The 120,098-nt window shown below is 44.6% G+C and overlaps 2 protein-coding genes across 8 annotated transcripts; one reads left to right on the plus strand and one right to left on the minus strand.

Annotated features, from left to right (window-relative positions):
* The first annotated feature begins 19,152 nt into the window (after window positions 1–19,152).
* Window positions 19,153–117,097, plus strand: LOC137435730 (uncharacterized). Of its 7 annotated transcripts, XM_078784573.1 has the most exons (4): window positions 19,153–19,205; window positions 19,608–19,757; window positions 31,800–31,862; window positions 91,205–95,939. In XM_078784573.1, exon 4 carries the CDS (start codon window positions 91,225–91,227, stop codon window positions 95,785–95,787), a length of 4,563 nt encoding a protein of 1,520 aa, XP_078640699.1. In that variant the 5' UTR covers window positions 19,153–19,205; window positions 19,608–19,757; window positions 31,800–31,862; window positions 91,205–91,224; the 3' UTR covers window positions 95,788–95,939. The 7 variants fall into 6 exon arrangements, 6 of the variants coding, with proteins under 6 accessions (XP_078640699.1, XP_078640701.1, XP_078640702.1 ...); XM_078784575.1 differs by lacking the exons at window positions 31,800–31,862; window positions 91,205–95,939 and adding an exon at window positions 111,079–117,097; XR_013624574.1 differs by lacking the exons at window positions 31,800–31,862; window positions 91,205–95,939 and adding an exon at window positions 98,409–100,033.
* LOC137414445 (protein FAM200C-like) lies at window positions 106,480–107,655 on the minus strand. The gene has a single exon (XM_068099982.2). The coding sequence runs from the start codon at window positions 107,653–107,655 to the stop codon at window positions 106,480–106,482; it is 1,176 nt and encodes a 391-aa protein (XP_067956083.2).
* Window positions 117,098–120,098: the final 3,001 nt, after the last annotated feature.

Consider the following 120,098-nt stretch of genomic DNA (forward strand, 5'->3'; position numbering starts at 1 on the left):
GGGTGCCCGTTCCTTGCCAAAAAAAAAAAAAATTGGTGTAGGGGTGTGTGTGTGTAAACATCCTAGGGCGTGCCCGTACGTGGGTGCAAAAAAACATGCGTGCAAACAACAACAACAAAAAAAAACTTTGAAACCACGTGGCAGAAACGACCACAGAACCCCCCCCCCCCCTCTATTTACATGAATGGTTTGGTCCATTCGCAACGACCACAGAACCCCCCCCCCCCCCCCTCTATTTACATGAAATGGTTTGGTCCAAAGCGAACGGCTTGCGGAGTTTGGTAAAGAAATCGCCATAGCTCGGTAACTACTTGTCCGATTAATATGAAACCTTGAAAAGGCACATCCTCGGGTCCCCAGCAATATACCTGGCAAGTTTAAAGTATATCGGACCCGTGGTTGTCGAGAAACAGCGGTCACAGACAAACACACAGACACACAGAGATTACTGGAATTATAGATAGAAGATTACACTCACACAGTGAGTTTGTGTTTTAAATATAATTTTCATGAAATTTCATCCCATCTCTTCGATTCACGTTTAAATGTCCATTTGTTTGTACACTCAGTATTATGTGCAGAGTGTAGGTCCCAGTGAGAGCAAAACCTCCGTCATGTTCCCGAACATCCCATATTCCTTATTACTCCCGCCAGGGAGTAATGCATTCACTCGTGTCCGTGTGTGTGTGTGTTCATGTGTTTGTGAACAAGATATCTGGAAAAGTTCTGAACGAATTTGGATGAAAGTTGGTGGGACGATTGCCCTTGGAATAAGGAAGAATTGATTAGTTTTTGGTGAAGCTTAGGATATTATTCCCGATCCAGGAATTTTTTGAAGGATTTTTTTACCATTGGAAGATAGGGCTCATTTTTTTTTTAACATTATCTTCTATATATTCTATATTTAACATTGTGATATGATAATAGTTTTCATATTTGTTGTAAATGTAGTTTAAACTCGTGGTTATGCGTTAGAGCGGTGTATTGATTTAGCAGTGTCGTCTTCAATGTTCATTTTTTTTTCTAATCAAGACATATTCTGTCATTTTAAAACCATCAGTGTGTATTAGGTTTCCCCGTTTCATAAAATGTATCGTTTGATACGTATAATGCTTTGAAACTTCTTTTTTCTTTTTTTCTTTTTATCTCAGAAGAGATATCAACATTTAGCTCAGCGAATGCCATTTGCGGTGTCAGTATTTAATGAACTTATAAAGACTTGGTTCCAGATTTGTCAATGGCTGAGGTATATTAACAAACGAATTAACCAGATTTGGCAAAATTCCAACTTTTTTTTTTAAAAGATCGCATTTTCACCCAGGGCTGTGAGAGGCTGAAGAAGAAGAAACGTCACATGGGCTTCCCAGGCCAAATAAATAATTCTGGCTCTGCGATTTTCAGGTTTATTTATCTATATATCTACATATCTGGGCAGTGTCTGTTGTCACTGAACTACCTGAAACTTTTATTTCTGTGGCTGTGAAGTGTTTTTAATTTCGTGTTTCGTGGCTGTGAGGTGTTTTTAATTTCGTGTTTTGTGGCTGTGAGGTGTTTTTAATTTCGTGTTTCGTGGCTGTGAAGTGTTTTTAATTTCGTGTTTTGTGGCTGTGAAATGTTTTTAATCTTCTATACATTATAATATATATATATATATATATATATATATATATATATATATATATATATATATATATATATATATATTATATATATATATATATATACATACAGTGAAACCTTGACTTACGAGTTTAATTCGTTCTGTGACCGAGCTCGTAACTCAATTTGCTCGTTTCTCAAATTAAATTTCCCCATTAAAATGCATTGAAATGCTATTAATCCGTTCCAGCCCGCCAAAAACCACACCAATTTTTTTTTAAATATACAGTATATATAAAAATATCTCGCGCTTTATATTTCACCTGTATGCAGCATACAAGTTGGCAGGATGGCCTGGACTGGAGGTACGCACACTTGACTCTAACCTGTCCAGCCTGGGTTTGAATCCCGACCCAGCTATAACCTGTCATGGGTGAATCACAGGCAGGGTGATTCATCAATGTGTGTACCGCTAAACTGGGCGCCCCGTTTGCGTCCCATTAGTTGTTGGATGTTAAGGATCTCACCGTGTTTTCCACAAAGAGAAGGCGAGCTATTGCCGGCACTCTGAACAAGTTGTGGCCTGGCATGCTCTTCTCCTCTGCCGTTATATACGTCCTCCTCGGCATCTTTTTCCAGAAGAGCCCTGTCTCGTCACAGTTGAAGATTTGCTGGGGGATGTATCGTTCGGCTTCTATCAGTTCGGCAAAAGTTATAATAAAATCTTCAGCTGCCTTCACATCCGAGCTTGCTGCCTCACCATGCCTGACGACGGAGTGAATGCCGGTCCTCTTCTTAAAATTATCAAACCATCCCCGACTGGCTTTGAATGACTTCCGATGCCTTGTCCGTTGATGTTCCCGCCGTCTGCTGCACCAAATCCCCGTAAATGTCTCGTGCCTTCTCACACATGATGCTCTCGGTCACGGTATCTCCTGCGAGCTGCTTCTCCGTCAACCACACAAACAACAACTTCTCCATCTCTTCATGGATAGAGGTCCGGAGCTTTGAAATAATCGTAACGCCCTTGGCTGGCGTTATAGCCTTTATCGACTCCTTCTGCTTCAAAATCGTACATATCGTAGAAGTACTACGATCGTACTGCCTCACCAAGTCGACAACACGCACACCTCGCTTATGTTTTTCGACGATTGCGTGTTTTATATCCAAGCACATCATCCTCTTCTTCTTCTCAGTACTGCCCTTGGCACTCAATTTCTTAGGACCCATGGTTAAAACGAAGAAATTTTCCAAAATAACCAAAATGCGAAAACAAAGCAGCAGCGATATACGGCAGAGATGCTTGCACGGCAAGATAACCACGTGACCGGAACCCACCTGGTGGCGGGTGGCGTAAGCTCGTAACTCAGATCTCGGCTCGCATCTCAAAGCAAAAAACCGCCTGAGCGACGGCTCGTATCTCGGAAAACTCGTAAGTTGGTGCACTCGTAAGGCAAGGTTTCACTGTATATATATTGCTACGGTTTTAAGAACCGGCACTTGTAAATAATAATCCATTATAAATAATTCCCTGTAAGTATTCCCATCTTCTGAAGGTTAAAGGTCGCACCCTAATTAGTCCATATACAACACGTAGGGCACCATAGGAACTTCTCTAGTTATTTGTGTTTTAGGTAAGGCTCTGTTTCCAATAGTTTGAATCTGCGTATAACCGATCTTATTAATTAAATAAGATCGGTCCTTCAATCTCGTCCATTTTGCTCTCTGTCTCTCTCTCCAAGCTACTCCATCATGCGCCCCTACAGGCGGGGTTTGTCTCTCTCTCTCTCCCAATGCTGTTACGCACCTTAGCGCTTTGCTTGCTAGCAGCGTTCGCTGCATCAAAACGCCATTACGCACGCGGTCGGGCTGGAGAAGAAGGGCGGAGCGCCGGGAGGAGGCGTGGCCCCCCGGTCAACTCGTCATCAAAGGTGGAACCAGCGAGCCCTCGCCAACCAACCAGGGATGAGGTAAGCTCGCTAGTGGGCGTAGGTAAGCTCGCTAGTGGGCGTAGCCCAATGAAGGCGGCTTAATCTCAATGCGCATGATATAAGCGCGAGCGCCAAGCCCTCTTTCAGACTGCGCAAGGGGCAATTGCATTGTTCCAAAGGACTGCGCAGGGAACCATCAATTCTATCGGACTGCTCAGGGAGCCATCAATTGTATCGAACTGCGCAAGGGATCATTGAGCGGCGCTTGTTGTGCTTTTTACGGACTGCGCAGGGGAGGGTTGATTGTCACGTTACGGAGAGAACTGCGCAGGGGACCGTCGATTGCATGATACCGGACTGCGCAGGGAGCCATCACTTGTATCGGACTGCGCCGAGGGACTACTTGTTGGACTGCTTCTCGCCACGGACTTCTGGCTGGAGCTGCACGTAAAACTTCCCCGGGGACTTCCGTTGAACTTCGGCACTTCGTGCATGTTGAGAAAGAGAAAGCCAAATACCCTCCCCGATATATGGACCCCATCAAATAAGGTCCGCTCGCGTTCCAATAATATACGAGCAGCGCTACCTGCCGGGTTTCGCTGCGGAGCTGGAGCGTGGATCGGAACCGGAGCGTGGACCGGGGTGGAGCGTGGATCGGAACCGGGGCCCACGCTGTCCATCTGCTTGGACCTTCCTTCCCTGCCATCATTACCCCGACGTGTAAGTCTGTTTGTGTCGTCCTGGGGCGTGATAATTAAGACTGTTTAAGACTGCACTGTGTTCTGCTTCTTCCTCTTCCCTTGTACATTCTTCCTTTCGTTTCCTCTTTAATTATTGTTGTAATAAATTCCTGTGTTCTTCCTTACCTTTTGGTTTCCTCTTTCATTCGATCGTCTTCGTCTTTTCTGTCCATTGGGTACCTGCGGCACGATTTGGCCAATCACTCAGGATCGGGTTAGTCCTTTTGTTAATAGCTCGGGCTTCGGGTTGCTAACCGCTCGGCAAATTCCATCTTGCCCGTGGTCCAAGCGGGAATTATCTCCCTGCTTTGCGGAGAGATTGGCACGCAGGTATTTGGGACCTCCATTGACCAATCACCCTGGCCAATCTCGACCGCAGAGGAGCGTTATAGTTTCCAGGATCAGGGGGGGGGGGGGCGGCCAGCTTAAAAGACAAGGGGATTAACCCCCCCTTGGTAACGGGAGTGCCGACCCCGAATCCGCAACAATATATATAGATACATATCTGTGCAGTGTCTGTCTTGTGTTGTCTTGTCTTGTGTTGTCACTGAACTACTCTCTCAAACTTTTGTGAAATCGTACTATTCCAACTTGACCCACGGCGGGAGTATGTGCTCTCCTGAGTGGCGTTCTAGTTTATTATTGTGAATCCCAAGTTTAAGTGCACGTCTTTCCTCTCAGTGTCCCATGTGTGCATCGTCAGGTCAGCAGTTTAGAGATTGCCTCTTTACATTTGGCTCATCCTCAATGTCTTTGTATCTTGGTGGAGTGGTTGGCATTGGCTGACCACTGACGCAACTATATATTTTTAGCGCCACATAATTATGTTACCTGGTTGGTATTGCGGTGTATAGGATTATCGGTGGTCTGCCACGTTCAGGGAGGTCACGTGGGTAATGTGAGGAATTACTATGTAATTCTAAAGGGGAAGGGGAAGATTAATTAAACTAAAGGGGAAGATTAAGAATGTTAATCGTTTCCCATTATCATTACCAACCCTGAGATCTCAAGGTCTCGGTTGTGTCGACCGACCAAGTTTCGACATTTTGTTGGATGAAATGTACAGTATTGATTTGACATTTCGGTGAGGATTATTTTTGTCCAAACTTGGTAAACTTTCATCGCGAAGCAACATTTACTCAGATCTTGACACTTTATTTCATGTCACTGTTTTTGACAATATATGCATTCAGCACGTGCCACATGAGTTGTTTTATCTTAACTGATTAGCATCAGCAGCGGCGAAGACCCATTAAAGCAGAGAAGCACAAGCTTAAATATGAATTGGATAAAAATAAGGCAAAACTACCTCATATAAGCATTTATCTCAGTAACAATACGTCGACTGTTCATGTTAACGTCGACTGTTAATGTTAACGTGTGCCTTGCCATCAACCTCTTTTGTTGACTCGACACTTTATCTGTTTGTGTTACTGTTTGTGCCACGAGCTTGGAAAATGGATGGCAATAACTTATTCACTGTATTTTCTGTAGAAAATTGTAACCATTAAAAACGAAAATTTTACCTTGTAAAAAACAGGAAAAAAACCGGGAAATCGTTCCTAAGAAATTGGTGGGGACAGAGGACACACGAATAAATAGACAGGAGATTGTACGCCATTACTTCGCTGCACTAGTTTAGCTGACATCCCACCTACACTTTTGCTCGGCCATACGTGATAAATAGACAAGGTGGGAAGTTGAGGCATGGTTCCCCAGCTGAAATAACGAAATCACCGGGAAGGTAACGCAAAAGTTTGGCATAAGGGTTCCTACCAGATTTAGTCACCTTAGCCGACGTCTGTGGTTGCTTCGCAACCCGTTGTCACAGAGTTATCTGTTGCTCGTTTGGCTTCTGGTGATAAATTAGTTAAATTTTCTGAATTTTTTTTTCACTTTGTCATTGCAGGGTTATTTTGTGAAGATCGGCAACAAAAAAATTAATTTAATCCATTTTAAATTCAGGCTGCAACAACAAAATGTGAAAAAGTCAAGAGGTGTGAATACTTTCTGAAGGAACTGTAACTGTATTCACAAAATCAGACACTAATATAGTGAATATTTTGTTTGCAATTTGACCTGATCTTGACTTTTTGCTATAATTTGCTGCGGTTCGTTTTCTTTTTTCCTCGTCAGATTCCATATTCTTTTTCATGACCCCGGTTCTGTAAAATCCCTCAGGTCTATTTCCCAGCTATCTTCTTCGTGGAAAACCATTACCTCTAATCACAGTTACACTTGTCGGTTGGTATGCTTTTACTGACATTTTATCTTGTGCTCACTTTGCTATTTCCCAAGCTTGGCTAGCCATTTGCAAATACAGAGCAATGTTTTTGCTTTAGGAGCAAATTTAAGATATTGTTCTGTATAGATGGGTGACTGTGAGGGTCATCTGGGTGTTTTGGGTCAAGTATTTTGGGTCCTCGGGGACTTTTGGGTCATGTGGGTCTTTTGGGTTATTGGGGACTTTTGGATCATCTGGGTGTTTTGTGTCCTCGAGGGTCTTTTGGGGCATCTGGGTATTTTGGGTGATTTGGGTCATCAGGAACTTTTGGATCATCAAGGACTTTTTGGGTCCTCAGGGACTTTTGGGTGATTTGGGTCCTGGGGACTTTTGGGTCAGCTGGGTCATCTGTGTTGAAGGGTCTTCCAAGGTCTAAGGGGTCTCAGCAGTCTAAAGGGTTAAAAGGTACATTTGAATATAGTACTTTGTTACGGCCTGAAGCACACCAGACCAAGCCTTCAATCACACGGTCTTTATTTCTTTATTATCACACGAAAATCTCTTCCTACACATAAAGAAGGGAGAAGAGACGGAAAAACCCGAATAGGCCAGTCAAGAGTAGGCCGGTCCAAGAGTAGGCCGGTCAAAGAGTAGGCCAGGTCCAAGAGTAGGCCAGGTCCAAGAGTAGGCAGGTCCAAGAGTAGGCAGGTCCAAGAGTAGGCAGGTCCAAGAGTAGGCAGGTCCAAGAGTAGGCAGGTCCAAGAGTAGGCTGGTCCAAGAAAAAGCCGGTCCAAGAGTAGGCCGTTCCAAGAGTAGTCCAGTCCAAGAGTAGGCCGGTCCAAAAGTAGGCCGGTCAAAGAGGAGGCCCCAAGGCAGGCCCAACAGTAGGCCCCAGGGCAGGCCCAGTAGTAGGCCCCAGTGCAGGCCCAACACGAGAGGGTAGGAGTAAGCAAGTCCACGAGTAGGCCCAAAGGCAGGCCCAACAGTAGGCCCCATGGCAGGCCCAGTAGTAGGCCCCAGGGCGGCCCAGTAGTAGGCCCCAGTGCAGGCCCAACACGAGAGGGTAGGAGTAGGCAAGTCCATGAGTAGGCCCAAAGGCAGGCCCAACAGTAGGCCCCATGGCAGGCCCAGTAGGAGTCCCCAGGGCAGGCCCAGCAGTAGGCCCAAAGACAGGCCCAACAGTAGGCTCCAGGGCAGGCCCAGTGGTATGCCCCAGTGCAGGCCCACCACGAGAGGGTAGGAGTAGGCAAGTCCATGAGTAGGCCCCAAGGCAGGCCCCACAGTAGTAGGCAGCAAGAGTTCGATAAACGTCATCCTTCAGGTAGAGAGATTGCAGCTGGACACTCCACATCCCCCAAAAAAGCACTCTGCCACAAGCCCTCCTCCAAAATGGCCACTCACTCCTCTGAATCACCTTCCTGGCCACTCCCCTGCCCCACAGCCAATCATAGGCTTTAGACCCATGGACCAAACCACTTGGTCTAACTCACAGGGGGGTGTGGGGGAAGGAAGAAGAAAAAGGTCACAAACCGTAACACCTCCCCCCCTTAAAGAAGAAACCTTTACCCCAAGTAAAGTTTTCTTTTACAAAGGCAGGATAAACAGTGCAAGCATAAACTTAACCCAGCATAAACAGTGCAAAAAACAAACAGCCATCTCTCCTTGTGACATTTACAGGCATCATAGCTCATATGCATGGACACGAAAGAAAAACTCTTAAGCTCGAGATAGAGCATCTGCCATGACATTATCTCGACCCAAAATATGTACAATTTTCAAGGGCTACGGCTGTCCTAAAAGCCCCCATCGGTTCCCTATCAGGTGCTTGTGGAGCCACGCTATCTAATTCACTAGTCAATATCTTGATGCTTTATATGACCTACCAACTGGCCGGCCGAGGTCGTCCTCACGCTCATAGTACCTTTTAAGCATATTAACGTGGCACACCCGGTGGGGTTTCCATCTGTCATGGGTCCGCACCACGTAGTTCACCTCACTCAGCTGTTTTTTTGACCCAGTAGGGACCGCTAAACTTCGCCAATAGTGGCTCCCCGGGCAGAGGTAGTGAAACGAGCACTTTGTCTCCAGGCCTAAAATTACGAGCTGTCATATTCAGGTCAAAACGGGCCTTCATTACTCGCTGAGATAATTTCAAATGTTCCTTGGCGACATTGCAGGCGGTGGTAAGTCTTTCCCGGAAAGTACGTACATAGTCCCGAAGGTTAGGGTTCACCGTCTCTTCGAGGAATCTCTCTTTCACTACTGGGGAAACACAAACCCTATTGCCAGCCAAATCATTTCCCAATACGAAACTAATACCCTCAATGGGGAGAGTGGGGACTATTCCTACCATCACGGGTCCTGTGACCAAATCAGACTTCAAGTTCACCCTATGTAAGGGGACTGGGACATAACAACCTGCAATGCCCTGGAGTAAGGCACTCGCTTTCCCCAAACTACTCAAAGTCAATGGTAAAACGGTAGACAACATCAACGACTGGGCGGGTCCAGTATCCCTCAGAATAACTACGGACTTGACTTTCCCGTCCCAAGACACTTGGCCCTTTGACACAAATGGTTTATAATGGTCCTGTACGGGGCTCGTAAGGTCTGCAGTATCCTCAGCCTTCACTGCAAGGGCACGATCCCTGTGGCTGTCCACTTTGGTTCGAACCAATGCAATAGGTCTAACAGAGTCTCCCTGCTTCTCCTCCCTTTGCAATTTTTTTTTGTTGTTGTTTTGTTTTGTTTTGTTTGTATACAAGATCGAGGCTCGTGAAAGAGCTAACATTAATCACACAAAAAGACAAACCGACACACAAAAAACAAGGGGAGCGGCAGACAAGATGGGGAGAGAGGGGGAAGGACACAAAAGAGAGGGGGAAGGACACAAACACAACATTTGAGAGCAGGGACATCGGGAGGACTTGGGGGGAGGTGGGAGAGGAATAAAACATATGAACACTGAAAGGACTCTGGGGTGAATTACCGGGGGTAGAAAAGATCGACGTTTTCGATGGGGGAAGATAAGAGATGGTGGTGAACAGCTATTTTAAAGACCTGGAGGGAGGAGTGGGATTGAAGGGAGTGGGGGGGTTGTTCCAGAGGCGGGAGAAAAGGGGAATGAAAGAGTGAAGGTGAGCAGAGAGCCCAGATTTTGGCAGTTTAACCATAAGAGGGTTGCAGGCAGATCTTGTGCGACCTGAAGGAATATTTGGGGGACAGAGCACAGAGAGAGCTGGGGGAACAAGGCCGGAGAGGAGTCAGTAGAAGACAAAGACCACCAACCTGCCTGCGGTGAGTGAGTGAAAGGCCCTCGGAGTTAACTTCATCGTAGGAGATTCCAATGATTCTGAAAGCTTTGGTTTCAACAGTGTGAAGCCGAGCTCGGTGTGAGGCAGGAGCACCAGCCCAGAGGGGGAAACAGTATTCCATTGAGCTGCGGATGAAAGCCTTGTATGTGGTGAGGAGCTCATGTGTGCCAAGGAAGGACTTCGCACGACGGAGGATGCCCAGTCGGCGACTGGCTTTGGAGGCCAGCTTGGAAATGTGGTTTTCCCAAGAAAGATCATTGCAAATAGTGAGACCCAAAAGCTTGAGCGACAGAACATCTTGGAGAGGATTGTTGAGAAAGTAGATGGGAGGGTTTTCCAGTCGGTCCTTTCGGAGAGACATTGCAAGAGTGTGAGATTTGTCAGGATTGAAAGACGTGTTCCACTTGTTTGACCAGTCTGTGATTTTGTCCAGGTCTGCAGAGAGTGAGGAGGCTGCAGACTGCCGATCTGAGGGTTGAGGAATGGAGCGGCAGATAGTGGAGTCATCAGCAAAGAGATAGAGAGGATTTTCCAGAGAGTCGGAGAGATCATTGATGAAGACCAGAAATAGCACAGGGCCCAGAACACTACCTTGGGGAACTCCAGCCAGAACAGGAAGGGGAGATGAGAGAAATCCATTCAGGGCCACACGTTGCCTATGACCAGAGAGGAAGTCCGCAAGCCATGATTGGAGATTTCCATGGATACCATAGGAGGAGAGTTTGGTGAGCAGAGCTGGGTGCCAGACTGTTTCGAAGGCATGTGATATGTCAAGTGAGACAGCTCTGATTTCCTGTTTGGCATTGAAGACCTCCATCCATTGTTGAGACAGCAGAAGCAACATGTCCAGAGTAGAATGACCTGGTCTGAATCCAAATTGATGATCAGAGATCAAGCCATTGGAGAAGAGGAAGGATTTGGTATCCGAAGCAATGATGGATTCCATGACTTTGCTGATAATTGGAAGCAGGCTGATTGGTCTGTAGTTGCAAGGATCTGTTTTTGCACCTTTTTGTGGAAAGCGGTAATGTTTGCTGATTTCCAAGATGCTGGCAGATGACCTTGAGCAAAAGATAGGGTGAAAAGAACAGAGAGAGGGTGAGATGGAGCAGCAGAGCAGGATTTTAGGACCCGTGGGCTGATGCCGTCTGGTCCAGTTGCAGAATCAGAGTCGAGGTTTGACAAAAACTTCTCCACCTTGTCAGGAGAGAAGGACATAGAGTCCAGGAGCAGTTGGGTTCGACTGGGAAAGGTGGGAACAGAGAGAGATGGGTTTGGGACACAAGATTTTGAGGCAAACACAGAGTTGTGGCATTCGGCTTTGTCACGTGCGGTGTCAACTGTGTAGCCGTTTGAGGTAAGGGAGGGGATGGAGGGGGAACAAACACCAGAAACGGATTTGACCAGATGCCACCAGGATTTGGTGGAAGGAGACAGGTTTGAGAGTTCAATCTTGAGTGTTGAGAGATAGTGCTTCCTGGCACTCCTGAGGGTAGACACACTTGTTCCAAGCTTGGTGGAAGGAACTGAGATTGCCTTCAGTTGGATTTGCCTTCCAAGAGGCAAAGGCAAGTTGTTTCAGGGCAACTGCCTCACCACAAGATTCAATGTACAATGGACGGGAGGAAGGGTAAGACAACTGAAGACGAGATGGGATAAATCTGTGCATGAGAGAGAGAGAGCCGTTTGCTTTGGAAGAATTCCCAGGAAGAATTTATGTCAGAGGCAGTAGAGATGGGAGACTAGTCCAGAAGATTGATGGCTGCTTGCAGACCGTGCCAGTCAGCCTGAGTGAAATGCCAGACTCGTCGGCGCTGAGGAGGCTCTCTGAGAATGGCCAGAGAGATGTCCACTTTGACAAGCACATGATCAGAAGAACCGATTGGAGCAGAAGAAGAGCAGCAGACATTTGCAGGGAAGTTAGTCATAACCAAGTCCAGAAGCGAAGATACTCCATTGCCTGAGATCCGGGTCGGGAAATTGACAGATTGTGTCAGTCCCAATGAGTCGCAGAAGTCCTTTGCTGATGTGCCATGGCTGGTGAGAGAGGAACCCACACTCAGCCAGCTGGCATGATGACAGTTGAAGTCGCCACATATGAGGAAGAGAGAGTTTGGATGAGTTCATAGAAGTTGGTCCATGTTGTCCGAGAGCGAAATGTAAATGGAGTCATCACTGTTTGGATTACGGTACAGAACACATCTGAACAAAAGGTGGGAGCGGAGAGGAAGCCATAGTCAGAGGCACTCCTGGGGGTGGGGTGGAGAGAGTGCAGTGCAAGGAGAGTGAGGAAGAGAGTTTTTGATAAAGATAGCCACCCCACCATCAGGACGAGGCTCAGGTCTGTCATACCAGAGGAGGGAGTAACCAGGAAGAGATATTGAGGAATCAGAGACATCTTGAAGGAGGAAAGTTTCTGTTAAGCAGATCAAGTCTGGATTGTCAGAAGCAACCTGAATGGAGAGATCAATCAGGTTTGAGCGAAGGTCCCGGATGTTTGAGGTCTATCTATCTATAATTCCAGTAATCTCTGTACGTTTGTACGTCTGTACGTCTGTTTGTCTGTGACCGCTGTTTCTCGACAACCACGGGTCCGATATACTTTTAACTTGCCAGGTATATTGCTGGGGACCCGAGGATGTGCCTTTTCAAGGTTTCATATTAATCGGACAATTACTTACCGAGCTATGTCCAAAAAACGATTCAACCAATCAGAGAGCAGCGAACGATCGCGTGTGCCGAACGTGGAGGACACACTCTGCCTCGGATGGCACATTTGAGAGCGTATTCATTTATTTCACGTTTGCAAACTATGTTGGCGTTAAACTATGTTTTAAAACTAATAAAACCGAATTTGCGATTCATTCGCTTTCCTGCGCGTTTGTGCACGCGATGGCGATTTCTTTACCAAACTCCGGAAGCCGTTCGCTTTGGACCAAACCATTGCATGTAAATAGAGGGGGGGGATTGTCACCGTACTCGCAAGCCGTTCGCTTTGGACCAAACCATTTCATGTAAATAGAGGGGGGGGATATAATTTTAGATATAGATATAGTACGGGCAATGCCCTAGTACCGTTAATGAGGAGAGAGGGGAAGCATCGGGTGCAGGACAGGGGAGGGGTAGGGTCAGATGAAGGATGAGAGGGGGAGGTAGGAAGAGCAGTTGATAGTGTGGCAGAGATTACAGAAGAGTTACAAGAATGGGAAGGATGAGGAGGATGAAAGGTTTGATGGTGATAGGATGAGGCACAGTGAGGGGTTGTTTGAGAGGGGGGGGGGGGGCAGAGGGAGGTCGAAGGTTGGGGGAGGTGGAGGTATGAGATAGAAGGGAGACGAAGTGGGGAGGAGGCAGCTTTGAGAAGGAGGTGGGAGGAGGGAGAATTTGGGAGGGATGGTTGGGGGGTAGATTTGAAGGGGAGGGGTTGGGGGGAGTTTTGAATGGGAGGGGCAAGGGGGGAGTTTAGGAGGGGAAGGGCAAGGGGGGAGTTTAGGAGGGGAGGGGCAAGGGGGAGTTTAGAAGGGGAGGGGCAAGGGGGAGATTTGTAGGGGAGGGGCAAGGGGGGAGATTTGGAGGGGAGGGGAAAGGGGGGAGTTTAGGAGGGGAGGGGAGGGGCAAGGGGGGAGTTTAGGTGGGGAGGGGAGGGGCAAGGGGGGAGTTTAGGTGGGGAGGGGAGGGGCAAGGGGGAGTTTAGGTGGGGAGGGGCAATGGGGGAAATTTGGAGGGGAGGGGCAAGGGGGAGTTTAGAAAGTGGATGATTAATGAAAGATGAACATTTATAACAAATTTGGTTTGTTGTGATTTTGAAGTTAGCGATCCATTTAAGAACCATGGAGGAGGGGTGGATTGAATGACAATTTAGAGCTTGTTGTGAGAAAGAATTATAAGAGATTGAATATTTTTTTGAAATGGAATGAGTTGGAGAGGAAATTGAAAGGAGCCTTTTAAATAGGAAGAAAAACAGCGTGTTGTAATAAACCACTGAATAAAACACTGAAGGGGGAAGTTTAAGCATATTTCAACAGAACCGTGAAGAACAATCTTATTTTCACAAAAATACCAACGGGGAGAGGGAGCCGAGAGGGACACCACAGTCACTTGAACAGGGCAAAAGGTGGAAGGCAAGGGGATAATGGGGCGGGGCGGGACAGCGCACGTGGACAGAGGTGCACGGTGGAACAAAAGCACACGAGGAGAAAGGAAAATAAAAGTTTTTTTTTTTTTTTTTTGGGGGGGAGGGGGGAGGGGGTTACAACGTTAGACAAAGAGTAGATGTTCGGTGAAGTTTGGGGGAGAAGGGAAAATCAAAAACCCTAGCAAAACAGCGATGGAAGGAACAAACCGACAGGGGAAGCCTGAGGCTGTAAGGCCTCACTCGCGACGCGGCAAACAAACGATTAATTTATGAAAGATAAACACCGGGAAACAACCAAGGGGCACACTATAGGTTCACACACCGAAAGATAAATGCAGTTTCGACAAAATACAATTGTGAACAGACTTAACTTTGAAAACGTGGAGACCGTGTGGAGGTTCGAAAATCTGTGACGTCGTCTCCAAGATCTCGCGAGATCGAGTCAACTTTGTGTTGTCTGATTTTTTTGTGTGATAAATGTTAGCTCTTTCACGAGCCTTGATTCTGTATACAAAAAAAAATAATTAGAAATTGGTGGTTGAATTCAGTGACCTGATATGCAAATACCTTCAAAGTTTAAGTTAATCGGATGAAAATTGACAATTTTAGAAATTCGGCCTATGTTGACTTTTTGGCCTATGTTGACCTCAAAAATAGTTGGTGGTTGGTTTCAGTAAGGTGATATGTAAATCCTATTCAGATTTCAAGTCAATCGGATTAAAATTGAGGATTTTAGAAATTTGAGAAAAAGTGGTTGACCTTTGGCCTATGTTGACCTTTTGACCTTTTGACCTAAAAAATATATAAGATTTTGTCGGACGACGAACTCTACCATTTGGTGAAGTTTCGTGAAGATTGGTTTGAAATTGTGACCCGTTGGCAAGTATAGGTGAGTGGACAACAAACACACACAAAAACCGGAGTGATCAACATACTTGTCCAAAAAAAGTTTTTTTTTTTGCCAAGTAACAAACAAATGCAATACCCTCTCCTCGGGCGAGGGTAATTAGCATCGCATCCAGCCTCTATATCCAAGTAAATCCAAGTCAATACCATCATTGACTTCCGGGTTCGGTTGCGAGAGGACGCTGGCGTTGCATATTCGCCGCTTCTCCGACTGGATGGATGTACAGGGTCTGCTTCTACCTTTCTGACCTGACATCTCACACCTGTCCTGCCTTTTCACACCCGCACGTGCCGCGTGTTCTCCGGCTGGATAACGGAATCTGCTTTTGATGGTACGGAATACGGAATTCGAAAGGCCCGCTCCCGTTGATTGTGGCCGTGGCCTTGTTTGCCGGTGGCCTTGTGGCCTTGTTTGCCGCTGTGGTCTTGATTAGCGGCTGCAGTCGTTTGCCGCTGCGTTTGCCGCTTTGCCTCCTCGACCTTGGCCTCGTACTCGTCCCTTCGCTCCTGCCTGGCATGGCTCTGAAGTACTCCGCCGCAAGGCTTCTTCTGCTCAATACCCGCTCCACCCCATCATGCATCTCTGCCATCAAATCAAATGGACTCCTCCGACGACCCAGGTACATTCACCGTGGCTCCGGTCGCAAGTTTGTTTATTTGCAATCAGGTCACTCCATCCCCGTCCTCTGGTCGGCTCAGCGCACTCTCACTCTTCGTCCCAGCGCACCTGGTCACAGCAACCCACACGATCGCACCTCTTGCCTACGAACCCTGGCTAAATCACCTGAATTCATCCCTGCTGTTCAAAACAACATCAAGCTCACCCTGTTCAACACCCGGTCCCTCAACAATAAATGCCTCATCCTGAACGAATACATCGTGGATAACAAACTGGACTTTCTCTGTCTCACCGAAACCTGGCAACAACCTCTGGACTACTACACACTCAACCTCACCACACCCAATGGATATTCCTACGTCAATAAACCACGCTCGGAGGGCCGAGGTGGTGGAATTGCCGTTATCCACCGTCAAGACATCAAGACCAACCTCATCTCCATCTCATCTGCTCCATCATTTGAACACCTGGCTTTAAAACTCTCTGGTCACACGCAGTCAGTCATGGCTGTCGTCTACCGCCCTCCCAAACCACACCCATCATTCCTGTCTGACTTCTCCTACTTTCTGACCCAGCTATGTTCCCTCTCCCCCTCAATCCTCCTCCTTGGTGATTTCAATATCCACATGGACTCCACTGACTCCACAATAACCACTGACTTCACTGATTTACTCACCTGCTTTAACCTCACTCAACATGTCGACTTTCCTACCCATATCCGTGGTCACATTTTGGACCTTGTCTGCTCCACTGGATTAAATTTGCACCATCTCTATGGCTCCGACCTCACCCTCTCTGACCACTTAGCCATCACTCTGACCATCAACATCCCCGCCCCAACACCAAGGCATTATCGCACAATCAACTTCCGTAAGCTAAACGCTCTTTCACCTACCTCATTCTCATCCACCCTCTCTGAAAAAATGTCCACTTCTCCCTTCATTGACCTCCACACCCCTTCCGACCTCACTGACTACTACAACCACACTCTCTCCTCCTGCCTTGACCAGCTTGCGCCTGTAAAAACCAAAACAGTTTCTTTCACCCATTCTGCTCCCTGGTTTACCCCTGAACTCCACCTGATGAAAACTCGTGCTCGCCAACTTGAAAGACTCCGCAATAAAACGGGTCTCACAGTTCACTCCCAAGCCTACAAGGACCACATACAACACTACAAAGATGCCCTCTCCCGCGCCCGCTCTGCCTACTACTCTCAAATTATCCACTCTGGCTCCGGAAACCCAAAAGCACTCTTCTCGACAATAAACAAACTCCTCCGCCCCCTGAACACCACCACCCAGTCATTCACAGTAGACAACTGCATCTCCTTCCTCTCTTTCTTCCAACGCAAAATTGACAACATCTACAACAGCTTGACCACCGCCGCACCCGCTCCCCCTCCAACCACCTGCCCCCCCTTGTCCTGCCATCCCCTGTCTCGGTTCTCCCCAATCTCTCCTACTGACCTCTCTGAACTCCTCATAGGAATGAAAACTGCCACCTGCACTCTTGACCCCATCCCCTCCAGCTTTGTCAAAGCCTCCCTCCCTGCTCTCTCTCCACTTATCATTGCAACAATAAACTCCTCCCTGTCTACAGGCATCGTCCCACCTTCCCTCAAAATTGCTGCTGTTACCCCCATTCTAAAAAAACCTGGTCTAAACCCTGACACCCTAAACAACTTCAGACCCATCTCCAACCTACCCTTTCTGTCAAAAGTTTTGGAACGCGCTGTAGCCACTCAACTCAAACATCATCTCTCTGCCAATAACTTGTATGAAACATTCCAATCCGGATTCCGCTCCAACCACAGTACTGAAACTGCTCTCCTCAAAATCACCAACGACCTTCTCCTCTCCTCTGACGCTGGCAACCTCAACATTCTCGTCCTCCTCGACCTCAGCGCTGCCTTTGACACCATCGATCACACTATCCTCCTCACCCGACTTGAATCCACCTTTAACGTCACCGGCACTGCCCTCTCTTGGATTAAATCATACCTCTCTGACAGATGCCAGTTCATCTCCATCAATAACTGCAAATCCCCCACTGCTCCCCTCCCCCAAGGTGTCCCCCAAGGTTCAGTTCTTGGCCCCCTCCTCTTCATCCTTTACCTGTCCCCGCTCGGTCACTTAATCCGCCGTCATGGTCTCCAATTCCACTGCTTCGCCGATGACATCCAGCTTTTCATCTCCACCAAGTCCGTCTCCACCGACACCCACTCTATCCTGACAAACTGCATCACTGAAATAAAATCCTGGCTTCAAATCAACTTCCTCAAGCTTAACTGTGATAAATCTGAAATAATCATCATTGGCCCAAAAACGCTCACAAAATCCACCCATAACTTTGCCCTCAACATCGACGGTATCCCAGTATCCACCTCCCCTCACATCCGGAATCTTGGCGTCATCTTTGACCAAACCCTTTCCTTCGACAAATACACTAAACAGATCACAAAGTCAGCCTTCTTTCACCTGAAAAACATTGCCCGTCTCCGCTCATCCCTCTCCTCCACGGCTGCAGAAACCCTCATCCACGCCTTCATCACCTCCCGTCTGGACTACTGCAATAGCCTCCTCTATGGTTCACCCTCAAAAATCACCAATAAACTCCAATACATTCAGAACTCCGCTGCCCGTCTACTCACTCATTCCCGGACCCGTGACCACATCACCCCCGTCCTTTACAAGCTTCACTGGCTCCCCATCCCCCAGAGAATCCAGTACAAAATCCTCCTCTTGACATACAAAGCCCTCCATAACCTGGCCCCATCCTACCTGGCTGACCTCCTCTCCAGACACACTCCCACCCGCAACCTCCGCTCTGCTGGTACCAACCTCCTGACCCCCTCCATCCGGACCAAATTCAGATCCTGGGGGGACAGGGCCTTCTCCATCGCTGCTCCCACCCTCTGGAACTCACTACCTCACACCATCAGAGACTCCTCCTCACTCACCACATTCAAAACATCACTAAAGACCCACCTGTTCAACGCTGCATTCAACATTCAACCCACAGCATTTAACCCCTGACTATCTCTTCTCCTTCTCCCTCCTTTTGCTTTAAATATTTCCCTATTGATTCTTGTCTTGTCTTTTTGATTCTTGTCTTATATATATGCCGTATATCGCTGCTGTTTGTTTTCTTGATTCTTGTCTTTTTGCAATTGTTGTTTTCATGTATTGTTATGCATTATGTTTTCCACTCTGTCAAAGCGCCTTTGGGCTTCTGGAAAAGCGCTATACAAAATAAATGAATTATTATTATTATTATCATTATTGAGCAATAATTAAACAATAAGCCCCACCAGCATAACAACAGACATTACTCAATCCACTCTTGTTCATTCCCATGGGGACACGGGACAGACACGACTCTTTCCCATCTTATTCTTTCCCATCTTATTCTTTCCCATGGGAACACGGGACAAACACGACTCTGTCTAATCTTATTCAATCACTTTGGAACACCATCAATACTTAAGAGCAATATGGCGTCTTTACTTTGGGTATTTCGAGTGTTTCAAACCGTTACTGTTTCATGTTGACGTATTGTTGTGGAGGAAGGGAAATCGGTGATTGGGAGGACAAAGTTTACGTCGACCCGCACAAATCATACGTCATTCCGCACTATGCGACGTCATTCCGCACAAGAAACACGTTGTCCCGCACAAATCACATCGCAGTTATGCGCATGCGCCAGCTGTTCGTGATCTGGTGATCGAGAGACGAGAGGTGTGTTTGGGTCCTTTCAAAGAAGTGGGGATTTAGAGGAAACACCGAAACTGATCGTTTTTGTTTTGCATATTGTTTGTTTGCTTTGTACGTGGACTGTTGCTGGTTATGTTTGGATTATATCGATGTGCGCGTTTTCCACATTGCTTCAGTTTACCGACGTGCGAGTTCAGTTTTCTGTACGAACATCCGCCTTTAATGTAAGATTATTTTAAAATGTTCTCGATTTTATCTTTCCGTTTCGTTCACGGACAAACGTGGTTTTGTTTCACCTTTCGGGAAACTTCTGTCAGGGTAGTGTACTGGCCTTTGGCCTATCTAGTCTAGGTTTGTTGTCAGGGTAGTGTACAGTCCTTTGGCCTATCTAGTCTCGGTTTGTTTTCCGCCCCCATGCATCTACAGGTTGTCATCCTTGTGCTGAAGTAGGTAGACCCATCGATGAGTATTCCGCCCGTCAAAGAGGACGTTGAGATGAGTGTCTCGTCCACTTGCATCAGACATCAATCACTTGGTGGACATTAAACGTCTCATGGTATCTTTCGCCAAGAGGAGGTAAAACTTTTACTTTTAGTTTTCCAACCTTGGTGGCGAAATCGGTCGAGCGAGAGCATCTGTTCTCAGTTTGCGAGGTCGGCGTTTCACATCCTTGTAACTGTCGCATGTAATCCGCTTAGTCATCTATTTATTACGTACGCACTAGTTGTGGGGATTGGTTTGAGCGGAGGTTGGGAGGGTTGTCAGATTTTTCAAGTTGCCAGTTTGTATTCGTCAGTTCAGGTATGGGAGCATGCGCCGGAGCAGATGAGGTGTAATTGTGTACGTAATAAATAGATGAGGCAGTGTGTGTGTGCGTTGGTGTGTTTGTGCGTGCATGTGTGAAAGAAGCTTGTAACCGTGCATTGATCACATGCAACACAAACACAATAGAAGACAGGGTATTTCAGTGATCCCTGAACACAACATACCAATGACTAAAATACGAATTTGTGAGCTGCTTCCTTACTTAACGCTCATTTTATATACCTATTACTACTTGGTCAGTTGGACCAAATTTTCATTGGTCTTCGCCGCCTTGTAACACATCGGCCTCCCGTATTGCTGGAGCATTAAATTACCTTTCACCAAGTCCAGATACACTTGTGCCAGGGTGTGGATAATACGTTCATTATTATTATTGCCGAATGATACTATTATTATTAGCTCGCCTGCAACGAAGTTCCGGGAAGCTTATGCGATGGCGTGTCCGTCCGTCCGTCCGTCCGTTAGTCTGTCAACACTTGCAACTTTTTCTCTGAAACCGCTGATGGGATTGTGACCAAACTTGGCACAAATTATATTTGTTTTGTTGACTAAAGTTTGTTCACGGCATGAAAAAAATTGGTGTCTAAGGGGGTCTACTGGTGGTCAAATTGGATCCACGTTTGACCCCCCCCCTCTCTCTCCCGTCCAAATAGGAATTTGCTATTTCCTCTGAAACTACTACACACACTGTTTCGATGAAACTTGACCACAACCTTCATCACCCTTGATGTACCAATGTCAAGAAAATCAATTTATTCCCTAAAATAGAACACAAGCGGATGTTCATTGGTTCTCTGTTTAAGTTTAATATAAAGATGTCAGTATGACACAGAGGTTAAAATATGGTGTCTCTCTCTCTCTCTCTCTCTCTCTCTCTCTCTCTCTCTCTCTCTCTCTCTCTCTCTCTCTCTCTCTCTCTCTCTCTCTCTCTCTCTCTCTCTCTCTCTTTCACTCACTCACTCACTCACTCACTCACTCGTAAATATGTCTGTATGATACAGAGGTTAGAATAAATAATGTGAAAGACCATCTTTGTCATCATATCAGTAATATAATAACCAACTATCGTCACCACCACACAGTTGTATGTAAAGGTTGGTTTTGAGATAAGAGCCTAACAGCGAATGAGCATGAGCAAGTGAGAACAAGCAATGGCAGGTGGTTAGAAAGGTGGTTAGTCTGAGAACCAACATTTACATACTACTCACCCATCACTTTGGGGAGGGGGGTGAGAAGGGTAAGAGAGAGGGAGATGGAGGGGGGGAGGGAGATGGAGGGGGGGAGGGAGATGGAGGGAGGGAGAGAGGGAGAGATAGATATAGAGATATAGAGAGAGAGAGAGAAAAGGAAAGAAAGAAAGAGAGAGAAACACACACACTCTCTGACTTTCTTCCTTTTAGGCTGGTTAAATTTTTTTCCCTGTTTATCATCACTTTTTTTTCAAAAAAGTGGGTAGGGAGGGAAGGGTTGTTTTTTTTTTGTTTGTTTGTTTTTTTTCTTTTTCTCTCTCTTCAGAGTGAAATTTTAATGGATTATTCAACGCACAATATGTTTTTTTCTTAAATATTGTTACAGACACGACTTTGATGTTAAGGTGGGCCGAGCGGAATGGCCGTCGTGTCCGCACAAATTACCCGATCGTACTCGAACGTCGACGAAGCCGCGCTACGCTGGCTCAATAGGAAAGAGAAGACACCCGGCTGGGTTATAATGACACAATACGACACCAGGGTTTCGATTCTCAAGTATATTCGTACGGAAAAAGGTTAGATTACAGGGGCTAGAGGTATATTACAGGAAGACAGGCACTTAGACACACTCTTATATTATCCCCGGACAGACGACAGACACACGGGACAAAATGCTGACTCACACGGGGGTTGATGAAAAGGAAAGGCAGGTCGCGATGGCTCAAGGTGCACTCTTGGCTCAAGGCAGAATCGACTCGGTCCGGTCCAGAGATGCGGGGAGGTATCGTCGCACTGGGGGTGGCGGTGGCTTCTCTCTCCAGTCTCCAAGCTGAGGCGCATCTGACGTCACGTCCGGCAAGCGGCTGCGTATATCCGGCGGGGAGTGACACGCCCTCGGCTCGTTAGCTCCGCCTCGTGGAATCGGCACGTTGCTTCTCATTGGGTGCGTGCGGGGGGGGGTTACTGGCTCCGCCCCTGACGAGGAGCTGACAGCCAGCCCCTTCGGGGTAACCCCGTGGAGCGCATGGTCTGGAGCTAATCGAGCCGGTGTGAGGACGCATCCTCCCCCGCTCCGCCGCCATCTCCTCTGTTGTTGTTGTAATTGTTGTTGTAGTTGTTGTTATTGTTGTTGTAGTTGTTGTTATTGTTGTTGTTTGGGGAAGAAGATGGGAGGAGGTATGGGAAAGGTCCTAAACTCACTACTGATGCCATATAATCACATTCTGGTGCAACGAAGAGTCATAATTAATGGAGACGAGGCCTTAACTGACATAGAATAAGAATAACTAGGAAGATGTCCGAAAGTTGTCTACGTGTGGTGCGGTGGACCTGGGCACGACATTTAATGGGGGAATAAGGGGAAGGTCGGCTCTACTGATTGTTATTTACATGCAATGGGACTAGGGAATGGGGGATTGGGGAAAGTTGGGGAGTATTGGAGAAAATAGGGGAATATTTACAAGCGGATATGGAGGCCAAATTCCATATTCGCAACATTGCACCCTTCTCTACCCTCGGGGCGTCCCGACCCGATAAATTTTTACCTACTTTAGTGTGGCACGCAATGTAGTTCCCTCTACTATTAACTCTACCCTGAGTGCGACAGTTTTACAGATATTCACAAATGAGTAAATATGTCCCCCTGCGACGTTGCACCCTTCTCCTCACAGAAACACACCCACAGGATAACCGAATCCGGAAAGAATCCTCAAACTAAACATACAGCCGGTAGGGAGCATTATTTACAAGATTACGCTGATATCTACACTACGATCCAGGACCTGTTTTTGGAGGAACACATGCAGATGTTATGCATAGAGAGAGCGCGCTTGCCAACATCGATACACCAACCCACGAGTGCTCTGTGGCCGACGGCCTTTAATAACGTGCAGAGCACCCTTCCCGAGCATCAAAAGCACCACCCCACCACCAATCGGTGCAGTCACCATTGTTCATTGGAATAAAAATAAATTCGACAACCCCTAACCCTGCAGGTGTCTCTTGCTCTTCTTGTGGTGCACTTGGTGTTAGTTAACAGTGGTTCACCTTTATGGCATAGGTGCCACGTTGACCCATAGGTCCATCCCCGGGTGGTGCTTGGCCGCAAACGAACTGCGGTCCATTGTGGGTGGCCACAAACATTGCGGTCCATATGGTGTATCGATCCCGGCAGCAAACAGCGAAAGTGCAGGCCCACAACTGCGCAGCCAGCACCTCTCTCTCTCCTCTCTCTCTACCCCAAAGCCAGATCCTCGGAGGTGGGAGACAAAAGAAGAAACAAGTGAGTAAGGTGGTAAGGGCGCAAAAGTGCACGCAATGTAAGGTGATGCACACTGGGGGCACATGGGAACCAGGTGAGACAGGTACGTTCCTATCGTACGCCCCCCCCCCCCCCCACCAGGTAACCTACATGGCCCCTCCCTTACCCCTTACTGTATCCACAAAACACAACACTACCCATAAACATCTACTTTACAAATCAACAAACATCCCTACTGTCTTCCCCGTTCCTCCCATATACCAAATTCGTCTTCTCTCCCTCCTAACCAATCAAATTTGCCATTTTCAACTCTCATCAAAATTTGCCATCTCCAACTCAACATCAAAATTTGCCATCACCAATTCATCATCAGTCCCTCCTAGGGAGGGAGAGATGGAATCACCCCAATGTCTCATCCACGTCGTGATGCGTCTCACAAATCCAACAGCAATTCTCATTTCTGCAACACAAACAAAGAAAACACAGGTGTGGAGTCATCATCATCACCACAGGTAAGTGGCTGCGTATGGTGCGACAGGTTCATCAATCCTAACTATTTCCTAAGTGACTTTAACAACTTTACACTACCCGGGGTCTTTCTCCGGCCAAACCATTGGCCCTCTTACACTATGGGTTCTAAAAACCAATTCCCATTGGCCAAACTGTGGTGCTCTTCAATTTGGGGTCTCACTCCCCCGATTCATCTCCCGGTGCCCTCGCACAATTTCTGGGCTGCGGCGTGTACCTCTCCCAGTGGGTCTACCCACCTGCACACCTCCACCACTGCAGTTGCCTCCGAGCTTACCTGCTCCTTACCCTAACCTAACTACCTGGGGAAGGCCCTCTGGCTCTCTCCCCACTCCGTGCCCTCTCTGGCACTGGGCTGCCCGATCCACACCCGGGATCCTCAGGCACCCACTCACAACTACCGGCTCCCAGAGCCCACCTGCGGCCTCACCTGGCCGACATCCTCACAGTGGTGGAGTGCCCAACCAACTACACACACTAACAGGCTACACGCCCAGCCATTTCCACAACACTAATGCACCCATTCACAACACCATTCTGCAACCGCACCACAAATGCCAATATCCAACCACAATTTACCTGCACCCTCTACCTAACACTTACACTACCCGCCCCGGGTACTCGTGAAAGGGGTCCACTCTTCCCCCATCCACACCTTCGCACCATGCACACCACTCCGTACCACTCACTCCAACTCTCTCCACACACCTGTACCTGCACACCTGCGCTCTCACACCTGGTGCCACCTGCACCCTTCTCTCCCCAAGCGCATTCGCGCTGATCCACAACACCCACTACTCACACACTGCTCCACACACCTGTCCAGTTGCACACCTGTGCAATCACACCTGTTCAATTCTCACACACACGGCATCATCTCAGCTAACTACTCCCTTCTGAAACTTGCGCTTCCCAGTCGTCCCTTTAACTATTGCGCTCCCTCGTCATTATAATCCACACTAATCTACCTGCGTCCCCACTACAGGTATCAGTCACTAACTAATCTTAACGTTACCTAATGTCAATCTTCGAGATCCCTACACACAATATCCTAACCCACCCGGGCTAGTTTTCACTGCCATACACCCCATAAGCTATTGCTCCTTTGCCCCCACATGGGAAGGGTGGCAGGGATGCCATCCCACCACATCGGGGGTCTCTCACTACCAATTTTGCACATCAAATTTCAACAAATCAAAAAGTTGCCAATCACTACCCATCATCTGCCAATCACTACTGCCAATCCCTTGCCAATCATCAAATTTTGTTTTTCTCTAATTTTGGGTCCAAAACACTAACCTCATCACCCAGTCTACTCACTACTGCCTCTCGGTGCGCCAATTCCTGTCCAAAGCCCGGCTTCGTAAAGCCAAGCAATGGATGCTGGTTGTTTTGTGCCAGCGGCTGAATGCGTCCGGCACTCGGTGCAGGGACGGGGGCTTACCCGGGCCGAGATCCCACGCATCACCTCGGCGTGGAGCCATCCAATGTCCCGATCTCGACCTGCCGGCACGTCTCAACAAAACGTGGTCGCCATGACGACCCTTCCTATCCAGCCGCCCGCTCCGCCTCGTGGAGCACGGACGCGGCCGTTCAAAGCGAGGCCCGGCACGCACCGAGGGCCCGATTCGGCTATAAGTCGTTCTAAACTCTACCCCGTCTAACGTCGATGCTTCACCTGCATGCTTACACCCCGAAGCCCGCTCCTTTCTCACACATCCAGCTGTGCCCATGCTCCTCGTACCCTTCCTTACACACCCAGGTACACCCATTCCACTCACAGCCTTGGTCACACACCTGACCACCGAACACTTTGGCACACACTCGTTGGTAGCACACCTCACCAATACACCTCTTCGCGCCCCCTCCTCTGTGACAATCACAGGTGTGCCCTCATTCGCACACCCATCCACGTGCCTCACCACCAACTCCAGCGTGCATTCCCACTCACGCTCTACCATTCCAGGTGTGCATCCTTCCATCCCAGGTGTACATCCTCGCTCACCTGTCACAACTAACTCACTCTCCTTGTCACTCTCAATACTCTCACCTCCACTCTTAACCACGCACTCACCCTTACTCTTGACAGCACACTCTTTCCCCATGCACCTGTCCGTCACACACCTTTCTCGCACACACTCTCCCGTCACACCCTCTGTAACACTCACCACACCACGCTTCCATGTGCCCCCTCGCACATGCGCTACGACCGACTCACTCTTGCCAGCACCCTCACTCCTTGGCACGCACTTTTTCCTCACACACCCCAGAGTCGGACTTTCTCGCACACCTCCTCTTTCGCACACCAGACCTGTCGCACACTTCACCAACGGCCTCTCACGAACACCCGGGTCCATCTCGACCCCCAAGCTCCTTAAATCCCCTGGCGCATCATACACACGACCATATTGGTCACCACTTACACCGGGTCCTCTTCCTCTTCGCTTCTCCTCCATCACCTGCGAATCCCTCATCCGGTTAATGAGCACATCATCACGATCCAAACACAGACTTTGGACCAATTCCTTTATCTCCTCTTTTATCTCTTTCTTATCCCCTCTCCGTCGCTTCTTAATTTCGCTCATCCCTTCCTCCACTTCTTCTAATTTGTGCTTCACCTCTTTTATTCCCCGGTACGTCTCCTCAAGCTCATCCTCTAAGGCTACCTTGACCGTTTCCATGTGCGTCCTCACCTGCCGGTCCTTCGTCTCCATTACCTCTATCACCTCGTCCAACCTCGTTGTCAGTCCCTCACGTACCATCTGACATTCCCTCTTTGTCGCTATCAAGTCGTTTTTTATGTCGTTTTGTGTCGCTTTTAAACCTCCTAATACCGCAGTGTTCCTTTGAACCTGCTCCACTAACTCCGTTTGTCCCACCGTCAGCTGCTCCACCTCCTGCGTCAGGTCCTCTATGCCCCCTTGTAACTTTACAGTCCCCTTTCTCACCTCCTTTTCCATGTGCTCCTTACAGTGCCTCACCTCCTCGCGCACTCCTCCGACCTCCTCACTCACTCCTCTTCTGATCTCCTCTCCCATCACTTGCATCTCCTGCCCAGATGCCACCCTCATCTGCTCCATTTCCTCCCTGTGAGCATCCAGTTTGGTCTCTACCCCCATTCTGACCCCCTCTATCTGCTGCTCCATTTGTTTAACTTCCCTTTCCGCTTGGTCCCTCATGTCCCTCAATTTGCCTTCCATACTGTTTTCTAACCCCTCTAACCCCTTTTGCATCCCTTCCATTTGATTCTCTTGAGCGGCCATTCTGTTTTCTACCCCCATTAACCCATTTCTCACCTCTTTTATCCCGTTGTCTAACCCCTCAAAATTATTGTCTAACTTCCCAAATTTCTTGTCTAACTCCTCAAAATTATTGTCTAACTTCCCAAATTTCTTGTCTAACTCCTCAAAATTATTGTCTAACTTCCCAAATTTCTTGTCTAACCCCTCACCAGTACCCCTCGCTTCGTCCCTCATTACCCCCATTTGGCCCTCTAATCGCTCACCCTGAGCATCCATCCGGTTCCCCATTACCCCCATTTGGCCCTCTAATCGCTCACCCTGAGCCCTCATTCCCACAATTTGGTCTCCCATTCGTTCCATAAGGGCCCTCATTTGCAACATAAAAAGGTTCGGATCCACCAGGGGCGCTGCCACGGTCGCGGGCGCGGTGACCAGCGAGGCGCCATTTTGCGCGTCTGCTACCCTCGCTGCTTCGCTCTCCTCACGTCCCTCAATTTGGTCCTGGATCGACCCTACCTCACTCTCCTTTACCGGACCCCAGCCGTCTTGATCCGCCATAGCGCGACTTGCAAAATTCGAGTTTCGTAAAACAAAACAAATTTCGGCCGCTCCAAATTTTGACCAAATTTTTTTTTTTTCCTCTATTCGTTTTTTTTTTTTTTCAAAATTTGGTCGGGCCTCGAATCTCACTCCCGACACCAATTGTTACAGACACGACTTTGATGTTAAGGTGGGCCGAGCGGAATGGCCGTCGTGTCCGCACAAATTACCCGATCGTACTCGAACGTCGACGAAGCCGCGCTACGCTGGCTCAATAGGAAAGAGAAGACACCCGGCTGGGTTATAATGACACAATACGACACCAGGGTTTCGATTCTCAAGTATATTCGTACGGAAAAAGGTTAGATTACAGGGGCTAGAGGTATATTACAGGAAGACAGGCACTTAGACACACTCTTATATTATCCCCGGACAGACGACAGACACACGGGACAAAATGCTGACTCACACGGGGGTTGATGAAAAGGAAAGGCAGGTCGCGATGGCTCAAGGTGCACTCTTGGCTCAAGGCAGAATCGACTCGGTCCGGTCCAGAGATGCGGGGAGGTATCGTCGCACTGGGGGTGACGGTGGCTTCTCTCTCCAGTCTCCAAGCTGAGGCGCATCTGACGTCACGTCCGGCAAGCGGCTGCGTATATCCGGCGGGGAGTGACACGCCCTCGGCTCGTTAGCTCCGCCTCGTGGAATCGGCACGTTGCTTCTCATTGGGTGCGTGCGGGGGGGGGGTTACTGGCTCCGCCCCTGACGAGGAGCTGACAGCCAGCCCCTTCGGGGTAACCCCGTGGAGCGCATGGTCTGGAGCTAATCGAGCCGGTGTGAGGACGCATCCTCCCCCGCTCCGCCGCCATCTCCTCTGTTGTTGTTGTAATTGTTGTTGTAGTTGTAGTTGTTGTTATTGTTGTTGTAGTTGTTGTTATTGTTGTTGTTTGGGGAAGAAGATGGGAGGAGGTATGGGAAAGGTCCTAAACTCACTACTGATGCCATATAATCACATTCTGGTGCAACGAAGAGTCATAATTAATGGAGACGAGGCCTTAACTGACATAGAATAAGAATAACTAGGAAGATGTCCGAAAGTTGTCTACGTGTGGTGCGGTGGACCTGGGCACGACATTTAATGGGGGAATAAGGGGAAGGTCGGCTCTACTGATTGTTATTTACATGCAATGGGACTAGGGAATGGGGGATTGGGGAAAGTTGGGGAGTATTGGAGAAAATAGGGGAATATTTACAAGCGGATATGGAGGCCAAATTCCATATTCGCAACAATATACTTGATCGGACATATATGATGAATCGTGTTAAGATTTCTAAACTAGTAAACCTTCGTATGTACGCACTGATACGAATCAAATAAAGAAAATAGAGAAACCTATGTCACATTGAGTTCTGTTTACTTTTAATATTTGCTCATACATATAACAATGGTGGACCAAAACTTCGGCTTTTAAGAATAATGTCCGGTTGCCATACATGTATCTATCAGCAGCTATTGCCATCACATTCATACATATTTGACTAGAATTCCTCGCCACGAAATATCGCTTCATGGTACCGGTACATGCATATTGAGCAGTTTGCTTGACATGGAAGAGGACATTAACCACGTCAAAAGGATGTCTGGTTCGCATTTATACATCTATCTATCAGCAGCTACTGCTATTATCGCACTCATAGATGTATCTATATATCAGCAGCTACTGCTATTATAGCACTCATAGATGTATCTATATATCAGCAGCTACTGCTATTATAGCACTCATAGATGTATCTATCTATCTATCAGCAGCTCCTGCTATTATAGCACTCATAGATGTTTGACGAGTTCCACACCAAGAAATATCACTTCACAGCACATGCATATTGAGCAGTTTGGTAGACCTGGAAGAGGACATAAACCACATCAAAAGAATGTCTGGTTCGCATTTATACATCTATCTATCAGCAGCTACTGCTATTATCGCACTCATAGATGTATCTATATATCAGCAGCTACTGCTATTATAGCACTCAAAGATGTATCTATATATCAGCAGCTACTGCTATTATAGCACTCATAGATGTATCTATCTATCAGCAGCTACTGCTATTATCGCACTCATAGATGTATCTATACATCAGCAGCTATTGCTATTATAGCACTCATAGATGTATCTATCTATCAGCAGCTCCTGCTATTATAGCACTCATAGATGTTTGACGAGTTCCACACCAAGAAATATCACTTCACAGTACATGCATATTGAGCAGTTTGGTAGACATGGAAGAGGACATAAACCACATCAAAAGAATGTCTGGTTCGCATTTATACATCTATCTATCAGCAGCTACTGCTATTATCGCACTCATAGATGTATCTATATATCAGCAGCTACTGCTATTATAGCACTCAAAGATGTATCTATATATCAGCAGCTACTGCTATTATAGCACTCATAGATGTATCTATCTATCAGCAGCTACTGCTATTATCGCACTCATAGATGTATCTATATATCAGCAGCTACTGCTATTATAGCACTCATAGATGTATCTATCTATCAGCAGCTCCTGCTATTATAGCACTCATAGATGTTTGACGAGTTCCACACCAAGAAATATCACTTCACAGTACATGCATATTGAGCAGTTTGGTAGACATGGAAGAGGACATAAACCACATCAAAAGAATGTCTGGTTCGCATTTATACATCCATCTATCAGCAGCTACTGCTATTATCGCACTCATAGATGTATCTATATATCAGCAGCTACTGCTGTTATAGCACTCATAGATGTATCTATATATCAGCAGCTACTGCTATTATAGCACTCATAGATGTATCTATCAGCAGCTACTGCTATTATAGCACTCATAGATGTTTGACGAGTCCCACACCAATAAATATCACTTCACAGTACATGCATATTGAGCAGTTTGGTCGACATGGAAGAGGACATAAACCACATCAAAAGAATGTCTGGTTCGCATTTATACATCCATCTATCAGCAGCTACTGCTATTACCGCACTCATAGATGTATCTATCTATCAGCAGCTACTGCTATTATCGCACTCATAGATGTATCTCTATATCAGCAGCGACTGCTATTATAGCACTCATAGATGTATCTATATATCAGCAGCTACTGCTATTATAGCACTCATAGATGTATCTAAATATCAGAAGCTACTGCTATTATAGCACTCATAGATGTATCTATCTATCAGCAGCTCCTGCTATTATAGCACTCGTAGATGTATCTATATATCAGCAGCTACTGCTATTATAGCACTCATAGATGTATCTAAATATCAGAAGCTACTGCTATTATAGCACTCATAGATGTATCTATCTATCAGCAGCTACTGCTATTATAGCACTCGTAGATGTATCTATCTATCAGCAGCTACTGCTATTACAGCACTCGTAGATGTATCTATCTATCAGCAGCTACTGCTATTATAGCACTCATAGATGTTTGACTGAGTTCCACACCAAGAAATATCACTTCACAGTACATGCCAATTGAGCAGTTTGGTAGACATGGAAGAGGACATAAACCACATCAAAAGAATGTCTGGTTCGCATTTATACATCTATCTATCAGCAGCTACTGCTATTATAGCACTCATAGATGTATCTATCTATCAGCAGCTACTGCTATTATCGCACTCATAGATGTATCTCTATATCAGCAGCGACTGCTATTTTAGCACTCGTAGGTGTATCTATATATCAGCAGCTACTGCTATTATAGCACTCGTAGATGTATCTATCAGCAGCTACTGACTAGAGTTCCACATTCACGTTTATACACCTATCAATCAGCAGCTACTGCTATTATAGCACTCATCGATGTTGAGTAGAGTTCAACACCAAGAGAATGTTGGTTGCCGTTTATTCATGTATCTATCATCACCTACGACTACATGTAGTGTTGCGCTCGTTTAATTTTTGACTAGAAATCCACAGCAATAATTATCACGTAAGGCTCTCCCGTTTGCTGATGATATTTGGCTTCTCCTTCAGAATACCAACTACTTCTTGAACTTCCGAGTGGGCCTCTTCTCGGCAGTACGACTTTTACTGCAGGTACTGCATATAGGATATGACTCATCTGTGGTACCTCAGCTCCTCAACACAGGGAACGGATTTTACTGACTTCGCGAGCAAAAAAAAAAGAAAAGATTTTTTTAGGGGCGGACGACTTTTATGGGGCGGGCGGCGATGATAAACAGGAATTTTTTTTCAACCAGCCTTATTACGAGGGTGAAAAAGGACAGGTTATGTATAGTTATAGAAAGAACCACAATATTTAAACCATTGTTTCAGAGAAAAATGACTGATAAATCGGTATCATCAAGCTTGCAAATGGCATCATTAAAAATCCATTTTTCTTTAAATAATGTTAAACTTGTGTTTATTTTTTTTTGAAACTGCATTCCAGTTTTAATCTTGCTCTCACAAGAGCCTTAAAGGTGAGCAACACATTATGTGAAGAAACAGCAATGTTTTTCATTTTTGCCTTCCTGGACTTGTAGATCGCAAACACATTTGAAACGTGGTTTTGTCATACAAAGGTCATTTACCCATTTTGACCAATCAAAAAATTGTTTAAAACCACTTAAGGGAAGGAGGTCTGAAAACACAGTTAATAAAAACATTGCAGTTAAAATGAGTCAAGTTTCCTTGAATATTCTTGGAGGGGGGTAAAGAGAGGTTGTAAACATGCACATTATGCACATGCACATCAAGGTATATATTATGTGGAATGGTTTCAGAAAGGGCAGAGATTAGAGTTGTCAGCAGAGAACCGGTTAAATAAAACATTACAAGACAAAATCCAGTGTATAAGTTTCCATTGGATATCTCCAATATATTTTGGAGTAGCTAAAAGATTAAAAACCTTGCCAGTTGGGGGAGCTGGGGGATATTGGGGGTAGAAATTCTCGCCAATCGAAGCCTTGGGTGCTCCGAGAATGTTGTAGCATGTAAGATGTTGACGCAAGCATTATACAATATTTTATTGGGGAAGGAAAGGTGGGACCTGGGACAATGCAGTATTGTCAGGATTTTCCAGACCAGGAGACATTTATTGGTGGACTGTATACAAGGAGTTTTGGGAAGTGAGCTGTTGTTCCCTCAGATGGAGTTTCTAGTTCCTGGCGAGTGCTGCAGTAAGTTGATAGTACTCCTTGCAGGAATCACGAGATGATTCGGACAGATCTTATCTCAGTTCTTTATGCTATGGCAGCCGCACTCGGCCAGTGGTTTTCAGACACTGTCCTGAGATATTTTACCCGCAGCAGCCCAGCATCATCAAAGCGTGAATGAGTCCTCTGTCATTTAAACTGTTTTTGAGAAAGCAGTTTTAAAATAAGGGCTCATTGAAAAACATTTCCACTTTGTACGACGCCATTTCCTGGGAAAAGAAGAATGTTTGCCAGGCGTTCATCAACCCATCGTAGAAGGTGGGCATCAGAGAAAGGTCAATGTGATGCAAGTTCATCAAAAAGAGTTCCCGGCAGTATCCGAGTTAGTTGCTTGCAAGTTGTAGCATGCAGTTAGCCAAAGGTTTCCACAGTAGGGGTTCACTCCCATACAAAGGTTGATGGCCAACTTGAAGCCAGAAGACTATAAGCCGGCTACGGATGTCGATGAGGCCTTGGCCACCTTCAACAAGCGGCAGGTCGGTCACGGTGGGTTGCAGCTAGTGTTTTCCGCTCAAGAAGAAATCAATGATGCTCTTTTGGAGTGTGGCTACAAGGTTTCCAGGTGTTTGCAGACATATCATTTTATGCCAAAACATGGAGGCAATGACATTATTGAGGACTAGGGTTTATCCACGGTAAGACAGTTGAAAAAGAAGTCCTTTCCAATGAGTTGGTGTTCTCATTATCTTGTCCAGTTCTGCAATTCAAAGGTGCTATCTCCTTGGAAGATTCCAAGGTATTTGATTATATTTCGTTGCCAATTCATCCCTCTTGGTAGTGCAATTGGCGGGAAAGCTCCAGATCCTACCCAAAGGGCTTCACCCTTTTTCCAATTTACCCGGCCTGAACAGGCCTGGCAATATGATTTTAATGCCTGAGTCATTGCAGTGGGGTCAGCATTATTGTTTACAAGAACACAAATATCATCTGCATAATCAGAGATTTTGAGTGGTGTGGTGAAGATGGATCCAGTAAAACAAGAAATGTGCTTAGGTAGTTGGAGCAGGAGGGGTTCTATGGCGAGGGAGTATAAGGGTCCAGACAGCGGGCAACCTTGTTGTACTCCATGCTGTATAGCTATGGGGCTGCACAATACTTGGTTTGTTGAACACTGGATATATTAAAATACAAAAATTTAACATATGAGGTAAAATTAGGGCCAAAACCGAAACTCTCTAAAACTCCATTAAGGTATGTGTGGACAATACAATCGAAAGCTTTTTCTTGATCAATAAAAACCAGAACAATATTCTTGTTGAAATTTTTACAAAACCGAATAGTATCACGGATAAATAAAATACATTATCAAAGATAGCACGTCTTGGGATACAAAAGGATTGATGTTCGCGTACGAGCATGTTCATAAAGTGTTTCAATCAATTGGATAAGGTTTTTGCTAAAATTTTATAATCTGTACATAAAACAGAAATAGGCCGCCAGTTTTTTTTTGATCAGTTGGGTCTCCTTTCTTAGGGATCAAGGAGGTAACTGCTCTATGACAGACCCAAGGCAGTTGTCCATCCAATAAACATTCATTCAGTACCTGCAGTAGGTGGGATCCAATGGTGTCCCAGAAGCACCAGAAAATTTTGCTTGTCAGCCCATCATGTCCAGGGGCTTTGTCAGGCTCCAAGGTATTCAAGGCATTGGTGAGTTCACTTAGGAGAATGGGAGTTTCCAACTGTTGTTTCTGGTCCTCCATTAATGTTGGATGGTTGGACACTAGTTCAGATACAGTTTCATGGTTAATGTAATGTTGTGTAAAGAGTTGGTTGAAATTATGCCGAGCACAATTCCTGATTGGAGCATCTTCACAAAGGAGTTTCCCATCATGCAGCAAGCGTGTTATCTCTGAGGATGGGGTTTCTTTTTGAAGGCGAAATAAAAATTTGGTTGGGGCATCGAGGTCATGTATGTATTTCATTTTTAAACGCAGAAATGCGTTCTGTGCCCGCTTTATGGATATGGAGTTGAGCAAGTATGTTTTTCCATGAATTTGTTGCTTTGTTTCTTGGTAACGTGTTGTCGGTTCTATGGAGTTGTTCTTGTAATTGCAGGATTTCATTTTCAAGCAAGGTTACGGGTTTATTTATTTATTTATTTCATTTTAAGCACCATATGCAAGATACTGTTAACAGAAAAGTCAAATGTGTGCTTTAGCATTGTCCCATCATTGCTTAAGGCTTGAGAAATCATAATTTCAAGAAAATTCAGGAATTTCTGAAAAATCTGAAATTCAAGAAATCCAGATTTCTTGAAAAACCTCTTTAAAGGTAATATCAAGAAGATTATTGAATTTTCAATAGGCACTCTTGTGCTTTGGCTGAGGGGTGGAAATTGTGAGAAGTATTGTGCTTTGGTCTGAAAACCCAGATGGGCAGATCTGGGATAAAAGGACGACGTTCAAAGGAAGGATTGCCATAAAATTTGTCCAAGCGAGCAAGTATAATATTATTTTGAATGCAACGACACCATGAGTATTGCCTAGTTGAAGGGTGTTGCAACCGCCATATGTTTATATCGTTTAAATTTTGTAATCGTCTCACAAGGGGTGTTGTGGTGGCAGGGTGGGGTTCGGCACTGTTCCTGTCAAGTTTGGGGTGGAGGGTACAGTTGAAATTCCCGCCAATACAAATGTGATTTTTGGGATTTTTTGGGGGCATTCTGGATATCGAGGGTAGTTAAGCATGTTTCAAGGTTGCCAAAGAATTATTGATGAGCTACAGGTGTGCTTGGGGCATAGATATTTAAGATAGTACAGGGTCCGTCAGGGAGGTGTGACGATTTTCAGAAAACTCGTACACAGTTATTTTTAGTCGAATTTCAATTTTTATTTTTTTTAAAGACTACATATATAATGCCATGTAATACACTGTAACAAAGACATTTAAAAAATGTAATTAATGTTTGAAAAATGACATCATCTAAATGGCAGCCGTTCTTGTCCAAGCATTGTTGCAGACGCGCGGAAAAGTTGTCCATAGACCTTTCAACCATGGCAAGTGGAATAGCTCGAATTTCTCTGGTGATGGCATCTGAAAGGTTTTCAAGAGTGCGTGGTTTTTCAATGTAAACCTTAGCTTTCAGGTAACCCCATAAAAAATAGTCACAGGGTGAAAGATCCGGCGATCGAGTGGGCCACTCCACATCCCCACGGATTGAAATGAGGTGCCCTGGAAAATGTTCTCTTAATAAGGCCATTGATTCTCTTGAGGTATGGCAAGTAGCCCCATCTTGCTGAAACCAAACTGTAGGGAGGTCAATACGACGTCGTCTCAATTCAGGCAGTAAGAACTCGCGCAACATCGTAACATAACGTTGTGAGTTGACTGTCACAGTGCGTCCGCCTTCCTTGAAAAAATAAGGCCCAATTATGCCGAATCGGACTATTCCGGCCCACACAGTGACTCACTCGCAGTGCATGGGTCTTTGATGGAGTTCTCGCGGATTTGTTGCTGACCAATATCGGGAATTTTGCTTGTTTACACTTCCCGACAAGTGAAAATGCGCCTCATCACTCATGATGAGAACCGTGTCATCCCTCAGCAGTTCCAGCATTCTTTCTGCGAACGTAAACCGCCGTACGAAATCATTCTGCTGCAGTTCTTGAACCACCATGATTTTGTACGCGTGATAATGAAGGTCCAAGTGCAAAATTCGACGAACTGATCTGTCTGACATCCGTAGAGCGCGAGCGTGCCGTACCGCTGACCGAGAGCTGGCCTCCACAGCTTGTCGAACCCTTTCGATGTTTTCCGGGGTCCGAACTGTTCGATCACCTCCCCGAGCTGCTCCCGGCCTCACAGATCCAGTTGTCCTGAAGTTTTTTACCCACTTCAATATTGTGTTTTGAGACGGAGCGGCGCCACGTCGACCAACATTGAAGTGAGTACGAAATCTGCGCTGTGTAAGCACCACCGAACTACCCGTTTGAATAAACGTCTCAACAACAAAGACGCGATGTTCAATCGTCCACAGCTCCATGGCTACTGAAATGGCACCGAACAACGAGTAACCAACAGCCATCACGCATGCGCTAGACCCCCCACTTGCATTGATATACCCAATTCAAACATGAATTACATTTTTTAAATGTCTTTGTTACAGTGTATTTATTAAATGGCATAATACAGACTTGGCATTTAATATGGAATTTTTTTTTTGTGGGGGTGAACTTACTTTTCAAGATGTCTTAGAACCAAAAGTTCATTGGAATTATGTTGAAATTATTCTAGATTTTGTTAATGTGACCTTTAAAAGAAACAAAAACCACATTTGGCATTTCAAAACAAATAAATTGATCCTTGAAAGTGATGGAAACTGATATCGAACTCAATTCATGGACAGTACTGTGTTAAACTTCTGTACGTTTTCCAGAAGTATCTCTTTATTTTGCACATTAGCCAAATTTTTTTTTAACAAAAACAAAAGTTAAATTACGACTGGGATTACGGACAGTAAAATTACAGTTCAGTACTTCGTGTAACCCCCACGAGCATTCAGGAGAGCACGTACACGTTGAAGCATGCTGTTCTCGAGATTTGCCAAGGCTTGGACAGGAATTGCTTGCCATGCAGTGACAATAGCCTGCTGCAATTCACGCACAGAGGTCGGCTGCTGGTCCAAGTGGTCGATTTGACGCGTTAATTCTGCCCACAAGTTCTCTATCGGATTCATATCCAGGGACATGGCAGGCCACTCCATATGCTCTACACCACGGTCAGCAAGAAAGTGTTGGATCATGCGAGCACGATGAGGCCGTGCATTGCCATCTTGGAAGACAAAGTTTCATCGAAAGGCTGCACCAGCAAATTGAAGCAATGTTTCTTCCAGAATGGCCCTGTACTTGAACTGGTTCAGGTTTCCATTCAGAACAACCAGGTCAGTTTTGCCCCCTGCATGAAAAGCAGCCCAAACGGTCACCCCACCACCTCCAGCTTGGACTCTTGGCACGATACAATCTTTGTTGTAGGCTTCATGCACTTCTCTGCGCACTCGGACGCGGCCATCTTGACGATAGACCAGAAATCTAGACTCGTCACTGAAGATCACGTGATTCCAGTGTCCTGGCTGCCATTGACGGTGCTCTTTGGCCCACTGCAATCGGCGCTGGCTGTGTTGTCTGGTCAGGCGTGGCTTTCTCAGGGGACGCCTGGCACGATAGCCTGCTGGAACCAGTCGTTGGTTGACTAGCCTTCTGGATACAGGCACATTTGTCAGTTGCTGCCACTCAGCCCTAAGCCGATTAGCTGACTTGGTACGGCCATTGCGGACTAACCAGTGCAGCTGGCGATCATCCCTCCTTGTGGTTCTGTGGGGACGACCTGGCCTCGGTATTGGAGTAGGGACACCCCTCTGAGCAATTCGTTTCAGGATCTTTGACACCTGACCATGAGTGATGCCATACTGCCGAGCAATAGCACGCTGTTTCATGCCGTAATTTCGTAAAGCCACCACTCCATGACAAACAGCATTGTCGAGTTGAAGGACCATCTCCAGAGGAAGCGGCAATAACTTTTGGAGACATGCAGCAGTTGTTTTCCACAAATACAGAACGGAACAACCCTTGTATACCCGACTGTGAAGCCAATCATCAAATGCACCTGTCCGTACATTTTGCCATGCCACCTGTGATATAATCCTTTGTTGACTTCTTGCTGCCACAGACAATCAGTGACATGGTTCTTTTAACAAATAAATCACCAAAGTGTAAAAGAAACTCACCAGATTGATATACTGAGTTAAGAAAGTAAACCCAAGTCAAGAAAAAAAATATATTCCATATTAAATGCGAAGTCTGTATATGTCGTCTTTAAAAAAAAAAAAAAATTGAAATTCGACTAAAAATAACTGTGTACGAGTTTTCTGAAAATCGTCACACCTCCCAGCCGGACCCTGTATAAGACTCGCCAAGGTATGTGGATTCTAAGGATGCAGAAAACCCTTTTTGTAATCCAGTAAAACCAAGTGATGAGGGGGAAAAGGAAGGGCTAAGAATTATTGCAATGCCTCCTTTTCGGGAGCCACGATTACTAAAGAAAGAAACACCGGGGAAAAGTTTAGACCATTCTGCAACACAAGTCATTTGCCCGGGTTTCCTGTAGGAGGGCTATGCCAACTTTTTATTTTATAAAAGGTCTCATTCTTGAATTTTACAGATTGTGCTGCATCCTCCATTTATGTTTAAACTACAGATTTTGAAGCTCATGAGGAGGATGTGTATAAGAAGCCATAATGTCGTCCAATTCATTGTTTTGCCAACCAGCAATTCACCATTTGCTTTTTGCACACATTTATTTAACCGGTGGCGTTGGGATGGGCTAAAGTTTGAATCATCCGAGCGTTTGATGATCATCTTAACAGTTTGTATGAATTGTGGTAATTCTGGAAAGAAGGTTTGAATGACTACATTTATTTTACAAAATGTATCTTCAACAAAGAGTTTAATATCAGCAGGGGAGACTTGAGAAATATCTTTCTTTATGCTCCCGCACTACATTAAAGTGCGCTACATTACATTTCCCGCACATTACATTACACATTACATTACACATTTACCGCACATTTGCACACATTACGCTAAATTACATCCCGCACTACATTTGAATGTAACCAGTGTGGCAGCTACATTCAAATGCAAAGTGTGCACAGAGGGAGCTGCAGAGGAAAGAAATGTTGAGTTAGATATTAGAGACGGCGTGAAGCTGGAAGGTGTGAAATCATTTTGCGACATAGGAAACATGCTGAATGGAGAAGGTGGATCAGACTCGGCAACGGTTGCCAGAGTGAGATGTGCACGGAAGAGGTTTTGGGAACTGAGTGGCGTACTGACGAGGAGGGGAGTGTCGTTGAAGCTGAAGGGAAAAGGTGTATGCTGCACGTGTGAGAAGTGTTATGATTTATGAGAGCGAGACATGGTTAATGAACGCCGAGCAGTAACGAAGGCTGGAAAGGGTGGAAATACGAATGGTTCGGTGGATGTTTGGAGTAACGTTGAGAGAGAGGAAAACAAATGATGAATTGCGAAAGATGATGGGAATAGAGCCTGTGATGGATGCTGTGAAGAGAAACCGGTTGAGATGGTTTGGTCATTTGTTGAGGAAGGATGAAAGTGACTGGTTGAGAAGAGGGATGGAAATGTATGTCGAAGGAAGTCAAGGATGGGGAAGACCAAGAAAGACTTGGCTAAAGGTGGTGGAAGAAGAAATGCGGGCAAGGGGTTCAACAAGGGGAGATGTAGATAATCGGGCAAAATGGATAAGATTGTCATGGGGCCCGCAAGGATAACCCCCGCTCTAGCAGGGAAAACAACAACAACAGGCATTTTAAAGCCATTTTCCCTGCAAGAGCGGGGGTTAGCCTTGCGGTCCCCATGACAATGTTCTCCATTTTTCCCTATTTTCTGCATCTCCCCTTGTTAACCCCCTTGCCCGCATTTCTTCTTCGACCATCTTTAGCCAAGTCTTTCTCGGTCTTCCCCGTCCTCTACTTCCTTCTACATTCATTTCCATCACTCTTCTCAACCAGTCACTTTCATCCTTCCTCAACACATGACCAAACCATCTCAACCTGTTTCTCTTCACAGCATCCATCACAGGCTCTATTCCCATCATCTTTCGCAATTCATCATTTGTCTTCCTCTCTCTCAACGATACTCCACACATCCACCGAACCATTCGCATTTCCACCCTTTCCAGCCTTCGTTGCTGCTCTACGTTCATTGCCCATGTCTCACTCACATAAATCATAACACTTCTCACACATGCAGCATACACCTTTCCCTTCAGCTTCAACGACACTCCCCTCATCAGCACGCCACTCAGTTCCCGAAACTTCTTCCATGCACATCTCACTCGAGCAACCGTTGCCGAGTCTGATCCACCTTCTCCATTCAGCATGTCTCCTCGGTAACAAAATGTTTTCACACCTTCCAGCTTCATGCCATCTCCAAGATCCAACTCAACATTTCCTCCATCTGCAGCTCCCTCTGTGCACACCTTACACTTGAATGTAGCTGCCACACTGGTTAATGACCCTAACCACTACATTTTTGATGAACCCACTCAGCGCACATTGTACATTGAATGGAGTTCACTCCGACACCCTTCCTACACATAGCACAGGGCCACTTCCCAGTTCGTTCCACCTCACCACATGCTTTACCACTTGCCATCACCTTCGTTTTTCCAATATTCACCTTCAGACCTTTTGTCTCCATACATTCCTTCCACTTGTTCATCTTCTCCATCAGTCCATCCATACTTTCTGCAATCAACACCAGATCATCTGCACACAACAACTCCCACGGTAAACCCTCCTTCATGTTCTGAGCCAGCACCTCCATCACAGCTACAAATAGTAGTGGACTTAGTACCGACCCCTGATGCACTCCCACCCTCACCTCAAACTCACCACTGTTCCCGTCCTTCGTCCTTACAGCTGTGCGTGCTCTTTTGTACATTGCCATCACTACAATGATCAACCATTCCTCCACTCCTAACTTCCTCAATGCCCATGTCACTACTTCACGTGGAACCCTATCGAATGCTTTCTCCAGATCAACAAACCCAAGAAAAAACTTCTTCCTCTTCTCCATATATTTCTCCTGCAACTGCCTCACAATAAAAAGCGCGTCTGTCATTCCTCTTCCTGGCATAAATCCAAACTGCATTTCGTCAATCTTCACTTTCTTCCTTATCCTCCTCTCCAACACCCTTTCCATACCTTCATTCCATGCTCCAATAACTTTATCGCTCGATACGAGCCACAGTCTAGAGGGCCACCTTTCCCCTTGTATAGAGGGACGAGGGTACTCAGTTCCCAATCCACTGGAATGCGGCCTTCTTTCACCACCAGATTGCAGATCTCTGTCATTCTCTTCACACCCCAATTTCCCGCTGCCTTCAACATATCTCCCACAACTCCCGTCGGCCCTCCCGCTTTTCTACTCTTCATTGCTTTTATCGCTTGGTGTTGGGCTAGCGGCTTGGGTGCCAGCTTAGGATCCTAGGATCCTGGGTTCGAATCCCGGTCGATTGCTGAATTCACGCCAGGGGGGTTGACTCAGCCTGTCATCCTTCCGAGGTCGGCTAATTGAGTACCAGTTCACTGGTAATTCCCTGTTTGTCGTTAAAGGCGGCAAAACGGGTTGGCGTCAGGAAGGGCATCCGGCCGTAAAACACTGCTTCAAAAAGGGGACCGAAAAACAACAACAACCACGGTGCCCGAAAAAGGCCAACCCCCGCTTGCGGGGAAAAATGGCCTCTAAAGGTGGTTTTATTGCTTTTATCGCTTCCTCAACTTCCTTCTCGGTTATCTTCTCTGCCGGTCCGAAAACTGGGTTACTCTCTATGTTGCCATCCCATTCATTCTCTGCATTCAACAGTATTTCCATATATCTCTTCCATCTTCCTTTAATTCCATCTGGGTCCACAACGATTTGTCCCACTTCATCCTTCAAGCAACTCACCCCCATCACATCACACCTCTCTTTCGCTATCTGCTTTGCAATCCTGAATACCGCTCTCTGACCCTCTTCCAAATCCAAGCGTTCTCCGAACATTTTCCTACATGCCTCCTGTGCCTTTGCTACCTCTTTCTTTGCAGCCTTCTTGGCTGCCTTATAACTTTCATGCTCGGCCTTTTCTGCCCCCATACCCTTCGCCTTCTGCCACTCCTTGAACTTCTTCCTCTTCTCGTCAATCTTGTTTCCAACTTCATCATCCCACCACCATGTTTCCGAGTGCCTCGGTGGTCCTTTTGTCCATCCACATACCTCACCAACGGCTCCCAACAGACTATCTTTCATTGACATCCAACCACTTTCAAACTCAACCACATCATCCGCTACCATACTCAGCCTCTCTTTTAATGCCTCCCTCACTGTCACCTCTTTCAACCTCCACACCTTCATTCTCGGTTGGTACTTCACCCGCCGAGCTCTCCTCGCACCTTTCACCCTTATATCGCAGACAACCAAGTGGTGCTGTGAAACAGCCGCCTCTCCCGGGATCACCTTTGTGTCCCGGAGGTGCCCGCTGTCTCGCCTACGCACCAGCAGGTAGTCAACGGTTGTCGTCGACCCACTTGACGTGTATGTAACAAGCTTATTATCCTCTTTCTGGAACTGAGTATTACAAATCAACAAATCAGCTCCATCAGCAAACTCCAAAAATCCTTTCACCTTCTCCATTTCTCACCATATCCGTAACCCCCATGAACTCCCTCAAAACCGTCCATACTCCTTCCCACATGTCCATTTAGGTCTCCTCCTACCACAACAACTTCCTCATCTTTCACGTTTTCCATCAGCTTCTCTATAGCACACTAGAACTTGTCCTTCTCTTCATCGCTCCGACCAACCTGCGGAGCATATCCCGAGATGATGTTCACCAAAAGCTTTGCAATCATCATTTTCACCATCATCAACCTTTCACTCACTCCAGTCACACTCACCACACTGCCCACAAACTCCTCAGAAAACAGGACACCGTAGTAGGGTAATAATGTTGTTCCTGGACCACCCTCATTTTCCCATTGACTTACATGTTAATTTTTCTCTCACCCTCATTTCCCTAAACACCTCTATTTCTCCCACCCTGTTCTTTACGAACCTTTTAGCATTTTGACATACTCTTATTCTCAATGTTGTTCATTAGACCACTCAAACAATGATTCTACGAATATTTGCTCCCTCTCTCTCTCTTGATATCAATGATCCCGAGTAGACCACTCAAACAATGATCCTACAAATATTTGTTTATGTGTGGGAAATAATTTAATTATCTTACCACTTCCATCACCATCTAATACATTAACAAAAAAGATGTTTGAGTTTGGTTCTTTATTAAGATATTTTAACTGAGCTGAGATAAAATGATAAACCTCCCTCAATGTTCTTGTCTGAGCGCCTCCTGTGCCACACACTTTTTGGTAAGCCCTGCCCACTTTTTGGTAAACCCCGCCCCCTTTTTACTAAGCCCCACCCACTGTTAAACCCATCCACTTTTGTTAAACCCCGCCCACTTTTTGCTAAGCCACACCCACTTTGTTATGTTCCTCCCACTTTATAAACTCTGCCATTGTGTCATTTTCAGTTAAGACATTACATCATTTTCAGGGAATTTCCATCACATCATTTCCAGTTAAGACATGCCCAGGGAATTTCCACAGGAAATGACACACCCAGTCCTTCTTATAAAAGGCACCAACCACACAGGCTTTTTCAAACACGCTTTCTGCTTCACTTGAGAATGGACGACAGTGCTGACATGGATTGGGATAATTTTGGTATTCCTTGGAGTCCTACGACCTGTGAAGCGCTCAACCTTCAGATTGATGAACTGGACTCGAACCTCTTAATCAATGGAGGTAAGTTTGTTTATTTCTTTATTTTTTTTTTATTTTTATTTTTTTTTTTTTTAGGTGAGACTCGTGAAAGAGTTAACAAAGTTAATTTTAATGTTCAAAGAGCTTGATTTATACAAATAAAAATATTGTATTAAATTAATACATTGTTATTTTCTCCCACAGGAAATTGTATCTGATACGAAATGAAAATTCTACTTTTAACACAACTTGGGATAAAGTTATTTTTTTGTTTGAAGATCTTTTGAACAAGCAAGACCCACAGAACGAGTCTACCTTGATGACCCAGCCAAAGAGTTATACCTTGGAGATCCACAAAATCCTGAAAAAGAGTTTTACCATGATGATACTTATTGTGAGTTATCAAAACAAAACCCACTGAACAAGTTCTACCTTTATGAGCCAGAATACAAGTCATACATTGGAGACCCACAAATTTCTGAAAATTGGGAAAGGAGAGTTCTCCCTGATGGTCCGCAGTTATACTATGTGAGACACATCATAGAAACCCTAAAAAATTGGGAAACGGGAATTCTCCCTGATGGTCCGCAGTTATACTATGTGAGACACATCATAGAAACCCTAAAAAATTGGGCAAGGAGAGTTCTCCCTGATGGTCCGCAGTTATACTATGTGAGACACATCATAGAAACCCTAAAAAATTGGGAAACGGGAATTCTCCCTGATGGTCCGCAGTTATACTATGTGAGACACATCATAGAAACCCTAAAAATTGGGCAAGGAGAGTTCTCCCTGATGGTCCGCAGTTATACTATGTGAGACACATCATAGAAACCCGAAAAAATTGGGAAACGGGAATTCTCCCTGATGGTCCGCAGTTATACTATGTGAGACACATCATAGAAACCCTAAAAAATTGGGAAAGGGAAGTTTTCCCTGATGGTCCGCAGTTATACTATGTGAGACTTATCACGGAAACCCCCAATATTTCTGAAAATTGTGGTTCTACCTTGGGGACTTGGAAAGATGGTTATATTTTTGGAGACTCGGAATGGGGGTTTTGTTTTGATGACTCGGAATGTGATACCTATCTTGGAGGCTCAACAGGAATGTGGTTATACCTTGGGAACTTGGAAAGTTGGTTTTATTTTGGAGACTCTACCTGTAGGGTCCATCTTGGAGACTCTTTGGATTCTAAAGCAATGAACAATGTTCTTTGTTTAATGACGCTTGATTTAAGCAATATCAAGAAAGTTCGAGGAAGAAAATGCTGGAAAATTCTTTCTTCCCATTTCTACTTCTTCAAACTTGAAAGGCTTGAAAGACAGAATTGGAAGAAGAGGAAAAGAAAAAAAAATGAAATACGTATTTAAAAAAAGAAGAACAAAAAGATTGTGTTTGGGTTAGGGTGGGATTTTGAATGTGAGGGTTCGGGATGGGGTTGGGTTAGGGTGGGATTTTGAATGTGAGGGTTGGGGTTGGGTTCGGGATGGGGTTGGGTTAGGGTTGGGATTTTGAATGTGAGGGTTAGGGATGGGTTGGGCTAGGGATGGGGTTGGGTTAGGGATGGGGTTGGGTTAGGGATGGGGTTGGGTTAGGGATGGGGTTTGGTTAGGGATGGGGTTTGGTTAGGGATGGTGTTGGGTTAGGGATGGGGTTGGGTTAGGGATGGGTTTGGGTTAGGGATGGGGTTGGGTTAGGGATGGGGTTGGGTTAGGGATGGGGTTGGGTTAGGGTTGGGTTAGGGAAGGGGTTTGTATATTATTATGACTCGCTCACACATACACACACACAAAAGTTAAGCCCCAACTGAAAAGTTGTGGGATTCTGTGTTTGGGGTTCACAGATTTAAAAACGTATCTCCATTATACACACACAAAAGTTAAGCCCCAACTAAAAAGTTGTGGGATTCTGTGTTTGGGGTTCACAGATTTTAAAACGTATCCCCATTACATTTTATTTATTTATTTATTATTTTCAAGGGTATTACCTGCTTACTTGTGTTTTTTGTAATTCTTGCGAGTAAAATGAACCCAAGATTTCTTCTCCATTTAAATCATATAATTTGTAGGTCCAAGGGACTGTATCCATTACATCAATGATTTTAAATAATTCACGAGTCCATTTTTGTGTATAACCTTTCTCAAAATGACTTTTCCATTTGTATATTCTTACAATATCACCAACTTTAAACCTGGGCTCTCAAATTAATCTCCTTTTCATATTTTAATTTTGTAAATGTTTCCAATGGTTTTGATTTTGTTGATGAATGAACTGTATTATTGTAATTATCGACAATATCCTGAATTAAATACACCCATTTTTGAGAACCGAGTTGTGTGAATTTTTTATATAGTCTCTCTTTCAAAGTACGATTAAAACGCTCAATAACAACTGCTTTTCCTTCATTAAAGGTGCTGTATAATTTAATACCCTCCCCCTTTAGAAATTTCATAAATATTTTGTTCTAGAACTCTGTTCCCTGGTCAGTCCATAACTTCTTTGGTTTCCTTTTATCCCTATCAAATATTAGCTTAAAGGCTGACATTAAAGTATCACCCCTTTTATTTTTTAAAGGAACAACCCAAGCAAATCTACTCCTCAAATCAACAACGGTTAAAGCATACTTGTATGCCTTATCATTATTTAGTTCAATTAAATCAGCGGACCAGATGTGGTCGGTGTATTTAGAATAAACTTTCCTTCTTTTAAACTTTGTGATTATCGGTTTGTGTAATTCATTAGCCAAAAGCTCCTCAGTCTTGATAACATTCAAGACTGAGGAGCTTCAAAATTATTCAGAATTCGTTAAGCCCTAACTAAAACAACAGAATTATTCAAGACTTCAGAATTATTGGAATCTCCCGCGATGAAGCTATCTCTGAGGGCCTTTCACTCACTCACCTCAGACAGGTAGGTGGTCTTTCTGTCTTCTACCGACTCCTCTCCGGCCTTGCCCCCCCAGCTCTCTCTGTGCTCTGTCCCCCAAATATTCCTGCAGGTCGCACAAGATCTGCCAGCAACCGTCTGATGGTTAAACTGCCGAAATCTCGGCTCTCTGCTCACCTTCACTCTTTCATTCCTCTTTTCTCCCGCCTCTGGAACAAACTCCCTCACTCTCTTCAATCCCACTCCTCCCTCCAGGTCTTTAAAACAGCTGTTCACCACCATCTCTTGTCTTCCCCCATCCAAAACCTTGATCTTTTCTACCCCCGCTAATTCACCCCAGATCCACCTTGTTTGAAATTCCAACTTCTTTACTGGAAGTCCTGGCAGTGCCCATATGTTTTATACCTCTCCCACCCTTCCCATGCCCCCCCCCAAAGCCCTCGCCCTCTCTCAGATCTCTCAATGTCTCCATGTCTCTCGGTCCCTGCTCTCAAATGTTGTGTTTGTGTCCTTCCCCCTCTCTCCCCATCTTGTCTACCGCTCCCGATGTTATATGTTTTATGTGTCGGTTTGTCCTTCTGTGTGATTAATGTTTGCTCTTTCACGAGCCTCTATGTTGTATACAAAAAAACAAAAAAAACACAACAACATCATTGGAGCTGAATAGTTTTTTGAGGGTGAATAACCAAGACCAAGTTTCAATTTAGCACTTATCATCTTTTTCACAATAAACCTATCAACTTTCTCTCTCAATGTAGGATTTCATATCAAAGACAAATTATACAACATTTCTCTGTCTGCTTCATGTTTTTCATCCAATGTTGTGGTATTCCCATAAGCAATATCATGCTTCATACACATTTCATCAACCTTATTTTTTGGTTTAGACCAAGGTTTAGGATTGTCAGCCTCATCTAATCTTTCATCCAAGTTTGTTCCGGGACCACAGAAAGAATACCCTGGAAGGTGTAATTCCCCCGGAAATCCAGTTGTAAATTTACTTCCTGACAGAAACTTTTGTATGTCTCCTCCACTTTTAGGAGAGATGAATTGGCACTTTTTAGAGCCACACACTTGACATATTCCTTTTTGATAAACTCTATTATTTTTAGCTTTAACATAAGATATTTTTAGATTTAGTTTTCTTTTTACATTTGAGACAATAACTCATATTTATTTATCAGAAAAATTCTGACAGAGTATCAAAACCTTTTTGGTTTTTAACATATACATTTCAATCTTGATTTTTAAAACATAAAGAATCCTAAGGAATGCCTTCACTCTCTCCTCCATTTATTTACAAATAAAACTAACTAAAGTCAATAGCATTATCAATCACTTTCTCTTCTTCCCCACTTTCTCCCTTAAATCTCCTGCCTGAAATTGAACTCGGTTCAGTCATTGACGACTGTAATCTTGAAGACAATATTTTCACAGCATTCATTCTTTCTTTATTTTCCTCTTCGGTGAGTTGAGATTGATCTTCTTGCTGTAATACATTCAATCTTTTACGAAGCCTATTGATTTCCTCCCTCACTCTTCCCTCCCTTTCCTCCCTCTCTCTTTCCTCCTTCTCCTCAACTCCTTCCTCATCCCTTGCTACCCTTGAGCTTGAGCCCCAAATAATATTATACATATACTCATCTGGATTTTGAGATATTCTTGTATCTATAATTATTTTTCTCATAATAGGATACCAATAAGATTTGTTGATGATTTCTAAAAGAGTTTTATATTTCATAACTTTGAGAAGTTCATTTTTATTTAATATTTTAAACAAGTCTCTATTTGTGGGTTTAGCAATATCAGTATAAGGCCAGTTTTTTATGACAAAATTCCCATGTATATGCTCCAAATCATAAGGTATGTAATACCGAGCACCCTTTTCTTGTAGGTATCCTTGAATACAAAAATTATAATTCTCTTGTCGTCTTCTTCCTGCCATTTATGTATCAGAAATATACATGAGATTAATATTATGACAGGTAATACCACCCCATCTTCCCACTACCAAATAGGTTTGTATTCCTCGGCTTTCTATCCTTATCTCATTACCTTCCTTCTTTGTCATGCTAACCATCGCTATACTATCATATATTTTTCTTTTCTTAAAATCATGTATTTGTTGTTTACTAATTGTACTTTCACATAAATCCTTATCCTCGCCAAGCGGATAATATTCTTCTTTACGAGACCAATTCAAATCATGTAGGTCTTCTAAGTTTATTGAAAAATACCAATTATACCCTAAATCAGGCATATCATACCCCCATTTATTAATTCGCATATTAACTATATGTCCTTTATAAAATTCAATTGTAAGCAGGTAGTTAAATTCAATGAGGAAAGGTGTATGCAGTATAACCAGGTGTTGTGGTTGTAAATTTTACTTGTTTAACAAAACGTGCTGTTTTCTTTAAAAATATATATTGTGATAAATCACTGAATCTAATTAAGTCATTCGCATCTGCAGGGTTTGGATAATTGATTAATTTATAAGTATTCTTCATATTAATATTTTTACTCATACTATATTTTTGTCGTTCAGCCTGTGCCTTTGTATAATAATTTGATAAATCAATATACTGAGAGGATTCTCCAAAGATAGAACCATCTTTTCCAACATAAGTCATTTTTATTAGATTCATTATTAGATTAGATTATAATTAGATTCATTTATTAGATTTATTAGATTTCATTATTGTTGAGTTGAAACAAGTGAATCCTCTTGGATTGCGCTGAGGTTCGGGCATGGAATTTCTAGGAGGAAGTATAATTTGTATGCAATGAAAGTACATGTAATATGGGATCGAGTAAGATCGAGTAAGCTTCACCAGTGCGCGTGCGCGAATTTACGTCACGTCGGCAGCGAGAAGGCGTTCCCCAACACGAACCAATCAGGAACTGCCACGCCCACTTATATGATCTCAGAATTCCTGTGACAGGAATTAGCGTTACACTGGCTGGAAGTCATTCGCTAGAGGCGCTTCCTCAGCGCCAATCACCAGTGCGCGTGCGCGAATTTACGTCACGTCGGCAGCGAGAAGGCGTTCCCCAACACGAACCAATCAGGAACTGCCACGCCCACTTATATGATCTCAGAATTCCTGTGACAGGAATTAGCGTTACACTGGCTGGAAGTCAATCGCTAAAGGCGCTTCCTCAGCGCCAATAATACATATAAACATAATTGACCACAACATTTAGAATTAATTTCTTGAACTTGAAATGTTTGATAAACACCATTCTGTAAGAATTGTATTACTTCAACAGGTGGTGGCATACCATAACTATCAAAATAATATATATATATTTTTTTTTTTTTTTTTTTTGTTGTATACAAGATCGAGGCTCGTGAAAGAGCGAACATTAATCACACAAAAAGACAAACCGACACATAAAACATATAACATCGGGAGCGGTACACAAGAGGGGGAAGGACACAAACACAACTTTTGAGAGCAGGGACCGAGAGACATGGAGACATGGAGAGATCTGAGAGAGGGCGAGGGCTTTGGGGGGGGGGGGCATGGGAAGGGGGTGGTGGGAGAGGTATAAAACATATGGACACTGCCAGGACTTCCAGGAAAGATGTTGGAATTTCAAACAAGGTGGATCTGGGGTGAATTAGCGGGGGTAGAAAAGATCAAGGTTTTGGATGGGGGAAGATAAGAGATGGTGGTGAACAGCTGTTTTAAAGACCTGGAGGGAGGAGTGGGATTGAAGGGAGTGAGGGAGTTTGTTCCAGAGGCGGGAGAAAAGAGGAATGAAAGAGTGAAGGTGAGCAGAGAGCCGAGATTTCGGCAGTTTAACCATCAGAGGGCTTAGAAAACAGGTGTGCAATTATTGGCGCCAAATAGGTGCACGAACTCCTCTGTCCCAACACTTCGAAAACGGTTTCACATTGCCGACAAAAGGTGGTAGGATGATGAAGTTAGAAAGAGGATTGACGAGAAGAGGAAGAAGTTCAAGGAGTGGCAGAAGGTGAAAGGTACGGGGGCAGAAAAGGAAGGAATGTATGGAAACAAAAGGTCTGAAGGTGAATATCGGAAAGACGAAGGTGATGGCAAGTGGTAAAGCATGTGGTGGGGTGGAAAGAACTGGGAAGTGGCCGTGTGCTGTGTGCAGGAAGGGTGTCGGAGTGAACTCCATTCAATGTACAATGTGCGCTGAGTGGGTTAATCAAAAATGTAGGGGTTTGAGAAGGTCATTAACCAGTGTGGCAGCTACATTCATGTGCAAGGTGTGCACAGAGGAAGCTGCAGATGGAAAAATGTTGAGTTGGATTTTGGAGACGGCGTGAAGCTGGAAGGTGTGAAAACATTTTGCTACCTAGGAGACATGCTGAATGGAGAAGGTGGATCAGACTTGGCAACGGTTGCTAGAGTGAGATGTGCATCGAAGAAGTTTCGGGAACTGAGTGGCGTGCTGATGAGGAGGGGAGTGTCGTTGAAGCTGAAGGGAAAGGTGTATGCTGCATGTGTGAGAAGTGTTTTGATTTATGGGAGCGGGACATGGGTAATGAACGTAGAGCAGCAACGAAGGCTGGAAAGGGTGGAAATGTGAATGGTTCAGTGGATGTGTGGAGTATCGTTGAGAGAGAGGAAGACAAATGATGAATTGCGAAAAATGATGGGAATACAAAGCCTGTGATTGATGCTGTGAAGAGAAACAGGTTGAGATGGTTTGGTCATGTGTTGAGGAAGGATGAAAGTGACTGGTTGAGAAGAGTGATGGAAATGAATGTAGAAGGAAGTAGAGGATGGGGAAGACCGAGAAAGACTTGGCTAAAGATGGTGGAAGAAGAAATGCGGGCAAGGGGGCTAACAAGGGGAGATGCAGAAATAGGGAAAAATGGAGAAGATTGTCATGGGGCCCGCAAGGCTAACCCCCGCTCTAGCAGGGAAAATGGCCTTAAAATGCCTGTTGTGGGTATATTACCAAACAAGGGAGGGTTTCAAACCCAACTTATGGGTTCCAACCAAACAACCCAACAAACAACCCAAACAACCAAACAATCCAACAACCCAACTCAAACCCAACAACTTAGGTTTCTTCCAAACCCAATTTATCCTGACTTATGAATACAAACCCAATGAGAACCATTCTGTGTGTCTAAATTCATAATAATATTCTTTGTATTCTTATTTATATGTATTAATTCATCTCTCATACAAATAACCACATTATCAATTTTTAGTGTTTTACAATACTTAGCTAGTTCTATATTTGACGTTGTATTCTTTCCAAATTGTTTAAACCATTTATCCATTTATTTCTGAGAAAGATACAATCCATTACCCCGTTTAGTTAGTTTAACACCCGCTTGAGCGATAGAGGAAAGCATATCTCCAAACAACAATCTAGCTTTATCAGGTAGACTTTCAAGTTTTTGAGCAAAATCTACAATTACACCACTTCCACTAATTTGTTTCTCCAACTCCTTATGTCATGTCATGTCTTTCCAATTCTTTTTGAGCTTTTAGTTGTGCCTTCCTTTCGTTAGCAGTTTTTACCGCTGCTGAAATACCACCAGTCAATGCTCCCGCCGCACTTAAACCAGCAAATAAAGGAATTAGAAACGGGAGAAATCCTCCCTCTTGTATTGAATATTTCTTTAACATAGGTTTTGTCATTTTAATTTTAAGTGATCCAACATCATTTAGTGTTTTCACCTGCTCTCTTGTGAGTAAAACATCAATTCTTACTGTTCCTTTTCTTTGAATTGAATTAACATTAATAATACAAGGCTTTTGATTTTGAATACAAGATGTTAATTTATTAAGATTGATTTGATTAACATATACCGGTTCTTTCCTACTCATTTATTTATGAGAAAAAACCTATGTGATATTAATCATAACACCATTATCTGTATTAATCTGTAATTCTGTTTCTTCCAAAAGCAAACAATAAGCATCAACTTCTTCACTCTCCCCTCTTTCAATGTATAGAGAAGTATCCACTCTATTAGACTTTATAGTTTCCTTTTGAGAACTCAGGTCAATTTTATAGATTGTATAAAGTTTTTGAAACGCAACCATAACCAAAATAGGATCATTATTACCGTTGCTTTCACACACCTTTTGGTAAGACTTGTAGGCTTCCGCGTAATCATTTTTTTCCCAATCAATTTCCAATCTATCTCGTGGGTAAAATGTACCATCAAGAGAAACCCGAAGTTGTTTCACCTTCGCATTAGCACTCAGCGCATTATTCTTATCAGTACCTTCATCTGCATCTGGTTTTTAAAAAATGAGCCATAGGTATCGTGGTTTTCCTGCCAAAACACCCAAATTCCAAGTGTAGGTAGTGTGTTCCAGTTTAACGTGTTGACATCTTCTTTTAAGGTATGATACATTTAGTGGTTTCTTTGAGTTAAGTCTTCAATTTAACATCTCTTCCGTTTTAAGATTCGGAGTATATTCACTGATATACCAACACAAATCATTAATAACAAATTTATTTTGTCTCCAAAAGCATTTTGAGCCCCAAAAAGCAACCTATTTACATTATCATTCCTTTGTAGTTGAAATCTAATTTTAAGACCATACAAAACTTTATCATAATCACAAAATCCAAATATACCTTTCAGAGGTACTGCTACGGTAAAACTATTCTCTGCTTTTGTATCATCATTATACATTGACTTCCTTTGACTATAACCAGGGTCAGCATTTGTTCCCGTTGACATATCAGGAATAAAACCTTCAACAGCTCCCTTACCCATTCTATCACTAAACGAATATAGTGTAAATTTCATAATTTCAGATGTAGCAGAGACATAATCAACCGCTTCAACCTCTTGTGTTCCAATATACAGGCGTACACTATCAAACATTTTCCAGAAAAATCATTTACGAGTGTAGCATTAGTATTATTCGCAGCCTTAGTGAATTTAAATTTGCACAGCAAGAAACTATCAGCTAGATTCAAGTAAGTTTGTTGATTATTTATTTCAAAACTTTTTGTTCCGTTTGAATTTCAGTCTGTTCCTGTTATAGCATTTACCTTGAAATAGTCTTCCTTTTTAGTGGAGTTTGAAATGATAATCGTATCATCCAAATCGTAGATACTATCAATTGCTTCCATACTTGTATTTATATAGCATTAAAATTGTTGAAACCCTGACCCAAGTATTTTAATGATTTTTTGTCGTTCTTGTGAAGATAGTTGAGTTTTACCTTTTTTTATTTCTTTGATTGCTTGTAATTTATGAGACTCCTTTTGAGCATCTTTTATACTCTTTATAGCACCCGCAACTGAGCCCATGGCAGAAGCAGTTGAACCAATTAGGTCTTTATGTTTAAGGATGGTTGAACCAATATCCATTAGAGTATCAATTATCCCATCTCCTTTATTTCTAAATTGATGTCCTACACCCCGTTGTCTCTTTGGTTTATAGTATCCTCTACCAAGAAACATACCTTCACCCTTATAGTATGGTGAAAGGAACATCCCATCCCCTGTAATTATTTTATATTTTCCCAACTCGTGTTTTCTCACAATAACCATTATTTATTTATTGAAAAACTTCACATAGGTGAATTCTGATGGATATAATTTCATCATTAAAGGATATCATACGATTATCTTGGTCAGTTATCCTAAAATTTACTCTGTATGTGGTTTTTCCTGACACAGGTAAATAGACAAGATTTTTTGGTTCCATATTAAATTTATAACCAATCGGGGTTGAGTATGCGCTGAATGAAAATATTGTATTTGTTCTTATTCCATTGTTATAAGCACCATCAATCAAATCACAATGAATTAATACTGAATTTATACCGGAGGATATTTGAATGCCATTATCACTGTAAGACGTCCCGTTAGTTTCAATCTTTTTTGAAAAGAAACCCAATAGCTCTCTAAACGATTTTTCAATCGTGAAATCAACTTTATAATTATTTTTAAGTTTAATAGTTGAATTTGAAGTGTGTTTTTGAATATCTATTACCATATTTTTTGGTTCATCACCTTGTTCTTTCATAAGGCGAGAGACTTCAGAAGATATTTGAGAAATCTCATAAGCTCCGGGTGAAACGGTTATAGTTTTATATCCACTTCCTGGATTATAACTAAACTTGTTGTTTTTATCTGTGATATTAAACAAGGTATTATAAGTTTCCATCGACAATAAAGATGCCTCAAATTCTTTTGTGGGGTCAAAAGTGGTGGGTAGTGGGTAAGGGAATGATGCTGTGTAATCACTCGTTGTGAAATTAAAACTAAGAATTGTGCTTCTCATCTTATTTAATATCTAATAAAATATCTTTGTATTGATATTTATTAATTATTTTCATATTCATCAACTGGTCTAAAATGGTGGATGTTTCATTAAAACAATTGTTGTTTCCAGCCTTCTTACTACCTAACAACAATAATAGTCTATTAACTAATTGTGATGGGTCATTTGGAAGAAAGCTAACACCCAAACCAAGCTTACTTAAAGCATCAATAATGTTTCTCCTTCTCAGTCTTCTTACTTTTACCAGCAACAGAAACTCCATAATCAAGTGAGTTTAGTAAATCAATATATACCCTATCTTCCTCTCTTTCCATATCAAGTGGTTCCTCAAAATATTTTGAACCGCTGAATCCGGAGTTTGTTAGAAGAAACATTAATCTTGGAGTTAATTCAACATTTGGTTGAGCAGAACTTATGAACACCAATTTATCATTAAATATCAATAACTTTTCTTTCACAAGATGGAACTGTGCTGGTTCTTCTGTTGGAATGAGACTTGCTCTGGTTTTTGAACCTGCCGAATATTCATTGTTTTGAAGAGCTTCCACAACATAATTAGGGGGTTGATTTACCTCCCAGTTTCCGAAATAATCCTTCATCATCATATTCTAATTCTCCAAGTTCTTGCTCTGCCATTTGACTAAAATCTTTGAGCATTTGAAGTTTTTTTGGAGTAAATTCTAACATGGGAACTGGAGGTGAAATCGTTTGTTGAGTTTTTTAAAGTGGTTTTAAAAATTTCTCTTGTTTTCTTTCAAAGGCTTCTTCACCAGTTAGTTTTTGTCTCCGTTTCTTCTTTATCTCTTCCTGTTGTTTTACAACTTTTGAAACCAACTCTTGATGTTCTTTAAACTTTCTTGCTCTTTCTTCGGTATTAATTTTCTGTATTTATTTCTTGAAAAATATCATTTAATGAATTGTAAAGGTCAATGGGAAAATTTTCCTTTTCTTCATCATTGTAGTAAATGTGTTGAAATAAATCCTTTTCTTTAAATATTTCATCAAATTCTTTATTGGTATTAATATGAGTTGTTATTTCTTCTTCACTAATACTTGTATCTCTGCTTTTCATACATTTGCGTTGTCTCCTCATCGATAATAAAACCAAATGATAAAATCTTAACTCCATCACCACACAATTGTTTAATAATTTGTCTCATTCCTTCAGGATTAGTTTCTAAAATCCCAAGACCATTAGATTTTACTTTATTTAACTCACTCTTACAATGTGAATATTTTGTAGAACCAAGAGAGACCTCCTCAAATATTTGACCTTCGTTCCTCAATCGCATATGTTCCTCCATTGAAATGTAGTAATAATCTTTCCCTTCTACTTATCCTGGTCGCTTTGCTCTGGTTGTAGTACTCACAAAACGAATCATAGGGTGTTTTTAAAAAAAACTTACAATCTTTTCATTTTTACTATTCAAGAGTTTAGATTTATGAAAGTTCTTTCCTGAAGCAGATTTACCCACAAGATTAATAATAATAGTTATCATTTATGTGTGTAAAATATCAGTTAGTATCTCATCTTGTTTCACAACAATATATTTATATTTTCCAATCGTGTGTTTCATATAATTTTCAATTTCTTTTTTACGACATAACGTAGAGCAATTATCTCTCCAAAAATTATTTACATCTATTGAATTTAACTTAAATAAAATAAAAGTATTGGCATTGTTTCTTATTGAGCGTCGAGGGAGTTGAAAATATGATTGACTAAGATAAATACAATTACAAGAAGAATGTCTCCCTCTTGTATAGTAGCTATCCATTACTGTTTGGTTTCTCTCATTAACACAATCATCAAAGATAACGAGGTTCTTTTTTGATTTATCTAAATCTTGAGGTGAAGGTATATCATCCGTATTATCACTGAGAATACAAGTTATGGGTTTTGGTTTCGGTTTCTGTGTATCACAAAATAGTTGTATTATATCAATGTTAAAATCATTTAGTTTGTTTTGAAGTTTAAATAAACCGATAATGTCTTCCTTTTTAAGACCCACATTAAAACCTTGTGAGAGTAGTTGATACTCGGGTTGAAAACTTGACTTCGTAAAAATTATTAAATTATCATAATCTAAAAAGTTGGGGGTAAGGAGCATCTTTAAAAGCAAACAGGTTTTTCCACATCCGCTTGAACCGACTATTAGACATCTTAATGAATTTGGAAGATTTTTATGGTTGTTAAATTTTATCTTGTTTTCCCAAACGGGTAAAAAATCATTCATTTATATATTTGGAAAACAAGTCATCTAACTTTTTTTGAGCTATTTTAGAAAGTCTATATTTTATCCTGAGTTCAGGTTTAATTTCAAAATAATTCATTATTTTATTTATATAGTATCTTGTATTAACATTTCCATTAAAATTATTTTGAATAATAAATATCATTAAACCCTTATACATTTCCTCAATACAAAGTCTCTTCCCTTGAAAGAAATGGTGTATTATCATCACAATACTTAACATTCATCGCTCTTATTAATCTTGTAAAGTAATTCATTTTTGGTTCTAATTTAAAAGAGTTATATATATATATATATATATATATTTTTTTTTTTTTCATTAATTAGAAGATAATCACAGAATAAACATTGTTTATATGAATTCTCATCATTAAGCCCCACTCTATCACAAGCCGGACAAATCTCTAATTTATCATATGGAGAGTCTGGAAATTCTAAATATCCTTCTATCATATTTATATAGTAAATTTTTACTTAAACTAAACGCAAGTTTATTAGCTATTAAATACAATGTTTGAAAACACAAAAGACAAATTTCAATCAATCTCTACTTTGGTACCAGCAGAAAAATATGTCAAAGATGTTAAATTGAACAAAGATAAATATGGAAATTTTTGGATTAAACCCATAATGGAGAATAACGTGTCCTTTTATTAAATTTACGGGACAAGCTATGTTAATTAATAACTCTGTTAAAGTAAATTTGACAAAAGTTTCTCCACTACTACTGGCAATTTACTCAAAGCTTGAAAAGATCATTGATAAAGAAGCTTTGAAAATGAATGATAAGACCATCAACAATTCTAGAGGAAACATTTGTATATTCTTTAATAGACCCAAAGATGTGGGTGAAATTAATAATATGAATATTAGTGGTGAACTATCATTCCGTACCCTGATTATTAGAGATTATTTGAAAATAACATTTCATGTAAAAAGTATTGTGGTTATTAGTTCTAATGAAAGAAAATATATAGATATTGATGGAAGTTGAATGGTATGTAAATGAGTGATATTGACAGTCAATACTCTGAGAGTCTAGGATCTGAATATGATACTGAGTCTAGGATCTAAAGATAGTTATGATACTAATAGTTTGTGTTCAAATGATAGGTATGAGAGTAGTTTTATTGATGATGATAGTGAATCAATGAGTGATAGTGATAGTAATTTTAGTGATGATAATTCAGTGTACACAGATGATACTGTGTTCTCATTGAACTTTGATGATAGTGATGATGATGATTTTAGTGTTGTATTTTGTGATTAAAAAGTGTTTTACTTTAAGCACAGTTTCATATAGAAAAAGCCTGTAAAAAGGCACTTTCTTTTATAAGTGTTTTACTTTAAGTATAGTTTCATATATAAAACAGAGTTGAAAAGCTCAAAAAGTGTTTTACTTTAAGTATAGTTTCATATATAAAACAGCACGTTTTCTCACGCTATAAATATGGTTTATTGTGATACTTGCGAGAAGGAAGTAAAATATTATAAACGACATATTCTCACCGCAAAACACACTTACAACATTCTAAATCAATTATCACCACTTCCTAAGAACAAAAAACATTGTAGTCTCTGTAATAGAGATATCCTAAAGAAGGGTTTCAAAGCCCATCTTAAAACAAACAAACACTTGTCAAAATTGTTTGCTATTAAGAACACTGATGGTGCTTTCAAAAGACATATCAGAATACGCATATTTGACTTTCATCCTCCTGGCCCCAACTCAATTGTTGAGGCTGTGAATATCATTAAACCATCAATGAAAGCCTTCGTTGAAAAGACTCTTCTCGAATTGAATTCAATCAAGTTCTATATGGGTATTAAAATAAAACTCTCAAAAGATTGTCCATTCACTGGTGAAAACATCACTGATTTAGCTTACATGAGAACAGGCACACACTTTATAACAACATACAATCAGATTAATCCCACTTATGTTGAACTTATCCAGCAAGAACAAGAACTTGAGCATACTATTACTGGAAGTGGTTGGAATATAGATGAGATACTATTGATTGACATTCATATTCTTAAATCAGATCCTCTAAACCTCTAAGATCCAGATCCTTCTTACATTGATTTACCAAGTGTTATCAAAAATAGAAAAGCAGTTGTCAATATCAAAAATAAAGACAATAAATGTTTTCTCTGGTCTATTCTTGCACATCGACATCCTCAAGATAGCCATGTTGAAAGAGTATCTCATTATAAAAAATATGAGAATACATTGAAAACAAAAGATTAAAATTTTCCAATGGCTTTTAATGATATTCCTAAATTTGAAAAGATGAATAATTTATCAGTTAATGTTTATGGTCTGACGGAAACAAACAACATTCAGATTTTAAAGCTTTCTGAAAATTATAATCAAACTCATATTAATCTTCTTTATTTTAATTCAGAGGAAAATTCACATTATACATACATCAAAGATATTACAAAATTAATAAAACCACAAGTATGTAAAAGAACAAATAAAATATATATATGTTTGCGTTGTCTTAACTTCTTCCATACACAAGAAAGATTAGATAAACATTCAAATTATTGTGGTGAACATAAATCAACGGTAATCAATATGCCTAAAGAAGGCTCAAAGATCTCATTCAAAGATGAAAAGAAAACAATAAAACATCCATTTGTTATATATGCTGATTTTGAAAGTATTTTAGAAAAAATTGATACTGCTTCTCCAGATCCAGAAGAATCATACACAAATAAATATCAAAAACATACTCCTTGTGGTTTTTGTTATTATATCAAATCATCCGTTGGTGATGAATATAACCATTTAGAGGTGTATAGAGGCTCAAATACCCCAGAGGAGTTTGTGAAACGACTAGAAAAAGACTGTGTTCAATTAAGAAAGATAATGAGAGAAACCAATAAACCAATGTCCTTGACGAGTAAAGAGAAAAGGGAATTTATAAAAAACAATGTCTGTCATATTGTGAGGAGAAAATTGGTGAAGGTCTAAAGGTTAGAGATCATTGCCATCTCACTGGTAAATATAGAGGTCCGGCTCATCAAAGTTGTAATATTAATTATAAACTCCCCTCTTTCATTCCTGTCTTTCTTCATAACAACGCTAATTATGATACTCATCTATTTATCAAGGAACTCTCAAAGACATCTGGACACATTTCAGCAATTCCTAACACGGATCAGAAATACATTTCATTCACAAAAACAATTCATACATCTCCTATAACTCATATCAGATTTCTTGATACATTTAAATTCATGGCAAGTCCATTGGCTAACTTGGTTCAAAATCTAAAAGAGTTCCCATGTCTTTCAGAGTATTTTTCAGACAAAGATTTACTAACACAAAAGGGAATTTATCCCTATGACTATATGAACTCATTTGAGAGATTCAATGAAACACAACTTCCTTCAAAAGAAAATTTCTATAATAAATTAAATAATAGTCATATATCTGATAAAGATTATGTACACGCACAAAATGTTTGGAAAAAATATAACATCAAGAATCTTGGTGAGTATCACGATTTGTATCTCAAAACTGATGTGCTTTTGTTTGCTGATGTGTTTGAGGCTTTCAGAACAATCTGTCATCCTGGATATGGATTGGATCCTGCTCACTATAACACTGCTCCTGGATTGGCTTGGAGTGCAATGTTAAAAATGACAAAACAAGATTTGGATTTGATAACCGATGTCAATATGCTTTTAATGATTGAAAAGGCAAAAAGAGGTGGAATTTCACAAGTATGCTCGAGCAGATACGCAAAAGCAAATAACAAATATCTTCCGAATTATGATTCAACGAAAGAGAGTTCTTACTTGATGTACTATGACGCGAACAACCTCTATGGCTGGGCAATGTCTCAGGCTCTTCCTTATGGAAAACTTAGATGGGTAAAGGAAAAAGACTACAAAAAGGTTTTACAAGATGTATGTATCTCTACACAAGCTGAATTAGATGAAGAAAAAGTTGGTTATTATTTTGAAGTTGATTTTAAATATCCAGAGGAACTCCATAACCGACACAAAGATCTCCCATTTGCTTGTGAAAAGGAAAGTCCAAAGGAGGAGTGGTTAAGTGATTATCAACAATCATTTAATGTAAAGGGTAAAGCGTCAGAGAAGCTTCTAACAACACTGTACAACAAGAAAAATTATGTGCTCCATCAAAGAAATTTGAGACAATGTCTTTCAAAGGGTCTCCGTGTTGAAAAGATACATAGGATTCTCAAGTTTAATCAGAATCATTGGTTGAAAGAGTACATTGATTTTAATACACAAAGAAGAACAGAGTCAAAAACAGATTTTGAGAAAGACTTTTATAAATTGATGAATAATGCTGTATTTGGAAAAACGATGGAGAATGTAAGAAAGAGACAAAACATTCGTCTATCAACATCATAGAAACAAGCTTCAAAATTAATCAACAGACCAAGCTTCTCGAGAGTAGAAGTTTTTACGGAAAACTTTTGTGCGATACATTTGATGAGAGAAAGCGTTGAGATGGACAAACCTATTTACATTGGTACCTCAATACTTGATTTATCAAAGTCCTTGATGTATGATTACTTTTACAATAACTTGAGGAAGAAATATCAAAATGATGTTGATCTACTTTATATGGATACAGATAGTTTTATTTTGAAAATTAATACTGATGATGTTTATTCAGACATGAAAAAGGACATTAATATCTATGATACAAGTAATTACAGTCCAGAGAGTGAGTTGTTCTCTTCTAAAAATAAAAAGGTGATTGGAAAGTTCAAGGATGAATTAGGAGGATATGTTATGAGTGAATTTGTGGGATTGAGGTCAAAGGCTTATGCTTATAAATACATTGTGAATAACATTGAAAAGACTGATAAGAAGTTAAAAGGTGTAAAGAAAAATGTTATTAAAGAAACAATAAACTTAAAGGATTATTATAACTGTTTAACAACAAAGAAAGAAGAGTTTAGAAAGATTAATGGAATAAGAAGTTATAAACATCAATTATAGACAGAAGAGATAAATAAGAAATCATTAGGGGCTTTTAATGATAAGTGGTTTATTTTTAAAAATGGAATTGATAGTCTCCCTTATGGTTATATAAGTATATAAGTGATAAGATATATAAGTGATAAGCTAAAAAGGGGGTTAGGGATTTTAACGGGCTACCGCCGCCTTTTTTATGAATATATAAATGATAGAACCAAGTATCAAACAGACTAAAGGGTGGAGGTGTAATCAACCTTGGTATATCAATGGTAAACATAACGAATGTGAAAAATACCAAATAGGTATAATTGAAAAGGCAACTGGTAAAAAAAGTTCACAAAACAAATAAGAGAATTAATTTAAATACCGGTGAGTTGGGTAAAAAAGATGAAAATATTTTTGAGTGGACTGAAAACTTTGGTTGTCAGGAAAATATATACTTTAATTTAAAAATGGTGTGTGGCACTGGAGGTGCTCAGACAAGAACATTGAGGGAGGTTTATCATTTTATCTCAGCTCAGTTAAAATATCTTAATAAAGAACCAAACTCAAACATCTTTTTTGTTAATGTATTAGATGGTGATGGAAGTGGTAAGATAATTAAATTATTTCCCACACATAAACAAATATTTGTAGGATCATTGTTTGAGTGGTCTACTCGGGATCATTGATATTAAGAGAGTGAGAGGGAGCAAATATTCGTAGAATCATTGTTTGAGTGGTCTAATGAACAACATTGAGAATAAGAGTATGTCAAAAGGCTAAAAGGTTCGTAAAGAACAGGGTGGGAGAAATAGAGGTGTTTAGGGAAATGAGGGTGAGAGAAAAATTAACATGTTGTTACCCTACTGTTGCAGGTGAAAATTAACAATGGGAAAATGAGGGTGGTCCAGGAACAACATTATTACCCTACTCACCAACACCATTCACGCCCTCCGGGCACCCTTGCCACACAAACTTGTATTTCTGTCCCTGCCTACCCTTCATCCCTGCCATTTTTTCGAGCAGGGAAAATGGCCTTAAAATGCCTTGCTGTTGTTGTATGCTCCCGCACTCACTAATAGTCATCTATGTCGGACGGCTCCGACGTTGTGTCATCATTTAACTCATCATCAACCTCCTCACACCCCTCCATTTTGCCAGGCAGGGTCTTGCTCATGGAGGGAAGGGATGGGGTTGGAGGAGTAGCTTCAGGAGGCGGAGGGGGAGGCAATGGTTGACTGCTGTGGTACGGCCATGCTGTTATTTCCGGGGTCAGCGATTTGAGACGGGGTCATCCAAGGTGATGTCCTCCAAGACTGAAAATCGGTTTTGAGTGGGGAAGGAATTTTTTCGGGCTCGGTGGAGATGGATTGAAATGAGGATTTGAAGGGACAGTTTGAAAGTTTCCAGCTAAGGGTTTCTGAGTTGGTTATTTTTAGGGATTTTAGAAATAAGGGGTGCGGGTCGGGCAGTGTTCATGAGGGACGGGTTTTCATTCGCTGTTTCAGCTATAGTGGGAAGGTTAGGCTCTGTCATCGTAGGAGGAATGATATCGGATTCTAATGAGGTTGAGCTGTTGTTTTCTACTCTGGGTGGTATTGTGACATCTTTTTGGACACTTCTCAGCCAAAAACTCAGACTCACTCAATTTAAATATAGATTTATTTAAATCTTGCAAAGAATATTTACACGAAAATACAGTTATACTTTATAAATGACGCGTCGTCACGCGTCGCGTCGTCTCCCTTCTTCCTGCTGTCTCAGCCTCAGAGCTTTCCCCTCGTTAAGTAGACCTTCGCTGCTTTCATCTCGCTCCAGTGGAATTCCGAAGTCACTTAACGCCAGCCTCCCCGGCGCCATTCGGACATCTGAAACAATTAACTCTTATCCACAATCCGAGCCAAGTCAACACTCTACCTCTTCTCGCATTGTTCGAGGTCACAAGGTTATTCCACAGATGGTCGACCGCTTGCTTCGAGCTCCCCGCACACCCTCCTTGCATGACTTGAGAATCCTTTTACATTGCAGTACAATCCAACTGCCCGCACAACTCACCGACCCTAACAAATATGACATATTTATCTATACTTCCACAGTGGGAAGGGGGGGGGGGGGGCGTGGTGGTAATTTTTATTGTCAAGACGGGAGGGTTATAATCAGTTTCAGTAGCGGAAGGAACATTATTCATTTCCAAGGAGGTGGGTGAGGGTATGGGGGGAAGGTTGTGGACAGTGGGGGGAGAGGGATGGTTTGTGAGGTGGAGAAGGTGAGTTGTCGGTGAGGAGGGGAGAGCAGGGGTGGTGTTATCATTTGCAAGGGGTGGAGGATGTTCTAATTCAGGAACATTCTCTTTCTTCTGGGGACAGTCATGCTTAACATGCCCGAGCAATCCACAACCAAAGCATTTTAAAAACATTTGGTGGAGACGAAAATCGTATTTTCAAATTCTTTGTGTTTGAGTTTAATCACAAGGTTCAAATCCTTTCGGGAGTCTTCCAGGAGCATAAAGGCTTGATGTCGAAGGGACACGACTTGCTTTAACTCATTATTGCATCAAACGGGATCTTTGAAATGCGTGAAACTGACGAACCATAACGAGAAAGTTCTTTAATTAAGAACTCATCAGGGACAAAGGGAGGACAATTTGAAATGATTACTTTGTTCATGGGGCTGTCAAGTGGTGACGCCATAATAAATAAATCAGGCTGAACGGTTGATCCCTGTTCTACAATTCGAGGAACATCGGTTTTGTCCAAAACAAAAATATCAATTTGCTTGTTCATTCTCGATGCAGTGATTACCTTGTCGATCCCAATGATACAGCCAGCTGCAAGTACAATGTCTTTCACATTGACTCCACTTTCGGGAGGTACGCAGAAAAAAATATTTTTCAGCGTTAGGTTTCAAAGGCTGTAAAACTAAAGGACGCGGTGACAATACTTTTGGCAGCGTTAGATTTTTTCCTTCACGAATCGGAAGGTGTTAATTTTTTTATTAACAAAGGAGAAATGATTTATAAGGCTTGGGCTAATATTGCCCCAAAATATGAAATAAGGTAAGGTTATTATTTAGCGAACGTTAAATAATTATTTAACGATTATAATCGGAGCATCACAGCACCTGATATAAACACAGCAAGAGGAACGTCCTGAGACCAAATACACCTCATCTTCGTCTATATCCAGAGCCTGTCATACCTCGCTCCACCTCGCTCCATCTCTCTCTCTCGCTCTCGCTCTCGCTCTCGCTCTCACTCACTCACTCTCACTCTCACTCTCTCTCACTCTCTCACACACACACACACACACACACACACACAATGTTTACACACCCAAAAAACGGATGCTCACGAGACAGACAGACAGAGAGAGAGAGAGGGAGACAGACACACACACACACAGGAAATTCCACATAACTGCCATAGTTTTTGCTTGGCTCATCGGTGCGAACCCCCCCTCGCCCCCCCCCCCCCCAAAAAAACCCCCAAAGGTTAGGAGCTGGAACCGCATGAAGACCATGGAAAACACGTTTTTTTTTATTAGTGTAATTTAATTGACGTGTGTGATGTCTCCATATATTTTTTCATCCGTCATTGTGATGTCCACTTTCTATGGCCACTAAGTGGGAACAAAAACTATATATAGCAAGATTTTATTGGGAAAAATGCCAGGGACATAGAAAAGGCCCCTTTCTATGGTATGTGCCATATGGCAAAGTATAGAAAAGAATGAACCTTCCATAGCTTATAGAAAATGCCAAATAATAGAAGAGAAGGGACATTCACAAAACTTTGTGTGCATGCTGTACTACCCTTGTGTTCTTAGGAGGAACAAAGTAATGCTCCAGAAAAGTACATATTGTCGTGTGACCACCCTGTAGTAAACCCCGGTGCAACATGGATGACCAAACGAGCTTTACTCCAAGACGTTCAATCCAAAAATGATGGTATTCTTTACACGTGAGGGAAAGCAGGATGACAAACTTACCTGGACGGCTTCCACCCGACCTCTTTGAACCTGTGATGATTAATTCCATGCTGACATAGAATTTACTGTACAAAAATACCGGCTTTATTAACAAAATGCCGGTAACAAAATAATGCACGATAAAAAACTATGATTCCTCGACGGGACTTCTCCATACAGACTCGATTACAGACAAAGGGAAATATAAAAGAACGAAAATACATGTGTTATTTATTTTGGGCACTGAGGTCTGAGTTGCTCTTGAAACTCATCACAAATCGTCAAAGATCGTCACAGACCTCTACGTCCTTGTACGCGGAACTGTCCCACCGGGGAGAGCACACCAGGCTCCATCGCCTCAGGCTTTCACATAGCCTCACGGGTCGCCAAGGGTCTCCATACCGCAGGGCGCCCAACCAGACACCACCGCCGACGGGCTCCCAATTTCCAGACACCACTGGCTGCCAGGGGCAATTATTGCAGAGGGAGCCGCAGTCACCACTCCTCCAGAGTTTGTTCTGTACCCGCGAACACACACACCTTCCCCAACCACAAAATGCACAATCACATTTCCTGCCCTGCTGCCATTCAATTCTCAACCACATATTTCCATAAAAAGATGTCATACAAAGGTGCTGCCATGGCCTGCTTACATGTGAAATCCACATTCACATTTCCAAACTCATTTCAATAATAATCACTTCCACCTCCATTTCCATTCTCCCGACCACATAAAACACAAAGCCTCTACACATACACAAACGCCACCCACAAGACACTTTGTGGCACACATTCCAATCCCCTCATCGGCCATGCCATCACTCTCACCTACCCCCCTTTCCAAATTCTCATGTCCCAATTTAAATAAGCAAGTACTGAGGCCTGGGACGATAAACATCAAGGCACCTTACCTTTATCTTGATGTGCAGGTAGTTGCAGGTTGGTCGGGTCCAAAAGTGCCCTACTCCATCTACCCTACTGAATCCCAAATTTGTCCCATGGGGCCTATCAATTTTTACCAAATATCCTTTTTTTTTTCACTGTACTGGAAATTATGTGGATCCGCCTCCTCTGGTGACTTTTACTGCACCACTACATTTGGCTATGACAGCTCCTGCCCTCTACCGTGCAAAGGCCATCGGGATAAGCTGAGCAGCCGAAACGCCAAATGGCCAATGGGTGTCCATAAGGGTGCGACCCACCATCCATCCTTCAGCTGCCTGTGAGGAACACAGCTCCACTAGCCCCAGCTGGCCAATGTGGTGATCACCTACTGCCAACTCCGCCATTCCCAAGGCCCCGGACCTGGGAGGCACAGTCACAGTGCATGGCATCCCAACAGCCACGTCCCCATGCACCTCCACATCATCCCCCAGTCCGACCACATGCAGCCCCCAGTGCCCACCCACACTTGACCATGCCCAGGGTCTAGCAGGCAGCCATGCTTCACCAGGACACTCATCCCAGAAGAATCGGTCCACACACCTCGGACACCCATACCACCATGTTGACCCCCAGACTAACTAACCACATCCCTACAACCCCGCGTCCAAATATTGGCGCCATCGCCCCCGCAGCCAGTTGAAGGCTGTGTCCTGCTGGTCTATCAATTTTGTCCCAGCCTCCAACACTTTTGTGAAACACACCTGGATCAATCATGGCACCACTGGTTTCGGTGTCCACCATGGCTTCTTCCCAAAATTCACCCTTAAATTTGCATCTAACCCTCAGATTACCCATGCCAATTATTTTTACATTCAACTATCTTCACCAAAGAAGGGTGCTTCTCCATACACCTGCCAGCCGAGCATGGCCTCTTATGCTCGGCTTGTTCCAAATTCCCAATCAATCAAGCCCATGGCTCTCTTCCCAAGCCGAGAGTCCACAAATCACAACAGAACATCTGTGGAAGATCATTCTTACACCATCACGTTTCAAAGATGCTCCAATGGTTGTCCGGTGGGCTATAACCATTCCTGTCCATGCGGATCGATCCACGTCCATAGACCAGCACAGCACGGCAGGTCACCACATGCTGGCTGTTCCAGAATCTCACCCCGCATGCCCGGGCGGTCACAACAGGCCCCTGATGGCCGTCCGTTCTGTCGCCACCAAAGTGCGGCCCACAACAACTCCCCCTAGTGGTTCTCATAATACACCATCCCAGGTACCTTCGAGAAACAACCTCGGACCTCCGGAAGTCTTAACCCCATCCAGGGTCCAGCGACCCTGCCGGCCTGAGACACTTGCTCAGGCAGCACCCCGATGGACAAGGGACGCCACACTCCAACAGACGCCCCGTGGGGCCCAGCCCATACCACGACACCCATCGTCGGGTCCCATGTCCAAATCTCGCCAGCACAGACCCTCAGCTGGCTGGCATACCCCAATTTCCAAGTGGGGCAATTTTCCACGAGGCAGACCCCAATGACCTCTCCTGGTCTGAATTCCAATTCCCTCCAAGGTTGTGCCAAATCAAACTCCCATTTAAATTTATATTTTATTATAATTTTCCTTTTGAAAATTTTGGCCGCTTGTGTCCAACCCCCGCAGCTCTTCCTCGGGTTTTTCAGCCTCTCCCTGCAGCTGCGCCAAATTCACTATGGGGACCATTTTTCCCGAAGCTCTGTCTCCGGACTCTTCCATGTCAGAGTCCAGCTCGGGGCGAAAACACCCCCCCTGCTGGGTATGCAGTTTTGGAGCCTCCTGTACCCAATCTTGGTTCGTGGTGAGGGTCCCCTCGGTCATTTCAATCTCATCCTCGGGATATTCACTGGACCGACTCGCCTCATCCCCCAGACTGTCTTGGACTCGATCAATCTCTTCCTTGATGGTACTGTCCCAGGTGTCCAGCCGCTGTGTCAAATCATTAATCTCCATCATTATCATCAATCAATTCTGGCCCCAACAGGTCTTTATCAACACATACCCGGTCCGGTTCCGTTACACGGACCTCCAATTTTTTTTAACCCTCTGTTTCTCCGCACCACCGCCCTGGTACTGCACAAGTCCCAATTCCTTCCCCTGCTGGTGCGTTGTGACATCCACACCATCCCGACAGCCTTACAGGTCATTTACAGGTCAAACTTACAGGTCAAACTTTCACCATTTACTTCCAAACATTCCCCATTTACTTCCAAACATTCCCCATTTACATTTGTGTTTCCCCTTTCCTGTGCCCCAAGCTTGGGTCTCCCACTCTTCCATTCCCAATGCCATCTCTTCCCCCGCTACTTTGTCAATTCGTTCCCCCAGATCTTGTGTTATTCCCTCAATTTTTACCTTTCAATTGCTCATGCCACTCATTCTGAGCATTAATTTGTTCAGCCAGGCCATTTTTTAACAAACATTTCCCCTCCTGTGGCCGTAGTTCATTCTGTTGTTCTCTTTGGGCTTTTATTTCTTTAGTCCCGGCATCCAATCTTTCACTACAGGCCTCCAATCGTTTACTACAGGCCTCCAATCGTTCACTGTTATTCATTTATTCCTTAAATTCATTCATATCTTCACTCATTCCCTTCATTTCGTCACTCATTCCCCTTAATAAATTTTACATAGCCTGGAAAGACATCGGACCCGTCTCCTGGCTTGATCGCTCAAGAGTGGGGGAAGGTCCCACACTATTCTCAAAATTACCTATTTTGGACTCGCTTCCAAGTTTTTCGGGACCCTCCACTCGCTCAGCCATGCTGTTCACGTCCGCCATTACGTGCTGGCCGGCGGTCTCCGAAAAATCTGAGGTATTTTACCTCAGAAAATAAAATTTAAATTTCACGACATGCTGTTTGCGCTCTTCCCGACACCAATTGACTATGAAATTTGGGCACCCCGGTACTGCGATCACCTCCCGCTCAACGAGAGAAAGCCAATCGTTAATAATTTTTGCTTCCGAAAGCTGAGCGCAATTTGTCCTCAGCGGGTGTCGAACTCGCAACCTTCAGACACTGAGTAGCCGAGGTTCGAATCCCAAACTCCTGACACCAGTTGTCGTGTCACTACCCTGTACTGAACACCGCAGGGCGACACGGATGACCAAACGAGCTTTACTCCAAGGCGTTCAATCCAAAAATAACGGTATTCTTTACACGCGAGGGAAAGGAGGATGACGAACTTACCTGGACGGCTTCCACCCGACTTCTTCGCACCTGGATAATTAATCAACTCGAACGACACAGACTTTACTGTACAAAAATACCGGCTTTATTAACAAACGAGTATAAAGCCCGTCAAAAATGACGGGTTGGAACAGTTTTTGACGGAACAGCGGCGTGAGCATGCCGAAGTCTGGGCGTAGTGTCAGGGGTTCTTGTATCATCTTTATTAGACATCCTATAGACGTAAATGGACACGTTTTACTCTGCGCACTTTGCACGTCACATTCAGCGAATGTCACCTCCCTGTGAAAACGCTTCCATACACCGACCTTGAGGCTCGGTTTGCAAGCCACCATCTTCAATTCCAATGTAAGAGACATAATTACTCTTCTTTTGGGTCTTCAGAGTCCTCAGGGTCTTTTGGGTCCTCTGGTTAATTTGGGTCTTTTGGGTGCTCAAGCTCTTTTGCATCCTTGGGATCTTCTGGTTCATTTGGGTCTTTGGTTCTGTGGGGTCGTTAAGGGTCTTTTTTTTTTTTTTTTTTTTTTTTTTTTTTTTGTATACAATATCGAGGCTCGTGAAAGAGCGAACATTAATCACACAGAAAGACAAACCGACACATAAAACATATAACATAGGGAGCGGTAGACAAGATGGGGAGAGAGGGGGAAGGACACAAACACAACATTTGAGAGCAGGGACCGAGAGACATGGAGACATCGAGAGATCTGAGAGAGGGCGAGGGCTTTGGGGGGGGGGGGGGGGCGTGGGAAGGGGGCAGTGGGAGAGGTATAAAACATATGGACACTGCCAGGACTTCCAGGAAAGAAGTTGGAATTTCAAACAAGGTGGATCTGGGGTGAATTAGCGGGGGTAGAAAAGATCAAGGTTTTGGATGGGGGAAGATAAGAGATGGTGGTGAACAGCTGTTTTAAAGACCTGGAGGGAGGAGTGGGATTGAAGGGAGTGAGGGAGTTTGTTCCAGAGGCGGGAGAAAAGAGGAATGAAAGAGTGAAGGTGAGCGGAGAGCCGAGATTTCGGCAGTTTAACCATCAGAGGGTTGCTGGCAGATCTTGTGCGACCTGTAGGAATATTTGGGGGACAGAGCACAGAGAGAGCTGGGGGTGCAAGGCCGGAGAGGAGTCGGTAGAAGACAGAAAGACCACCTACCTGCCTGCGGTGAGTGAGTGAAAGGCCCTCAGAGATAGCTTCATCGCGGGACATTCCAATAATTCTGAAAGCTTTGGTTTCAACAGCGTGAAGCCGAGCTAGGTGTGAGGCAGGAGCACCGGCCCATAGGGGAGAACAGTATTCCATTGAGCTGCGGATGAAAGCCTTGTATGTGGTGAGGAGCTCAGGTGTGCCGAGGAAGGACTTCGCACGACGGAGGATGCCCAGTCGGCGACTGGCTTTGGAGGCCAGCTTGGAAATGTGGTTTTCCCAAGAAAGATCATGGCAGATAGTGAGACCCAAAATCTTGAGCGACAGAACTTCTTGGAGAGGATTGTTGAGAAAGTAGATGGGAGGGTTGTCCAGTCGATCTTTTCGGAGAGACATAGTAAGAGTGTGAGATTTGTCAGGATTGAAAGACATGTTCCACTTGTTTGACCAGTCTGTGATTTTGTCCAGGTCTTCAGAGAGTGAGGAGGCAGCAGACTGCCGATCTGAGGGAAGAGGAATGGAGCGGCAGAGAGTGGAGTCATCAGCAAAGAGATAGAGAGGATTTTCGAGAGAGTCAGAGAGATCATTGATGAAGACCAGAAAAAGCACGGGGCCCAGAACACTGCCTTGGGGAACTCCAGCCTGAACAGGAAGAGGAGATGAGAGAAACCCATTCAGGGCCACACGTTGACGACGACTAGAGAGGAAGTCCGCCAGCCATGCGTGGAGATTTCCATGGATACCAAAGGAGGAGAGTTTGGTGAGCAGAGCGGGGTGCCAGACCGTGTCGAAGGCACGTGATATGTCGAGGGAGACAGCTCTAATTTCCTGTTTGGCATTGAGGACCTCCATCCATTGTTGAGACAGCAGAAGCAGCATGTCCAGAGTAGAGTGACCTGGTCTGAAACCAAATTGATGATCAGAGATCAAGCCATTGGAGAAGAGGAAAGATTTCATATCGGAAGCAATGATGGATTCCATGACTTTGCTGATAATTGGGAATAGGCTGATTGGTCTGTAGTTGCTAGGATCTGTTTTTGCACCTTTTTTGTGCAAAGCGGTGATGTTGGCTGATTTCCAAGCAGATGGCAGTTGACCTTGAGCAAAAGAGAGGGTGAAGAGAACAGAGAGAGGGTGAGATAGAGCAGCAGAGCAGGATTTTAGGACCCGTGGGCTGATGCCGTCGGGTCCAGTTGCAGAATCAGAGTCGAGGGTTGACAGAAACTTTTCCACCTTGTCAGGAGGAAAGGACACGGAGTCCAGGAGCAGCAGGGTACGACTGGGTATGGTGGGTACAGAGAGGGATGGGTTTGGGACACAAGATTTAGAGGCAAACACAGAGTTGAGGCATTCAGCTTTTTCACGTGCGGAGTCAGCTGTGTAGCCGTTTGAGGTAAGGGAGGGGATGGAGGGGGAACAAACACCAGAAACGGATTTGACCAGACGCCACCAGGATTTGGAAGAGGGAGACAGATAAGAGAGTTCGGTCTTGAGAACGGAGAGATATTGTTTCCTGGCTCTCCTGAGGGTGGACACACACTTGTTTCGGGCTTTGTGAAAGGAAATGAGATTTCCTTCCGTTGGATTTGCTTTCCAGGAGACGAAGGCAAGTTGTTTCTGGGCAACAGCCTCACCACAAGATTCCGTGTACCATGGACGGGAGGAAGGGTATGACAACTGAAGACGAGATGGGATAAATCTGTGCATGAGAGAGAGCAATTTACTTTGGAAGAATTCCCAGGATGAGTTGATGTCAGAGGTGGTAGAGATGGGAGACCAGTCCAGATGATTGATGGCTGCTTGAAGACCGTGCCAGTTGGCCTGAGTGAAATGCCAGACTCGTCGACGCTGAGCTGGCTCCCTGAGGATGGTCAGAGAGATGTCCACTTTAACAAGGACATGATCAGATGTTCCGATCGGAGCAGAAGAAGAGCAGCAGACATTTTCAGGGAAGTTAGTCATAACCAAGTCCAGAAGAGAAGATGTTCCGTTGACTGAGATCCGGGTCGGGAAATTGACAGATTGTGTCAGTCCCAGTGAGTCGCAGAAGTCCTTTGCTGAGGAGCCATGGCTGGTGAGAGAGGTACCCACACCCAGCCAACTGGCATGATGACAGTTGAAATCACCACATATGAGGAAGAGAGAGTTGGGATGAGTAGATAGAAGTTGGTCCATATCATCAGACAGCGAGATGTAGATGGAGTCATCACTGTTTGGTGGACGGTACAACACACATATGAACAAGAGGTGGGAGCGAAGGGGAAGCCGTAGCCAGAGGTATTCCTGGGGGTGAGGTGGAGAGAGTGCAGTGCAGGGCGAGTGAGGAAGAGAGTTTTTGATAAAGATAGCAACCCCGCCTCCAGGACGAGGCTCAGGTCTATCATACCGGAGGAGGGAGTAGCCCGGGAGAGATACTATGGAATCAGAGACATCATAAAGGAGGAAAGTTTCTGTTAAGCAGATCACGTCTGGTTTGACAGAAGCAACCTGTATGGAGAGATCGGTTAAGTTTGAACGAAGGCCCCGGATGTTTGAGGTCCATACCGTTAATGAAGAGGAAGGGGGAGCATCAGATACAGAACAGGGGGGAGGAGGGGTAGGGTAAGATGTGGAAGAGGTGGAAGAGGTAGGGAGAGCTGTTGAAGGTGTGTCAGAGATTTCAGAATAGCTCGGAGAAAGGGAAGGATGGGGCGGACAAAAGGTTTGATGGTGATTGGGTGAGCCACAATGAGGTGTTATTTGAGGAGGGGGAAGAGCGAGGCAGAAGGTTGGGGGAGATGGAGGTGAGAGTTTGAAGGGGGAAGAAGCGGGGAGGACGCTTTGAGGAGGGGGAGTGAGCGGGGGGAAATTGAGAAGCAATGAGGGTGGGGAGATTTGAAGGGGAGGGGTGAGGGGGGAGTTTGGGAGGGAAGGGACAAGGGGAGGGATTTGAAAGGGATGGGATATGGGGGAGATTTGGAGGGGAGGGGTGAGGCAGGAGTCTAGGAGGGGAGGGGCGAGGGGGCGTCTTGGCGGGGAGGGGTGAGGGGGTAGTTTAGGAGGGAGGGGGCAAGGGGGGAGATTTGAAAGGGATGGGTGATGGGGAAGATTTGGAGGGGAGGGGTGATGGGGAAGATTTGGAGGGGAGGGGTTATGGGGAAGATTTGGAGGGGAGGGGTGAGATTGGATTTTTGAAAGTGTACGATTTATGGGAAACGAACATTTATTGCAAAATGAGTTTCTTGTGACCTTCGAGTTAAAAATACGTTTAAGGACGCTGGATGGAGGATGGAGTGCAGGAGAGTTTAGGGAATGTAGAACAAAGGCACTATAGGAGATGGATATTTTTTTTGGGATGAATTGATTTGGTGAGCAAGTCGAAAGCAGCCTTTTAAAGAAGAAGAAGAAAAAGGTGTTATAAAATATGACGGAATACATAACTTGAGGGGAAAGTGTAAACATTGAAGGTTAATGAGTGAAAACTATCTGGGGAAATGGGGGAGAAACACGTGGTCGAAGAACGAACGAACGAATAAGAATGAATAAACGAATGAGAACAGAGAAGGAAATGTTTTTTTTTTTTTTTGTTTGTTTGTTTTTTGAGTTGAGATTTACACAAGGAAGTAGGCTATGGGTGAAAAGGCTGGGAATACAGAGAACGAAAGTTATTGGATCACAAACGACGGACCACTGAGAGAAAAACAAAGCCTCAAGGTTGTACAGTGCACACTGTACAAGGCCTTGCTCGCGACACGGCAAACAGACGATCAATTTATGAAAGATAAACACCGAGAAACAACCAAAGTTGCACACAATAACTTCACACACCGAAAGATAAATACAGTTTCGACAAAATACAATTGTGAACAGACTTAACTTCGAAAAACGTGGAGACCGTGTGGAGCTTCGAAAATCCCTGCCGCCGTCCACTCGCGACTTGTTCTTTCCTCTTCAATCTCGGGGCGCATCTGACGTCACGTCCGGTAAGTGGCCGCGTATATCCGGCGGGGAGTGACACGCCCTCGGCTCGTTAGCTCCGCCCCAGATGGAAAATCCCTGCTTCAGGGTATTTTGGGTTTTCAAGGACTTTTTGGTCTTCTGCGTCTTTTCAAAAAAAAAATTGGGGGGGGTCTTTGGGATATTTTGGGTCTCGGGTCTTTTCGGTCTTCTGGGTCTTTGAGGGTCTTTGAGATATTTTGGGTCCTTGAGGTATTTAAGGGTCTTCTAGGTCTTTTGGATCTTCGGGGTATTTTTCGTTTTCATGGTCTTTTGGGTCTTCTGGGTATTTAAGGGTCTTGGGATCATCATGATCTTTCGGATATTTTGGGTCTTTGGGGAATTTTGCACCTTCAGGGTCTTTTGGGTTTTTGTTGTCTTTTGGGTCTTTAAGGGTTTTGCGGTCTTTGGGTGTGTGTGTGTGTGTGTGTGTGTGTGTGTGTGTGTGTGTGTGTGTGTGTGTGTGTGTGTGTGTGTGTGTGTGTGTGTGTGTGTGTGTGTGTGTGTGTGTGTGTGTGTGTGTGTGTGTGTGTGTGTGTGTGTGTGTGTGTGTGTGTGTGTGTGTGTGTGTGTGTTTATATGTATATATATGTACGTGTGTACATGTATGTACACGTACACACACACATATATATATATATATATATATATATATATATATATATATATATATATATATATATATATATATATATATATATATATATTGTTACAGACACGACTTTGATGTTATGGTGGGCCGAGCGGAATGGCCGCCGTGTCCGCACAAGTTACCCGATTATACTCGAACCTTGTCCGAGTCGCGCTATGCTAGGTCAATGAAGGAAAAGGACACAACGGCTGGGATTAAAATGACACGACACCAAGGGTTCAGTTCTCAAGACCTCCGGAGGAGGTTATATTAGGGCGGAAGGTCAGATTACAACTACAAGAGGGACAGCATAGAAAGACAGGCACTTAGACACACTTATCTTATTCCCTGACAGACGACAGATAAACAGGACAAAAACTGACTCACACGGGGATTGATGGCAAGGAAAGGCAGAATCGATGGCTCCAGGTGCACCTGGGCTCAGGGCAGGATCGACCCGGTCCGGTCTAGAGATGCGGGGAAGTCGCTCTCAGCGCTGGAAGGTCGCGACTTGTTCTTTCCTCTTCAAGCTCGGGGCGCATCTGACGTCACGTCCGGTAAGTGGCCGCGTATATCCGGCGGGGAGTGACACGCCCTCGGCTCGTTAGCTCCGCCCCAGATGGAATCGGCCCGTTGCTTCTCATTGGGTGCGTGCGAGGGGGTTACCGGCTCCGCCCTTGACGAGGGGCTGACAAGGAGCCCCTTCGTGGTAACCCCGTCGGAGCGCATGGTCAATGGCGGCTAACCGAGCCGGTGTGAGGACGCACACTCCCCCCGCGCGCGCCGTTGTTGTAGTTGTTGTTGTAGTTGCTGTTGTAGTTGTTGTTTGGGGAAGAAGATGGGAGGAGGTTTGGGAAGGTCCTAAACTCACTACTGGTGCCATATAATCACATTCTGGTGCAACGAAGAGTCAGAATTAATGGAAACGAGTCCTTAACTGACATAGACTAAGAATAACTAGCAAGATGTCCGAAAGTTGTCTACGTGAGATGCGGTGGACCTGGGCACGACATTTAATGGGGGAAAAAGGGGAAGGTCGGTTCTACAGAGTGTTATTTACAGGCAATGGGACTAGGGAATGGGGGATTGGGGATAGTTGGGGAGTATTGGGGAAATAGGGGAGTATTTACAAGCGGATATTGAGGCCAAGTCCCATATCCGCAACATTGCACCCTTCTCTACCCTCGGGGCGTCCCGACCCGATAAATTTTTACCTACTTTAGTGTGGCACGCAGATGTAGTTCCCTCTACTATTAACTACCCTGAGTGCGACAGTTTTACAGATATTCACAAATGAGTAAATATGTCCCCCTGCGACGTTGCACCCTTCTCCTCACAGAAACACACCCACAGGATAACCGAATCCGGAAAGAATTCGCAAACTAAACATACAGCCGGTAGGGAGCATTATTTACACAAGACTACGCTGATATTTACACTACGATCCAGGACCTGTTTTGGAGGAACACATGCAGATGTTATGCATAGAGAGAGCACGCATGCCAGCATCGATACACCAACCCACGAGTGCTCTGTGGCCTTACGGCCTTTAATAATGTGCAGAGCACCCCTTCCCAGCACCAAAAGCACCACCCCATCACACAGTCAGCACCATCCGGTGCACCACCATTGTTCAATGAATAAAAATAAATTCAACAACCCCTAACCCTGCAGGTGTCTCTTGCTCTTCGTGTGGTGCACGTGGCCTTCTGGCTTCTTTCAAAAATAAAGAAAGGCGCCAACCGCGTCCATTTCCTTATTGTGGCCGTCGGGGTGCCAACTATTAGTGGTTCACCTGTTTGGCATAGGTGCCACGTTGACCCATAGGTCCTTCCATGGGTGGTGCTTGGCCGCATAAGAACTGCGGTCCATGGTGGGTGGCCACAACCATTGCGGTCCATATGGTGTATCGATCCAGGCAGCAAGCAGCGAAAGTGCAGGCCCACAACTGCGAAGCCAGCACCTCTCTCTCCTCTCTCTCTACCCCAAAGCCAGATCCTCGGAGGTGGGAGACAAAAGAAGCAGACAAGTGAGTAAGGTGGTAAGGGCGCAAAAGTGCACGCAATGCAAGGTAATGCACACTGGGGGCACATGGGAACCAGGTGAGACAGGTACGTTCCTACCGTACGCCCCCCCCCACCAGGTAACCTACATGGCCCCTCCCTTACCCCTTACTGTATCCACAAAACACAACACTACCCATAAACATCTACTTTACCAATCAACAAACGTCCCTACTGTCTTCCCCGTTCCTCCCATAAACCAAATTCGTCTTCTCTCCCTCCTAACCAATCAAATTTGCCATTTTCAACTCTCATCAAAATTTGCCATCTCCAACTCAACATCAAAATTTGCCATCACCAATTCATCATCAGTCCCTCCTAAGGAGGGAGAGATGGAATCACCCCAATGTCTCATCCACGTCGTGATGCGTCTCACAAATCCTCACAGCAATTCTCATTTCCTGCAACAAAACAAAGAAAACACAGGTGTGGAGTCATCATCACCACAGGTAAGTGGCTGCGTATGGTGCGACAGGTTCATCAATCCTAACTATTTCCTAAATGACTTTAACAACTTTACACTACCCGGGGTCTTTCTCCGGCCAAACCATTGGCCCTCTTACACTATGGGTTCTAAAAACCAATTCCCATTGGCCAAACTGTGGTGCTTTTCAATTTGGGGTCTCACTCCCCCGATTCATCTCCCGGTGCCCTCGCACAATTTCTGGGCTGTGGCGTGTACCTCTCCCAGTGGGTCTACCCACCTGCACACCTCCACCACTGCAGTTGCCTCCGAGCTTACCTGCTCCTTACCCTAACCTAACTACCTGGGGAAGGCCCTCTGGCGCTCTCCCCACTCGGTGCCCTCTCTGGCACTGGGCTGCCCGATCCACACCCGGGATCCTCAGGCACCCACTCACAACTACCGGCTCCCAGAGCCCACCTGCGGCCTCACCTGGCCGACATCCTCACAGTGGTGGAGTGCCCAACCAACTACACACACTAACAGGCTACACGCCCAGCCATTTCCACAACACTAATGCACCCATCCACAATACCATTCTGCAACCGCACCACAAATGCCAATATCCAACCACAATTTACCTATACCCTCTATCTAACACTTACACTACCCGCCCCGGGTACTCGTGAAAGGGGTCCACTCTTCCCCCATCCACACCTTCGCACCATGCACACCACTCCGTACCACTTACTCCAACTCTCTCCACACACCTGTACCTGCACACCTGTGCTCTCACACCTGGTGCCACCTGCACCCTTCTCTCCCCAAGCGCATTCGCGCTGATCCACAACACTCACTACTCATACACTGCTCCACACACCTGTCCAGTTGCACACCTGTTCAATTCTCACACACACGGCATCATCTCAGCTAACTACTCCCCTCTGAAACTTGCGCTTCCCAGTCGTCCCTTTAAACTATTGCGCTCCCACGTCATTATCATCCACACTAATCTACCTGCGTCCCCACTACAGGTATCAGTCACTAACTAACCTTAACGTTACCTACTGTCATCTTCTAGGGCCCTATCATATAACCTAACCCACCCGGGCTAGTTTTCACTGCCATCAACCCCATAAGCTATTGCTCCTTTGCCCCCATATGGGAAGGGTGGCAGGGATGCCACCCTTACCCACCGGGCCCATCGCTCACTACCAATTTTGCACATCCAATTTCAACAAATCAAAAATTTGCCAATCCTACTCATCATCTGCCAATCACTACTGCCAATCCCTTGCCAATCATCAAATTTTGGTTTTCTCTAATTTCGGGGCCAAAACACTAACCTCATCACCCAGTCTACTCACTAATGCCTCTCGGTGCGCCAATTCCTGTCCAAAGCCCGGCTTCGTAAAGCCAAGCCATGAATGCGGGTTGTTCTGTGCCAGCGGCTGGATGCGTCCGGCACTCGGTGCAGGGACGGGGGCTTACCCGGGCCGAGATCCCACGCACCATCTCGGCGTGGAGCCATCCAATGTCCCGATCTCGACCTGCCGGACTGCCTCAACAAAAAGTGGTCGCCATGACGACCCTTTCTATCGGGCTGCCCGCTCCGCCTAGTGGAGCACGGACGCGGCCGTTCAACGCGAGGCCCAGCACGCACCGAGGGCCCGATTCGGCTATAAGTCGTTCTAAACTCTACCCCGTCTAACGTCGATGCTTCACCTGGACGCTTACACCCCGCAGCCCGTTCCTTGCTCACACATCCAGCCGTGCCCATGCTCCTCGTACCTTTCCTTACACACCCAGGTACTCTCATTCCACTCACAGCCTTGGTCACACACCTGACCACCGAACACTTTGGCACACATTCGTTAGTCGCACACCTCACCAACACACCTCTTCGCTCCCCCTCCTCTGTCACCTCCTCTGTGACAATCACAGGTGTGCTCTCATTCGCACACCCAACCACGTGCCGCACCACCAACTCCAGCGTGCATTCCCACTCACGCTCTACCATTCCAGGTGTGCTTCCTTTCTCACCTGTCACAACCAACTCACGCTCCGTGTCACTCTTACTCCTCTCACCACCACTCTTGACAACGCACTCGCCCTTACTCCCGACAGCGCACTCTTTCCTCATGCACCTGTCCGTTACACACCTCTCTCGCGCACACCCTTGCGCACACTCTCCCGTCACACCCTCTGTAACACTCACCACAGGTGTGCATTCTTCCTTGCCTTTGACAGCGCACTCTTTCCCCATGCACCTGTCCGTCACACACCTTTCTCGCGCACACCCTTGCGCACACTCTCCCGTCACACCCTCTGTAACACTTACCACACCGCGCTTCCATGTGCTCCCTCGCACACGCGCTACGACCGACTCACTCTCGCCAGCACCCTCACTCCTTGGCACGCACTTTTTCCTCACACACCCCAGAGTCGGACTTTCTCGCACACCTCCTCTTTCGCACACCAGACCTGTCGCACACTTCACCAACGGCCTCTCACGAACACCCGGGTCCATCTCGACCCCCAAGCTCATTAAATCACCTGGCACATCATACGCACGACCATATTGGTCACCACTTACACCAGGTCCTCTTCCTCTTCGCTTCTCCTCCATCACCTGCGAATCCCTCATCCGGTTAATGAGCACATCATCACGATCCAAACACAGACTTTGGACCAATTCTTTTATCTCTTTCTTATCCCCTCTCCGTCGCTTCTTAATTTCGCTCATCCCTTCTTCCACTTCTTCTAATTTCTGCTTCACCTCTTTTATTCCCCGGTACGTCTCCTCAAGCTCGTCCTCCAAGGCTACCTTGACCGTTTCCATGTGCGTCCTCACCTGCCGGTCCTTCGTCTTCATTACCTCTGTCACCTCGTCCAGCCTCGTTGTCAGTCCCTCACGTACCATCTGACATTCCCTCTTCGTCGCTACCAAGTCATCTTTTAGTTCTTTCTGTGTCGCTTTTAAACCTCCTAATACCGCAGTGTTCCTTTGAACCTGCTCCACTAACTCCGTCTGTCCCACCGTCAGCTGCTCCACCTCCTGCGTCAGGTCCTCTATGCCCCCTTGTAACTTTACAGTCCCCTTTCTCACCTCCTTCTCCATGTGCTCCTTACAGTGCCTCACCTCCTCGCGCACCCCTCCGACCTCCTCACTCACTCCGCTTCTGATCTCCTCTCCCATCACTTGCATCTCCTGCCCAGATGCCACCCTCATCTGCTCCATTTCCTCCCTGTGAGCATCCAGTTTGGTTTCTACCCCCATTCTGACCCCCTCTATCTGCTGCCCCATTTGTTTAACTTCCCTTTCCGCTTGGTCCCTCATGTCCCTCAATTTGCCTTCCATACTGTTTTCTAACCCCTCTAAACCCTTTTGCATCCCTTCCATTTGATTCTCTTGAGCGGCCATTCTGTTTTCTACCCCCATTAACCCCTCCTGTATTTCCCCTAATCTATCGTCTAATTTCCCAAATTTCTTGTCTAATCCCTTAAAATTATTGTCTAATCCCTTAAAATTATTGTCTAATCCCTCACCAGTACCCCTCGCTTCGTCCCTCATTACCCCCATTTGGTTTCCCATTACCCCCATTTGGTTTCCCATTACCCCCAATTGCTCACTCCGAGCCCTCGCTTCGTCCCTCATTACCCCCATTTGGCCCTCCAATCGCTCACCCATTTGTTCCATAAGGGCCCTCATTTGCAGGAGGAAAAGGTTCGAATCCACCAGGGGCGCTGCCACGGTCGCGGGCGCGGTGACCAGCGAGGCGCCATTTTGCGCGCCTGCTACCCTCGCTGCTTCGCTCTCCTCACGTCCCTCAATTTGGTCCTGGACCGACCCTGCCTCACTCTCCTCTACCGGAACCCAGCTGTCTTGATCCGCCATAGCGCGACTTTCAAAATTCGGGTTTTTATTTTCGTAAAACAAATTCAAATTTCGCCGTTATAATTTCGAGCGGGAAACGCGCTCCGAGTCGAATTCTACCTTCCAACACCAATTGTTACCCTAGTGGTACAATTGGTGTTCCAAAATTTGGGCCTAATAAATTTAGTCCCAGGTTCGAATCCGACACTCCTGACACCAATTGTTACAGACACGACTTTGATGTTATGGTGGGCCGAGCGGAATGGCCGCCGTGTCCGCACAAGTTACCCGATTATACTCGAACCTTGTCCGAGTCGCGCTATGCTAGGTCAATGAAGGAAAAGGACACAACGGCTGGGATTAAAATGACACGACACCAAGGGTTCAGTTCTCAAGACCTCCGGAGGAGGTTATATTAGGGCGGAAGGTCAGATTACAACTACAAGAGGGACAGCATAGAAAGACAGGCACTTAGACACACTTATCTTATTCCCTGACAGACGACAGATAAACAGGACAAAAACTGACTCACACGGGGATTGATGGCAAGGAAAGGCAGAATCGATGGCTCCAGGTGCACCTGGGCTCAGGGCAGGATCGACCCGGTCCGGTCTAGAGATGCGGGGAAGTCGCTCTCAGCGCTGGAAGGTCGCGACTTGTTCTTTCCTCTTCAAGCTCGGGGCGCATCTGACGTCACGTCCGGTATGTGGCCGCGTATATCCGGCGGGGAGTGACACGCCCTCGGCTCGTTAGCTCCGCCCCATATGGAATCGGCCCGTTGCTTCTCATTGGGTGCGTGCGGGGGGGTTACCGGCTCCGCCCTTGACGAGGGGCTGACAAGGAGCCCCTTCGTGGTAACCCCGTCGGAGCGCATGGTCAATGGCGGCTAACCGAGCCGGTGTGAGGACGCACACTCCCCCCGCGCGCGCCGTTGTTGTAGTTGTTGTAGTTGTTGTTGTAGTTGTTGTTTGGGGAAGAAGATGGGAGGAGGTTTTGGAAGGTCCTAAACTCACTACTGGTGCCATATAATCACATTCTGGTGCAACGAAGAGTCAGAATTAATGGAAACGAGTCCTTAACTGACATAGACTAAGAATAACTAGCAAGATGTCCGAAAGTTGTCTACGTGAGATGCGGTGGACCTGGGCATGACATTTAATGGGGGAAAAAGGGGAAGGTCGGTTCTACAGAGTGTTATTTACAGGCAATGGGACTAGGGAATGGGGGATTGGGGATAGTTGGGGAGTATTGGGGAAATAGGGGAGTATTTACAAGCGGATATTGAGGCCAAGTCCCATATCCGCAACAATATATAGTTACGGGCTCGGCCTTAATGATTGTTGTTATGAGTATTGTTGCTGGTTCGAAGTATTCCAGACGGTATGCTTATTGTGACTTAAGGGAAAGGGTTGCTGTGAGTGAAAGATTTAAAAGCGCTCCTGGTAAAATGTGGCCGGAAATCCGGATCGAGACCGGAAGAGGTGGAGCGAAGGAAAAAGACGTGGTGGTTGAAGCTCCGGGCCGAGCGTTCGACGTACTGGGCGAGGGAACTTTGCGTCCTTGAAGGGAAGTTCGGTCGATAAGAAATATCGCCGGAGTGCGTGGAGCCGGTGTCGTCGGGTATTCTCCTTGAGGTTCCGGAGGATCCAGGCCTTGAGAAGCCGGGTTGGAGCGAAAGCCGTCCGCCATCTTGGCCACGCGAGCACCCGCCCGTGAACCGGCTTTCGTCGTGTCGGCTGGACATTATTCCCTGGTGGATTGCCGGGAACGGCTGTGCCAGAAAGGGACACGTGAGAATTATACGGAGGCTCGCGGGTTGAACCGCAACGTGTACGTCGCAGCGCATCTTTGTGAGGTTCCTCGCCACCGCTGTGTTGCTGAGCACGTGACCTCGGGGTCGTCTCGCTCGTCCACGCCTCATTGACTCCCCGATCGCGGGAGCGCACCGAGACATTGGGACTTCGCCTTGGAGGAGAGCAGAGACATTGGGGGAGGTGCCGTGAGTGGGGTTAAGGGGCTTGACAAGGATATTATCGTAAGATTTGAAAGTAGGGGCGATTGCCCCATTGCTGGATGGCTCTTTGTGTGTGATTTATAATACTAGGGCATGCCCGTACTATATCTATATCTAAAATTATATCCCCCCCCTCTATTTACATGAAATGGTTTGGTCCAAAGCGAACGGCTTGCGAGTACGGTGACAATCCCCCCCCCCCCCCTATTTACATGAAATGGTTTGGTCCATTCGCAAAGCCAAAGCGAACGGCAGTTACGAATCGCAGTTACGATGAATCGCAAAGTAGTTTTAATTAGTTTTAAAACATAGTTTAACGCCAACATAGTTTGCCAACGTGAAATAAATGAATACGCTCTCAAATGTGCCGTCCGAGGCAGAGTCTGTTCGGCACGTTCGGCACACGTGATAGCTCGCTGCTCTCTGATTGGTTGAATCGTTTTTTGGACATAGCTCGGTAACTACTTGTCCGACTAATATGAAACCTTGAAAAGGCACATCCTCGGGTCCCCAGCAATATACCTGGCAAGTTTCAAGTATATCGGACCGGTAGTTGTCGAGAAACAGCGGTCGCATACACACACACACACACACAGACAGAGATTAGTGGAATTATAGATAGATAGTATGGTTTGTTTATAACTTGGTGTGGTTGCATCATTGGTTCGGCTGTTTCATTTGCTGGTTCCATTGAGGGACGTTATTGTCCCCCATCGCACAGCGTAGCGAAAGGGGTACTATGGCTTTCCCCTCCGTCCGTGTGTCCGTCCGTCCGTGTGTACGTGCGTGTTTGCGTGCAGGCGTGCGTGCGTGCGTTAGCGAAGGACCACATTCAAATTTGGTGTGTGGGTGCAAACCACGTCAAAATCCAAGATGGCCGCCGCCATGTATGTCTGATGCCATGTATGTCTGAACCTTGTGAGATGAATATCTTGAAAAATAAGTGAAGTACCAACGTCTAATTTGGTGTGTGGGTGTATATCGGCATAAGGAAGAACGCTATTGAAAATTGGGTCGCCACGTCAAAATACAAGATGGCCACCACCATATATATGTCTGAACCTTGTGAGCGAAATATCGCGAAAAATAAGCGAAGTACCAACTTCTAATCTGGCTTGTGGGTGTATCTTGGCACAAGGAAGAACGCTATTGAAAATTGGGTCGCCACGTCAAAATCCAAGATGGCCGCCGCCATGTATGTCTGAACCTTGTGAGATGAATATCTTGAAAAATAAGCGAAATACCAACTTCTAATTTGGTGTGTGGGTGTATCTCGGCATCAGGAAGAACGCTATTGAAAATTGGGTCGCCACGTCAAAATCCAAGATGGCCGCCGCCATGTATGTCTGAACCTTGTGAGATGAATATCTTGAAAAATAAGCGAAGTACCAACTTCTAATTTGGTGTGTGGGTGTATCTCGGCATAAGGAAGAACGCTATTGAAAATTGGGTCGACACGTCAAAATCCAAGATGGCCGCCACCATATATATGTCTGAACCTTGTGAGCGAAATATCTCGAAAAATAAGCGAAGTACCAACTTCTAATCTGGTGTGTGGCTGTATCTAGGCACAAGGAAGAACGCTGTTTAAAATTGGGTCGCCACGTCAAAATCCAAGATGGCCGCCGCCATGTATGTCTGAACCTTGTGAGATGAATATCTTGAAAAATACGCGAAGTACCAACTTCTAATTTGGTGTGTAAGTGTATCTCGGCATAAGGAAGAACGCTATTGAAAATTGGGTCGCCACGTCAAAATCCAAGATGGCCGCCACCATATATATGTCTGAACTTTGTGAGTGAAATATCTTGAAAAATAAGCAAAGTACCAACTTCTAATCTGGTGTTTGGGTGTATCTAGGCACAAGGAAGAAGGCTATTGAAAATTGGGTCGCCGCGTCAAAATCCAAGATGGCCGCCGCCATGTATGTCTGAACCTTGTGAGCGGAGTATCTTGAAAAATAAGCGAAGTACCAACTTCTAATCTTGTGTGTGGGTGTATCTAGGCATAAGGAAGAACGCCATTGAAAATTGGGTCGCCACGTCAAAATCCAAGATGGCCGCTTCCATGTATGTCTGAACCTTGAGCGAAATATCATATCATGGCATGTTTTCTGCGTCTTCCACTTTGTCAACTCACATCACTTCACCGACGGGGGACCTAGGCGTAACGCTTGTTTGCTGGGTTTCAACCAGGGTAACACATCTTTCTGCCGGGGACCCTCTCGGGGTTCGGAGGTCCACCGAGACCAGAGGAAAGGGGGGGGGGGGGGCCCGTAACAATATATATATATATAAAAAACATATATAAAAAACATATATAACATACGAGGTACCCTTGCAGTGCACAGGTGGGAAGCCAAAAGCAAACACACAATGTGGAAACGGTAAATGCTAAACCATGGAACCAATAAATTCCACATTCCTGTGCCTCCTTCAATCGAACGTCAGGCATTGACAGCAGGTTCGTGAAGGACTTGCATAAAAAACATACCCTGTCTGAATGATTCTACACCCAGTCAATGGCGAATCCGCAAATGTCACGATTAGCAAGTGGAAACCCTCACGTCATTTCCTCAATCATATTTAAACTCGATATCTCTATTTTCATTCAAAACAGCATCATTCCAATCATACTGTTGCGGTTTTTGAGTTTTGCATAATAAAGGTTAAATTTCCCCCCTCATAGTCAGTCACACAACAACACGTAGCCTCACGATAGTTCAGTTATTTCATCGTGTGTGTGAGAATAGTCCTTTTCCTGTGTTAGTTTTGTGTTGAGTAGAGTAAGGAGAATAGGTCCTGTTCATACTTCCATTGCCTTATCCGGCCTCCATTGCCTCATGCCTCTTACGCCTCTTCATGCTGCCTTTGGCTTTTTGGCACGAATTAACACGAGGCCGGCCTGGAGGGTCGGGTCGGGACTGAATGAGGGCGGCAAAGAAGCTGACGGTAAGCGCGAGCCGCCAATCAGGGCTCAGAGGGTGTGGCTGCAGCCCTGCGTCACAGGGCGTGGTTGGAACGTTCGAGAAGGCTCAGGGCGTGGCAGATATAAGCCGTTGCGCAAAGCCACCAGGAGCAGTAAGTGGAGTCGGGCATCGAGTCGAGCAGTTGGCGCTGCCCTTTGTTCGGGAGACGCGCTACGAGGATCCTTCCACTGCCTGCTTGCCATCATCGCGGGATGTGCTGTGACCGAGGGGAGCCGGACGGGGCCGTTCCTGGATGACCAAGTCGGCGCGTTTGGCCTGAGCATCATCCTGCCTGCAATTCCCTGTGTGAGTGTGAACGGGCCCGAGTCTGGGAATAAGGATAAGACTGATTAAGTGCTGCTCTGTGTCTCTGCTTCTACCGATCATTGTACATAATATTGGGAATAATAATTAAACCTGTGTTCTTCCTTCCATTCGATTGTTCTTGTGATTTCCATCATTGACTAAGCGTGGTACGAATAGAACCGCTCTAATTGGGGTCCAATATCAACAGTGACTGCACGGACCACGTGGTACGCAATCCGCTCGGTGTACTCAAATTACACGTGGCTCGTGCGAGGCTTGGTTCCCCGCTTCTGTGGCGGCGCAGGTATTTAGGTACGAGCGAGACTTGGTCCCGAAACCCGACCAAGCGTTTGCCCAGAAGAGGCGTTTCAAGTCTCTCGGTTACCCCAGGCCCAGATAGAACAAGGGGCTTAATCCCCCCTTGGTAAGGGTAAGAAGGGCAGTGGAAAACCGTAACAATACATTAATACGATAGCAAAATGCTGTGTTGAACCACGATTGCATCGAGATATTATCAAACCAGCCCATTGTCGTCATCTGTTCACTTCCGGATTCGGGAGCATCTCCATATCAAGTCAATTTCAAAATCATAATTTTATTGAGGAACTTATGAATGCTCCTACCTACCTTACAACATCCACTGGGACTCCAACACATTCCACAGAAGGTTTGGTGGAGCTCGCCCCAAAACTGAGGGATTCGTTTCGGGACGGACAGACACTCGTGTTTTATTATAATTATATTGCAGACATATTATAATGGCTTAACAGTTAGGCTGTTGGCATCGGATTCTAGGGTCCTGAGTTAAAATCCCGGTTGTTTGTGGAATTAACACCATGTGTGGTTGATGCAGCCTGTCATCCTTATGAGGTCGGCGAAATGAGTCCCAGCTTACTGGGATGAATGTGCCATTTGAGTGTCCTGCGTGGAAGTGATGCCCGGACCAGGAAACCAAAACACCTGACAAAATGAGTACATGAAGCAAAAATATGCCTACTGCTTACGTGCATGTATAATAATACTTATGCAGCTCAGATTATTATCTCTGCCACCAAAGGTGGATTGAGGTTATCTTTTCAGCTCTGTCTGTTTGTTTGTTTATTTGTCTGTGAATAAGATATCTCAAAACGTTGTTGATGTATTCGGACGAAATTTTGTGGAGAAGTTGGCTATGTCACAAGGACAAAATGATTAGATTTAGGTGAAGTTCCGGATGCGGATCTGGATCAGAGAATTTTATAAGTGATTCTTTACCATTGGTTATGGGGCTGTAAGCAATTATATAGCATGATATCTCAAAAAGTTGTGGACAGGTTGGGTGTGTGACAAGGACGAATCGATTCGATTTTGTTTCAGGTACGGATCCACATCTGGCCCATCGGTGGGATACAAAACCTAACTTGTTGAGCCTACCTGAGGTGTGTGCTCTCTTGAGTGCCAATCTAGTTCAATTGTGACTTTGAGACTTTGAAAGACAATTTATACTCATCAGAAAACGAACATGGCAAACGCATGATTTTCCTTCCTGACGATTGTGTGGGTGGAGTTAAGCCAGCTGTCCAACCAATAGGTTTGAAGGCTTCCTACGCATGCAGCTTCATTAGGTTTTGTAATATACAAGATACGTACAGCAAAAACTTGGTTATTTTCTTTTTTGCGGTGGGGTTTTCACCCCATTAAACATTCGAAGGAAGTTATAAGTATGCAATGTACTTGGATAATAGTGTCGACAATAGCTCTCCTACTCTTCGCGAACGACACCGTGAGATATTTAACGTCCACCAACTAATGCTGGCAGAAGGGACACCCGTTTAACGTCCACGGGATGGCACACATATTGATGAATCACCCTGCCTGTAAAACAGCAGGATGACAGTTTATAGTTGGTTTAGGATTCAAGCCCAGATGAGCCAACTTAGACGCGGGTGTGTGTACCTTTCGGCCATCCTGCCTTTTATGTGATGAACCCCTTCCTGCTCATTCCTCTCCTTTTTATACAGTTTTCAATCATTATTCGCTGAGAAAAGTTGCCTTTGTAAATTTTATTTATTTTATGAAAAAATAAAAAATTATAAATACAAATGGACATGAAGTTTAACCATTCAATGAGAAATATTGTTGTTAACTGAGGCACTATGGGACCGAGCAATGCTGTTAAACGACTTTCATAAAAGGGTATTTGAATTGAAATTCATAAATGGATAAAGTTGTGGAGGGAGGGAAGGAGTACTTAGATGAACAGCGATGTTCATGGTGATCTTATGGCATCTTAAATATTGTTATGACTGATGGATCAGTAAGTCCCAAATTAAATGTGATGTAGGAAGTTAATGACTGACAAAACGATATCTCTATTTCATACTTTTATGAGAGTCTTTAAATTTAAAGATGACCACAATTTTTTCTTTTTCTTTGTGTGTTAGACCAAGGATTAATGATAAATTCTCCACGTACTCAAAATGTTGAATTTTTGTTATTCTCTTCCTGCCATGTGTTTGTTGCATTTCCTTCCTTCCACTTTACTTTTATGTCTCCCTAACCTTCCTGTCTTTTTATTTTTCCTGAAATTTAATTTCAACTTGTACCTGCCCCCTTTTGTGATTTGTCTGCATAATGTTGATACGGTATTCCCCTATTGTAAGCTTGATGTGCATGTTAGTTGATGAAGCTGTTGTATTGAAAGAAAAAAAAAATACAAGAAAAAGTAGTCAATTATAATACGCGCTAGTTTTGGCGTTGAAGTGAAGATGACTTGAGATATGAGAAAGGCTTTCACTTGTGCAAAGAACAAGTTTGTCACATGGTAGTGATGTCCTTTTGCTGTTGACTTCCATTTACAGCAATTGGTTCAATTATGAGTCCTTTTGTTATTTTTTACTTTTTCCCCCTTTCCAAGGTATTATGAAAAATGTTTGGGTGGCATCATTGGATATTGTGAATATTAATGGATATTAATAATGGATACCAACACTAATAACTTTTTATGGATTGCCTCATTGATATTTCCTCTCCGCTTGTGTCCCGATCCCCCATCTGTGTTTGCTCGTGTGTGCATGTTTTTCGGGTGCACACGTGTACAATCAAGTATCGACGGAGTTCTCTACAATGGCGGTGGTCATTCGCATGGAAGGACTGCCTGATGCGTCAGGCCCAATGGATATCCGCCATTTATTTACGGGTCTTGCTGTCCCAAATGGAGGAGTGCACATAATTGGAGGGAAGCTTGGAGAGGCATACATCGCTTTTGAGAAGGATGAGGATGCATGCCTTGCCATGGAGCGAAGCGGAGGCAGGATAATGGGATCGAAGGTCCAGCTGCTTCTTAGCAGCAAGTCTCAGATGCTGAGTGCCATTAAGCAGAGTCATTCATGTTCTGATGGAGGTTTGTCAAAGACAAGGACAACCTGGAGTGATGAGAAAGATAACCCAAGGATACTTCCAGCCATTTCCCGTAATGTCTATTTTTCTGGTGAGCATCATTTGCCTATTGGACAATTGGCAGATGCACATAACTCCGGTCCAATGGTATTACCAAGAAATGACATCCCATTTACGCCTCCATGGTCTACATCTTCACTGGAAACTCGAGAACAGGTTCCCAACCAACAGAGGATGCTACAGCAGGGCCGCAAGCTGCATGAAGTTTTCCCACTGGAAACAGCACAACATGGAAATCTGACACCAACTGGATACAAGGATCAGGACTTGAATACAAGTTCTAAAAGACTTGGTCATCCTGGAGTGGATGGTGTTTGTTCAACTTTGCCTGGATTGACATCGGCATGGTCAAAAAACAGTGAAAGATTATATTCACCTGGGGACAGAGGGATTTTGAATAACCTTTGGGAAAATGATGTGAAAGCTTCTGGGGATAATGTCCATCACCAGGGAAGTCTTGTAACAAGCAGACAAAATGTAATTAATCTTGAAAAATGTTATTCTACAATGAATTACCCAGCTCGAGAGTTTAAAAGTACTAATTGTGATGAATCTAGCAGCATGTCTAACCTACAGGCTCTTAAAATGTCTTCAAATTTAAACTTAAAACTTTCCCTCAAGTCAATTATTCTAAAAGATTTGAAAGGAACAGAAACTGAGAAGCCTTGCATGGAGGGTGCATTCGCTCAAGCACCATCATTGCCTGCAGATTGTCGCAGGGTGGGTGAAGATGTCCAGAAGAAACGTCACGGTAGCATGAGCAAGGAGAGCACATTACGAGAAAATTGTGTTCAGGATGTTGTACCAAAAAGGAAAGAATGTAACAGGAAGAAAGAAAACACAATTTTGAAGGGTTTCCTTCCTGTTAAGGTAGAATACCTTCATGGTATAAGCCGGTTGAGCTGTAAAGAGGAGAGCCGTCGAAGTTCAAGAAATGATCGAAATGTAAATACATTAAAGGACTGGGAATTGTTGAATGAGCAAGAAGATACATTAACTTGTGAAAGTTCCTCTTTGCCCCTTGATGTTGCAGATAATTTGTATGTCCAGGTCTGTGCACTCCCATCAAATGCAGATGAAGATGATGTTTATTTATTATTTGGCAAGTTGCAAGTGGATTGCGTGATTTTAAACAAGGATCGAGAAGGGGGTTGTATTGGAACAGCTTATGTACGATTTGCAACACCAAGTGATGCAATTGCTGGATTGCAGCAACAAGGCAAATATATTAACCATTGTGGGGGGATGTGCCAAGTTGAGGTTTATCCAGCAACTGAGAATGATTGGAGCATTGCACTTCAGAATGCATCAGCTCAATTGCAGTCATGCTCATCGCATCATGGCCATTCTCCATTTCGTGAGCGTTCTCCATTTCGTAAGCGTTCTCCATTTCGTGAGCGTTCTCCACTTCGCGACCGTTCTCCACTTCGTGACCGTCCTCCACTTCGTGACTGTTCTCCACTTCGCTACCGTTCTCCACTTCGCTACCGTTCTCCACTTCGCTACCGTTCCCCACTTCGTGACCGTTCCCCACTTTGCGACCGTTCCCCACTTTGCGACCGTTCTCCACTTCGCGACCGTTCTCCACTTCGCGACCGTTCCCCACTTTGCGACCGTTCCCCACTTCGCGACCGTTCTCCACTTCGCGACCGTTCTCCACTTCGCGACCGTTCTCCACTTCGCGACCGTTCTCCACTTCGCGACCGTTCTCCACTTCGCGACCGTTTTTCACTTCGCGACCGTTCTCCACTTCGCGACCGTTCTCCACTTCGCGACCGTTCTCCACTTCGCGACCGTTCTCCACTTCGCGACCGTTCTCCACTTCGCGACCGTTCTCCACTTCGCGACCGTTCTCCAATTCGCGACCGTTCTCCAATTCGCGACCGTTCTCCACTTGGTGACCGTTCTCCACTTCGCGACCGTTGTCCCCTTCGCGACCGTTGTCCCCTTCGCGACCGTTCTCCCCTTCGCGGCCGTTCTCCCCTTCGCGACCGTTCTCCACTTCGCGACCGTTCTCCACTTCGCGACCGTTCTCCCCATCGCGACCGTTCTCCCCATCGCGACCGTTCTCCCCATCGCGACCGTTCTCCCCATCGCGACCGTTCTCCCCATCGCGACCGTTCTCCCCATCGCGACCGTTCTCCCCATCGCGACCGTTCTCCCCATCGCGACCGTTCTCCCCATCGCGACCGTTCTCCCCATCGCGACCGTTCTCCCCATCCTGACCTTTCTCCCCATCCTGACCTTTCTCCCCATCCTGACCTTTCTCCCCATCCTGACCTTTCTCCCCATCCTGACCTTTCTCCCCATCCTGACCTTTCTCCCCATCCTGACCTTTCTCCCCATCCTGACCTTTCTCCCCATCAGTCGTATTTAAGCTCCTCTTTAAATTCACACCATATTTACTCAAAGGAGTTGCATTTAACAAGACTGAATGTCCCATCCACTCATGAAAAATCGCAGTCACCTCTTGAGCTCTGTGTTCATGTCACGGGGTTGCCCAGTTACACTGATAAAGATACATTGTTGTGGTTCTTTAACAAACTATCTGTAGTTGAGCCAGTACATCTCAGGAATGCAGGAGCATTCATGGAAGCATTTGTTGAGTTTTCCACACATATAGATCTTTCAAATGCTCTCAGTCGAACTGGGCAGCACCTTGGCAATCAGAAGATTTTTGTTCATTCCATTTCAAATAATATGATAAGACAGAAGATGGTGGAGCTTCGTATCAACGAAGAAAATGAGTTGAGGAAGTTCAGTAAAAAGTGTCTGCTTGTGCAAAATCTCCCAAAAAATGTCAGCAAGAAGGAAGTGCAGATTTTTTTTGAAGGTTTTGGAGTTTCAGAGGACGATGTTCTTATAATCTCTAAAGATAATGATAGTGAAGCCTTGGTGGCATTCATCTCTGAAAAACTGGTTTCAGATGCTCAACATCTTCAAAGCAGGAAACTGGCTGGTCGGCTGGTTTGCCTGATTCCAATTGCAAACAATATGTTTTTTAGGTACAGACGCTATATGTGTGACCAGTCTCAAGTATCATGCACTGATTCACATTGTTTAGCACAAAGAATCCATGCCCCTTCTATTATTGGAAATTCTCAGTTCCAACAAAGTTCTGTTTTTTTCCAACAACATTTTAGTTTTCCTCATCCTCCTCCGACCTCTCCTCCCCCTCCTGCTCTTCCTCCTCTTATTCTGCCTTGTCCTCCTGCTCTTCCTCCATATTTTCTTCCTCCTACTCCCCATCCTCAACCCCCTCCATTGCAACCACCTTTGGTAGTTCCACAACAACATTTTAATTTTCCTCATCGTCATTCTCCTTCTGCCTCTCGTCCTCCTCCTCCTCTTCCTCCTCTAAATCTGCCTTGTCCTCCTGCTATTCCTCCCTCTCCCCATCATCAGCCCCCTCCATTGCAACCACCTTTCGTAGTTCCGCAACAACATTTTAGTTTTCTTCATCCTCCTCCTCCTCCTCTTCTCCTGCCTTATCCTCCTGCTGTTCCTCCCTCTCCTCTTCCTCCAAATCGTCCTGCTCAGCCCCATCCATTGCAACAAAGGCTGTTGCCTTTGGTAGATCCACAACCTACTTTTGCTGGAAATCCTCAGTTTAGACCAAGTCTTGGTTTCTCACAACCATGTTTCAGTGGGTTGCCTCCCCCATCACAACAGCCTTTGGTCATGTCACAACATTTTCTTCCACACTTTTCTCAACAAAATAACTTTGCTCAGGTGACTGTCAATTGCACTCTTCAATCGCCGCATGGCTCTGACTCACGGCCGCCTCTTAGGTTTCCACCAGACTCCAGTTCAATGCAAAGAGAGAAAAAGCTGCAAGGAGAGGAAAAACTACAAGGAAAGGAGCAACTGCAAGGAGAGGGGAATCTGATGCCCAGGCAAGGTTTTCAGGGAGCGAAAGCTGTAGGTGATTCTCCAATTGTTAAAAATCAGGTTCCTGGTCATCAAACCGTGTGTCATACGAATTCGCTCTCTGGGCAAACAAAGGTTCAAATGAGCAACCTGCCATTGTCGGTCAATATTCAGCATATTATGGATTTCTTTAAAGGCTATCGCATTATTTCAGATTCAATCCGAGTAGAAAAAAGAATCTTTAAACAGACATGGCGTGCAGTTGTTAGTTTTGAAAGTCAAGAACAAGCGGCCCTGGCTGTTCGAGTTTGTGACAGAAACCCAATTGATGGTCAAAAAGTCTTCCTCGGGTTGCTGTGATATCTGTGATTTTCTTTTTTAATACCCCTTGTTGCTTTTTGTCTGCTGATGAATTCTGTTTTGAGTGTCACCTGCCACTGCCAGGTGGTTGCATTTATGCTTGTATGACATGAGCATGATTATACATTCAGAGAAGTTGTTTGACTTCCTTTCTTCGGCTTGGTTTCATTTTTTTTAACCCATTTTTGATCTCATGTAATGTTAACTTGTGTTTTGTTAAAACTAGGGCATGCCCGTACTATATCTATATCTAAAATTATATCCCCCCCCCTCTATTTACATGAAATGGTTTGGTCCAAAGCGAACGGCTTGCGAGTGGTGACAATCCCCCCCCTCTATTTACATGCAATGGTTTGGTCCAAAGCGAACGGCTTCCGGAGTTTGGTAAAGAAATCGCCATCGCGTGCACAAACGCGCAGGAAAGCGAATGAATCGCAAATTCGTTTTTATTAGTTGTAAAACATAGTTTAACGCCAACATAGTTTGCAAACGTGAAATAAATGAATACGCTCTCAAATGTGCCATCCGAGGCAGAGTGTGCCCGCCACGTTCGGCACACGCGATCGTTCGCTGCTCTCTGATTGGTTGAATCGTTTTTTGGACATAGCTCGGTAAGTAATTGTCCGATTAATATGAAACCTTGAAAAGGCACATCCTCGGGTCCCCAGCAATATACCTGGCAAGTTAAAAGTATATCGGACCCGTGGTTGTCGAGAAACAGCGGTCACAGACAAACAAACGTACAGACAGAGATTACTGGAATTATAGATAGATAACATCACTTTCGTTATTCTCACTCCCATGTATTTGCCTTTACATTCAGTGATTTATCACCCCATGCACATTTACAAATCTGTCTACTTTCAAGATAAACTGCTTTAAAATCTCACGAGGTTTTGGTTCATGACTTTGGTAATTCCCTCCCCTTTGTTTTGGTCACATTTAATGTTGTTATAGAAAAGACATCCACATGTTGAGATGAAGTGCAGCCTTCAATATATCATTAGGAAAAGGCAGTCCAGTGATTGAGAAGCAAAATAGAGTTCATCACAAAGATGGAGCATCATCTTTCTTGTATATAAATCTTGCCCTGATGGCAAAACACAGTGATGCTGATCGGCACATTATGTTTTTCCTTGCTAGAAATTAAATTGGTTGTTACTTGATAGGTAATGCCTTGATGAATACAAGCGACTCTGCTATTTTACCCCAAATTAATAATTGCATAAGGCATGGAATAACGGCGCAAGTCTAAAAATTGTTACGGATTCGTCACTTCCGTTGTTGTGGTTCTCATCCACTGTGAACATTTTTGGTTCCATGTACTATTATTGTTATCGTTTAAGTGAAATAGAGATAACTATTTTCAAAAGGTAAAAAAAGTTAGTGTTTTGAAAGAAACCGGAAACCGGATCGGGAACCGGACGAAGAAGAAGAGAAAAAAGGAGGCGGAGCAAGTGAGGTCGGAGAAGGAGCCGAGCTGCTTGTAGGTCTGGAGCAAACGCTGGTGAACGGGGGTCACCAGCGAACTTTGTGGTTTCCTGGGAAAGGGATTCCTGCGACAGAGTTGTTATCGCTGTGACAGATAAACCTGCGTGACAGGTTTTGCGGTTGATTCCTAAGAGAATCATTGGAGTGCCGTTACGTCTCGAGAACGGACCGTTGGCCATTTTGCCTCGCGCCTGATTTCGCATCGCTCCAGGTTTTTCACCTCGCTCCAACCATTTCAACGCATCTAGCCGTTAGCTTGGTTTGTATGTGTAATGTGGATTTTGAGTGGGAATTTGCAGTTCGCCGTGTGGGGTGGGCCGTTGAACATCCATACCCGAATGTGTGATTTCCCAGTCACCTCTTGAGAACACCTTTGCCAATCTTTGGCAGTGTGACTGTCAACCGAGCGGGATTATGGTCTCGATACAACATCGTTCTGACGATCACTGGAGCGTGGATCGACTTTGGTTTGAAGCTGGGACAGAGACATTGGGAATGTTCTTTTCGCTCACTTGGAGCACAGTGAGTTATATTGTACGAAACTGATGGTACCATCATAGGAATGATATATTGGTTGTACATTTGATTAATATTGTTATTGTACTGTTATTCTTGTGTGACCTTAATACAACACTTGTTTGTTGATAACAATTGGTGTGGTTTCACCATTGATATTTGACACACAGAATAACACATCTTTCTGCCGTGACTCCTCTCGGGGCTCGGAGGTACATCGTGACCGGGGTTTGGGGAGGAGCACGTAACAAAATGACAAACCCATTTCATTCGGAAAGTTGTTACTTACTGGGTTTTGTCATCCTTAGTTGTGATTGGATGTTGGTGTAAAGATGGCTTGGGGATTTGATGAATAAAAAGCAGAGGGTCGAAGTTTAAATAAACTTAATGAAACAAGTGTGCGCGATAAACATTTTTATGTTGTTGTTTTTTTGTATATATTTACAACTGGTATTTCTACCTGGTATTTCCTTTTGACACAAAATTATTTTTCCTCAACAAAGCCCTGCTGACTTGTGCTGAGCAGAAATGTGAGTTTTGTATTGGTTCACGAATTATCAAAGAGAGTGACCACTATATTCGTCATGGGTGTGTGTCTGTCTGTCTGTCCGCAGCATAACTACCCGATGATATCATCCAATCTTGAAACTTGGGTGGGAGGTTATATCATGATCTAGTTGTGTCCTGCCTCGAATGGGCGTATTGCGCCCATCGTGGACGGAGCGACGCCTGAGACAAAGATGTCTTTTTTGGGGGTAATCGAGTACAAGCTCCATCTTCTACGAGGGAGTTTTTTTTTTTTTTTTTTTTTTTTTTGTATACTGAATCGAGGCTCGTGAAAGAGCTAACATTTATTTCACAAACAAATCAACCAGACAAACAAAATATACAAAAAGAGGGAGCGGAAGACAAGATGGGGAGATAAGGGGAAGCACACAACCACAACATTTGAGAGCAGGGAGAAGTGTGGGAGGGAGAGGGCTTGGGGGGAGGAGGCGTGGGAAGGGGGGGGGGGGGAGGGGGAGAGGTATAAAACACAAGGGGACCGAAATTAGGGGGGGTAGAAAAGATTTTTTTTTGTATACTGAATCGAGGCTCGTGAAAGAGCTAACATTTATTTCACAAACAAATCAACCAGACAAACAAAATATACAAAAAGAGGGAGCGGAAGACAAGATGGGGAGAGAAGGGGAAGCACACAACCACATTGGTGGAATCTGACAGGGGTTTCGGTATTTGGTTTGGCCAATGTCATGTGTCTAGCCCCACGGAGCTCAATTTTTCATTTTCGCCCCAAGGTCAAGGTCATGAAATTTAGAAAACTCGATTTTTAATGGTTTTATTACATTGTTCGCTTCCTGATAGGGTGAAATGTCGTACATGATCTTATATTATCACAAACATCATGAAATACAAATTTTCCAACAAATTTCAGAATCTTCGACCTTTCACCTTTGAAGGACCTGCCACGTGGGCCCCCGACCCCCCAGTCCGCACCTGTTTCGGTTAAAGTCCGTCCTTTGTCATTGAATACCGCTCGCTCATGAACCATCGTCATCTCCTGACTTGTTCAGTTTTTATTCTCAAGCAGATGCGTTCACTTATTTACTTTTGTCAATTTCATTCTTTGTTGCAGCATTTTGTTTGTTTTGATTGAACCATTTGTGAGATTTTCAAATTTTCATGCTAATTTTCTGTGCCTGTTATTTGGTTTCCTGATGAGGTTAATTAGTCCATGTTTAAAGGACTTGTGATCCATTTTTGTTTTGTACTTTCACATCTTTTGAATACACACTTTTTGTACTTAACATTGTAAAAGGTAATGCTTATTTGCCTTTTACCTTTGGTTTTCTTCAACACCCTTTCACCATATGTTGATAGATTACTGTTATATGGAAATAAAAAAGTACATTTTGAATTCAGGAAAGTTGAACAGAAATATAAAGTGATGTGTTTGTGATTGTATTTACTTCATTGGCCACACATTGGCATTGTTACATTGATTAAATGTGTTTATAATAATTCTGTTTGAAAGTAAACTTTTGATGTTAAACATTTCACATCTTGAAATAAGTTTATCTTACTTTAGTTCAAGACAAAGAACGTGTTATTGTTCCTTATATTCTTTGCCTTTAGATCATATGTTTGCTTTTGCAGGCCGAAACAGAAGAAATGTGGACTTGTGTTGTTTCTGGGTTGTATGTTTTTTCAAAATGCAAATAAAAACGACAGTATTGAGTGCCTGTTTTTCCTGAAAAGAATGTTGAAGGAATGTTTTTTTTTAAATCCGGATCACAACATCCGGAAGCATTTGCAGGGCTTTCAGAGCGGTCCGGGAATGGTCCGTTTTGTTACGGTTAATGTTAACGTGTGCCTTGCCATCAACCTCTTTTGGTGCATCAACACTTTGGTGCATCTGTTGATGCTACGAGCTTGGAAAACTGATGGCAAAAACGTATTCACTGTTTTTTCTGTAGAAAATTGAAAATTGTAGAAAATTGAAACAGAGCAATGTTTTTCCTTTAGGAGCAAATTTAAGATATTGTGCTGCAAAGATGGGCGACTTTGAGACATACCCTTGGGGCCTGTGCCCTCATCGAGTGGATCGAGATTTGGAGGTGTTGCCCGGAAAAGTACCTTTGTCTTTTTAAGATTGGTGGAAAGGCCAAATCTCTTTGCTTGATTTCCAAACCAGTCAGTGATAATCTGTAGATTTTCCTCCTGTATGAACTAATGAGGTACATTCATCTGCAAGCAACACCTGTCTGACTCGTAGTTTGTTAGTCCTCTCTACCGGTTTCCCCGGAGTGGACTGGTGGTTTGCTCTGTCTGTCTTTGTGTGTGTCTGTCCGTCTGTCCCACCTGAGGTTTTTCAGACCTGCATACCCTTTGAAATATTCAACTTGAACTTGGTACATGGCCTCATTACCCTGCGCTCGCGAAGTGAAAAGTGGGGTTAAGTGATGGGGTGCGTCTGTACCTGTGGCGTCCGTACATGCGTGTCTGTATTTTAAATATTCCTTTTCTCGGCAACCATTGGTCCGAATGACACCAATGTTTCACCACAGCATCGCCTTCGCCTGTCCAATTTTAAATCATAATTATGACGTCACCACTCACGTGGTACAGTCGCCATTTTGGAAAAACCAAAAACGTTGCATCTCCATCTCCGAAATCGCTCAATGGAAAAAATTGAAACATGGCTCATTGTCAAGTCCACCCTATGGGGAATAAGATATGTTAATGATGTCATTGGTGCCTGCATTATGACATAATTCAACAAGTACAATGCTTGTCCGATCAGTATGAAATATTTTTTATGCCTCCGCCCCCGAAGGTGGCCAGAGGCATTATGTTTTCGGGTTGTCCGTCCGTCCGTACGGGCTAAACCTCGTTTTTCTCAGCATCCACATGTTCGATAAAGACGAAACTTTCGGGGTCGGAGTGACACCCATGCAGAATGGTTTTATCACAATTGTGACATCATAAGTCACGTGGTATGGCAGCCATCTTGGAATAAACGCAAATAATAATAAAAATTCTTTCTCGGAAACCGCTGAATGTAAAAATTTGAAACTTGGCACATTGTCAAGTACTCCCAATGGGATAATGATGACATCATAGCTGAAGTGGTATGCCAGCCAAAAATGTAATTTAATTTCTCATTCGAAAAATCTGAAATTGCATGCACATGATTTATGACCCATTTGTATTGAAATATTAAATTTATGACATCATAGGTCACATGGTTTTGCAGCCGTATTGGATTAAACCGAAAACCCCATAAAAACATCTTCTCTCAAACCACCTCAAGACTGGAAACTTTACGTGTGCCATTGACTAGGCATGGCGATTAAAACATGACCACGAAAACATCATTGGGCACATGGTGTGGCAGCCATGTTGGATTGAAGGAAAATATAAAATTATCTCTCTGAAACCACCTACCCTATCAATGCAAAAATTTACAAATATCATCTCGCACCACTGTTGCATATAGTTTGAAAATAATGACATCATAGGTCATGTGGTTTGCCAGCCATCTTGGATAGAAAAACGAACCTTATCCGATCAACACAAAACTTCACAAATGTGATCCTCCACCCATACAAAAGCAGTGTGTTCATTTTTCATGTTATGTGGTGTGGCAGATATATTAGTTTGAAAGTCGATATTTCAAAAAATCCCTGCTCTGAAAGCGCTTCACCAATAGATGTGAAACCTGTCAAGGCTGGTGAAAATGTGATACTTCAAAACAGCTAAAGGGATTTAAATCGAACTTGTTTATTTTTAGGACGGTGAAAGAGGCAGGCATCTACCTGTTGTGGGACTATGCGGAGGCATATTTGCGACAGTCGCATTGCGATGGACCCAACATTTTCACTGTAGGAGCACCTCCTGAAGAATTTTTACGGCATAGCCCACCAGGCAAAGCCGTCGAGAACAGTGTTTGTCCATCTGTATGTATGTCCCCTCAAATGTATACCAATCAGAGCTGAGGATCTGGTCACATGATAGGGCGATGTGATTACATCTGATGTCATTACGCCAGTGCAGCGGCTGACTCTCCACTCTCTGGCATTTTGATTCCAATTTCGTTCATGCCGAACATGTTGTCGAACTTGTCATATATCATAATCACCATGCTCTGCCTTTATGCTTTTCATTCAGTGTGAAACACAAACAAACCGACTGTTAAAATGACCATCAAATATCGAAAGTATCGGCGTTATGGCTCTTCCAACAAAACGGTACGAAAAGGCCTTAGGCGTTATGCCTCATCTTCGGAACGCTTTGGACAAATTAAGCCCCGGTTTGTTCATACAGTAGTGTATTGTTTCAGTAGTATCGCTTTCGTAATAATAATAATAACTAGAACTGCCACTTTAAAACTGCTGGCAGTGATGACCGGTTTACTCGCACCCACTTTTGATGCAACCCCACTGTTGATACAACCCCACTTTTGATACAACCCCACTTGTGATACAACCCCACTTTCATTGGACATGCTTTGACACAACCCCGACACACACACACACACACACACACACACACACACACACACACACACACACACACACACACACACACACACATCCCCCCTACCCCCTCCCACACACACCCACATCCCTCCCCCCACACGCACACCCCTCCAAACACACACACACACACACACCCACACATCCCTCCCCCCCACACACACACACATCCCTCCCCCCACACACACACATCCCTCCCCCCACACACACACACATCCCTCCCCCCACACACACACACACATCCCCCCTACACACACACACACACACACACACACACACCAAGCCCCCCCCCCCCACCTACACACACACATCCCTCCACCCCCACACACACACACATCCCCCCGACACACACACATACACCCCACCCCCAACACACACACACACACACACATATCCACACACACACACACACACACACACACAAACGCGCACACCCCTCCCCCCACACACACATCCCCCCTACACACACACACACACACACACACACACACACACACACACACACACACACACACACACACACACACACACACACACACACATACACACACACACATCCCACCTACACACACACATCCCTCCACCCCCACAAACACACACATCCCCCCTACACACACACACACACACCCCACCCCCAACACACACACACACACACATCCACACACACACACACACAAACACGTGCACACCCCTCCCCCCACACGCACACACATATCCAGACAAGCGCGCATCCCCCTCCCCCCAACCCCAAGACACATCCCACACACACATCCCCCGACACACACCCCCATGCCCCCCCCCCCCCACACACACATCCCCACACACACACACATCCCCACACACACACACATTCCCCCTACCCCCCACCCACATACACACACATACACACACAAACACATGCACACGTCCTCTCACCCCCACCCCCAACACACACACACACACACACACACACATATATCCCCCCACCCCTAACACACACACATGCACACATCCCCCCCACCCCCAACACACACACACAAACACACACACATATCCCCCACCCCTAACACACACACAAACACATGCACACATCCCCCCACCCCCCCCAACCCTAACACACATGCACACACACAAACACCCCCACACCCCTCCCCCCACACGAACACCCCTCCACACATACACCCCTCCACACACACACATATCCACCCGCCCCCTCACACCCACAGACACATACACACACACGCACATCCACACATCCACACACGCACACCCCTCCAAACACACACACACACCCACCCACACCCACACAGGAAACACACACACATCCCTCCCCCCACACACACACACATCCCTCCCCCCACACACACACACACACATCCCCCCTACACACACACACACACACACACACACACACACACCACACACACACACACCAAGCACCCCCCCCCCCCCCCCCCCCACCTACACACACACATCCCTCCACCCCCACACACACACACATCCCCCCTACGCACACACAACACACCCCGCCCCCAACACACACACACACACACACATATCCACACACACACACACACAAACACGTGCACACCCCTCCCCCCACACGCACACACATATCCAGACAAACGCACATCCCCCTCCCCCCACCCCCCAAGACACATCCCCCACACACATCCCCCGACACACAACCCCCCCCCCCCACACACACACACACACACACATCCCCACAAACACCTACATTCCCCCTACCCCCCACCCACATACACACACACAAACACATGCACACATCCCCCCACCCCAACCCACAACACACACACACACACACACACACCCACACCCCTCCACCCACACACACACCCACACCCCTCCACCCACACACACACCCCACCCCCAACACACACACACACACACACATATCCACACACGCGCACACACACAAACACGCGCACACCCCTCCCCCCACACGCACACACATATCCAGACAAACGCACATCCCCCTCCCCGCACCCCCCAATACACATTCCCCACACACATCCCCCGACACCCCCCCCCCCCACACACACACCCCTCCACACATACACACACACACACACACACATCCGACCCCCCCTCCTCCACACGCACACACGAACCCCCCCCCACACATACACACATATCCACCTCCCCACACACACCCACACATATTCCCCCTACCCCTCACCCACATACACACGCAAACATGCACACATCCCCCACCCCCAACACACACACACACACACACACACACATACACACACACACACACACACAAACACCCCCACACCCCTCCCCCCACACGCACACCTTCCACACAAACACACACATCCCCCCACCCCATCCATTTAAAAAAATATTTTCGTTTAATTAACGATATCTGCCACCCGTCGAAGAACGTCACGCCGTGGCATGACGTCATCCGTGGCCCGTGCCGTATGTCCGCGGAAGACCGAAGTATCCCGTCGATCGAACTTGGTCAAATTTTTCATGATTGTCACCAAATTTGTTGTGGTATTTTGTTAACTCATCCGAGGCAATACGACAATCGAAATCCGATTTGAAATCGGAGCCAAATTGACGCCGTAAGATCTGCCTGCACGTGTGGATATTTTACCTGTGGAAGATTCACTTTGGAAATACAACCCATTTAAAATGTTGGATTTTGGATAACTTCGTCATTTTAAATCGGATTTCCACAAAAGGAAGGTCACCATTGCTTGCAAATACCTCTCTTTCTCCTTAAAATTGAAGACAGGATGAACTTCAGAGCGAGAAATAAGCCGAGGCGGCGGAGAGTTTTACAATGTTATTTTCCAATGTAAATGACAATATCGTGTAGTTTTACGAAAATTCATCACAATTTGCCCAGATTTGTTGCATTCGAATGTTAACACCCTCTAGCGCAGCGTTTCTCAACCTTTGATGGCCCATGGCCCCCCTACCGAGTCGCTTAACATTCGTGGCCCCCTGCCCTTCAATAAAAGATGCAGATTTCGTTTTATGAAATTTATTTACTCAGTCTTAAAAGATAAATCAAAGTAAACATTTTTCTAAGCAATACAATCAATGAGACACTTGCTGTTGGGCTTGTCTGATGAGGCCTCTTATGTCCGGCTCCGTCTTGGACACAGCAAGGCGAATATCGTTCCCAACGTCAAGACTGTTTCTGGACTTCGTTTTAATGGTCGCAAGGTCAGAAAATCCAGATTCGCAAAGATATGTTGTGGCGAATTGAATGAGCATTACGGATGCCTTCTTGCTGAGTAGTGGATACGCATCCTGAACAGACAACCAGAAGGTGGAGAGGTCTTCTTTGTTACTGAAGACCAGCTTCATTGCTTTTGAAACCTTCAACTCTGCCAGCTCCTCTGCTTCGTCTTCAGTAGGTTCAATTTTGGCGTTGAACGGGTCTTTGTGCCACGGAACATCCAACGGTGCATCGTCGAAATACGATTTGAACTCAGCGGAGAGATTGTCGAGATGTCTAGTGATGCAATCTTTGATGCCGACGGGAAGCTCAATCCTCTGCGTCTGCAGGTGCTCGTCCAAGAAAGGAAACGAGGCAGTGGACCCGGCCTTGATTCGTGCCTGCCAGACTTCCATTCTAGCAGACAGTCCGGCAAGCTTGTCTTGAACGTCACTGACTGTCACATCACGGCCTTGCAAGGACTGGTTCGTTGAGTTGGCCGAATATATCGGCCAGGTAGGCGAGCATCATGGCGAACTCTTCATTGTCGAAGTGGACATGGAGGTTGTTTTCGTTGTCTCGCAGGAAGATTTCCACCTCAACCCGGAGTTCATACAGCCGAGAGAGGCATTTCCCCCTCGATAGCCAACGGACTTTGGTGTGGAACAGAAGTCCAACATGTTCCGCTCCCATTTCGTTGGCCAGTAGTTGGAAGATCCGATGATTTTTGGCCTTCGCACGAATGAAGTTGATCACTTTGACCGCGACGTCCATGACTTCCAGCAAACGAGGCGGAAGAGTCTTTGACGCAAGAGCGTATCGGTGTAGCGAACAGTGGGAGGACGTCACATGGGGCCATTCGTTCTTCACAAGCGTGACGAACCCTCCTCTGACGCCGACCATCGCTGGGGCACCATCAGTACAAATGTGCTTGAAATTCTGCCAACCGAGTCCGTTAGCTTCAAAAAAAGAGTCCACAATAGCTTTGATATCTGCCGCTGTCGTTGTGGTTGGTAGGGTATTGCAGAACAAGAACTCTTCCTTCATCTTTCCCTTTCTCTCGTAGCGAGCGAAGGCGATCAACTGGCTCTCCAGGGCGGTGTCGGTAGACTCGTCTAATTGAAGGCTAGCCTGGAGCATGCTTTGTTTGATTTCGGAGCAAACTTGACGGCACACATCAGCAGCCATGTCGTCAATCCGTCGTCGGATCGTGTCATTAGAGAGCGAAACTTGCTGGATCTTCTTTTTCGCCTCTGGTCCGATCATCAATTCCACCATTTTCTCTGTACATGGCTTGATAAGGTCCTCAGCAATAGTGTGCGGCTTCTTGCACTTCGCAATTCGGTATGCCACTTCGTAGCTGGATTGAAGAGCAGGTTTTTCTTCTGGCCGGAATCCAAATTTGGGAAGTGTCGCTTCACGGTCATATCGTGATCGTTTCGCAGACAGAGCGTCGATATTATCTTCCTTCCTTCCGGGATGCATCTTGTCGCGATGGTTTGAAAGTTTGGAAGGACGTAGTGACGCATTTGACATCACGACCGAGCAGTGCAGACATTGCGCGCAGTCCACGCCATCTCGACTGACATTCGTGAATCCAAACTTGACATAGCTGTCATTCCATTTTCGAGCCTTCGACATCTGAGAAAAAAATTGCAAATACGAATTAATTACTTTTGTAACGGTAATACAGTAAGGTTGAAAATTAGGTTTAGAAAAGTGCTCTGGAGGGAAGGAGAAGAAAGGAAGTAGAGATGTAAAGAAGCAGAAAGAGATGGAGAGAAACTCATCTACCCTTTTTTAGAGAAGGTTAAACTCATCTACCCTTTTTACTTTGACACTATGACCGGAGACTCGTCACCTTAATTGTACATTACAAGCTTCTGCATTCTGAATCGCAGTTTTTCGGCGTCCGCTCGTGGCCCCCGGTTGAGAAACGCTGCTCTAGCGACTGTCAAATCCGAAGACAATTTAATTTCGAGCTACCCTTAGCTCGTGAGGTGGTGATGTCACATGGCCTGGTCAAAAAAAAGTTGTGGTTCTTCTTCTTCAGGCAATAACAACTTCTAGTTTCCAGACCGTACATCCAATCATCTTGAGATTTTGCACACCTGTTACTCTTCATGACTTCTACCAGAGTATGAAGTTTCACGTCGATCAATAAAGCGATTCAAGAGATATCCATTAAAAAAAGGAAATTCGTTTAATTAACGATATCTGCCAAACCACGTGACCTATCGCAAATTCTAAAATGACATTTTAGTAGACTGACATGCTGAACAGATCTGTGAATTTTCTCCTCGATTGGATCAAAAATGAGGGAGGAGCTAGGTTTTAAAGGTTCATGCTTAAAAACGTCATAACTCTGAAACCATGTGTCGGATGATGTCGTGCTCGCTGACTTTGTTGTTCGTCATGGGTATGCGATTCTGCTTGCAAAGTTTGGCCTCGATCTGTTCAGCCGTTGCAGAGAAAAAGGGGTTTTCGTGTTTTCACGAAAAACAATATGGCTGCCGAACCACGTGACCTGCGACGTCATAATTGCCATTAAAATATTCTACAGACCGAGTCCCTCCTATGGTGAAAATTTTATCTCAATCGGCCCTATTATTGCAGAGAAAATGTTTTTTAAAGGAAATTAAAACTTAAAATGGCAATAGCACTGGGAGATGTGGCCTGGCAGGACAAAATGGTGTGTTTCTTCTTCTTTCAACAATAAAGACTTATAGCTTCGCGACCGTACATCCAATCATCTTGAAATTTTGCACACTTGTTCCGCATGATGAGACCTGCATTCCATTAAAAATTCAAGTCGATACATGCAGTGGTACAAGAGTTACAAGCTTTTTAAAATTTAACTTCCATTATTTATTGCGGCCAAACCATGTGACTTATCAAAACGTCTCAAGTAACGATGAAACATACCCCCATGAGGAACATTTGTGTAAAGTTTCCACTCGATATCTCCACAAATTATGGAGGTGATTCCATTTCTAGTTTTAGATTTTAAAACGTCATAACTCTGAAACCACGTGTCGGATGACGTCATGCTCGCTGACTTTTTTGTTCGTCATGGGTATGCGAATATGCATGCCAAGTTTGGCCTCGATCCGTTGTGGAGAAAAAGGGTTTTTTTGTGTTTTTTCACGGAAAACAAGATGGCGGCCGAACCATGTGACGTATGACTTCGAAAAATTTTGCATTCTGAGTTTTTTTTAACTAAGCATCTGAGAAAAAAATCCCATTTTCGGGGGAGAAAAATTGTGTTTGACGAATTCTAACCTCTTAACGTTAGCATTTTTGATATACTCAATACACATGTTTTTTGTTCCCATTGCAGAGTTCTTTAGAATGAGCCATTCCTCAAATTTTTCCATTGAGCCGTTTCGGAGATACAGAGGGGCAAAGTTGAAGGTGTTTTACAAGATGGCGCCCATACCACGTGACCTATTAAAAGGCGAGGTAGGCGAGCATCATGGCGAACTCTTCATTGTCGAAGTGGACATGGAGCATTAACATGCATGGACATGGAGCATGGAGCATAATTAGCATTAAAAAAATCTACGAGCCTAGCCGATCATTTGATGAAAATTTCCTGTCAATCCGACCAGCGGTTGCTGAGAAACTTAATTATGAAGTTTTCGGAGGTGCAAAATAGGGCGGAAGAATAATAATAATAAGAAAAACTCTAGCAGTAATAATAGGTTACTCTCCATTTATGGAGAGTAAACCTAATAATATAGTAAATATGACCATTACACTATAATCCCAATGTCATATAGATTACAGTCTATCTATGGTCGGGTCTCGAGAACATTGGGTGTGTTCATTTACCAAGTTTCTTGTGGAGAGATCGCCAAGTGGTTTTAGCATTCAAGCAAGCACTCCATTCAAACCCGTTAAGGAACGGCTGGCTTGTCAAGCGCTAGCTCACTGCTTGGTAAATGAGCACACCTCGAACCCTTGTGGGGTATATAGATTACAGTAGATCTTCGCTCAGTTCTGAAAGTAAAACATACCTCACGGATGTCGGGATTCCTCCAGATTTCTTAGTTTAATGTTATAAACAGCATTATCGACAGTTTGGAAACCTAATCATATGTGTTTGTGGTTTATAATATTTTACAAGCCCATAGGCCATGGGCTACCTAGACCCCTGTCCCCTGGTGCACCCCCCCCCCCCCCCCCCCACCAACCTACCACCCAAGGTTTTTTTTAAGCCTTGGGGTGTCCTGAACACGAAATTGAATGTTAACAGTGAAAATATAGGGACGAACTTTCTGTTTTGACCACTTGAATGGAGATACCCTCATAATCGCGTTTTGGTGTTTTCGCGTCGAACAACATTAGGGGGTATGGTTACCTCTAGCTCTGCCTTATCCGTTCTATTTCACCAATCTGTAAGTGGGGTATACCATTGGAAAGGGTATTGAATTTCCTTTCCGATGGTATATTGCTCTTTAAGATATAAGGTATACTTATCCCTCTATGTTCGCCCAAACGTATTTTTTATCGACAAGTCCTCAAATCTCTCGATAAACCCCCCATTCAAGGACAAAAACATTATTAATCAGTTTTTTTCACAAATTGGCACCCATTGATGATGTGTATTTATTGTATATATGCATTTTATCATATCTAGGTGCAATTTGGAATTTTCAGTACCACATAATTGGAACAACAAGGAAAGTCCAAGATGGCCGCCAACACGATTCATGGAATTCATGTTTTCTCCAACACTCTTTACGATTATTCGCCATACAGTTTTTGTTTTCAGTTATATCTCCTGTTGTACATGTGAAAATATCGTTAAGTTCTACCCAGGCAATTCTGAAAGGACTTCGTCACAGGTTAGTTAAGTTTTTACTAATACATGTCGTGTGACATGGCTATGAAAATTCACAACAATTGTAGTTAAGTTTCAATTTCCAGTGTACCATTCAACCAAGTGAATATATACGTCTCCTGATTCTCTTACCTTGGTTTTACACATATATACTAAATATTACACGTATGTTTGATTGTCTTCTGTTTCTAAATATGACTTTAAACGTGTCTTTTCAGGTCCAGTGTGAATGCACCAAATGACGCAGCCTGATCATGTCTGATCCTACTGACCCCTCCACGCCGATGGAGACTGGTCCACCTCCCCAGAAAAAAACACGACACGATATTGGTTCTACAAGTAATGAAGAAACACAGAAACATATACCCGAATGCATTGTCCATGTTCCAGGATTAAAGTATGGACCACTTCAGCTTCTTTCGAGCACCAGTACCGCCGAGAACAAATTGTCGAAGTTGCAGGACATCAGACAAAGACGGCTTTCCCAACCAGTGGATTCTACACACAGGATGAAAGGATCATGTGATCTAATACCCAGTACCCTGTCAGACCATCATGGTTATCACCGACAATGTTACCAACGCTTCACTATGAATCTGGATCGCCTGCAACCATCTGAACCATCTGACCCACTTGAAACAGGTACTGCCCCCAGAACAAGTCGGTCGTCCAAAGGTGATCGCGTCCTCTTCAACCCCGACTGTTTATTTTGTAAGTCTGAAGGGAGGAAGAAGATCAAATCAAGTGGATCGTGGACATCAGGTTTGTCAATGTTTGAATTTGACGGAGGGAAAAATGTTGTCGCGTCAGCTGAGGAGCGAAGTGATGAGAGCTTGCTACGTCGGATCAGAGGGCAGGACCTGTTCGCATGCGAGGCCAAATATCACAAGTCCTGTCGGGCCAAATATGTACAGAAGCCGCAAAAGTGGAGAAGCACTGACGATGAACAGCGGAAGAGGCAAGCCGACATGGAGAAGGCACACGGAGAAGCATTCAAGGCTGTCTGTAGCATACTAGACACAGATGTCCTCGAAAAGAAACAAATTCTGAAACTAACGGATTTACGCAGCATTTACATATCATCCCTGCAGGATTCGCAATACCCTAATCCAGAATACAGGAGCGAAAACCTGAAAATAAAGCTGCAGACGCATGATCAATACAAGGACAAACTATCATTCTGTAACATGGGCTGCTACAAATCATTCATAGTGTACAGCTCCACTATCGACACGGATACAGCTGTGAAGCATGCCTACGAGCTTGGATCCGCTGACCTGGTCAAGGAAGCGGGATCCCATCTACACCAGTTGATCTTGGACGGATTCGCAAAATCGCCTGAGTTGAAATGGCCCCCAACAGCTCAACATTTGGGAAATCTTTCAGTTGACATTCCATCTGAACAAATGTCACTCTCCTGTTCGACACAGGAACAGGCAACAAACAAAGATTGATTGATGTCAGTGCATTATCACGAGACTACACCCCAGAACACTGTACGGCTCTCATGGCTCTACATGCTTTCAGCGGGTGTGACACGACTAGTGCGTTCAAAGGCCATGGGAAGGTTCAACCTGTGAAGATCCTCCTAAAGATGCCCAAGTACGTTCCAGTTCTCGCAAAACTGGGGGACTCGTGGGATGTGTCGGATGACCTCATCGATGAGCTTGATGCCTTCACATGCGCCATCTATGGCCGACCGAGAGTCTCGAAAGTTGACGACCTGCGGCTGATGAGAATCAATGAGCTTTGCGCAAAAGCGAACTTACTCACCCCATTAAAAAATGTGGATTTGGGTGCACTGCCCCCTTGCCGGCGAAGTCTGATTCAGCATATCCTCAGGGTAAATTACCAGGTCGCCATATGGAAGAGGTCTCATATTGCGATGCCTGACATTCCTGATGCTACAGCTGGACATGGATGGGCGAAAGTTGACGGTAATCTAGAACCACGGTGGTATGATGGCGAGGTACTTCCACAGCAACTCGCAGACATCGCTGTTGCAATGGAGGACTCTGGCGATGACGACACCGACTCGGACAATGATGAGTCACTTCCAGAGGATGAAGACTATGCAGTTGATGATGATGACACCGACAGTGATCAAGGTTGAACAATGGACACTAATTGTTGTGTGGCCATCGCCACTCTCTAGCTGAGTGTACTGTATTGTATTTTTAGACATAACAATGTATAATAATATGTAGCATTACATATGATCATACAGAATGTACAGTATGGATATCCAAATATAGGTTCGTCCCTATATTTTCACTGTTAACATTCAATTTCGTGTTCAGGACACCCCAAGGCTTTAAAAAAACCTTGGGTGGTAGGTTGGTGGGGGGGGGGGGGGGTGCACCAGGGGTCTAGGTAGCCCATGCTGCTGTTAGACTGTTCTTGTTTTATGATAATTATGATGTCATAGGTCACGTCCATCATCGGTAGTTAAGTTTGTTTCAAGGTTGCCAAATAATTCTTGACGGGCTACAGGTGTGCTTGGAGCATAGATATTTAAGATGGGATAAGGCTCGCCAGGGTATGAGAATTCTAAGGATGCAGAAAACCCTTTTTGTAATTCAGTAAAACCAAGTGACGAGGGGGGAAAGGAAGGGCTAAGGATTATTGCAATGCCTCCTTTTCGAGAGCCACATTTACTAAAGAAATAAACACAGGGGAAAAATTTAGACCATTCTGTAACACAACGGTCATTTGCATGGGTTTCCTGTGGGAGGGCTGTCAACTTTTTTATTTTATAAAAGGTCTCGTACTTGAATTTTACAGATAGTCCTGCATCCTCCATTTATGTTTAAACTACAGATTTTGAAGCTCATGAAGAGGATGTGTATAAGAAGCCATAATGTCGTCCAATTCATTCTTTTGCCAGCAATTCACCCTTGGCTTTTTGCACACATTTATTTAACCGGATTGGGATGGGCTAAAGTTTGAATCATCCGAGCATTTGATGATCATCTTTGCAGTTTGTATGAATTGTGGTAATTCTGGAAAGAAGGTTTGAATGACTACATTTCTTTTACAAAATGTATCTTTAAGATAGAGTTTGATATCAGCAGGAGAGATTTGGGAAATATTGTCGCGTGACTACCCTTGGTGAATACCTTCGGATAGCATGGAAGGCCAAGCGAGCTTTAACTTCGAAGCGTTCAGTTCAAATGGCAGAGAATACGCCTGGGGAAGCAAGAGGGAGGTGGAGGACCGGAGCTTTACCTGGTCGATCACACCGGCAGTCTCCAAACCCTGCAATAAATAAACTCACACAAAACCGGATTTAAAATGTCCAAAAATAACGGCTTTATTAAAAGGAATGCCGGTAATACAAAATAAAACACGGTCAAATAATTTCCTAAATTGGGACATCCCCACAACAGACACAAACACAGACGAAGGATAAAATAAATGGTGGATAAAATTAAGGTGTGTGGTTATTTGGTGCACTTAGCTCTGATCGTTGTTGGGGTCTCGTCAGGGGTCGTAAAAATTGTCCGTGGTGTTTGTGGCTTTGCGCGCAAAACGTTGGCGCGAAACAGGCCTCACTGTGCGTCCCTTCACTCCGGGCTTCGCACGCGAAATGAACAGGAGTTGTCGCGCAGCTCGTCGTTCTTCCAGCCGGTGTTTATGATGAAGCCTCCCCGTGCAGAGAGCAAGCACAACTGTTCACTTTAACATCCATAATGAGAAGGAAAAATGTCCGCCGCTCCAACTATTTTACACGCCGCTCTCTAATGTCATTGGTCATGCTTTCACGAATCGGCCTGTCCTTACCAGTCCTGTCAATTGTTACGGATTTGGCCCTTCCGTGGTTGTGGTTTTCATCCACTTGTAACATTGCTGGTTATGTATTATTATTCTTATCGGGGTTGGAAGGAAACGGCGGTTATTGTTGTTTAAGGGAAATGGTTATTGTGGTTAAAAGGTTAAAAAGCGCTCATGGTAAAAATGAGACAGGAAATCGGATCGTGAACCGGAAGGCGAAGAAGAAGAGGTCGTGAGGCAAAGGTCGGGGAAGACGCGTGTCGAAGCTCCGTGACGGGTGTGGTCGAGCGAATGTCGCGAGTGAACTTTGAGGCCTTGAAAGGAGGTTCGTGCGATAAGTGTTATCGCCGGAGTATTGAGGAACCTGCATAGTCAGGTGTCGGCATTGAGGTTCCGGAGAATCCTTGCCTAGAAGCTCCGGCTCGAGTGAGAGCCGTCCGCCATTTCGCCCGGCGCGCTGCGTTCATCGGAAAAGGTTTTTGTCGCGTCGGCTGGAATTAACGGAATTAATTGCTTTTCCCAGCGGGCAGTTTTCGCACCTTATCGGGAGCTGTGAGGAATCAAAGAGAATGATCCTTTTGTCAAGAGAGAGAAAACAGCGGGCAATTGGCAGCTCCATCACGATAACGCACCCGCCCATTCTTCACATTTGATACAGAGTTTCTTGGCCAAACACAACACACCTGTGCTTCGTCAGGCTCCCTACTCTCCTGACATGGCTCCGTGTGACTTCTGGCTTTTCTCCAAGCTGAAAATCCCCCTGAAAGGGACCAGATTTCAGTCCAGAGAAGACATCATGCGGAATGCGACGGACCAGCTGCGCGCAATCCCAAACGAGGCGTTCCAGCGCTGCTTCCGAAAGTGGCAGAACCGTTGGAAGAAGTGTGTGGCAGCCCAAGGCGACTACTTTGAAGGAGATTAGTGTAAGTTTGTTGTATCTGGATACGAGTATTTTTTATGAACAAAGGTCGGATACTTTTTGAACACACCTTGTACATAATCCCTTATTATACATATACCCTGTAACATGCACTGTTTATATATGCTTATATATCAGGAAATACTTCGTGTGCCGCGACAGGCAAACAATTCGTGTGAGTAAATGACGCCGCTTGCAGATTTTCTTGCAGACGCACAAACTCTGAGTAACCTAGTTTTAGGTGGCCGACGAAGGAAGTTGAGGAAGTTGGAAGTTGAGGAACTGAGAAGGAAGTTGAGGAAGCGATAAAAGCAATGAAGAGTAGAAAAGCGGGATGGCCGACGGAAGTTGTGGGAGATATGTTGAAGGCAGCAGGAAGTTGGGGTGTGAAGAGATTGACAGACAGAGATCTGTAATCTGGTGGTGAAAGAAGGCCGCATTCCAGTGGATTGGGAACTGAGTACCCTCGCCCCTCCATACAAGGGGAAAGGTGACCCTCTAGAGCAGGGGTCGGCAACGTTAGGCACGCGTGCCACCATTGGCACGCGGCAGCGCAATCATTGGCACACTGGCGAAAGCAGTGCCCTCTCCGCTGCATGCCAAATCACTTCTTGAACAGCCATTGGCTGTTGTGCGTGTTGCACTATAATAGTATTCCGGTGTGATTGTGCAGGGTGATGAGGTAGATGGATCAGAGCAGAGTCACCATTCCAATTCCAAATTCTTTCACTGGAATAATAATCAAAGATGCACAACATGAGATGCCGGCCTGGCGCATTCAAACACAATATTCGCGGCAACAGGATGTGCTGTAAGAACAGTGGTGTTGTTCACAGCAGATGGTCCGAGGCTGCATCTCCACTCATTATTATTATTCGGACTGGTTTCTGAGTTTTAATATTAATCTCATCATTATTCTGAATTGTATAATAATCGTAGATATAAAATAGGAGATGTAGGCTTGGTGCCTTCCGATATGCCGTTCATGGCAACCTGAGGTGCTGTAAGAGCAACTGTTGTTAACATCCGGTGGTCAGCGGTTGCATCTCCACTCTTTATCATTCAGGCTGCCTTCTGCGTTTTAATATTAATCTCGTCATTATTTTGAGTTTTTTTTATGGGGTGGTAGTAATGAAAATGGGGGTAGTAGTTTTTCTCGTAACACGCGGCCTGTCTTATTTAGTTTGATTGACGGTACGGCCTCCCGCTCACATTTACCACAGGAATTGCAGTGAAGCGGTTCAGGTTCGGTAAAAAAAACCACCTTTAGAGGCCATTTTTCCCCGCAAGCGGGGGTTGGCCTTTTTCGGGGACCGTGGTTGTTGTTGTTTTTTGGTCCCCTTTTTGAAGCAATGTTTTACGGCCGGATGCCCTTCCTGCCGCCAACCCTGTTTGTCGCCTTTTTACGACACACAGGGAATTACCAGTGAACTGGTACTCAAGGTTCGGTAGATGTTCGGTAAATGTTTCTTTAAAATGTTGTTGCAATGCATATGGCCTATATGGATGGAATAAAATTCCATGTCTGTTGGAAATATTTTTTTGATGTGGTGTCATAATTAAACTTAATGTTGAACTTAATGTTGATATGGCACACGAATTAACAAGAACATTTCAAACTGGCACTTCATGTCAAAAAGGTTGCCGACCCCTGCTCTAGAGTGTGGCTCGTACCGAGCGATAAAGTTATTGGAGCATGGAATGAAGGTATTGGAAAGGGTGTTGGAGAGGAGGATAATGAAGAAAGTGAAGACCGACGAAATGCAGTTTGGATTTATGCCAGGAAGAGGAACGACAGACGCGCTTTTCATTGTGAGGCAGTTGCAGGAGAAGTACATGGAGAAGAGGAAGAAGTTGTTTCTTGGGTTTGTTGATCTGAAGAAAGCATTCGATAGGGTTCCATGCAAAGTATTGACATGGGCATTGAGGAAATTAGGAGTGGAGGAATGGTTGATCAGAGTCGTGATGGCAATGTACAAAAGAGCACGCACAGCTGTAAGGACGAAGGACGGGAACAGTGGTGAGTTTGAGGTGAAGGTGGGAGTGCATCAGGGGTCGGTACTAAGTCCATTACTATTTGTAGCTGTGATGGAGGTGCTGGCTCAGAACGTAAAGGAGGGTTTACCGTGGGAGTTGTTGTATGCAGATGATCTGGTGTTGATTGCGGAAAGTATGGCTGGACTGAAGGAAAAGATGACCAAGTGGAAGGAATGTATGGAGACAAAAGGTCTGCAGATGAATATCGGAAAGACGAAGGTGATGGCAAGTGGTAAAGCATTTGGTGAGGTGGAAAGAACTGGGAAGTGGCCCTGTGCTGTGTGCAGGAAGGGTGTCGGAGTGAACTCCATTCAATGTACAATGTGCGCTGAGTGGGTTCATCAAAAATGTCGTGGTCTGAGAGGGTCATTAACCAGTGTGGCAGCTACATTCAAATGTAAGGTGTGCACAGAGGGAGCTGCAGATGGAGGAAATGTTGAGTTGGATCTTGGAGATGTCGTGAAGGTGGAAGGTGTGAAAACATTTTGCTACCTCGGAGACGTGCTGAATGGAGAAGGTGGATCAGACTCAGCAACGGTTGCTCGAGTGAGATGTGCATGGAAGAAGTTTTGGGAACTGAGTGGTGTGCTGATGATGAAGGCAGTGTCGTTGAAGCTGAAGGGAAAGTTGTATGCTGCATGTGTGAGAAGTGTTATGATTTATGGGAGCGAGACATGTGTAATGAACATAGAGCAGCAACGAAGGTTGGAAAGGGTGGAAATGCGAATGGTTCGATAGATGTGCGGAGTATCATTGAAAGAGAGGAAGACAAATGATGAATTGCGAAAGATGATGGGAATAGAGCCTGTGATTGATGCTGTGAAGAGGAACAGGTTGAGATGGTTTGGTCATGTGTTGAGGAAGGATGAAAGTGACTGGTTGAGAAGAGTGATGGAAATGAATGCAGAAGGAAGTAGAGGACGGGGAAGACCGAGAAAGACTTGGCTAAAGATGGTGGAAGAAGAAATGCGGGCAAAGGGTTAACAAGGAGAGCTGCAGAAAATAGGGCAAAATGGAGAAGATTGTCATGAGGACCGCAAGGCTAACCCCCGCTCTCGCAGGGAAAATGGCTTTTAAAATGCATGTTGTTGTTGTTGTTGTTTGCAGATTTTATTATTCCAATAACAAACAACACGTCTTACTTTAACTTGAATTAGTTGTTCCTCATTAAATCTGCGACCAAACAGTAATAACATCGATTCCCTCGTCACAGAACTACAGGATTGCCACAGCTGACATACATCTCGCAGTGCCAGCGCGCGAAGTTAGGTATGCAACATGGCGCCAGTATTTCATTTGGCCAGACTCTCAATATACACGGCACGGGGTGGGAGGGTGGTGGTAATTTTTATTGTCAAGACGGGAGTGTTATAAGCAGTTTCAGTAGCGGAAGGAACATTATTCATTTCCAAGGAGGTGGGGGAGGGTACGGGGGGAAGGTTTTGGACAGTGGGGGGAGAGGGATGGTTTGTGAGGTGGAGAAGGGGAGTGGTTGGTGAGGAGGGGAGAGCAGGGGTGGTGTTGTTATCATTTGCAAGTGTTGGAGGATGTTCTAATTCTGGAACATTATCTTTCTTCTGGGGACAGTCATGCTTAACATGGCCGAGCAATCCACAACCAAAGCATTTAAAAAACATTTGGTGGAGACGAAAATCGTATATTCAAATTCTTTGTGTTTGAGTTTAATCACAAGGTTCAAATCCTTTCGTGAGTCTTCCAGGAGCATGAAGGCTTGATGTCGAAAGGACACGACTTGCTTTAACTCATTATTGCGTCAAACGGGATCTTTGAAATGCTTGAAACTGACGAACCATAACGAGAAATTTCTTTAATTAAGAACTCATCAGGTACAAAGGGAGGACAATTTGAAATGATTACTTTGATCGCGGGGCTGTCAAGTGGTGACGCCATAATAAATAAATCAGGCTGAACGGTTAATCCCTGTTCTACAATTCGAGGAACATCGGTTTTGTCCAAAACAAAAATATCAATTTGCTTATTCATTCTCGATGCAGCGATTACCTTGTCGATCCCAACGATACAGCCAGCTGCAAGTACAATGTCTTTCACATTGACTCCACTTTCTGGAGGTACGCAGAAAAAATATTTTTCAGCGTTAGGTTTCAAAGGCTGGAAAACGAAAGGACGCGGCGACCATACTTTTGGCAGAGTTAGATTTTTTCCTTCACGAATCGGAAGGTTTAAATTTTTTTATTAACAAAGGAGAAATGATTTATAAGACTACGGCTAATATTGCCCAAAATATGAAATAAGGTAAGGTTATTATTTAGCTAACGTTAAATAATAGGAGCATCACAGCACCTGATATAAACACAGCGAGAGGAACGTCCTGAGAGCAAATACCCCTCATCTTCGTCTATATCCAGAGCCTGTCATACCTAGCTCTATCTCTCTCTCACTCGAAACAGGGGAAGAGGGGTGGAGGAGGCGGGGAAGAGGGATGGAGGAGGCAGGGAAGAGGGATGGAGGAGGCGGGGCAGCGTAACA

Source organism: Myxine glutinosa, chromosome 9 (assembly GCF_964187855.1).
Source record: "Myxine glutinosa chromosome 9, kmMyxGlut1.1, whole genome shotgun sequence".
Taxonomy (NCBI): Eukaryota; Metazoa; Chordata; class Myxini; order Myxiniformes; family Myxinidae; genus Myxine; species Myxine glutinosa.

Excerpts from the sequence above, each read along its gene's own strand:
- LOC137435730 (XM_068129673.2), top strand. The coding sequence starts at position 34,590 with ATGTCCAGGGGCTTTGTCAGGCTCCAAGGTATTCAAGGCATTG. Across the intron at positions 34,633-91,204 it reads CCAAGGTATTCAAGGCATTG|TATCGACGGAGTTCTCTACA; the intron begins GTGAGTTCACTT and ends TGTACAATCAAG.
- LOC137414445 (XM_068099982.2), bottom strand. The coding sequence starts at position 107,655 with ATGTCGAAGGCTCGAAAATGGAATGACAGCTATGTCAAGTTTGGATTC.